General features: G+C 43.8%; 10 protein-coding genes and 1 pseudogene across 27 annotated transcripts; 3 read left to right on the plus strand and 8 right to left on the minus strand.

Moving 5' to 3' along the window:
- Nucleotides 1–35,708: 35,708 nt before the first annotated feature.
- Nucleotides 35,709–45,617, minus strand: VPS52 (VPS52 subunit of GARP complex). 4 transcript variants are annotated; one of them, XM_072641725.1, is made up of 20 exons: nucleotides 45,481–45,617; nucleotides 45,092–45,176; nucleotides 44,855–44,907; nucleotides 44,586–44,661; nucleotides 44,327–44,394; nucleotides 42,081–42,256; nucleotides 41,542–41,692; nucleotides 41,173–41,273; nucleotides 40,921–41,053; nucleotides 40,647–40,704; nucleotides 40,292–40,425; nucleotides 39,673–39,828; nucleotides 39,147–39,265; nucleotides 37,863–37,986; nucleotides 37,540–37,635; nucleotides 37,309–37,416; nucleotides 37,036–37,101; nucleotides 36,794–36,905; nucleotides 36,289–36,407; nucleotides 35,709–36,102 (listed from the first exon to the last, which is right to left on the minus strand). In XM_072641725.1, the coding sequence occupies exons 1-20, from the start codon at nucleotides 45,544–45,546 to the stop codon at nucleotides 35,956–35,958; spliced, it is 2,148 nt and encodes a 715-aa protein (XP_072497826.1). In that variant the 5' UTR covers nucleotides 45,547–45,617; the 3' UTR covers nucleotides 35,709–35,955. The 4 variants fall into 4 exon arrangements, with proteins under 4 accessions (XP_072497826.1, XP_072497827.1, XP_072497824.1 ...); XM_072641726.1 differs by lacking the exon at nucleotides 44,855–44,907; XM_072641723.1 differs by having other exon boundaries at nucleotides 37,036–37,416.
- A 145-nt stretch (nucleotides 45,618–45,762) lies between these two features.
- On the plus strand, nucleotides 45,763–54,035 carry RPS18 (ribosomal protein S18). The gene is made up of 6 exons (XM_072641742.1): nucleotides 45,763–46,036; nucleotides 46,561–46,659; nucleotides 52,562–52,648; nucleotides 52,725–52,826; nucleotides 52,945–53,036; nucleotides 53,915–54,035. The coding sequence occupies exons 1-6, from the start codon at nucleotides 46,034–46,036 to the stop codon at nucleotides 53,988–53,990; spliced, it is 459 nt and encodes a 152-aa protein (XP_072497843.1). The 5' UTR covers nucleotides 45,763–46,033; the 3' UTR covers nucleotides 53,991–54,035.
- Nucleotides 54,036–54,184: 149 nt separating this feature from the next.
- On the plus strand, nucleotides 54,185–56,874 carry B3GALT4 (beta-1,3-galactosyltransferase 4). 3 transcript variants are annotated; one of them, XM_072641741.1, is made up of 2 exons: nucleotides 54,185–54,347; nucleotides 55,248–56,874. In XM_072641741.1, the coding sequence occupies exon 2, from the start codon at nucleotides 55,281–55,283 to the stop codon at nucleotides 56,439–56,441; it is 1,161 nt and encodes a 386-aa protein (XP_072497842.1). In that variant the 5' UTR covers nucleotides 54,185–54,347; nucleotides 55,248–55,280; the 3' UTR covers nucleotides 56,442–56,874. The 3 variants fall into 3 exon arrangements, with proteins under 3 accessions (XP_072497842.1, XP_072497841.1, XP_072497840.1); XM_072641740.1 differs by lacking the exon at nucleotides 54,185–54,347 and adding an exon at nucleotides 54,391–54,496; XM_072641739.1 differs by lacking the exon at nucleotides 54,185–54,347 and adding an exon at nucleotides 54,844–54,922.
- Nucleotides 56,875–58,229: 1,355 nt separating this feature from the next.
- Nucleotides 58,230–70,637, minus strand: WDR46 (WD repeat domain 46). Its single transcript, XM_072641734.1, has 15 exons — nucleotides 70,440–70,637; nucleotides 69,293–69,562; nucleotides 68,783–68,866; nucleotides 68,456–68,568; nucleotides 68,179–68,266; nucleotides 67,930–67,991; nucleotides 67,488–67,592; nucleotides 67,210–67,360; nucleotides 66,897–67,032; nucleotides 66,324–66,423; nucleotides 60,799–61,106; nucleotides 60,070–60,164; nucleotides 59,675–59,770; nucleotides 59,115–59,228; nucleotides 58,230–58,972 (listed from the first exon to the last, which is right to left on the minus strand). The coding sequence occupies exons 1-15, from the start codon at nucleotides 70,497–70,499 to the stop codon at nucleotides 58,844–58,846; spliced, it is 1,911 nt and encodes a 636-aa protein (XP_072497835.1). The 5' UTR covers nucleotides 70,500–70,637; the 3' UTR covers nucleotides 58,230–58,843.
- A 234-nt stretch (nucleotides 70,638–70,871) lies between these two features.
- On the plus strand, nucleotides 70,872–72,446 carry PFDN6 (prefoldin subunit 6). Its single transcript, XM_072641743.1, has 4 exons — nucleotides 70,872–71,208; nucleotides 71,678–71,748; nucleotides 71,834–71,958; nucleotides 72,235–72,446. Exons 1-4 carry the CDS (start codon nucleotides 71,145–71,147, stop codon nucleotides 72,362–72,364), a joined length of 390 nt encoding a protein of 129 aa, XP_072497844.1. The 5' UTR covers nucleotides 70,872–71,144; the 3' UTR covers nucleotides 72,365–72,446.
- A 1,095-nt stretch (nucleotides 72,447–73,541) lies between these two features.
- Nucleotides 73,542–81,058, minus strand: RGL2 (ral guanine nucleotide dissociation stimulator like 2). 8 transcript variants are annotated; one of them, XR_011974159.1, is made up of 19 exons: nucleotides 80,970–81,058; nucleotides 80,457–80,655; nucleotides 79,137–79,220; nucleotides 78,608–78,786; nucleotides 78,445–78,495; nucleotides 78,044–78,362; nucleotides 77,492–77,743; nucleotides 77,208–77,311; nucleotides 76,981–77,065; nucleotides 76,789–76,860; nucleotides 76,128–76,202; nucleotides 75,945–75,977; nucleotides 75,710–75,831; nucleotides 75,509–75,604; nucleotides 75,277–75,388; nucleotides 75,060–75,180; nucleotides 74,884–74,925; nucleotides 74,390–74,504; nucleotides 74,116–74,244 (listed from the first exon to the last, which is right to left on the minus strand). XR_011974159.1 is itself a non-coding variant. In XM_072641728.1 (18 exons), the coding sequence occupies exons 2-18, from the start codon at nucleotides 80,604–80,606 to the stop codon at nucleotides 74,036–74,038; spliced, it is 2,334 nt and encodes a 777-aa protein (XP_072497829.1). In that variant the 5' UTR covers nucleotides 80,607–80,655; nucleotides 80,970–81,058; the 3' UTR covers nucleotides 73,542–74,035. The 8 variants fall into 8 exon arrangements, 7 of the variants coding, with proteins under 7 accessions (XP_072497829.1, XP_072497828.1, XP_072497831.1 ...); XM_072641728.1 differs by having other exon boundaries at nucleotides 73,542–74,244; nucleotides 74,884–75,180; nucleotides 78,044–78,341; XM_072641727.1 differs by having other exon boundaries at nucleotides 73,542–74,244; nucleotides 74,884–75,180.
- A 1,556-nt stretch (nucleotides 81,059–82,614) lies between these two features.
- Nucleotides 82,615–88,239, minus strand: TAPBP (TAP binding protein). 2 transcript variants are annotated; one of them, XM_072641737.1, is made up of 8 exons: nucleotides 87,888–88,239; nucleotides 87,531–87,722; nucleotides 86,579–86,824; nucleotides 84,238–84,633; nucleotides 83,624–83,965; nucleotides 83,431–83,520; nucleotides 83,111–83,148; nucleotides 82,615–82,746 (listed from the first exon to the last, which is right to left on the minus strand). In XM_072641737.1, exons 1-8 carry the CDS (start codon nucleotides 87,916–87,918, stop codon nucleotides 82,735–82,737), a joined length of 1,347 nt encoding a protein of 448 aa, XP_072497838.1. In that variant the 5' UTR covers nucleotides 87,919–88,239; the 3' UTR covers nucleotides 82,615–82,734. The 2 variants fall into 2 exon arrangements, with proteins under 2 accessions (XP_072497838.1, XP_072497839.1); XM_072641738.1 differs by lacking the exon at nucleotides 86,579–86,824 and having other exon boundaries at nucleotides 87,888–88,107.
- A 107-nt stretch (nucleotides 88,240–88,346) lies between these two features.
- Nucleotides 88,347–92,197, minus strand: ZBTB22 (zinc finger and BTB domain containing 22). 2 transcript variants are annotated; one of them, XM_072641735.1, is made up of 2 exons: nucleotides 92,126–92,197; nucleotides 88,347–91,032 (listed from the first exon to the last, which is right to left on the minus strand). In XM_072641735.1, the coding sequence occupies exon 2, from the start codon at nucleotides 90,965–90,967 to the stop codon at nucleotides 89,090–89,092; it is 1,878 nt and encodes a 625-aa protein (XP_072497836.1). In that variant the 5' UTR covers nucleotides 90,968–91,032; nucleotides 92,126–92,197; the 3' UTR covers nucleotides 88,347–89,089. The 2 variants fall into 2 exon arrangements, with proteins under 2 accessions (XP_072497836.1, XP_072497837.1); XM_072641736.1 differs by lacking the exon at nucleotides 92,126–92,197 and adding an exon at nucleotides 91,892–91,989.
- A 635-nt stretch (nucleotides 92,198–92,832) lies between these two features.
- DAXX (death domain associated protein) lies at nucleotides 92,833–97,212 on the minus strand. 3 transcript variants are annotated; one of them, XM_072641757.1, is made up of 8 exons: nucleotides 97,094–97,212; nucleotides 95,994–96,246; nucleotides 94,999–95,821; nucleotides 94,668–94,882; nucleotides 94,271–94,487; nucleotides 93,634–94,120; nucleotides 93,280–93,493; nucleotides 92,833–93,046 (listed from the first exon to the last, which is right to left on the minus strand). In XM_072641757.1, the coding sequence occupies exons 2-8, from the start codon at nucleotides 96,198–96,200 to the stop codon at nucleotides 92,987–92,989; spliced, it is 2,223 nt and encodes a 740-aa protein (XP_072497858.1). In that variant the 5' UTR covers nucleotides 96,201–96,246; nucleotides 97,094–97,212; the 3' UTR covers nucleotides 92,833–92,986. The 3 variants fall into 3 exon arrangements, with proteins under 3 accessions (XP_072497858.1, XP_072497857.1, XP_072497856.1); XM_072641756.1 differs by having other exon boundaries at nucleotides 93,280–93,508; nucleotides 95,994–96,216; nucleotides 97,094–97,184; XM_072641755.1 differs by having other exon boundaries at nucleotides 93,280–93,508; nucleotides 97,094–97,181.
- A 977-nt stretch (nucleotides 97,213–98,189) lies between these two features.
- SMIM40 (small integral membrane protein 40) lies at nucleotides 98,190–99,496 on the minus strand. 2 transcript variants are annotated; one of them, XR_011974166.1, is made up of 2 exons: nucleotides 99,078–99,496; nucleotides 98,190–98,506 (listed from the first exon to the last, which is right to left on the minus strand). XR_011974166.1 is itself a non-coding variant. In XM_072641767.1 (2 exons), exon 1 carries the CDS (start codon nucleotides 99,475–99,477, stop codon nucleotides 99,235–99,237), a length of 243 nt encoding a protein of 80 aa, XP_072497868.1. In that variant the 5' UTR covers nucleotides 99,478–99,496; the 3' UTR covers nucleotides 98,190–98,506; nucleotides 99,205–99,234. The 2 variants fall into 2 exon arrangements, 1 of the variants encoding a protein (XP_072497868.1); XM_072641767.1 differs by having other exon boundaries at nucleotides 99,205–99,496.
- Nucleotides 99,497–109,555: 10,059 nt separating this feature from the next.
- On the minus strand, nucleotides 109,556–109,939 carry LOC140523622 (jupiter microtubule associated homolog 1 pseudogene; annotated as a pseudogene).
- Nucleotides 109,940–121,896: the final 11,957 nt, after the last annotated feature.

Consider the following 121,896-nt stretch of genomic DNA (forward strand, 5'->3'; position numbering starts at 1 on the left):
CTTCCTGCAGGATTTGATTGGTGATATATAAAAATGATGATGATTTATGTGGATTTATTTTATATCCTACTGAGTGGAACAGGTTTAGTGAAGACTTCTCAGATTGTAATTCTTCTCCCAGGGGTGAGGTAAGACCCAGAGGCTAAAGGTTACAATATTTTTAGAGTGGAATAATTCCATATAAGGATATAAAACTGTGTAGTACATTAGGGTCTCATTGATTGGATGAAACTTACATAATTCTTCAAGGTCTTCATTTCAAAAGGGATTGGTTAGATTTCACGTCTAGAATGTAAGATCATATTCTCAGCTAATGAGAATAATGGTCAGTGGTGGGGGAGGGACTTGCATTAGGGTCTATATAAATCACTGCCTTTTCTTTGTCTCTGGCTTCTCCTGCTCCAGGTGAACTGGTACAGGAATTGCCCAATTCTCCAGAATCTAGTAAATAAATCTTTCTGTCATCACTTTGAGAGGCCTTTGAATAATTAATTTAAGTAGGGATCCAAGCCATCCCACACACTACTACTTTGCTAAAATTATTTTTTCAACCAATTTTTAGTTGAATCTTTAGGATTTTCATTATATCACCTGCAAAAAAGATATAGTTTTTGACCTCATTTCCCTAATTTCTTCATTTCAAATTGCCTAGTTTCTTCAGTTTCTTTTTCTTCTCCTGTTGCTATTACTAGCATTTCTAAAACAGTATTGAATAATTTTGGCAATACATAGTGTAGTTTCCTTCTTTGTCTCTTTCAATTAAATCTATTTCAGCTTTAATTTTGTCTGAGATCATGATTGCTACCCCTATTTTTTCCCAGCTGAAGCATTCTACTCCAGCCCTTTGTTTTAATTCTATGTGTATCTCTCATTTTTAAAATGTGTCTCTTGCAAATAACATACTGTAGGATTCTGATTTTTAATTCATTGTGCTATCCCCCATTTTTTCTCACTACTTACTCTTCTCACCCTATTTATCCTATCCCTCCTCAGGTGTCTAATTTACTTCTAATGATTGCTTTGCTCTCTTATTCCTTAATCTACCATTTCCTTTAAGAGTTCCTCCCTTATCCTCTCCCCTGACCCTTTATATGTCCCTTTCTTATCCTTGTTTCATTGCCCTCTTTTTTCTTTATAAATTTAGAAGACTTTTATACCTTCCCAGATTAATTTTGTTTTTAAGTAGGTAAAGAGGCCATTCTCTGCCTCATTTCTTATTAAGCCTTAATCATTAAATGATCATAGCTTCAGTCAAACAGACCTGTTAAAGACCTTAGCTTGAAAAGGCCAAGGTCCCCCACTGCATCCTGGGCCATCTCCCCATTGTCATGATTAATATCTGGCCACTGGACCCAGATGACTGTGAAGGAGAAAGTGAGGCTGGTGACTTTGCACAACTCTTCCTCACTTAAATCCAACTCATTTGCATGTCATAGACAAACAACAACCTCTATAATGATAATGTTTAATATAAAATTTTGGAATAATCTCTTTGTTCTCTCTAAAGCAAACTCAGAGAATGCCTCTTCCTATGTCAGCAAAAGCCAGCCAAGGCTGACTCTACATTCCTTAGGAGACCTTTAACCTAAGACACTATCTTGAATAATGGGACTTTCCTTTATATCTTATTATCTATAGACACATACTATGTTATGGCATATTAATGGTAAAGAAAATATAGGCATCTTAGGTCATAATTTCTATTGAACATCATTTACCCTTTCCTATGTCAGTTATCTGTTTAGGGCAGGAAGCCTGCCACTTACTAGTGGTGGGATTTCCTTCCTTATCACCGAGACATATGTTTACCCAGCCTGGAATCCCAAGGCCTGACCAACATTACTTTGTTAATTGTCTTGTCTTACTAAATTTATGATTTGTTCAACTAGAAGAGTTCCTTTCTCACGGCAAAATGTATATAAGCCGGAAGATTTCTGCACTAGGTAGCCAGAACATTTCTGGCTCCATAATGCATTATGTTACTGTTTTCTTTAATAGGGAATTGATTAATTAATTAATTAAATCATAAAATGTATGCATTTAGCCTGTTGCCTTTTCTTTAACAAAGTTTTCAGGTCAACAATAAGTAGAAAAGGAGCGGACTAAACTGGAATTGGTCAATTGGGCAACATGGCTCATCACACCCTTACCTGCAGGTGCTCTGTTTAGCCCTGATTGACTCAGCATGAATGTAAATACCAATTGTTTCTCTTTTGATCAGAAACCCTGAGGGTCTTCCCCTCCCAGGTCCATTTTTTTTAATTTGGTAAAACTGCTATTCTTTGTCTTAATTCTTATTAAACCTTCATCATTGAATGGATGTTTCCCCAGTCTAACTGGCACCTGTTAAAGACCTTAGTTTGAAAAGGCCAAGATCCTCCACTGCATCCTAAGCCATTACCAGTTGTCCTGATCTATATCTGGCCACTGGACCCAGATGGTTCCAGAGGAGAAAGGGAAGCAGATGACTGCACAGCCCTTCTTCACTTAAATCCAATTCACGTGCATGTCATAGACAAAGAACTTCCTTAAGTAGTGCCCTCCTAAAAGTTCAGTTAAAAGAGACAAACAGGCTAAGTGATATGTAAATTCATATTGTTCATTCCCTTAAAGCCAGCCGAAGCCAGCTTAACCTGTAAATGCAAGATGCTGGAGCATAAGTTCTGATTATATGAGAAGAGAATAACTAAACTTTTATATGTTTCAGGATAATTCCAGAATGTTTGTGTCCCTCAAATTTATGGTGTCTATATGTGTTCCAAATTGACAAAATAATTGACAAAGTAGTGTCAATTATAATCCCAGAATATCTATTTTTCCCTGTATAACATATGCCTCTAGGATACCAAGATAAGACAAGTCCCACCATTCTAGTTGCAGGCATCCTGTCACAAACAGGAAGAAAACTCCTTGTCAATATTATCTGGTCTTTGAACTTGCTGATACTGGAAAGGGCATGTTTTGAGCAAAGCAAAGCATTCTGGTTGATTAGTTCAGGCTTTGGTCCTTATTCAAATGATCTGGAAATGATCATCAGTAGAAAAGTTGCTGCCCCCTGGGGACCAAACTGGAACAATCTCTCTCTCTCTCTCTCTCTCTCTCTCTCTCTCTCTCTCTCTCTCTCTCTCTCTCTCTCTCACTCTCACTCTCTCTCTCTCTCTGTCTCTGTCTCTGTCTCTGTCTCTGTCTCTGTCTCTCTCTCTCTCTCTCTCTGTCTCTCTGTCTCTCTCTCTCTGTCACTCTCTGTCTCTCTCTCTCTCTCTCTCTCTCCCTTCCCTCTGCCCACATAGGGTATCACATCCTTACCTGCAGGTGCTCTGCCCAAAAGGAATATAAATTTTATCTTAATCTCTGACACTTTTTTTTAACCCCAAACCACTTTGGCTCTCCTTGATTAGCCAAAAATCGGGCCCAGGCCAAGCTCTACTTGGTCATTGTTTGGGCCCTGATTAGCTCAGCATGAATGTAAGTACCAATTGTTTCTCTTTCAGCCAGAAACCCTGAGGGTCTTCCCCTTCCAGATGCATTTTTTTTTTGATTCGGTAAACAGGCCATTCTTTTCTTTATTTCTTTTTAAACCTTAGTCATTGAATGGATGTTTCCTCAGTCTAACTGAGACCTGTTAAAGACTTTGGCTTGAAAAGGTCAAGGTTCCCACCCTACATCCTGGCCCATCTCCAGTTGTCCTGATGTATTTCTGGCCACTAGACTCCACATAGATATATTGTTCTCTCTTTACTCGGTTCTGATGAAAATGTTCCTGCACAACCAGCCCTCCACCCCACCCTCTGTGCTATTTCTTCCTTTCATGATTCGTTTTATGAGATGTTAACCTGAAAACTTGGTTAAAGAAAAGGCAACAGGCTAAATACATACATTTTATGATTTAATTAATTAATTAATCAATTCCCTATTAAAGAAAACGGTAACATAATGCATTATGGAGCCAGAAATGTTCTGGCTACTGATACAAAGAATTGGGCAACCTTAAATATGTTTTAGGACAAAGAAGTGTTCTGTGTCCTTCAGATTTATGATCTCCATAAGTGACTAACTAGACCATTAAAAAGGAATTTCTTATTTGCATAGGTTGTAAATACAATAAGATAACAGAGTTTGACAAAGTTTCACATAGAAATTACGACCCAAGATGTCTGTGTTTTCTTTTACCATTAACATGCCATAACATAGTATATGTCTACAAATATTAAGATATGGAAAACGTCCCATTATTCAAGATAGTGTCTTAGGTTAAAGGTCTCTTAAGGAATGTTCAGTCAGCCTTGGCTGGCTTTTGTTGACATAGGAAGAGGCATTCTCTGAGTTTGCTTCAGAGAGAACAAAGAGATTATTCCGAAATTTTATATTAAACATTATCAGAGATAATTGCTCATTTTTACCTCTCTCTACTCAATTTTATTTTTTAGAATCAACCCATCATACTCAGTTCAGCCCAAGTCTTTTATTTAAAACCACTCAAATAATTACACTTAAAGTGTACACTTAAGAGTACTGATAACATTTTCACAGATAAGAGGTGTCAGCCTTTAAAGGTTGTCTAAGAAAGACAAATAAAAATAGTCTGCATGTGCATGCTTATTTCTCTCAAAGCTAGTGAATCAGGCATGTACAGATATGCATGGAAGTTCATAGTGGAAACGAGCCCAAGGACAGACAGACAAAGGGCAATTCCCCATCCTTTCCCGACTCAGAATACCTGTGTCAGCCAAAATTTATAGTCTCCAAATGTGTTAACCATCATATGAGAAAGTAATTTTCTTAATAAGATAGATTGTAAATACAGTAAGATAATTGTAAAAGTATCTATTGACACTTCAAGGGTGTCAATATCTCTTCTGTAATTAACATGATGTAACATAGCATAATGCTGCTCATGAACAACAGGGAAGAGGGATGCCATTACTCAAGATAGTGTCCAGTTCAAGACACCTTGTCCTTGGCAGTCATGAACAGAAGAATGCTCCTGGTCAGCCTCATTTGGCCTTGTAGCTGCTGACACAGGAAGGGGGCATTTAGGGTTCACTCAAGAGAACAAAGCAAAGCACATCTGTTTTTTCGGTGCACATAAACATTTATGGTAGGTTAAACTCAAAGTGGGCCAGGTGATGGGGGCTCAGAATGGTTTGGGGAGGCCCTAGCTATTCACAGAGATCAACAGCTTGACTTTATTGAGTATCTTATAATTGGTCTTTAACATTTACCTTATGTCTCCCCTAGATCTGACTTGAGTTCTGGTCTTTTTGTCACAAATACCTAAAAGTCTTTCAGTTCATTAAATGTCTCTCTCTTTTTTTTTCATTCAGGATTATACAACTTTGCTGGGTGAGTTATTTTTGGTTGCAACCCTAGCTCTTTGGTTTCTTGAAATATAATGTTCCAAGGGAATATCATGGTCTTTTAACGTAGAAGCTGCTTGTTCTTGTGTGATCCTGATTGTAGCTCTACAGCATTTAAATTGTTATTTTCTTGTTGCTTGTAGTATTTTCTCCTTAACCTGGGAACTTTGAAACTTGGCTATGATAGTCCTGTAAGTTTTCCTCCTGGGATCTCTTTCAGGTGGTGAACAGTGGATTTTTTCTATTTTTACTTTACCTTCTTATTTTAGAACTTCAGGACAGTTTTCCTTAATTTTTTGTAAAAAAAAAAAAAAAGACTCTTTTTTTAAACATATCTTTCAGATGGTCCAACAATTTTTACATTATCTCTCCTCAATCTGTTCTCCAGATCAGTTGTTTTTCTGAGATGTTTCACATTCTCTTCTATTTTTTCATTCTTTTGATTTTGTTTTATTATTTTTTGGTGTCTTATAAGGTCATTCACTTCCCCTTATCCAATTCTAGTTTTCAAGGAGTTATTTTCTTTCTTAATCTTTTGGATCTCTTTTTCTAATTGGTTGCCTTTCTTTTTATAATTTTCTTGATTTTCTTGGACTGAGCTTATTTTTTTCCCCCGATTTTTCCTTGATCTCTCTTGTTTGATTTTTTTTACATTCCTTTTTAACTTCTCCCAAGAATTCTTTTTGGGCTTTTGACCATTTGACATTTCTCTTTAAAGTAAGGGTGGTTTTTTTGGCTTCACTTTCTTCCTCAGAATATAAACTCAGATTTTCTCTATCCCATAGTAGGTGTCTTTGGTCAGGTTCTTTCTCCTTTGTTTACTCATTTTTATTTTTATTTTGTTCTTAGCTGGTTATTATTGTAGTCAAGGTCTGGTCCTAGAGGTGAAGAGATTGGTGTCCCAAGCCTCCAGTCCTTTTTACTGATATTGTCTGAGCTTTGCCCAGGGTTGACCTCCACCTAAGGTCCCCAGTCATGTTATTCCAAAAATGCCCTTTTTTCCTGTGGTCCATGAACTTTGATTACCATGAACTTTGGCTCACCCTTCTGCCCTGGAACTGAAACCAAACCAAGGATTCCACTCTCTTGCAGGTGCCCACAGCCAGCAGGGTCCCTGCCCCTCTGCTACCGAATTCACCAGACATAAGCCGGTGAATGTCCCTCCTCACCCACAGCTGTAGCAATGACCAAATCTTATCAGCAAAGCCAGGCTTTGCATCCCAGGACAGTAAGGGTTGAGGGACCTTCAGTCTTCTCCTACTCAGCTGTCCAACACTCACACTGTCCATAAGGTGAAAGTTTCTGCTGCCCAGGCTACCAGGACTCAACTTCCCCCAAGGGTTGTTGTTTGTTGATTCAGCAGAATCTGCCCAGAGGTATTTGCATTTCACTTGGGCCAGGCATATAACCCTGGAAATAGGGTCTTTCCTGAGATCCTTTCAAGATGTCTTAGCAGGACAATTGCTTTACCCTGATTTTTCTTTATTTTTGCTACTCTATGTTCACTTTGAAGAATGTTCGGTCTTGTTTTGGGGAGAAATTTGGAAAGCCTGGTATTTTCTGACTTACTCTGCCACCTTCCCAGAATCCTCTAGAAAAAAATAAAATATTTTAAAAAGTAATTTGACAAAGAAATTGGAATGGAGGCATTATCACAGACACAATTGTTGCCCACAATTGCTTGGACGGTTGCCATACCAAATATTCATCATGTTATCATGTTCAAGCTCCATGGAATGAAAATCTTTTAAAATACAGAGAACTTTCAAAGAAGAAATCCAAGTCACATGAGAACAGGTTGAGGTCAACGTTATTATCATCATTCTATTTGTTACTGAAGTTGTCCCAAAGATGTTTTTGGTGAGTCTACAGAAGATGAGTTTAAATCTTTATAGTTTTATATGTGTGTGTGTGTGTGTATACATGTACATATATGTGTGTGTGTATATATATAAATATATACATAGATAGATATATTTTTATATGCAATTAAAGGAAACTATTATTGTATCTACCTATACAATTGTCCAATAGAGCATTAAATTTTTAAAAAGAATAATAAGATCACTCACACCACATAACAAGGTAAGCACTAAATGGATATATGAGAGATAAAAAAAAATTCACATTATAAAGAAATTAAGAGGAACAAGGAAGAAATTGCTTTCTTAGATTTACAGATAAGAGAAGAGTTCACGACTAAATAAGAGATAGGAGATGATCACAGAAGAACTGATGAACAATTTTAATTATATAAAATTGAAAAGATTTTACTCAAACAAACCTAATGTAGTAAAAATTAGAAGGGGAAAAGGTAACTGGGGAAATTTTTTTTTGCACCAAGTTTCTAACAAAGGTCTCATGTCCAAGATATATAAAGGAAGTTATTAAAATTTATAAGACTAAGAGTCATTCCTTAATAGTTAAATGGTCAAAGGCCACATATACATACATACACACAAGTACACAAACATACAGGCAGTTTTCAAAAGAAGAAATACAAACTATCAATAAGTGTTCTAAAATGTTCTAAATAATATAGGGAGGGAGGTGTGTGTGTGTGTGTGTGTGTGTGTGTGTTTTGCGGCCCACATAGATTATATATGTCCACATGGATCTGTTTAGATATGACTTTCAGGGAGGAACATCAAATATCTTTAGAGTTCTCATCCACCCACCCTTTTTCGAAGGAGATTCTAATTCTTGTCCAGTGGGAAGCAGGAGATTGGGGCCAGGGGATGGTCACTTTGCTTTCCCCCGAAAGAGGGTGTACCAGGCTAGAACCATATCAATCTATATCCCCCATCTATTGTTCATCTAGGAGAAATTATTTTTTAAAATCATATGAACTTTTTATTGAAACAAAATAAAACTCAAGGAACAATAATACAGCAAAAACAGACCTGTGGGAATCCATCCCTCACTTTGTGGTTGGTAGAAACAGCTGAATTAAATTATGCTCTACAGAGATTTCTATTGAATCGATGTGGGAGTCCAATGACAAAGTGGATTAGTGTTTTGTTTTTCACTTAAGCAGATCATAGAATAGTACTTTTTCAGTTTGGTACTTTAAAAATCCTCTCTGAAAATTTCACATTGAAATTAAGCTCCATCAAAACTTGATTTTCTTTGTCTGACTTAACTGTCATTGATCATTTAACATGTAATTTATACTTAGTGAACAATCTGAGTTGTTAATAGAAAAAATGCTAATGCTAAAGCTTTGCACTGAAGAAACATCACTAACACATTTTCTCTTTCTTTTACATTCAAGAAGTGTGAGTGGCTTTTATAACCTCTAGGACAAAATATAAGAAAACTCCTCTGTCTGGTATTTAAAATCCTTCATAAACTAACTTCAGTCTATGTTTTCAGGCAAATTTCATTTTACTCTTCCCATACAATCTATGTTTCTGCCAAACTCCCTATATACGACATGTTGGCCTGAAAACTTGGTTAAAGAAGGCAACAGGCTGAATGCATACATTTTATGATTTAATTAATTAATTGATCAATTCCCCATAAAGAAAACAGTTACATAGCACTATGGAGTCAGAGGTGACTCTGACTACCTAGTACAGAAAACATCTGTCTTAAGTACATTTTGCCATGAGAAGGAAACTCTCCTAATTAAGCAAATCATAAATTCAGTAAGACAAGACAATTAACAAAGCAATGTCAGTCAAATCTTGAGATTCCAAGCTGGGTAAACATATGTCCCAGGTGGTAAGGAAATCCCACCACTAGTAAGTGGCAGGCTTCCTGCCCCAAACAGATAACTGACACAGGAAAGGGCAAACAATGTTCAATAGAAACCCAGGATGCCTATTTTTTCTTTACCATTAATATGCCATAACATAGTATGTGTCTATAGATAATAAGATACAAAGGAAAGTCCCATTATTCAAGATATGTCATAGGTTGAAGGTCTCCAAGGAATGCAGAGTCAGCCCTGGCTGGCCTCTGCCGACACAGGAAGAGGCATTCTCTGAGTTTGCTTCAGAGAGAACAAAGAGATTATTCCAAAATGTTATATTAAACATTATCAGACATTCTGTCTCCTGTTTCCATGTTGTCCCCCCAATGTCCAGAATGATCTCTTCTCATCCTTGCTTCTTAGATCCCTAACTTTCTTTTTTCTAAAATTTAATTAATTTATTTGTTTTCAACAATCACTTCCATAAGTCTTAAATTTTCTCCCCCATCCTCTCCCTTCCCTCCTCCTCCACTCCCTTCACAAGACTGCATGCAATCTTATATAGGTTTTACACATACTGGAGAAATTATTTTTAGGTTCAAACTGAGTTTCTGATTACTATACCTTTATGTGGAAGACATGCTTCAAGTTATATTTCTAAGACTATAGAGTTATTATCCCAAATCAGATTAATAGGTCAAATACTCCCTCCCTCCAGCCCACCACAATACATTGAACCCCCTCTCTTGCTCCTGTAGCTCCAATTGTTAGCACGGGTCCTCATACATAGTAAGCATTTAATAAATGCTTTTTTTTATTCATTCATTCACCTGGATTACATGAAATAGTAATAACTAATATTTGCATTCTGCTTTTTTTTATCCTCATAACAACCCTGGGAGGTAGTCACTATTGTGATCCCCATTTTAAATTAAGGAAATTGAGGCAAACAGAGGTTGACTTGGTCAGAATCACACAACTGGTATCTGAGGCTAGATGTGAACTCAAGTCTTCCTGACTTCAGGGTTAGCACTCTATCTGCTGAGCCACCTAACTGTTCACTAGTTATGTGTATGTGTTTGTATGTGTGTATGTATACATACACACACACACACACACACACAGATGATTACTCCTCTCTTATATTAATAACAATAATTCATTGAGATTAAGATTTTCCCTTTTCTATTTCCTCATTCAGAAACAAACCTCAGTAGGTCACACAGCCAGTCCTTGTGAAGGACATTGGTATCCTCTGGAGACTGTCCAAATCTTCTGGGTAAATGCTTTTTGCCCCATCCAACTAGAAAACCTCAGAAGGTGAATCTAATCTAGATGAAGTCCTTACCCCACCCTTGTTCGTTGTTCATTGACTAGGTGCCCAAGGCAGGAGTAGTCTGGCTTGAGACTTTGTCCATGAGTGACACAATCAGAGTCAGTACCCAATCCCTCATTAGAATTGGCCCACTCTCACTATCATATTTATTTTCTCATTAATTATTAAAGAGTTGATTGCCACCTGTCAGGAACACCCACTCTTCCAAGTCTCAAGAGGCCTCCATGACGGTTTATGAGAGAAAGCCAAACGACCATGCTTTTGTTAATTATTCTCTGTCCATAATTAATAAAATGATTAATTATTCAGAAATTATGCCTCTTTGATTTTTCATGCCACAATATAAAATTATATACATATATAATATTTATAAAAATGGAAGTAATACTATCTAACTGGGTGGTTGGTTGGTTGTTGTCCTTCGTCTTTGAAGAGGACCAAAATGACATCACCATTGTAAAGTAAAATTTCAGTGTGTCCAACTGTGGCTGATCAGACCAATGTGAGCTCGGAATGCTCGACCACAGGTTAGGCACATGCAGCACCTTTTCTTATGTAGGCACTCTATGCTGAGCAGTCCTGTACCAGTGTGTCCCACGTTGCACAGTCAAATCCAAAGTTCTTGAAAGAGACCTTGACAGTGTCCTTGTATTGTTTCTTCTGGCCACCAACTGATCTCCTGCCTCATGCAAGTTCTCCATAAAATAGTCTTTTTGGCAAGCATATATTTGGCATTCGAGCTACCTGGCCAGTCCATCAGAATTGCGCTCTCTGAAGCATAGTTTGAATATTTGGCAGTTCAGCTCAAACAAGGACTTCAGTGTCTGGTACCTTATCCTGCCAGGTGATCCTCAGAATCTTCCTAAGACAGTTCAAATGGAAGTGATTCAGTTTCCTGGCATGGAGCTGGTAGACTGTCCATGTTTCACAGGCATACAACAATGAGGTTATCACAGTGGCTCTGTAGACCTTCAATTTGGTAGTCAGTCTAATACCTCTTCTCTCCCAAACTTTTCTTCAGAGCCTCCCAAACACTGAGCTAGCTCTGACAATGAGTGCATCAACCTCATTGTCAAAGTGTGCATCCCTGGAAAGTACACTACCAAGGTAAGTGAACTTATCCACAGCATTCAAAACTTCTCCATTTGTTGTTAACTGATGGTTCCATGTATGGATGGTGTGGTGGTGGCTGATGGAGCACCTGTGTTTTTTTGGTGTTAATTATTAGGCCAAAATTATCACAGGCAACAGAGAATTGATCCATACTCTGTTGCATCTCAGCTTCTGAGGCTGTATTGAATGCACATCATCTGCAAACAGAAAATCATGCACCAACACTCCCTCCACTTTGGTCTTGGCTTGTAGCCTTTTCAAACTGAAGAACTTACCATCAGTATGTAGTTGACTTTAAAACCATGTTCATCTTCATTGAAAGCATTTGACAACATGCCTGAAAACATCATGCTGAAAAGCATGGGAGCAAGCACGCAGCCCTGTTTTACTCTATTGGTGACTGGGAAGGCATGAGAGCTTTGTCCATTATCTAGAACCCAGGCAAACCTGCCATCATGAAACTGACATACAATATTGATGAACTTCTCCGGGCAACCAAATTTTGACCTAATTTTCCATAAGCCCTCACAATTAACAGTGTCAAAGGCCTTGGTCAGATCTATAAACATGTACAGACCTCTGTTCTGCTCCTGGCATTTCTCCTGGAGTTGTCAGGCAGCAAATACCATATCGACTGTTCCTCGACACCTTTCTGAAGCCACACTGACTCTCAGGTCTATGACCATCTTCCAGGTGAAGGATCAGCCTACTAAGGAGGACTCTAGCAAGAATTTTGCCAACAGTTACCAAGAGGGAGATTCCCCTGTGATTGTCACAGGACAATCTATTCCCTTTACCCTTATAGAGATGGACTATATAACTGAGGATGATCCTCTAAAAATAGCATCAGAAATGCCAACTGTGAGTTTGACTTTGATTCCTGGCAGAACTCAAGAATACACTATTCAAATATTGGTTGATGAGCATTTGGAGAAGGAAGGAATGACCTCTAAGAACTAGCCTAACTTCATCAAGAATAAGTTACTTGGAGTTCCAATAAGATGGTAGAGGGGTTGTAATTTTTAAAAAACCTGACTCTTCAATATTTCCTCTATGAATAAAAGATAAAAATGTCCCCAAGTAAATGTTGATTAATTTAAAAAATAAAATTAATTAATAAAAAGAAAGACAGAAAAGGAGATCAATTCAAAAGAGAATAGCTTTTAGGTAAGAAAAGAATGAGAAGTTATACAACCAGAAAATGTGATGAAAAAATATTAGGGATTTAAATATCCCAAAGAAACATGAACAAAAAAGAAAAAATAATGCATCAACTTCATCAGCAGCAACAGAAACAAAGATAGAGTTAATGCAAGTCTCAGGTGAGTTAGATTTTTTTTAAAAAAACACTTTATAGGAAATAAAAGAGAATTTAGTGTCAATAAAGGTCTGACAGCTAGAATGAGAGATCATTCCTCCCTTTTCCCCTCCTCTATTTGTGATTTCATCAGAGTGAGAAATTCCCTGTTGTACAAACTCCCTCCACAGACACTAATAAGCATCTCAGTAAATATTTTAGATAGTTGTTTGTGGGAGTGGGGGGACTGAGGAGGCAAATAATTTGTGCTTGGTCAGTATCTCAAGTAATATGAGGTGCATCAATTTGTGTGCTGTCTTACAAAAAAAAACCCAGGGTGTTATTATATGAATTAATTAATTAGTAATGGTATGTAATATATAATTTGCTCATGAGGTAACAATATACTTATGCCACCATACTACAGTCTCATCAAGGTCTCTCTAACGTATGCACAGGAAATCTCCTCTAATACATCTCTTACCAACACCAAGATCTGCTTGAGCTTCAAATGGCAAGTCAAGAAAAAAATAGTCACTGGTCAGGTTCTGAATTCTTACCTGTAGGCTGATATTGTAAATCCCTCCCCAAACCATTTTGGACCCCCAAGACCTGAGAAAGACCTAAAACCTGGATTGACCAATCAGGAGAGGCATTGTGGCCTCTCTGAGTTTGAGCTACCATAATGCTTTGCAATTTTTTGGCATTACAGACAAGCCTTGCTCTCTGAGTGAACTCAAAATGCCCCTTCCTGTGTCAACACTACAAAGCAGACCAGAGCATTTTTCTGTTAATGACTACCAAGTACAAGGCACCTTGACCAGACACTACCTTGAATAAATGGGACTTTTCTTATCTCAATATTTTATGGACATATACTGTTAATGGTAAAGAAAACATTGACATCCTGGGTTGTAATTTCAATTGACACTTTATCCACTCTCTTATCTTATTGTACTTACAACCTATTCAATTAAGAAAATTCCTTCCTCATACTATGGTTAAATATATATGGAGATCATAAATTTGAGTGACATAGACATCCTGAGTTGTTTTAAAACGTGTTTAAGACTTCTCATTCTTTTATCAGACAGTCAAAATTAAATTTTGGCTCTGTATACATGTATCTACTAGCTTTAAAGGAATAAGGGAATAAACAATAAGAATTTATGTATAAATTTATATATATATAAATTACATAGATGTATGTATACATACACATACACATATGTATATACATATAAAAAAGAGCCTGTTTGCCTCTTTTAACCAAACTTTCAGGTAGACAATATAAAATAAAAATAGGGATTAGATCTGCAATTTCATTAACATATGCAGATTCGTTAATTATGTTAGTCTTGTAGGATCATACAGCCAATATATGCCAGACCTAGGAATTGTACCCAGGTCTTATTCTAAGGCCTGTGTTCTATGCACTAGACCATGCTGTCTGTGGAGTCCTGACTGATGAAAAGCCATAAAATACAGTAAAAAGTGAAAAGTCATAAAAATGTAAATTTTGTGAAAGGTCAAAGCCTGAACATGGTGACCTGTTAAAAATCATAACTTAGATACTGAATCCACTGAGTCATAACTTAAGATACTATGACCTATGAAACCATAACAAGAATATTGTGACTGGTATATGATCAATGCACAAACTTAAGTCTGGGCATAACATTCACTTAACACCCAAGCTCATTACTGAGCAGAAAACCAAAAATATCCACCCATCAGTAGTGGGACTTCTTATCCTGTTATTTTATGGACACATGTTATGCTATAAACATAGTTATGTTCATGATAAAAGAAACACAGATATCCTAGATCTATAATTTCAATTGACACTTTGACTTTCTCTTATCCTATTGTATTTACAATCTATCCAATTAAGAAATTTCTTTCTCATCTTGTGGTTAACACATATGGAGACTACAATTTTGGCCAGCACAGACAGCTTGAGCAAGAAGGGAGGGAGGGGTAAGAGGGAATTATTCTGAAGATATACAGTCCCCTTTGTCTGTCCGTCCTTGAGTTCATTTTTCACAATGAACTTCCATGCATATCTATATGTATATTCCGCCATATATGAGAGAAATAAGCATGCGCATGCAATCTAATTTTGTCTTTTTTAGAACAAACAGTAGTGACTGACAGTGCCTAAGCGTGCATGTCTGAACGTGCATGTCCTGCTGAGCCCCAATCCTCTGTACTAAGTATTTTTTTAAATTTTAACATTAAAAGAAATAAAAGTAAAAATGATTTGTGAAAAAAAGGAGGAGTGGTATAGCTCAGGGGTAGAGTATTTGATCGAGATCTGCTGCGGAAAGAGATGCAGTATATTGATTAGTCACCAGATGGAGCCCCAGCTGCTCCCATCCCTCTCTACTGCTCCTTGTTCCCCCCAATTGGCTAAGCTGTCACCAGTTTCACTGTAAGTCTACTTGGTGGGACCTGAAATACATCCAAAATTTTCAAAAATGCAAAATCTCTTCAACTCATTAAGTTTCCATTTTCTTTATAAGTTCTCCTCAGTCACAACTTCCTGAACTCATAGTATAAAAGTGAGGTTGCAAATATGTAATGGGAGAGGGACTTTTAGGAGTCATTTAATGTTATGATGGCGTGACCACATTGTTCAAATGCCAAACATACTCTTGTGTAAAAGATTATTTTATGGAGAACTCACACAGGGCAAGAGTTCACATGGTGTGCAGAAGAATCAATACAAGACACTCTCAAAGTCTCTCTTAAGAACTTTGGAATTGATTGTGTGACATGGGAGACATGGCACAGGACTGTTCAGCATGGCGTGCCCTCATCAGAGAAGGTGCTGTGCTCTACAAGCAAAGCAGACGTGAAGTAGCTCAAAAGAAACTCAAGATGAGCAGATTTAGAGAACCTACCTCAAATGTTCACATGGATCATTTGTGCCCAACCAGTGGTATAGCATTCCGAGCTGTATTGATCTGATCAGCCACAGTCGGATGCATTGTAACTTGACTCTAACGTAGTGATGTCATTTTGGTTCTCTTTGAGAACCAAGGACAACAACCAACCAACCAACCAATCAATGGCAAACAAAACTAGGTGCAGCAATGACAAAATGGCTTGTGTCATTGTTAAATTTCTCTCTTCTTAATTGGTTCATCCCCATCCCAATCTGATGGGAGAAAAATCCCTTCTGGCTTTGGATCAGTTTCTCCAGTCTCAATCCTGTCAAAATATTTTGGAGATAACCTGCTTACCAGAGCTAAGGTCCAACAAGCAGGGTGTGCCCTGAGCTTGGCATAACAATAATCTTTTGGGCTCAGGATAATATCACCCTCTGGCAAAGTGTATTAGGAGGAACAGCACCACGTGTTCACTGAGAGATTTAGCTCCATATCCCAGGGCCATCCATCACATGTTCACAATCTCTGACAGGTACTGCACTCCTACTGCCCCTCACAGAACTCTGGTTCTGTGCCCCACAGGGTGGGCATGACCCCCAAGACTTGAGACAATACTGTTCCCACAGGGTCCATGGAAACAGTAACTCATGACCTAAAAATGATTATGTCAAGGTTTAGTCCAGGATGTATGTAAGACCTGTCTTTAGTCCAGCATGTTAAGCCCTCCTTCTTGGTGGGGAGTGGGGGGGAAAACTTCTATATGCATACACCATCTTCCTCACTCTGAAATTAATTAAACTTCTGTTTATGTCCTGACTTTCAGGGTCTCTAGTTTGCTCTGTTTGGCTCCAGTAACTCCCAGGTTAGAGGACAGTTCTGATTCAGTTGACAATCCCCTAGAGCACACTTATAGACTCATTCACAAGTCAGAGTTAATAACCAGGTACTTTAACAGTATTATCAAATAACATAAAATACAAATGAGTATTAAAATAGCAGGCTGCAACATGGCTGGCAGTCTGGGGATTAGGTCTGTTTTATCCTCCCTGCCCTCCCTCTCCTCCCACCAGTCTGAAAGAAAAATAGCAAAACAAAACAAACAAACCCCCAAAAAGTTGGACCGGAGTTTCCTCGGGCAGCACTCCAGGAAAGCAAGGGCAAGAAATGAAATGAGCTGTGGGGCTGGACCTTGCCCTCACCAAATTCCACAATTGTTGGTTTCTAGTCAGCTTTTTGTTCATCTGATCTGGTCAGCACCTTCCTTCCACTTGAAGCCTTGATTCCACCATTCCCTGATTTGGGGGGTCAAAGGGCCAGGAACATTTGTCTTAAGCTTTCTACAAGGTCAGGCAGGAGAATCATGGGTCTCAGGGCAATCAAATGTCCACTGTTTTCTCCAAATAGTTTCTCCCTGAAGGAAGTTCAAATGATCCAGAAACTAGAAAGACCTTAAGTTCTTCTATATACTCAGACCTGTGATCCTCCAGCATCTTGGTGACAGTATCTTTAGGGAGGTATTACAATAAGATTCTTTTTGTTTTTTAGTCTTTTAGTCTTTGTAAAGTGCTTAACTCAGTGCCTATCACATAGGTAATTAGTAAATTCTTGTTTCCTTTCTTTCAAAGATCATTTAGATCTTATGATTGGCCCAAATACTATCTGCCTTGATTTCCCCCCCACCTCCAACCCCTGGTTCCTGGATTTCCTCTCATAGGCATATCTTCTTAATATTAGCATGCTATTCCACTGTTTATTTTACCTATTCGGTTCCCATTTACCTCTTTGTATTAGGAACAAAGGGTAGCACAGTGGATAGAATGCCAGGACAAAGTTAGGAAGATCTGAGTTCAAATTTGACCTCAGACACTCATTAGCTGTGTAATCCTGGGCAAGTCTCTTAACCTTGTTTGCTTCAGTTTCCTTATCTGTAAAATAAGCTGGAGAAGGAAATGGCAAACCACCCCAATATAAAGATACCAAGAAAACCCCAAATGGGTTGGACACAACTGAGCAAAAATAAAATTTAGAACTCTAGTTCACCTTGCTTATTACCCATATTTTCTGTGTCTGTGAATAAACATTTGAAACTATGGGTTGTACTGCTGCCTTTTCTTTGAATTTTGTCCCCTGTGAATTACTGATCCTCTTTGTTAATATTCTTCCTATGTTGTGTGTTATGGTATGTCTTGGCAGATATATATGGATGGTTTCCTCCTTCCCCTTCCATTTTCAATGAAAACCTTCTAGAGCAGATTTGGATGTCTCTAGGAAGGTAGGTTCTTTAAGAAAATTCATTAAATGAATTCCATCACTGATCAAGAATCTATCATTCCTAAGGTAATGTAATGCAAAGAGAATACCTCTAATTTAAAGGAGAGGTCCCCACATGTAGAGAGGAGGGGATTTGTGCTAATTGTATCTTGTTCTGGTTCTTTTGACACCCCCCACCACCACCAACACCCACACACAGTCACTATAGTAAGTTAAATAGATGACTGGTATAGGACAATTGCAGGAAATAAGATTGCAAGTAACATACAAATCATCCCAAAGATCAAAGGAAAAACATTTACAAGTTGTACCATACATTAACTAAAATTCACTTCCTGGTAAATCTGAGCTGCATCTAGGTAGCGTTTGCCAAAATTTCTGACCTACGATGTGTAAATTACAGACAACATGGAGACCTCCACAAGCTCCAGATCCTCAGAACCTTAAAAAGATGCTGATAACTTTGGGATGATGACTTTGAAGTTTTACCAATAACACTGAGATAATTTGAATATGTTTATAAACTAACCCCGAAGTGGCACAAATAGGAGTTGGTCTGTTCCCTCCCCCCTAAAAAGCCCCTATAAAAATGAGATCTCAAATTCCTGACCCTTAGCACTCATCCATCTCCATCATATCCAGAACTCCATATCCATTCTGCCCAGAACTTCCAACCCTAATTCATGGTTTCATGAGTGACATTCTCTGCCTCTTTCACTTCCCATCCTCTTCCCCATACTGCCTGCCTCATTTCACCATCCTATTCCCCAAACCTATGCTACATCTGCCTCTGTACCAGTTTTCACGACTTATCTCTGCCTTTCTGGGCTTTTGGCAGCAATACCCTCTGTATTTAATTAAAATAAGATTACTTCCCTGTTTCCCACTGCCAATTGTGATCTTTCCCAGGGAGTACCCAAAGAACTGGGCATGCTTGCCTCCATTTCTTAATTTCATAAATTATTAATTCTGAATACATAGGTATTTTATATCTAAAATGTAGCTGCAAGCAATTTAAAAAGATTTCCTAAATTCAAAAGCAGTTGCCTCTCTATCGTAGCCCCTGTTCCTCTCATTTGATTCTAGGGCAGGTATTTTTCACCTGTGGTCCATGAATTTGTTCACACACACACACACACACACACACACACACACACACTCTCATAATAATGTAGGGAAATAAGAAAATGGGAGCTTTTCCAGGATCGTTCTTGGCATCAGAGACAGCCCATTTGGCTTTGTTCTGTATGGCTTCTATGTGGTTCAATTGTAGTATTTTCCAAGGATTTCATTCTCAGGTGGAGCAATGGCAGCAGCACCAGAGGGGACAGCATTGAGTGCCTCCTGTCTTGATCTGTCTCTCAAACTCTATTGTTTTGTGCTTGGCTTCTGAGTGCTGAGGTTGTGTCAGGAGCAGACAGGAACTCCTCCCCTCAATCCTTTTTCTCAAAGAGTCTGGTTTCCTATAGTCCTTGGATCACAATGCATTGAGGATTTCTATCCTATTCAATGCAGAAGAAAAGTAGGAAACTAGGTTGGGGAAAGAATCTTTGCAGAAAATTTCTCTGATAGAGATCTCATTTCTAAGAGAAAATTTTCTAAGGAAAATGAGCCAAATTTACAAGAATAAGAGCCATTTTCCATTTGATAAATAGTCAAAAGATATGAATAGGCAGTTTTCAGAGGAAGAAATCCAAACTATCAAAAGCCATATGAAAACATTGCTCTGAAATATTAATAATTAAAGAAATGCAAATAATTAAAATAACTGAGGTACTACATTATACTTATCACATTGGTTAAAATGACAAATGTTGACTTGGAAATATGCCTAAAGGGTTATAAAACCATGCATACCCTTTGACTAAGCAATACCCTACTAGAGATTAAAAAAAAAAAAAAGGACCTATATAGAATTGGAAATTGAAGGGATGTCCATCAATTGGGGAATGGTTGAAGAAGTTATCATATATGATTAGGATAGAATACTATTGTGCTATAAGAAATAACAAGCAGGATGCTCTCATAAAAATCTGGAAAGACTTACATGAACTGATGAAAAGTGCATCACTACACATGTATGACCTATATTGAATCGCTTGTCTTCTCAATGGCGGGGGAGGGAAGAAGGAAGAGAATTTGTAATTAATTTCAGAAACAAATGTTAAAAATTGTTTTCACATGCAACTGAGAAATAGGATAAGATAAGAACCAGGAGAACACTGAAAACGGTAACGGTAATATTGTACAATGACTAACTGTGAATAACAGCTCTTCTTAGCAGTACAATAATCCAAGACAATTCTGAAGGACTTAAGATGAAAAATGTTATCCATCTCCAGAAGGGGAAACAAAACTAATGGAGTCTGAATGCAGATTAAAGCAAATTTTTTCTTTATTCTTTTTATTTTCCATGTTTTTTTTTCTGTCTGTTTTCTTTCACAACATGACCAACAGAAATTTTTTAAAATGACAAATGCTAGAGGAGTTGTAGGAAAACAGGTTCACTAATGCACTGTTGGTGGAGCTGTGAACCAGTCCAACTATCATTCTGGAAAGCAATTTGGAAGTATATTTTAAAAAAACTATTATACTATTGATATTCTTTGACTCAGTGATACTGCTACTAGGTCTATACTCTAAAAAGATCAAAGAAAGGAAAAGGGTCCATAATATATAAAAATATATTAATATTTATGTAGCTCTTTTTGTGGTGTTAAAGAAATGAGAACTAGAGTCTAGATATCATCTTTCAGGAGATCATCAAGAAAAATTGCCCTGATATTCTAGAACCAGAGGGTAAAAATAGAAATTGAAAGAATCCACCAAATGCTTTTTGAAAGAGATCCCAAAAGGAAAACACCTAGGAATATTGTAGTCAAATTCCAGGGTTCCCAGGTCAAGGAGAAAATACTGTAAACTTCCAGAAAGAAACAATTCAAGTATTGTAGAAATACAGTCAGGATAACAGAAGATCTAGCAGCTTCTACATTAAGAGATTGAAGGGTTTGGAATATGATATTCTGGAGGTCAGAGGAGCTAGGATTAAACTAAGAATCATTTACCCAGCAAAACTGAGTATAATACTTCAGGGGAAAAAATGGAATTTCAAAGATATGGAGGACTTTCAAGCATTCTTGCTGAAAAGACCAGAGTTAAACAGAAAATTTAACTTTCAGATACAAGAATTAAAAGAATCCTGAAAAGGTAAACAGGAATGAGAAATCATAAGGGACTTACTAAAGTTGAGCTGTTTGCATTCCTACATGGAAAGATGATTTTCATAAATCATGAGACCTTGCTTAATATTAGGGTATTTGGAAGAAATACATACATATATATATATATATATATATATATATATATATATATATATATATATATATATATATATATATATATATAATTTTTTTTAGATAGATAGACAGAAAGAAAGATAGATAGATAGAGCAGAGTGAGTTGAATATGAAAGGATGATATCTAAAAAATAAAATTAGGGGATAAGAGGAAATATTGGGAGAAGGAGAAAGGGAAAGATAGAAGGGGTAAATTGTCTCTCATAAACAAGGTAAGAAAAAGGTTTCACAGTAAAGGAGAAGAGGGGGTTGGTGAGAGGGAATGAGTGAAACTTACTCTTATCGGATTTGGTTTAAGGAGAAAATAACCTACATACTCAATTGGGTATCTTACCCTACAGGAAAGTAAGGAAGAAGGGGATGGGGTGGGGGGAGAGATGATAGAAGGGAGGGAAGATTGGGGAGAGGAGTAGTCAGAAGCAAACACTTTTGAAAAGGGACAGGGTCAAAGTTGAAAATATAATAAGTGGGGGGTAGGGTAGGATGGAGGGAAATATAGTTATTCTTTCACAACATGACTATTATGGAAGTGTTTTGCATAACTACACATGTATGACCTATATTGAATTGCTTGTCTTCTCAATGGGGGGGGGGGGGGGAAGGGAAAAAGGAAGAGAATTTGGAATTCAGTTTCAAAAACAAATGTTAAAAATTGTTTTCACATGTAACTGAGAAATAAGATATATAGGTAATGGTGTATAGAAATCTATCTTGCCCTATAAGAAAGTAAGGGGGAAGGGGACAAAAGGGGATGTAACAATAAGCACCCCAAAACACACAGGGGGGCCTGCTATCACAGGTTCTTAGATCTGCATTCATAAAGGGAAAGGCAACTTTTGAGGAGTTAACAATCACTTTAATCAAGCACATATATCATTCACCTAATTTCAGGGGAGTCAGCACCCTGAACTTCAAAGAAAATACAGAGAAATTAAAAGTCAACAGACATGGCTTCTTCTGCCTGAATTCAACAGACTGTTGGACCCCAACTGTCTGACCATAGTTTCCAGCCAGGGAAACACTGACACCTGCATTTTCAAAGGAGGAGGGGGCGGTGTTCCTTAAAGTGGCTTCCCAGAGTCCTCATCTGGTCAAACAAACACTTCCAGTCAGTAAACCCCAAAATAAAACTGCACCTCAGAGTCTTTATACACTTTTTAGAGCCAGAGGACATCACATCCCCAGAGAACTAGTGCCTTATTAACAAAAGGTGTGGACCTTCCTACAAATCTTCCCAGTCCCACAATGAGTGGGAAAGAATTTCCTTAATTACATTCAAATAAATGTATTATACTTCTTGATTATACTAAAACAAAACCAGAAAAGATCCTATTTTACTTGCCATTACAGGGTGATAAAAGGGAGGGTACCCTGGGGGAAGAATGCAGGGAGGGAGAAGAGATGGGGAGAAAATGATTATTGATAGTTTTGGCTTCTGAAAACTGACTATTCATATGCTTTGAACATTTATCTATGGGGGAATGGTTGTTATTTTTATTCATTTGGTTCAGTTCCAAATACATTTAAGAAATGAGACCTTTATCAGAGAAATTTGATATCGTTTTTTTTTCTTTTTTTAAACATGGTTAATGTAAAAGTTTGTTTTGTATGACCTTACATATTTATAACAGGTTTTGTTTTTCTTGCCTTCTCCATGAATAGGAAAGGGGAAGGTAGGAGGGAAAGAATTTGGAACTAAAATATTAAATAAAATTGAATTAAAGAGAAAAAATATTTCTATCCTGTCCTGCAGGTAGCTATCTCAGCTATACTATAACTCCTTGGATAAAGAGGTAGGTGGTAGAAATAATGTCTACATGAGTCTATGCCATGTAGGCTAAGCTAGTTTTCCCTCTCAAAGGCAAGAAAGAATTAATACTCATGTGGTGCAGCTTCCTGATTCCTAAAGTCATGAAAGGGGTTAGTCAGTTCATAAGGAATTATTGCCTCCAGATTTGGCAGACATCCTGCTATAAAAATCACTACACCTCTGTTAATCAGATGTGTTTCTTTATGGAAGAAAGGAGTATGTTGAATCCACCCAAACCAATGTTATACCTTTGCTGAGTATCCATTCCACTTCATGATTAAATCAGTCTCCTTTTGTTAATTGTTAGATGGTTCATGAGTGCCAGACCATCCTGAGGCAGGCCTGGTATACAAAAGGGTACTACAAAAAAAAGTTCCCCTCAGCTAGTCTTTGTATAAGGACATTAAGCAAAAATATGAAAGTTTTCTAATTAAATCTAATTGTCTATATTGAGGGGGAAATACTTTGTTATTTATTATTTGTTAATATTGTTTGAATCTAGTTTTATGTGATTAGAAATAGTCTAACCTGAAACCATAGGCTACGCTGACCTCAGAGACACTTCAGGGAAGTGAAAGTGTTTCTTTTGAGTCCACCCAGGTCTTAGGTGTTTTGGCTTTGCCCAAATTTTATTGAATGTTTATACTTTCCCATTCATATATATCTCAAGCAACCCTTCCTTTTCTGGAAACTGCCCAACTATCTATGTGCTAGTCACCCACCTGTTTGTCCTTATACCCTTGTGTCTACTCTACATAATATAAATCTCACAGAGACTTAAGAAAGGTGAGCCACACCTTTTCTGACTCTCTTTCCTCTGCTAAATGGCTTAATAAGATTTTTTTCTAAAACTTTTTCAGGATTGGAGTCAGAAGTGGGATCCCTGATGGTCAACCCAAAATAAACCCAAAGGTTTCCTGAGACCATGGAAGTTGAATAACTCTCTGTGATCTCTGGATTGAGCACAGGTGGGTGCAATTTATGAGGGATTAATTGATATATTGAAAACCTGGTGAGTACCCTTGGGGTTCTGGTTGAACACAATAAAGGTCTTAGATTAGAACTGAAGACCACAGGTATCCAGAAAGTTAAAAGACTGTGTTTGTCTCAGCCTAGGGAATGACTCAGCAGGTGTGGTTAAATCTAGCCTGGCTGTCCCGACCTAAAAACAAGTAGATTCCTCAATTTGATTATCCAAGGGAGGCCACCCTGATGTCCTAGTGAATAGGGTGCTGTGATCTAGGACTCAAAAGCAAAAGTCTTAAGTTAAATCTAGTAACCTGCTGGAAAGAAACCATCTTATCAGATATTTGTGTAGTTGACTGTTCGAGGTTGATGAACCCACTGAACCCATTAGCCCAATATTAGTTCTATACCCTTTCTCTGAGCATGATCCCAGGTTTGTGAGGGAAACTAGAATTTGGTGGGCAATGAAGTAGGTTTTGACTGGCGCCACCAGTTCAGAAGTTCTCTTACTCATAATAACATGTAATATCATTTTTGGACATTTAGTAAGGGCCAATGCCTGAATTAATCAATCAGACTGTTTTGTTTTGCTCTAAAAGTGCACTTTTCTATGTCAGCAATTGCAAAGACCTGTTTATGAAGGATTCCTGCAACCAGAGTGGTGGATTCTTCTTTATCTTGTTTCACAGAGACATATGCTATACAGAGGAGATTCAGATATTCTCGGATTGTAAAATCCAGCTGACTCTACTTTTTTAATTGTCTTGTCTCACTGAATTTACAGCTTATAGAACTAAGAAAATTCCCTTCTCATGGTAAAGTGTATTTAAGTCTGGTCATTCTTATATTAGCCAGTCAGAAGTTTCCTTCTGGCTCCATGATCATGTAACTGCTAGCTTTAAGGGGATAAACAATATGAATTTAGCCTGTTTTCCTCTACTAGCCAAAATTTCAGGTTGACAGTTATGGTGCCATGACAGTCAGATGGAACTGAAGGACTAGGAGAGAACAGCTCCCCACCTCGCCAATGCCAAGACTTGGGTACCTCAGGATTCATTTTTCCTGGAGTCTTAACCTTGATGGGTTGGGTAAGTTCTTCTATTCCCAGCTTCCAGAGGACTTCCACTAGTTTGGTTGAAGTCCAAAATTTCCCTTTAAAGCTAACTAAGGGGGAAAGGATCAAGTCTGCAGTCAAACACTCTGTATAGATCCCCTATACAGATTGATCTCAAGAAAAATTAGCACGCTTATTGGTAGCACTAGTGTCAATTAACTAAAGATAGCCCTAGATTATGTTGGCCACAATAGGGTTCTTTTGGACCAGTCAAAGTTACTTTATCTTAAAACCAAATTAAGTTTAAAGGTCAACAAAACATCTAGCCAGGAGTGGGAATGTTTTCATCTTGAGCTTGCTGAAAAGACTGAGGGAGAACAAAAGCTCTTTTCCCTTAAGGCTCCCAAAGTTGCTTCAGCACTAACCCCAATACTGGCTAATTCCCTTTACCTCACTCCCCCTCTTTCCCAACAACCCTATCCCCTCTTTCTCCTCCAAATTCTTTTCCTCCTCTACACTGTTCCCCCCTTTCCCTTAAGGATTTCCTGCAGATTATAGCTGAACTGGTTTTCCAGCTTGCCAAGACACTAGAAACACAGACTGAGGAGGACCTTAAAGCAAAAAGGGAGTTTCCAATACCCCCATCCCAAATCCACACCCTACTCCTAATGTGGTAAGGGACCACAAACCTGGTATTTGTCACTATCAAAGGAAACCAGGGCATTGGAAATCAGAATGTAGGACACTTCTCAAGGTTCTAGAAAGTCAGAAACTTTGGGGTTCCCCACCTCCAATGACCCTAGGGGTGCTCTGAGCAAACGTTGCAGGATCCACCCTTATTCTGTCAGGTCTTGAATTCTTGCAACCCCCTTTCCTGGGAATAACAATAGCCAATTCATGATAGGAATTTCTAACAAGCTTCTGATTTACCCCCCTCTCTATTGTTAATTGTGAGCTCTGTTTGTATTTGTCCTGTCCTTAATTGTCGGATTGTCAGCGTATGTCTCTGTCTGTATCGTGTACTGTGAACAAGTCTGTTATCTTGTAAGATTTAAAATGCAGACAGCAAGAGACTTCTAAGGGCCTAACTAGGAAACAAACAAAACTGTAAGACTTCTCCTTGTTGTTTCCATCTGGCCAACCTGGAATTGCAATGGAAAGTTAGATGGAGCTTAAAAAAATCTTGGCAGATTCTGTAGGTTATGAGATTAATCATTGAAAAGTTTGGGAAATGATCATTTGGAATTACTGGGAACAAAAACTCCTGAGACTATAAGCAACTCCAGGAGCTCACCTTGCTTAAACACCCTGTCGCAATCCTGATCACTTAACATTCCCCACTCCCTCCCCAAGGGTTAAGAGCGTATCTCAGTATGGGGATTTGTAACAGCCACAAGGGTTCATGTTAACCACTCTCATCCCAGATCATATTTTAGAGAAGAGAATGCAGGAGAAGTGTGGGGCCAGCAATTTGAAGAATGGCAGTGATCTTGACAGTCCTGTGCCCCTGGGCACCTTGTAGATAAAGCTTGGAAATATCACCCACTCCTATACATTCTGTCCACCCTGTCCCAGCAGCTGCAAACTGCCACAGGCTTAGTAAATTCTGCAGTTGTGGGGGAAGGGAGAGATGAATGTGTCCAGCCTGTGCAAGCATTCTTTAAGCTCTGCCTCCAAGAATTATCGCCACTGGGACACCAGCCTCTCTCCTCTTGATAAACTTCACATTTCTTTCCCAGTTACAAAAAAATGTATTATGTCTGTATTTGACCTCTTTCGTGATTTCTAAAGGGAAAAATAATAATGGTGCTTACTATGGTAACAAAATGATATAATGATTGTGAAATGCTTGACATAATGGCATATACAGATACAACATTACTATTATCTCTCTCTAATTTAATGTAATTGTTAACTTTGAAGTGGTTTTTGAATGCCAAAAGTAATAAGATGAATAATTTCTCTATGTGATCATCTGGAAATGCAGTTGATGTCATCTGAAATTTATTGTTTGTGCTAAAATTGTACTTCTAAGATTGTATTGTACTTCAAAAATTTTCTTAGATTATTAAATTTGAGAGACCATTGTGAGGTGGTGTCAGAAATTTTAATTTAAATCTTGTTGTATATAAATTTGGCTTTTAAAAGAAAGTGATGAAATGAGATAATTTGATATTTACTATGAGAGCAGATATTTCCATTTGAAATCTTGGCTATTATGAAAAAAAAAATATGGTGTCTTAAATTTATAGTTTCAGCATATTATGTAAGGTGATTTAGAAATGCATTGACCTAAAGTTCTTATAAAACTCTGTGCAAAAATTTCTATGTTGTAGAATTCCTATTGAGCAAATAAGAATCCTTTAAAAAAATTGGGTGTAATTTTCAAGCCTGTTTCATCTAAGGATGTATTCACATATGTTAGTTTGAAGATTTATGGACTATCTATGTGAAATACCAGAATGTACTCAATTTTTAGTGGTATATTTAAGGAAAATTTTTTATTGTGATAAGACTAAATTAATTGGATATGTCCTTCTTGACTTATAGAAACTAAATTTCTCCATTACAAACACCTTTTTGATTAAGGAACTTTGTAATATTTAGGAATTCTGTAATAACTAAGAATTTAGTTTTGTTATAATACTTTGTGAATTTGTTACTTGACACCAGCATAGTGTAATGAACTACAGTTTTAAAGGTTTATTTTTACTTTAAGGAGGAAGAAAGGGATATCTAACATTTTAAAGGTTTTCAACTAATTTTCTTCATAAAAGATTCGTGAACATCAGAATAAATTTTAAATTGTTTTTAAAGAAGGGGAAATATTTTTAGAAGAAATGTTTTGAAAAATCTTGTGATTTTTAGAAGGTCTACTAAATTTTCCTTTGCAAGATAATTAATCCCTAAATTAATGTAATGAGTTGTAAAGCAGAAGAGATCTTGCTATTTTGATCTAAATTTGTTGTCGTTTCATAGCCTAAGCAAGAGTTAAAATTTGTGTTTGAATTTATCATATGTAAAAGATTTAAATCCTTAATTATCTCATTCTTCCAGAGTGAGTATAATTAGGGAAGAATAAACAAGCTTGTGAAACAAAGACATAAATACATCAATCTGTAAGGTCAGCCATTAAGCTGGAATGAGATTCCAGTACAGAGAGCTATGTTAGTAAAAAGTAATGATTTATAAGCAATCTTGTCTTATAGTTAAAATGTAAAGGAAAACTGAATAATCTGAATGATGGGATTGAGAGATTTGGAAAGATAAATAAAGATCTGACTGAAAATAGGGAAGGCAGATAAGAAGGTTTGGGAACAAACAGGGGTTATTCAAACCCCTCCTGTCCCTAGATATCTTTGTGTCAGTTTCAGATGGTTTAAGTATGTTTAGAGAGTGTGAGGAGTTATTTTAAGAAGACAGAAAAATTTTGTAACTTGATTTGATAATTAATAGTTCAATCAAATTTGAGATGGCCCTGTGTGAAGGATGCTAGCCAATTGGCATGTGAGACAGGCTGAGAACTGCTAATAGTGGATGCCTGGAAAAGTTTTGATTTGGCCTAGGTAGGATCTTCCTAACTCTATTTCCAATTTTGCTACTTCCTTTCTGAAAAAGAAATATTGCCCACCTAATTGTTCCTAAGTCCTGCTTTCAGCACCTAGTGACCACATGATTGACTATGAGATAATGGCTCATTCCTGAAATCAAACAGAGTTAAGGAAGTTCTTTCCTTGTGTTAAGATACGTGACATTGTCCCTCTTTTTCTTTTATGGCAAATTTCTATAACCAAGAAGTTCTGTAACTACAAGGCTAAATCTATTAAATAAAAATGGAAGTTAGAACAACTCTGAATTACTATAATAGGATGCAAGAATGAATAGCTTACAACTTTAACCTATATTCATGGCCAAACAAATAAATATAATATAGAGATAACATCCTCCAAAGGGGGAAATGATTAGACAAAGTAATAAGACGAAGATGTAAGGTGATAGATGTCTAATTAAATAGGATAGCAAATTTTGAGAAAAAGCAACAGGATCAGATTGATTCCTCTAAGAATTATATACAGATGTATATGTTTTGCTTCCAAAACTGATCATGTTTTGATAATAAAACCTCACATTTGGATTTTTGCACAAATAATGTATAAGATAGTGATAAAAGTAAGTACAATTACTTCTCCTTTATTAAAGTATCTGTTTGACAATTTTAAAGGCAGAGGAACTCATTTTATGGTTGGACCCTCATATTTTAAAAGATTCTTATACTAGGTACAGGATTTAGGTAAAGAGAGAAACAGCAAATAATATAAACTGAAATTCTCTGAAGTTTCAAAAACAGAGAATCAATTTTAAGTGATTGTACTAAATTAATTTATATTGTCCGAATTATCTGGGAACTTCTAGATCTGAACCAGAGAAGCAGAATTCCCTTTTTGAACTATCCCAAGAATAAAATTTGCTGTCAAAGAGAGGATATCTAGGGATCAGATAACTACATGAGATATCTGGGATTCAATAAATGCTGGTTAAATGGACATTGGGAATAAGTAACTAGGACACCAGGAACTTGATGTTAATTAACATTGGAAATAATGATTACATTTATTTCTATGGTTCATGTTTAATTTTCTTGTTCATATTGGTGACATGTAAATCCCCCTTCTCAAAACTAGTCTATTGTGAACCATCTGGGTGATTTAATTTGTACCTGACTTAATGTAAAAATGCAATTTTGTGAATTGTAAGAAAAACTTCATTGTGTTGCATTCCTAGCCCTGTGTGGCTGGGAAACTGAGCCACTTATTGTACTGTTTGAAACTAGCCCTGTGTGACTGGGAAACTGAACCAGTTCTATGTGACTTTAGCTGTGTTAGCTATGTTGTGCTGTTTCCTCTCAATTAGCAAATCTTATGTTTTCTGGGAGCCCCGTAAGATCTGTCTGACTATATGGACTCTTGGATCCATCTGTCACATCCATTGCCCTTGCTCCTGAGTGGACATCTGAGCCCACAGGAGACCTTGCCCTCCCAGCTTCCAAGATGACATCAGACGTAGATAGCTTTCCCAAGAATCTGGACCAGATCTGCACAAAGAACAGCTCCCTCCCTACCTGAGCCCCTTGCAGACCTAGGACTGGTTGTTTAGAAGTTTTTCTTTACCTTCCTTGTTCTACAGGTGAAGCCTTTGGTTTGCCTTTGATCAAAAGGAGGACATGATAACATCTGATGTTATTTTTGGACTTTTAGTAAAGGCCTGAACTAATCAATCAGACTGCTTTGTTTTGCTCTAAAAATGCCCTTTTCTGTGTCAGCAATTTTAAAGAGCTCTTTTTGAAGGATGCCTACAACCAGAGCGGTGGGATTCTTCTTTATCTTGTTTCACAGAGACATATACTATATGAGAGAAACTCAGATATTCTGGGATCATAAATTCCAGTTGCCTTTACTTTGTTAATTATCTTGTCTCACTGGATTTACCACTTATAGAACTAAGAAAATTCCTTTCTCATGGTAAAGTATATTCAAGCCTGGTCATTCTTGTATTAGCCAGTCAGAAGTTTCCTTCTGTCTCCATGATCATGTAACTGCTAGCTTTAAGGAAATAAACAATATACACTTAGCCTGTATGCCTCTTTTAACCAAACTTTCAGGTCAACACTCACAAAAGGTTGTGATATTTTTGAAGGGGAACACCCAGTCAGTCATAAAGATTGCTATAAATAATTGCAGAAAGAGAACTTAGAAGGGTTGGAAAAATTAATGAAGTTTCATGCCTAAAACAGCTCTTCCAGCTATTTGTGATATAATAAACAGGAACTTGCTTCCACTGACCTTTTGATCAGACTTTCAGTGGGTAATAAGATTTTAGAATAGAAGGAAAACATTTCAAGATACTTTCTGCTTTCACAACCCTGGCCACCTTGAAGAATACAGAGATAAAAAACAGGTAAAGAAAAGAAATCTTTTTTCCTGGTTTGAAGAAATTTGTGGCATTGTAAACTAATGTTGACCTGAAAACTTGGCTAAAGAAAAGGCAACAGGCTAAATGCATACATTTTATGATTTAATTAATTAATTGATCAATTCCCTATTAAAGAAAACAGTAACATAATGCATTATGGAGCCAGAAATATTCTGGCTACCCAGTGCAGAAACTTCTGGCTTATATACATTTTGCCATGAGAAAGGAACTCTCCTAGTTGAACAAATCATAAATTCAGTAAGACAAGACAATTAACAAAGTAATGTCAGTTGGGCCTTGTGATTCCAGGCTGTGTAAACATATATCTCCCTGACAAGGAAAGAAATCCCACCACTAGTGAGTGGCAGGCTTCCTGCCCTAAACAGATAACTGACATAGGAAAGGGTAAACAAAGTTCAATAGAAATTACGACCTAAGATGTCTATATTTTCTTTACCATTAATATGCCATAACATAGTATGTGTCTACAGATAATAAGATATAAAGGAAAGTCCCATTATTCAAGATAGTGTCCTAGGTTAAAGGTCTCCTAAGGAATGTAGAGTCAGCCTTGGCTGGCTTTGTTGACGTAGGAAGAGGCACCCTCTGAGTTTGCTTCAGAGAGAACAAAGACATTATTCCAAAATCTTATATTAAACATTATCACTAAATATAGACAAAATTTGTAACTGATATGTAATGTCATTACTATAAATTTCTAAATTATAGTTTAAAGGTTTTTGTAACTTTTGAAATATCTTAGTGGATTTTGGGTAGGTTTGCAGCCATGGGCAAACTCACAGCACATACCTCTATTACTTTCTCCCCTCCCTGGAGGACAGTAGATGTACTGTTTTATTAGAAGGCGATTTCATCAATAAATTGAACAATTAATTGGTAAGGTATAAGAAAGATTCAGTGGAGTGTTAGACTACAATATGATTGGGAAATAAAATGAGATGGATGAAGAAAGCATTGACGATAAAATGAAGTGATGAATTAGGGTGTAACAAGAGATGTGCAGTTTTGAGGTTTGTTTTAATCAAAATCTCCTGGCCCGGAGAAAAAAATGTAAGAGAGAAGGTGGAGATTAGAGGAGAATGGGTGGTTTGTTAAAGAAAGGTAGAGGCCCTTTGATCTGACAGTGAGAATAAAGGGTTTACAAATAAAGGGTTTAGAATAGGAAAGAGATGTTTGAAGATGTTTTTTAAGTCTCATTTAGATAAGAAGGATACAAATGAATTGGAGAAATGCTTGTTAGAAATTTTAGAGAAACAATAGCTTATCAAGTTGCAACATTTACCAAATGGAAACTGTAGAAGTAAATTTGCAACATGGAACGAGAAGATGAGTATAGCGTAGCATGAAGGACTATTAGAAGGCTATGTTCCAATCCTTAGAGTCTCATGAGCTCCTGAGATTTCGAATGGTACCACTTGTGACTGTAAATCCAGATTTGATTTGGTTGAAGTTGATCCTGAAACTAAATTAGGTGGGTCCATGTAAAATGTTCTATTAGGAAAATTGCAGTAGATTAGAACTTCATGCTGATAATGTTTAATATAAAATTTTGGAATAATGTCTTTGTTCTCTCTGAAGCAAACTCGGAGGGTGCCTCTTCCTATGTCAACAAAGCCAGCCAAGGCTGACTCTACATTCCTTAGGAGACCTTTAACCTAAGACACTATCTTGAATAATGGGACTTTCCTTTACATCTTATTATCCATAGACATATACTATGTTATGGCATATTAATGGTAAAGAAAATATAGACATCTTAGGTCGTAATTTCTATTGAACTTTTGTTTACCCTTTCCTATGTCAGTTATCTGTTTAGGGCAGGAAGCCTGCCACTCACTAGTGGTGGGATTTCTTTCCTTGTCAGGGAGATATATGTTTACACAGCCTGGAATCACAAGGCCCAACCGACATTACTTTGTTAATTGTCTTGTCTTACTGAATTTATGATTTGTTCAACTAGGAGAGTTCCTTTCTTACGGCAAAATGTATATAAGCCAGAAGTTTCTGCACTGGGTAGCCAGAATATTTCTGGCTCCATAATGCATTATGTTACTGTTTTCTTTAATAGGGAATTGATCAATTAATTAATTAAATCATAAAATGTATGCATTTAGCCTGTTGCCTTTTCTTTAGCCAAGTTTTCAGGTCAACAATGCAAAATACAGTTGATATTTGTCATTAAGAAAAAATTGTTAGGAACTTTGTGGATTGGGAAAACTGAATCCTGTCTTAGATACTTACTACTTGTGTTACCCTGGGCAAGTCACTTCACCTCTCTGCCTCAGTTTCCTTGTCTAGAAAAATGGACCTAATAATAACACCAACTTGCTAGGGTTCTTGTGAGGATCAAATAACGTCATAGTTGTAAATCACTTTGCACCCGTTCCTGACACATAGTAAGTGATGTATAAGCATTATTACTGAGTGTAAGTGCTTCAGTATTACTTTATACTGGGTTTTAAATGTGATTAATACAGAATGCCAGCTTGATAGATGGATTCATGTTTTTCTGTATAAGTTGAAAATGCATTCAACTGAATTGACGTTATTTGGTAATACGTTCTGCGTGATTTTTAAAAGTCCATAATATTATGGTACTGTTAAACTTCCAGTGTTTTCTCTTATTGTGAGTTGGGGGAAATCATTGCGATATCACCCCCTTTCTGCAGCTGAAGAGCCTGAGGCAGACCAAGTTTGTCCTGCCTGCCCGGGGTCGCACGGCTGGAGAGTGCTTGGGGCTGCACTTCAGCTCGGGGCTTTCCGGAGTCCGAGCCCGGCATCTCCGGACCTGGGAGCTCACGAGCCACGAGCAAGCCCCGCCTCCCTTCTTCCCAACGTCCAATGGGGGAGCGAAAGTGATTAGGGCCCAGGAGCGGAAGGGAGGGGAGGAAAGGCGGCGAGGACGTCGCGGGCGCCTAGGCAGTGGAGGTAAAGTGCGGCTGAAGGGACACAAGACGTTACCCCGCCTCCCGAAGCCCTCGGGCCAATCAGAGGTCCCAAACTTGAGCTTCGCGCCCAGCGTGGGCCATCCTCAAATGCCAGAAGCCGTGCTGGGCGGGCTAAGAGAAGAACGAGGTCTTCCAAGCCAATCAGAGGGCTGATTCCGGGAGTCTTCGAGAAGGCGCAGGGGCGGGTGTTTCCTAGGAGATCCAAATAAGAGGGTTGATCCCGCCCCCCGCCCAGCTTCCAACCAATCACAGGAGACGTGACTTCCTGGTCACTTGGAGTCGCGGTTCCGTCGCCATGGAGATTGCTGAAGCCCGCCTTTGAACTCCAACCGCCTTTCTAACCGTCCCCGCTGCGGGTCCTTGGTTACAGGGTCTGGAGAGACCGCTCAGGATAGGGCAGGTCCCTGCTTCACAGCTGCAGCCGCCTTCGGAATTTGGGGGGTGTGGGGGCGGGGAAGGTCAAGGAGTTCTACGGACCCGAGACGAGGTGCAGAGAAAATGAGGGAGAACGCCCTTGCCCTTCCCCTGCCCCGTAAGCCCGGGTGCCTAGAGGATGCAGGGAGGGGAAGCGGCATCCTGGACCAAAGCAGAGCAAGGCTAATCCCTCTTCTTCCGAACGCCGATTCAAATGTTTGAAAACCGCCATTATTTAGGCCGGAAATCTTCCACTCTAGGTTGGCCGTCCCGGAGGCCTTTCACTGTCCTTGAGGTCCGGGGCTGGCCTCCCTCCCGCCATCAGCGTGCTTCCTATAAAACGTGCCCAGAGCAGCAGTTTCGTTTCGTTGATTTGTTCCACAGACTTACGGACATACAGATGGAAGGCACTCCAAAGGCCGTCCAGATTAGACCCAGCCCCTTATTTTACAAAGGAAGACACCGGGCCCGGTGACTTGCCCCAGGTTACAGAGGCGAGAGCTGAACCCAAGCCGTCTGAGTCGTCTGCAGTCCTTCCCGAGTACCAAGAGACCCGGTCTCACCATACAACCACTCTCCCCTGTCAGCCGCAGGGGCCACAGGCCTTCTCCTTCCCTTTCTGGGCACACATGGTATGCAGGGCTCCTAGACACACAAGAGCTCCGAATCTGTGCATCTTCTCCTCCCTCCTCTAGGTCGCTGCTTCAGAACTACAAGGGAGCTGTCCAGTTCTCCAGCTTAAACTGTCCATTCTTCTCCAGACTAAGCACTCCTCATATGGCCTGATTTTGAGGTCATCTGCCTTTCTCTGCATACTCTACAATTAAACATTCTTCTTAAAATATGGCACCCAGCACTCACCAAACTCCAGGTATGCTATGGCCAAGGCTGAATACAGTAGGACTTAATTATCTCCTAGCCCTGAGGTCCTCTAACCAAAATTCAGTGGTGTTTCCATGCTGCTTCAGAAATGTAGGGAGAAGGCAGAGAAAAGGGGGAAGAGAATGGAGTTGGGGTTAGAAAGTCCCTCAGGGTAAGGCAGGGGTCTTTTGGCTTCACCAGACGGACCTTGACAGAGGAGCCCCTGCCACAAACCCCTGACATAGGGGTTCTGCCACCAAAAATGACCGGAGAGTACACCTATCTATAGCAATTTCTTCATATCCTCCCTTACAACTCAGAATCCAAGAAATAATGACAGAAATTTAAAAACAACTGAGGCACCAAGTTTTATTGGCTAGAAGGACAGAACCAAGAATAGTGTCAGTTTGGAGAGTCTCCAGCATAGGCTGAGAGCCCAAATATACGGGAAAAATAACAGGGTTGGAAATAGAGGCATGTGAGGAGACTGGGGAGTCATTAGTTGGGCAATTTAATCCCTGAAAAATTGGAGGCATCCTAGTAACAGATTGGATCCAGAGACATCTTGGAGAATCCCAAGGATAAACTTATCAGAAGTTGGGCTTGTGCTTCTTAAGTTCAACCATAAGGTGGTGAATATTGATGAGCTCTGCACGGGCTGGGAGGGCTCGGAGCTGGGGCTGGGATAAGACTCGATGGAAGCGGTGATAAAGCTGAATCAGCTGGGTCAGTGCTCCCTGGTCAGAGGTCATAAAGGATTACAAAGGTGGTTAGAGCTTGAGAACTACCAAATGATGCTAGTTGGAATCTGAAGGTGGGCTCAGTGATTGGGGGTCAGGTCACAAAGATGATACTGGGCCTCTGATGACTGATCTCACTAACTTAGGAAGGATCGGGATGAGAGGATGGGAAGAGGGTGTCACCTGGATGATGCTGGTCCCGTTTCGGAAGTTAGTGAAGCTCCTCATGACATCCTGACTTAGTGATTCAACTGAAGATTTCCAAGAGCTGCCAAAGCCACGGATCAGTTGAGTCACCCGGGCTAATATATTAAGGAAACAGGGTTGATAATGTTAGAAGACTGTCTCTTCTCACAGATGAAGTTAGGTCCTCCTAACTCTTCTTCCCTACTTTCACCATATTCAGCTAGCTCAGGGGTGTCAAACTCAAATAGCTACAGGGGCCACTAAGCGGTAAGTAAGGATCTCTGCAGGCCGCATGACTTAGAAAACCAGACATTACATATCCACATACATTTAATACGTCAACACGTGAAAATCAAACAGGAACTACATTTTAATTTGGTTCAGGCTGCACTCAGAAGTGTTGTGGGCTGCATGTTAGACTCCTCTGATCTAGCTTCTCCCCCTTCTCCCAGCTCTTATAATTCTTCCTTTCTCTCAGCCTTTTTCCCTGTGCTGTCCTCACCTTCTTCCCCTCGAAGCTGCTCTGCCTGCCCCCGCTCAATCAGACCTTCAGCCTCCTTCACAAATGCCACCAGGCCTCCAAAAGGTGGGGACAGAAGCTCTTCAATGAATTCCTGGAGGACACACAAGGTTGGGGTTGGAGTTGGGGGGGGGGGTGTACCTCAGAGTGAGCTAGGTTTGGAAGAATATTCCTTCAATTAGTTTACTCAGGGAAAGGACTAGAAGTGAGAGAAAATCAGTGACCTGTGTTCGGGCATTAAGCAGCTGCTGGAAACTCTCAACTTCTTTGCTGTCATCTGCTGCACGTTCCTGTAGGAAGGAAAGAGACAAGGGAGGCAAATTTTGAGATGGACAGGGATTCAAAGTATCTGACGAGCAGAAAAAGGAGGTCCTTTCATTAGAAGGCAATCCTTCCCTGGGTGAGGAATAATTCTTGAGATGGAGCAGTGGGAAGGGAGGGAGGGAGATACTTTTGTAGGTTAGATATTTTTGTAGGTTTTGGGGGAAATCTGTTACCATAAGCACGCCTAGCATCATGTCATAGTTGTTAATCAAAAACACAAGTTGCTCTTTCCGTGAGGAGAACTCAGCTGCCACTCGGAGCACAAAGTTCTCCACCTCCACCTGGGAAAGCAGTCAGGAAGGGAACAATGGAAGAAAGCAAGGTTATTTAAGGCAGGACTTCCCTCCTCACCCCCAACTGTCCCAGTTAAAAGAAAGGCTTATGTCTGGGATGGGCCACCTCACCTGCAGCTGTCCCAATAGCTGCATTGTCCGCTCATTGGGAATTGTCTGGTTGATGCTGACAAGAGCTGAAGAGAACTCTGCATAACGACGGGTGATCTGAGGAAGGAGATGTGAAGGAAAATTCCATGTTACACCAATTTTCCAGAATGATCTGTTTCCTAGACTGTCCAGTCTTCCAGCCTCACCTATTTTAATTTACTATACTGCCCCCAGTGATGAGTCCTTCAGTTCCGCCCAAATTCCCTAGGATGTCACCCCACCCCAATCCCCAAGTCAACCCCACCTCCTTCATAATTCCACAGTGACCCTTGCCCTGCCCTCACATAATGGGGCCGTGTGTCCAGCCCTCCAAGTCGCTGGGGGTCAGTGCTTCGGACACTCTGTACATTCATTTCCAGAATCAGCTCAAACCGAGGCCACAGCAGAGCCAGGACCTGTTCCCAGTACCTGGGGGTCAGCCAGGATCAGAAGTCAGTGGTTAAGGGTACATATTCCAGGCTAGTATAATCCCTTTTGGTTTTCCTTCCAAATAGACTAAAGAGCCAGGGATCTGAGGGAAAGGCACCATCACTACGTCTCTTGTATGCTAAACCTTGCTGTTATCTTTGTCTTTTCTCTTGCCAGCATTTCTCACATCCAACCAATTACCAAGTTCTATCATTCTACTTTAACTTCTAACAGTTCTGTCTCCTCCCCTCCAGTTTTACTGTCACCTTCCTAGTGGATTACTGCAGTGATTCCCCTGATAGATCTCCCATCCATTCACTGGAAATTCTGCAATCTAGCCTTCACACTACTGCCAGAACAAGTTTCCTTATACACACATCTAGTCCTATCACTCCTCTGCACAGAATTCTTTAGCGATTCCCAACTGTCTACCACAGAAAATTTCAGCTCTTCTGCCTGGCATTTGAGGCTTCCACAATCCAGTGCTACCTGACCTCATCAATCTTAGCTCATGTGATTGCCCTTACTCTAGTCAAGCAAAAGTCCTCTACCCTGCACCTAAAACACCCTGTGTCTCTGCACATTAATACTGTTCTCTAACCTTGGAAGGTCCTCCCTTCCCTCTGCCTACTACAGAGGAATATATATTTAGAGCTATAAGGACCTGAGATGTTATCTTGTCCAATTCTTCACTTTACACATAAGGAAACTAAGTACCGGAGAGGAAGCTTGCCCAAGGTCACACAAGCAGGGAAAGAGTCAAACTCAAGACTTCTGTCTACAAACCCAAACCACTTTCCAAGAGTCAAGTCTAACTCACATGTGCCTCTCTGGAGGCACTGATCCAAATAGGTGACACCATCTCTACTCCCCACCATGATTTACTTTACACTTCTCTATGCTCCATGCTACAAATCATTTGTGTTCTATCCCCCTACAAGACTGTAAGCTACATGAAAAGACTGTGTCATATCTAAATTTTAATCTCCTCCAGTGTTTAGCACAGGGACTGGGGAAAGATGGCTAAGGAGTCAAGGAGCTGTTCAGCATGAAAAGTCCCTGTGGATATGAGGATCATCAGTGTCCTGTTCAACGCAGGATTGTTTCCTCTAAGTGACTGAATTAGAGGTCAGTAAAATTAAGGCCAAGATATCAGTGACCTGTCCAGTGCAGGAACATCCCTCTTAGCAGCAATGTTTCGAAATCGGAGAACGATGTGGATACACAGAAAAACAGCAATGGCATCATAGCAATCAGTCAAATAGGATTCCAGATGTTTCTGTAAATTGAGGGTAAAAATCAGTGTGGGCCAACCATGGGGAAAAGAGGGAAAGAGAGAGAGAAAAAATATTTAATTGACACTCCTTCAAATGGGTATACTGTTCTGTCTCTTGTTTCTTTTAGGGAAAGGGCACTGGTAGAGAATATCAAAGAAAGGAATAAATCTTCATCTCTCCCACCTCATTACCATTTCTTCCTGGTTAGGGTCTTAAAGTTCCCTGGTTAGGCAACAAGGAAGGGAAGGGGAGAGAAGACCTATTGGGGGCAAGGCAGGATTCAAGAGGCCAAGATTTGGGGAGCCCTTATTTTAGGGTCTCCCACAATGATGAGAATGTGTCCTATGAGACTGGAACTGTATAGTAAGGGGTATCAGTTTTTAGGTCCCTAAGTTTTGGGGAATCTCACCAGAGTCATGTTGAGAGTACGTCCCATCACAGCATGGAAAAGATCATGGGCTGCAGGACCAGAGACAGCGAAGAAATCACAGATGAAGAGATACTCACGACAGGAATTGTCTAGGAGGGCGTAGTGCTGGCTCCGGAAGAGTGCTTCAAAGGGATACTAGGATCAAGAAAGACATTGAGTGAAATGGAAGAGGTGTGGGAGGCAGGGAGAGAGGACTAGGAGAACTGGTAGCTCTGACACCAATCTCCCCAAAGGCTGGCACAGTCTTTTCTACTTCACCCAGGGTTAGCCTTGAGAAAACAGCATTATCTATTTGGGGAAAAGAAACCCACCATTCCTAAGGCTCATCACCTTCCTCCAATCACAATGCTGTTATAGAAAAACACTTCAATGGACTTAAAGGAAACGTAAATAAGGAATGTCAAAGATGTCTACAACACTGACATCTCCCCTATCCCAATTCTTTGTCATCTAGGAGAGACCCTTATACCTCCTTCATCCCCTCTGCCCCAGGTTCTATCATTCCTGTTATCTCTGCTCCTCCCATTCTCTGCATATCTCTAAAGTAGAAGCCCCTCTCTCCACATATCCCAAATCCCTGCCCTGTTACCCCTCATACCCTCTGCTCTCCACGCTGAGCTGTATGGGGCACCAGGATGGGAGCCTCAAGCTCAGTAGGAGAGATAACAGAGCCACGGGTCCCCAAGGTGAAAATTGTGTTTCTACTTCGGAGAGATGGCTTTGAGAAAAATCGTGATTAGGAAGGAGTAGTCAGGGAAAACAACGGAGCTTGAGCACATTGGGACCCATAGTGCTACAGATTCCAGATGTCTAGACACAGAATTTGTCTAGGAACCCAGGTTCTCCTTTCACCCAAGACCTCAGTGTCTAGCTACCCTCCCCCTAGGAAATAGTGTCAACCCCCCTCCCTTTTTCAGCATGTCTCTGCCAGGACCCCTTAGCCCTCAGGATATCTTTCTTCGCTGTGTCTTCCACACCCATCAGATCATCTTTCTCAGCCACCTCCTCGTACTGGGGGGAAAATATGGAGAAAAAAACTAATAACTATCTCTATGCCTATTTTTCCTCCCCTCCCCAAAACCAAACCAAACAAAACACTATGTCTACTATGTTTATACCCACCTCCCCTGGTTCAGCTAAGATGTATCTTAGCTGGGTCCTCCTTCTCCTACCCCACCTCATCTCGTTTGCCCCCCCCCCCCCCCCCTTAACTCACTTCAGTTTTACCTGAACCTTCATGAGTCTCCCCAGGTAGGAGCGAGAGTAGGACAGATAAACCTTGCCCAGTGTCTCCACGTACTCATCCCTGATCTCTCGTGCTGTTGCTCGCTCATTTCCCAGCAAAAACTGATAGAAAAACCTGCAGTTTCCACGGGAACAATTCCATGGGAAGGCTCAGAAAGAGTACACCCCCCACCTTCTATCCTGGTTCTCCCAAACCCCAATATCCCTCCCCAAGCCCTGACCCCAAAGTGTGACCTGTATTTGAGCAAGGCAGTCTGTGGGATCTGATAGTTGGTCATCGGTTTTCTAAATGAATAAATCTTCTGCAGGACGAACTCTCGGATCTTAGCCACAGCCTGATGGGAAAGGGCCACATACTGTCAGGAAAGGACCCACATCCCCTCTCACAGCTAAGGGTAGGGTCACGGGAATGGGCGTTAGTGGGAAGGGAATAATAGTGACATTAATAAAGGAAACTTCTCAGAGTTTCTGAAGATTTCAGATAGAATTTCCTAGAGAGTGGAGGGTAGAGGGCATTATCTATTTGGGGACTGGGGACATCTTAGGAGGGAATATTCTGGAAATCTCAAGGGCCACTGGGGGCACTACTATCCTCATCCCCACCTTGACCCTAAGCCGATCCAGCACACCCCTGACATCTGCACAAGCTGCTGTCCCACGAGCTTCCTGCTCTCTGACAGCAGCTGCCTTGGCATCGAGTTCTTGCAGCTGTTCCAGGAATCGAGGATCTGTCACCGGTGCCTCCAGGATTGCCCTAGGTATGGGCAAAGGAGATGGCAAATTGTTGTGTGGTAAAAAAGAAACAAGCATCCCCAGAAATCCTCCACAAGAACAATTATCCCTTCATCAAGACTCCTCTCCATCCCCTGTGCTATGAGGACAGTAAGGACTTACATGACTTTAATAACATCTCTGGTAACATCGCTCAAAAAATATCTGACCCCTGACCTCAAGTGATTTGACCAGAGGAAATGCTCATCAACGTTACCAAACTCCTCAGTTTTACTTACTAACCTTTGCCCTGCCCCAAGTTTACCTGACTCCAAGACACTTGATAAGAAAAGGAAGCACTCATTTGCCTAAAACATGTACAACTGGCTCTAATCTGTGACCACAGTGATTCATAATACCAGGTGACTTACGTGACCAGGGCAGAAGGTACAACCAAACCATCCACAAGCTCCCCAAGTCTCCCACGCACAGCCTGACGGTTCCGGAGCCGAACATTCATGGCTCCAGATTGCTCCTGTAGTGTCCGGATCTCAGAGCTAATGGAGCTGAGGTCACTCTGGAAAGCACCCAGCATCTGTTCCATGCGCTAAATGGGAAGGAAATAGAAGGGAGTAAGTGACATTTTATGGAGGGTAACAGAATCATTATAGGAGTTGGAGCAAAGACATTTGGGAAGAGGGTGAAGTATGCCTGCAGAAATGTCAATAAACACCCTAGTACAGGAGGGTAGATCGCCCAGAGGACATGGATTATGAAGATCATAGAAGGGCAGGAAGGCTAAATGCAGTCTCATTCAACTCTAGCATGTGGTCCTATGTGAGACATGAAGGATGGCAGGTCTTGGGATAGTGCTTCTCAATCCCAGGACTACTCTTCCTCTTTACTTCAGCTACATGTGAGGATGGTTGCACCCCTGATCTCACACTCATGTTATACTTCATGACTGAGGACTGAAGCTGCTCCCTAAAGTCACCAGTGATCTATTACTTGCCAAATCTAATGGCATCTTCTCAGTCTTTATCCTATTTGCCTCTCTATCACAATTGCTATTACTTGACATGACCACCCTGTCCTTCTAAACATTCTCTCCCTTCTTGGTTTTTGTGACTCCCTCTTTTCACTCTCCACCTACCTACTTGACTTCTTCTTTACTAGATCATCATTCATGTCATTTCTTTTGTCTGTATACCCCAAGGATTTGTCCTGGGCCCTCTTCTCTCCCAGGTCTGTCTATTAATAACCAAATGCACTCCCATGAGTTCAGTTACCATCTCTATATATTCATCCCTGTCTGGCCTCTCTCCTGAGCACCAGTCCTTCATCACAAACTGTCTACTAGACATATCTAATTGAATATCCTTCAGGCATATGGAACTCAACATATGCAAAACAGAACTCATCTTTTCCTCCAAGCTCACCGCTCTTTCAAACTTTACTTTTATGATCAAAGGTACCTCCCAGTCACCATCATTTCATTGAGCATGACTGCTCATTCTCCCTCACCCTACATATTTAATTGGTTTCCAGATCTTCCAGTTTCTATCTCCCTAGTATCTCTCAGATCAAGCCCTTTCCCCTACTACAGCCGTCACATTAGTTCAAGCCCTCATCTCCTCTTGTCTATACTATTGCCACTGCCTCCTATTTAGTCTCCCTGACTCAACTCAGCTCTCTTCCCCAATACAAACCATTTTCTATATAGCCCCCAAAGTAACTTTCCTAAAGCACAATGAGTGAAAAAGGACTTCCTAAGCACTTATACATGCAAAGCAATGGAGATAAAAAAATAGAAAAGCAAGACAATCCTTACTCCATGTATTCTAATAGAAAGATATAACATATGTAAGAGATTCCAGCTGCAAGTTAGATGAAAAAACCCATAGTCCTTAGGGTATAGGAACAAGGCAACTGGTAAACCACCTAGTAAATTTCTATTTATTTATTTATATTTACATATTTTTGTATGTAAGTATATTTATACAAAATATAAAAAATAAAATGTAGAATAAAAACTTCAAAAATAAATAATAAAATGTATGATAAATGTATTTTTTAAGCTATATTTGTTTATTTAATAGGCTCCAATGGCTCCATCCCTATTACCTCCAAGAACAAATGTAAACTTCTCTATCTAGCATTTAAAACTCTTTGCAACCTGGTCCCTTCTTACCTTTCCAGCCTTAGTATATAATACTCCCCTCCACGAATTCCAGGTTCCAAGCATACTAGTCTGATTGCTAGTCTTCACACAAGACATCCGATCTCCCAACTGTGTGTCGTCTCTTCCTCCATACCTGGAATGCCTACCCTCCTCACTTCTGGTTTCCTTCAAAACTCAGTTCAAGTGCTACTTTCTACATGAAGCCTTTTCTGATCCCTCCAGTTACTAGTGCAAACCTCCCTAAAGTAACTTATGTTCTGTATGTAAATGCTGTATCTATCCCTGTCCTCTCACTAAGTGTAAGCTCCTTGAAGGCAGGGACTAATCCATGTTTGTCTTTGTATTAAAGAGTTTAGCAGAGTTCTTAGCATATTATAGGCACTAAATCCTGGTTCATTCGTTGTGTCATGGACCTTAGAAATGGTTATCAGTGTTTCTCTGCCAATTGAGATTGCATAGAATATTGGGAATCACATGAAAAATTGGTTTACTAACCTCAAGGACAGCATCACAGGCTGTGATCTGGTTATGTAGTGATGCAATGTTCTCACTTTCTTGGATATCTGAGCCATGGGCAGTTAAGAGAATTCACAGAAAGGACAGAGACCCCCAAATCTTTGAAGAACCCTCACATGCCAACCACCCACCTTCTCATGTGTCACATCTGGGATGAGAGGAGACAATTCTGGCCATACCTTCCACCTCACCCCTCAAGTCAGTGACAGAAACTCCCATCTTTTTCCCATGAGGATACAATCTCGGATAGATTTCTGTTCTATCTGCTGTAGCTCCAGTTCCACCTGCTTTGAATAATGACGGAGATCCACACCCTGGGAGAACCAGAAATAAGACAATTTTAGTGGAAAGAAATCACTGAGCTTAATGCTCTGCAGGGTGTAGGCAGGGATTACGATGAGAGAAAAATATCAGGGGATTTCGGTATGGAAGTCTTTGGGAAACATTACTGAGTGTGAAATGGAAAAACAGAGGACAAGGGACAGAGGATGTTGTAGGGAGTCTCACCGTTTTAAGAGCCTCCTTTACCAAATCATCTTCTAGATTTGCCTGAATGTGAACTAGACCCAGAGAGAAGTCATGAGGATCCAGGCATACAGTTCTTTCCCTCCCAGGAGCCCTCCCTGCAAGAACTCAGGCATCTGCCCCGCCGCAACTTCCAGCCCGTCCTCACTTTGGAAACTCAAAATCCAGGGTCGGTCCCGGTCCGCCCGCCCCGGTTCCTAGCATCTAATCATCCCTCACCATCCACTTCATCCAGGATGAACTCCTCAGACGTGATATCCAGCTCTCCCAGCTGCAGTGGCTCCTGGAGCCCGGGGCCGCTCCCCTGGAGACAGAGCAGTTAGTAGACGAGCTGGGGATGGAACGACGTGGGGGATGGGGGACATCTCCCCCACCAAAGCCCACCCTTTGTGGAAAAAATGCCTGTATGCGAGGCTGACGGGTACGACAGCACACGCTTCCCATACTGAGGCGGCGGCGGCGGCCCCGCGCTCGGACCTGGGGCTCCGGGAGGTGAGTGACAGCCCGGGCTCCTCACCTCCCGGGCTCCGCGCAGCCGCACAAGCCCCGCCCCACCCCCACCCCGCACTCCCAGCCTCGCGGGGGGAGCGCAGACGCGGGCCCCTCACCAGGGCATTCTCGTCCTCGTCCATGTCCGAGGCGCCGGCCGGCTGCATCAGCTCCGGGGCTGCCATTCCTGCCGCCGCTGCCCCGCCCCCTCGGCCACTTCCGTCAGGTGGCTGTCGGAACAGGTCGGTCTACGCCGCGGGTGGGGTACACGCAAGAGAGGCGCAGGAATGACGCCGTGGCCCAAAGGCGTGCGCGTGAAAATCATCCCGCCAATCCCCGAGCTCGTTTGCCGGAGTCCTCTCTACTGGAGACCGGCGTGCGCACACTGCCTGCTCGGGACCGTGTCTTCGGCGAGCCTTCGTTTCCAGAACGGACGGGACTTAAAGGAGCACAACGGAAACAACGCCATAAGAATTAGCCTTCGGAACGCCCCCGCCCGGAAGTGACGTCCATGCAAACGAGTCAGATCAGGAAGTGCCTGGCCTTTTCGAAGCCTTCCCTTCTCTCTTTCGCCCTTCCCCCTCCTCCCCGCCTTCGCGGGCCACTATATAAGGCGAATACGTAACTTCCGTTTCCTCTTCCAGAGAAGGCTCTCACGCCGCCGTTGCAGCCATGGTAAGACTGGCTCCCCACCCGGGTCTAGGGATCCGGCGACATCGGGGTCGGGGGTTTGCGGACCGAACCGGGGACCCTCCGAGGGCGACCCGGCCCAGAGGGCTGCGGTTTGCCGGCGAGATTGCTGGGCAGGCCCGCGCGGTTGGGTCAGGGCGCAGGGTCTCCGGCGTGGAACCGGCTCCTGGGTGCTTGGATAGGAGGGACGGAGAATGGCGCTGGGGGAGGCGGGTGTCGCCCGGGCTCCCCTAGCTCTCGGCGGGGCTGGCCCCCTGGCGAAGGCCGGGAGTCTCGCCGCCTTTACCGTGGCTTTTCGCCTTCCTGGGGAGCTTCCAGCGTCATGCCCAGGCATGAGCGTCCCCCTGGGTTCCCTGCGCCTGAGGGTGGGCGACCTGCCCCCGTGTGTGTGTTTAAGGGGCAGAGGGAAGGGTCTGCCACTGTAACTGAACGGGTGACTCGGGGCGCGGGGCGCACCGGGACTGACTGGTGTTCACCGCGTTGTTCCTCCCTGCTGTCTCGATCCCTAGTCTCTTGTAATCCCCGAGAAGTTCCAGCACATTTTGAGAGTGCTCAACACCAACATTGACGGACGGCGGAAAATAGCTTTTGCCATCACAGCCATCAAGGTAAGGGCCAGAGTCACGGACGTGTGGATCGGGAAGGTCGGGCGAGAAAGGGACTGTTGAGAGACATTGAAGAAGAATCTTCTCCAAGGTTGGGGCAAAAGGAGCAGCCTTCCCCATAAACGATAAGGGTGCTACTTGATGAAGTAAGACGTAAGAAACGCAAAAGTGGTTGTTGTACACCGAGTGGTACGTATCGGTGTAAACACTCGTTCTTTTAGGAGTTGGACTTGTGCTTCACCCCTCCTTACTTGCCCTCTTAAAGTCTGTGAATCTGTGTACTTGTAGCATGTGGTACTAGCGCGGTGCTAGGCACGGCAGACTGGTATGGTGTGAGAAGTGCTGGGTTCAGGTGCCCTTATGCTGTGGACAGGTTAGGAAAGTTGTCTTAAGTCTAGGTTTCCGCATCTGTACAATGAAGGGGTTGATGAGTGATATTTGAAGTCGTTTCCAACTCTAACAGTATAGTCTGTGTCAGTTCCAGCCTTCACTAAAGCTTGAGACGCAGTTGGGAAGACAAATAGGAGACGTTTGCTTAGAAAAGTGCAAGAGTGTATAAGTAGCCTAAACTACTGATTATTTTAACCATCTAGCTTGGATTTTTTTCTTCGGGCATTTCGTCATGTGGCCTATTTTACTAGGCTTTTCCCTTCAGGGCTACAGTGATCTTTCTCCTGAAATTCCAAGTATAATTTTTTGTATACACGCTTGTTGAACGTAATTAGTAAGTGATAAGTGTTCCAGCTGTGCTTTTTTTTGTACTCGGCAGAGGCAGGGTTTGAAACTAGACCTTGGGTGAAGGATAAGACAAAAAATAGAAGCAGCAATCATTGTTCTACTAAAAAAGCCCTAAGTTGGGGTGAAACCAGAGAGTCAAGCTTCTTGTTCTCCACATGTCCTAGGCAGAAATCCCATTCTTCCCCAAATCCAAACTTCCCTGTTTCTGTTTAGGAAGGCCTTCAAATTAAGGCAGTATATGAGAAGCAAAAAGTAAACAAGAGGGGGAGGGGTGGTCAATTTTAGACTGGGGCAGGCAGTCAAGAGAATAGGGCTGAGGGAATTGAGGGGGAGGTTAGTAAACATTTATTAAGTTCCTGTTATGTTTCAGGAAGCGCACTAAGTGCTGGGGGTACAAAGAAAGGTAAAAGACAATCTCCATCCACACATAATGGGAAAGACCACCTTCTGGAGAAGTCTACAAACAAGCTATGTCTAGGATAAAGTGGAAATTAGCAACAGAAGGAAGATAGTAGAATTGAGAGGAATGGAAAGATTTCCTGTGGAAGATAGGTATATGACTGGTACTTCAAGGAAGTCAAGAGCCTCAGCCTTTCAAAATCTGGATCCCTCCTTTCACATAATTTAAAGGATAGTGATAACTTGACTACATGTTCCTCAGGTTTGCATTACCTTTTCTGCCTTTATATAGGTTGTTCCTTAACCTTGGACTGTGCTCCCCCAATTATTGTATATTTATGGAGAACATCTTGCAGTAGATGCACACTTCAGGATGGCACCTGGTCTCCTTCCTCTTTCCCAGCTAGTCAGATAAATAGTAGACACTTGATGTTGACTAAACTGAACATGTTGGGGCTGGAAAAGGTTTTTCAGAGGTTCAAATCTAGTGTGGGCAGGGACCTTAGGTCAGTTAGTCCAAGAGTTCTTAGTGATGGAGGGGGTGTTATTTTCACTAACCTCTTAACAGTAGTTTTAACATTTCCTTCCGTTGTAAAATTAGGCAACAAACCATGGTATTTATAGATAACTCAGTATGTCATTTTGGCTTATCCACTACTTTGAAATTACTGTAGTTGTACTATTTTAATTAACTTCTAATATGTAGTTTCCTTTATGAATTTGTTTTATGCATATTTAAAGATATTCTGACAGGAGGTTTATAGGTTTTACCACACTGCCAAAAGTGAAAGGGAGTGTCCATGACACAAAAAAGATTAAGACACTGAACTAGTCTAGTCTGAACCCCTTATTTTACAAATAAGGAAAATGTGACTCAGAGAAGTTGTGACTTGCCATGGTCAGATAAATAGTCATGCATCAGAAGTAGAAGTAGATTTTAAATTCATTTCCTGAGACTCTGGAGCCAGGACGTTCTCACTGTACCAAAATGGGAAGAGGGCTTGCCAAAGCAGTTTTCTTCAAGTTTTTTTAACTGTCATAGAAAAGAAATCAGAACTAAAAGTAATAAATGCTTTTAGGTTTGATATAAGAAAAAAACTACATATTAGAACTAGCCAAAAGCATAATGGGCTGACTGGAGGTGTTAAGATGGAAGACCTTTGGATTAGATGTGATAAAGAGAAATCACAAGGGACTTACTAAAGCTGAACTGTTTATATTCCTACATGGAAAGATAATATTTGTAACTCTTGAAACTTTTCTCAGTATCTTGGTAGTTGGAGGGACTATATACACACAGAGCACAGGGTGAGTTGAATAGGAAGGGATCATATCTAAAAAAAAAAACTAAGGGATGAGAGAGGAATAGATTGGGAGGAGAAAGGGAGAAATGGAATGGGGCAAATTATCTCTCATAGAAGAGGCAAGAAAAAGGATTGGATGTGAATAGTGGGAGTCTGGAGACGTGACTTAGGTATGAGCTTTTTTACAAAACAGCTTTGGACCATGAGGGCATAGTGTGTTCTATAGCAGTTAGTTGTTTTTCAATTGTGTCTGACTCCTCCATGACCCCTTTCGGGGTTTTCTTGGCCAGGATGCTGGAATTGTTTGCCATTTCCTTTCCAGCTCATTTTACAGTTGATGAGACAGACAAATAAGGTTACCTGACTTAACCAGCTAGTGTAAGTGGGTTTGAATTCAAGTCTTCCTGACTCCAGATCCTACTTCTGCCACCTAGCTACTCATTTATAGCAGTAGTGTCAACTCCAGAAAGAAACAAGGATCTACTAAAACATACAGAATGTTCCCTGGGGACCACATAATGAATTAGAAAAACATTTTCCAACTACATTTTCATTTGGGGCATTCTGGCTGCAGGGAGATGGTGTTAAAGGCCTAGTATGTGACACCTCTGCTTTACAGTATATAGACATTTCACATTAAAATGAGATTGGAGGAGTTACATATGAAAAACAGCAATTATAGGTAGTGTTTAGGGTTTATACAAGTTTGATTGGGGGAAGGTACAGTCTGCAACTAAGCCAGTAAACTGGAATGGGTAGAGAAAAAAACCATTCAAGTGGTGAGGATTCAGAAATTGGATATCCTGAGTTTGCTGTTGAAGGAGATCAGTGTATTTTGCCTTGGGAAGATGACTGAGAGGAAATAAGGGTCATAGCTTTAAAGTACTTGAAAGGCTATAAAAATGGGGTAACTAAGTGTCACTCACAATGGATAGAGTGCTGAGCTTGCAGTTAGGAAGATTCATTTTCATGGGTTCAAACCTAGCCTTAGACACTTAACTCTGTGACCCTGGGCAAGTCACTTAACCCTGTTTGCCTCAGTTCCACATCTGTAAAATGAGCTGGGGAAGGAAATGGTGAAACCCCAAATAGGATCACAAAGAGTTGAACAAAACTAATATAGGAAGGAAAGCCTCGTAAATTCCCTAGGCCTCCTCTGTAATTTGAGGGGATTGGATTAGGTAGCCTCTGAGGTCCCAAATTCTAGATCTGTGTTTTTAGGAGGGAACTATGTTATCACTTAATCTAAGAAAGAATTTGACAACAATTAGAAGTAGAGATTGGATGTGCATCTGTTGAGATTGAGTCTACATGATGTTTGAGACCTTTTTTTAACATGATTCAGTGACTTAATGGTACAAGTTGCTTATTAGCATCAGGTATTTCATTCATCCTCTTTCCAAGTAATAATTTTTATGCCTAGGGTTGTAATGGTGGGGTTTTTAATTCTTCCACTCACCAGTTTACCCCTTGCATTTCTGCCTCAGGCATCCCTACTTTAGTCTCTTTCCCATTCTCTATCTAGAAATTATTGCAACAGCTTTGTTTGTCTCCTTCTAATGTAGGATTTGTTACCAGAATAAATTTAAGAAAATCTTGTTACTGGCTCCAAGTTTCCTGTCCTTAAATTGAAATTGTTCAGTCTTTCATAATTTTCCCTAAACTACCACCAAAGAGCAGGATTCATTTAACAGAGAGACTAAAATGAACTGGTTGAGGCAGGAAGCAGAGTCCTGCTGAAACTAAATGACCTATTTGATTCCAGCTGATGGAAAGCAGTGAAAACCCAGAATGGAGCCATTATGTCAACCCTGACCTCAGAACGGGCAGTGTGGACAGCTGCCTTATTGATAGTGCCTGGAACTCTTGCGTTAGTGGAATAAGCATCATCTTTACTATTCTTTCTGCCACTCACAGAACCCAATATGTCCAAAACAGCATTTATCTTTGGCCCAAAATCCTCTGCTTTCAAAGTGCCCTACTACTGCTGAGGGTAACACTGCCCTTCCAGTTACTTAGGCTTGCAACCTCAGCGTCATCCTCAGTCTTCACGTTTCCTCTATATAACAGTCATTTCAGTATTCACGGTCTCTTGTAGATAATGCTATTCCTTCCACATATCTGCCTATCCTGATGCAGGGTCATCACTACACTCTGCAGTTCGTGGCCTTCTATTTGGTCTCCCTACTTCAAGCCTGCACCCATTGCAAACTTAGTGGTTTTTCTGAAAGCACAGGTCTGATCATGTTTCTCACTTTACTCAGTAAAGTCTTATTTGGCATTCAGAGCTCTTCCCATTCTGACTCATTCTTTAAAACAGATCAGATCTTAACTTATGTCTTTTTCCTGTTTGAATCCCAGCGTCCCACCTCTTTCTCCCATCCCTTGCCATACACTGCTAGTACCTTCCCTACCCTCCATTACACTGCACATAACTTGTACAGTTAGTTGTATGTTGCTGTTAGATTGTGAGCACCTTGTGCCTCAGAATTCCTACTAAAGGCCTGTTGATGCGTTGATCTCTTTCCTCCGTACTTGGAGTTATGCAAGGCGCTTTACAAATATCCTCTCATTTAATCTTCACAGCAGCCCTAGGAGGTGGTTGCTATTATTCTCATTTTACAGATGAGGAAACTGAAAACAAATAGTAAAGTGTCTGAGGTCAAATTTGAATTCAGGTCTTCCTGACTCCAAGTCTGTTGCTCTACCTACTGTAATACCTAACTGCCATAAGATACAAGGTACCATTTCTTACTTGTCAAGGCTAATGTAGCTAATGATTGGTAAAGGTAGAATATGTGTTTACAGTGTTAGGTGAGAGCAACATTGGTATTAGCAGCAATAAACAGACTTAAAGTAACATTAGAGGTAGAAGAAACTTGGGGGACAAGAATTTTAAAAAGCATCAGCATTTTATAACATTGGGTATCAGCTGTATTCTTGGAGGACCAAGTAGCTCCTCCCACAGTAAGATGATAGATATATTGAACAAAAACAAGTGGTTTTGATTGCTTAACACATTGGGTTAAGAAATTCGAGTGCTTGGACTGCAGGCTTAAAGTATGAATCCTAACAGGTATAGCAGCCCAAAAAGCTAACGCAATCCCAGGCTACATTAAATAAGAAATGTATAATATCTCATATTGGGGTTGGGGAGATGTGTTCTGCCCTAGTCAGACAAAATTGGAAGAGTGTAGATAAAATGGTAGGACCTATAGAGGGAGTTAGATCAAGTTAGGCTAGTAAAGGCTTTGGAGGGGAAAACCACATTTGTGGTTTCATAGTATTGCTAAATTATGACAAGGACCTGAACGTCTTAATGCCCAAGGACTGACATAAGAACTGTACATAGTAAACTGTATTGCCTAGATGGAAATCCCAGAAGTCAGTATTCCCAGGTCAAATAACTGTTGCTGTATAAGGCTGCTTCTCATAGCTGTGTGATTTTGCTTATTTTCCTCCAGGGTGTGGGTCGAAGATATGCTCATGTAGTACTGAGGAAAGCAGACATTGACCTCACCAAGAGGGCTGGTGAGCTCACTGAAGATGAGGTAAGAAGTTATTGGAGGTGGGTGGGGGGAGCATCTATTTTAGAAAGGGCTTGTGCTATATACGTTCCTGTTACAGGTAGAGCGTGTTATCACCATCATGCAGAATCCCCGGCAATACAAGATTCCAGACTGGTTCCTTAACAGGCAGAAGGATGTAAAGGATGGAAAATATAGCCAGGTAGGTAGGGGAGGCAGGGCAGGGATGTTATAGAACAGGGGGCAGGTTTAGATTACTCTAGCTTTATAAGACAGGTGGGGGGCTAGTAGAGAAATGTATGTGCCATCTATCTGTACAGGTTTTGGCCAACGGTCTGGACAATAAGCTGCGTGAGGATCTGGAGCGACTGAAGAAGATTCGGGCACATCGTGGGCTTCGGCACTTCTGGGGGTGAGTTAGATGGGGATGATAAAGCACTCAGAACTTGTATTAATATCAGCTGTACCATCTGGATACAAGGAACTACAGAAGCACTGAAGACATAAAGGTGAAGGAAACATAGCTCCCTCCACATTGGGTCTGGGAAGATGAAATTATATACAAAAATTGCCTTGTAGGAATGTAATAAGTGTATAACTCCAACAAAGTTGAACACTATGGGTAGGTAGGGCAAGAATAAATGGTAAACAAAGGAGGAAAAGCTAAAGAAGGTGCATACTTGTCTGTCCTCCTCTGCTCCACTTTTTTATTTTGTGGAGTAGGCAAGGAGAGCTGTTTTCAAATAAAGGTGTGACATGGTAGTTTGGTCTGATCTGGTCGTTTTGGATCACTAAATTATTTTTGAGTGGGGAAAATAAAGGCCAAAAAAATCTGTTAAAATATGGGTGATTTTGCTTGGGGGGAGGGTTGAAAAAAACATAGCTGACAGGTAACAAGATCTTGAACTAGGGTAGAAGTTGTGGGTACTGAAAGGAGTGAAATTCATGGGAGGAGGAGGAGGGATTTGGCAACAGGGTAATAAGATAGGGGGTCATTGGGGTTTGAACTCCCTTTGGAAGAAAATATGGCACTGGCGTAGTTACAAAGCTTAGGAGGACACATTTTGGGGAGGGGAGCAATTCCGATTTAGTCATATTGAATTTTACTTGTGCAGGCTGTTGGTGATGTGTGATCTTAGGGTCGGGACTAAGCTGGTGGTTTCCAGGGCGGTGAGTCATTAAATGTCAGGATTATGAAGGCCCAGGGAACTGACCCCTCACCAGTAACTCATCCGATCTTGGCTGCCAGCTCCTTACCGTCCTGATGTTTATGCCTTTTCTTTCCTCTAGTCTCCGGGTTCGAGGCCAGCACACCAAGACTACAGGCCGCAGAGGTCGCACTGTGGGTGTGTCCAAGAAGAAGTAAAGGACTTCACTGGCCTTGTCTCTTAATAAATAGTTTATAACAAAATCGTCCACGTGTCTGTTTCTGTGCCTCCTAAAGCGTGACTGTTCAGTTCAGTTAGTTGTACCTCTTCTGTGCAAGATGCATTCCAAGTTGTGGCGGAGGGAAGCACGTGGGCCCAGAGGCTGGCGCTCCCGCACGCTGCGGACGCCCCTCCCACTTTTTTTTTTTTCATCACGGTCTCAAGCCGGAGCTCTGCCCTATCCAATATAGTTGAAGAAATTTAATGAAATTTAAGGAATTAAATTACCTTGTTAATTGGTTGGGGCAGCCCACGTCCCCAACCAATCGGCTGTGAGTCTGCCCTGGGTGGACAAGGTGAGCCACTTCCCCTCCAGCCCTGGCCCCGTTGACCTCCCCCTTCAGGAAGTGTACTGAGGGCGCCCTCCGGCCGCTAGTAAACGGGAGCGGCCTTTGGCCCCTCCGGACCCGGTATTCCGGCCACGTGGCGGAGAAAGGGCCGGGAGGTGAGGCCAGGGGCAAGCGGCCCCCGAGGGGGGAGGGGGTGAGCGGCCGCTGCGCCCCCGCTGTGTGAGGACCTCGGCGCAGGCCCGGCCGGCAGACCGACCCTCGCTACCCTGCGTGGGGGGCCTCCGTGATGGAACGCCATCCCCTCCCCAGTCCCTTGAGAAGCCCAGAGGGAGACAATGGGAAGGGACCACCCAAAGCCAGGCTCGGGGGGAGGGGGAGGGGCCCGAGGCGACGAGCGGCCCCGCGGGCCCGAGGCGGAGGGTGGCTGCAGACTTGAGGCAGCGCTGGGGGTGTGTAGGGGGTGGGAGGGAAGCTAGAAGGAGGGGCCAGGGAGATGACGGTGGAATGAGGCGGGTGCACCGCACTGATAAGCAGCGCAGCCATGGAGCCGAGATTTAGGGCATCAGGGTGCTGCAGACAAGGTAACCCGCTCCTGGGGGCACCCTTGTCCCCAGCTCCTTTGGACCCCTTCCTTCCCCGGCCCTCCCGTCCTGGCGTCTGTCAGCTCTCTCCTCCATCCCCTGCGATCAGCATCCTCAGATCCATCGCCCCACCCCCCACTCCTCGGTCCCCATTCTCTCCGGGAGCAGGAGCTGGGGAGGAGGTTAGGTCTGGGACACGGAGTTGGGGATGAAGGGGGAGCGCTCGGGCCGTCTCCGGAGGGTGGCTTTGTCTTAGAGGGATCCTCGCCTGCGTTCCAACTCTTATCTACTCATCCTCCACCTTCTGCACCATTTCTCTTTTCAGGTCACTACCACATCTGAATCTGTGCCCCTCACCATGTCCTCCTGCCTCCTCCATCCACGCTGCATGCTCCTGGCAGCTTTGGCATTCTTGTGTGTCTGGGTCTTCTTTGGTCCCCCTGAGCTAAGGAAAGAGTTCTCCTTCACTCCCCCACTGCCAGCCCCAGCTGCACCTGTGCCTCCACTCTCCTTGCCCCAGTTTCTGATCCCTAATGTAGAGGTCTGCAGAGGTTCTGGTTCCCAACTTTTCCTTCTGATCCTAGTGAGCACTGCACCTGAGCATCAAAAGCAGAGAGATGCTATTCGAGCCTCTTGGGGGACTCTGCGGGAGGTCCAGGGTCACTTGGTCCGGACACTCTTCATACTGGGGAAACCGAATTATTATCTGAAAAATATTGAAGATGTATTGAAATGGGAAGCCCAGGTCCAGGGGGATATTGTGCAGGCTGCTTTCATGGACTCATATCGAAACCTTACCCTGAAAACCTTAAGTGGGCTGGCATGGGCAGCCAGGTACTGCCCAAACGTCCATTATGTCCTCAAGACTGATGACGATGTCTACATCAATGTCCCTGGGCTTGTGGCTGAACTTGACCGACGAGGAAAGCACATGAAACAGGATCTGCAACAGAGATATCCTAGCAGAGATGGAATCGTTCAAAGGGACAGGAAGGCCAAAACTGGAGAGAAAGAATTAGAGGGTGCCTATAGCACATACCCTCCTGTACCCCACCTGTACCTTGGGCATATCCACCGGAGTGTTTACCCTTCCCGCTTGAAGGGGAGTCGGCATCAGGTATCAGAAGTGCAGTGGCCTTCTGCCCGGGGTCCCTTCCCCCCTTATGGTTCAGGCACTGGCTATGTGTTATCAGCCCCAGTCCTGCGGCTGATTCTGAGGGCAGCCGGTGGTGTACCTCTAATACCAGTAGAGGACGTTTTTGTTGGGGTGATTGCCAAGAGGGTAGGGGTTGCCCCCACCCACAGCTCACGGATAGCAGGTGCTGCTCGATACCCCATTGATCGCTGCTGCTTTGGGAGAATCTTACTAAGTTCTCACCACATGCAGCCCTGGGAAATAAAGAGTGCCTGGGAACTTGTGAGGGGTTCCTCAGGAAATAGGGGCATGCCACTCTGCTCCTGGCTTCAGGAAACTCTGGGAATACTGAGATGCTGGATGCTAAATTGGTGGTATTCTTGATGACACCTGAGTCTTCCGGAGAGAAGAGCTGAAGCTGGAGATGTTTCAAAAGGAGGGGATTAGAAGGGGCTGGGGCCACCGTGGAGTTTGGATACTTGGGATGCAGTTGCCCTAGGACTTTTACACCCCCTCCCCAACAATCCCAGTTTGTCACCAAGCAGCAAAGTCTCCCCCAGGCTCATGGACTCAGTGGCCTGATCTGTAGTCCCATTCCACATTCTTAAGAGCTGGGAAGTATCGAAATGACTCAGATCAGTTATTTGGATGTGGGGGAGGCTAGATGGGCCCCAATCAACAGGGGAGAAAAGAAAAGCCTTCCCCATCCTGGGATGGTCAGAGGGGACAGAGTTGAGACTGTCCTCCAAGTTGCAGTATGTTTGTTCAGGGCCAGGAGGTGATAGCTATTTCTCAGTAAAACCTCCTTGTCTCTCCATCTTTTGTGTATTGTCATATATATGAGACCACAGTAAGCTAATGATGATTTTAGGATGCACTGAGCAGTGTTCAGGACTAGGGAGGTTATAGTCCAGCTGTAGTCTGGTTCAGTTGTGCTCCGTTTTGGGATCCATGTCAGCTGGAGAGAAAGCAGGCTCATGACTACCAAGGGAAAGATGAAGCTAAGCACTCCCTTTGCCATTAGAAAATCAAGTGAAGGGGAAAAAATTAGAATGTTTAGGAAAAGACAGGCATGGATCAACTTGAACTGTTTTCTTTGGCCCAGAGAGCAGATTGAGGAATCAGGGATGGAAGTTTGAAGGCAGCACATGGAGGTTGTTAATCACATCTTCTATAGGCCTTGTTTTTCATGTATTCCCATGTTTAAGTTTACTACCTTCCTGACCTTGGATAAAAAATAGCCAGCATTTATTTGCATAACATTTTTATCTTGTTCGATCATCACAACCACCTGGTGAGGTAGGTGCTATTGTTATCCCCACTTGGCAGGTTGTGACTTATTCAAGGTCACACACACAGCCAGTGTCTGGAGCAGGATTTCAAGTCAGATCCAGCACACAAATTCTCTGTGCCATCTAGTGGCCAAACCAAATCACTCCACCTCCTTGGGCCTTGATACCATCATCTTCAAAATAAGAAAGGGTTGAATTACACGTCCTCCGAGGTCCCTTTCAGTCCCACAGTCATGACTGTAATCAAATGTCCGGTTCCCAAGTATTAGCTTACTTATTCTCAGCTCTGGCTTCCTCCCACAGATAGGGCAGGCACATACACACTTGGTCAGTTCCTGCCTCCCCCTGAAATATCCTGAATGTCATAATGTAATCAGTGGTAAAAGCCCCATTCAGGAGGATCCTGAGGGTGCTAATAGTGCTTTTCTACCCAGATCTTCTTTAGGGTACACGTCACTAGGGGTGGTCTGTTAGCAGTGTCCATAGGTCTTAGACTGGCTAGGAAGTGGACAGAACACCCATTTCAGTGCTGCAGTAGGAGTGGGTTCTAGTTCACAACTGGTCTGAGGAATCCTTACAAAAAACCTTAGACTGTTTGAAAGAACAAAAGTCCCACTACAGATTCCTAACATGACCATCTAGCCTCTGCCTGAGACCTCCTGGGAGAAGAAACCAGCCACTTCCCCTCCAAACTGCCTGTTACCACTTTTGGACAACTTTGAGAATTTTAAAGTTTTCCTCTACTGTCATACTGATCCTAAATCTGCCTCTATTAACTTGACAAAACAGTTTATCAGGATTTAGGTTCAAACTGCAAAGGTGCTGAAGGATTTTGTATACATGGTAAGACCATAAAACAATAAAAATAACCTGCAACGCATACATATCCAAAATCTATTTACTGAAAATTGGTCAGCCAGTCTGTTAGATGACTATGGGCAGATTTAGGATTAATGTAAAGAAAAACTGAAGCATCAGAGAGTGGATGGGACCATTTCTTGAGCATCTCTTAGAAGGGATTAATTCAAGCATAGGTGAAAAGTCTGCTATATGTTGTCTCTTAAATCTTCTCCAATTCAGATTCTTTTGAATCTAGGAACTCTAAGCTGTAGGAACTAGCTGTAGCTCTAGGAATTACTAGGCTGTCAGTGATTCTAAAAGTGGGAAGCTTCTGCTGCCTCTCCCTCCAAAGTAGGTGAGAAACATGGGAGGGATATGATTTCTATTCAGGGGGGAGTATGAAGGCACTTTCTGTGGGCTTAAGAGACAAACATGGTCTCCCTTGGAGAAAACCAGGTTAGCCAAATGGCAACACTGTTTCCAAGACAAAGATGGACGTGCTCATATAAAATATATAAAAACCTAAGTTTTTCTTTACTACATACGACATCCCCCACCCCTGTAGCCCAGATGTCCAATCCCTTTTGGGCAAGGGTGCAGGAAGGAGGGTCCAAGTCTGTCCTAACACACAAGGCACAGGAAACTGGGGTTTCATCAGTGTCTAAATCTATCCAAAGCAGAAGGCCGAGGCCCAGCAGATTGGGGGTTTTTTAGTTTCTTCTTCTGTTGTTGCTCCTGTTGCTTCTGCTCATGGTGTTGCTGAAGGCTCTGCCTGACCTTCTCCTAAAAGGGAAGACAGCAAAGTATGGGACAAGGGCTAGGAAAGAGGTCCCAGGGCTGGCATGTAGGAGAGCCTGCAGCCTGTGACATGTCCATTCATCTTCACTCATTCTCCACCCCCCTCCATGTGCCCAGTTCCTCTCACCCTGTGTTCCTGGTCTTTAACCTTCGTCTTCCTCTTCACCAAGTTTGCTGCTGAACTCCGTCCCTTCTTTTTCTGCTTTGGTTGAAAGGGGGCCTTAGCCTCTGGGTCGAACCCCTGGGGAAGGAAGTGGTTGGCTTGTAAAACAACAGTTTACTTCCTGGACATTCCCTGATGGGACAGGGAACCAGTATTATTTTGGCCTTGGACAAGAGGTAAGTCTTGGTTTAGATGAGTTTGTGGGGGGGGTCAGGGATCATCCATTTTCTCTTTTTTTGAAGGGGTAGGAGAACAAAGGCATCCACAATTACAGACTTGCCTCTTGGCATATCCTGCCCACTTTCTGGTTCTGTCCTCTGAGCTCCTCACCTTTACAGATGCTATCTAGAGATGGAAATGCCTTCTTCTTAGGGGAGAGAGCCAGGTTTTGTGCTGAAGTCTTCTGACTTCAAATCCAGTGTATGTTGTGCAAACCAAAGTCCTTCTCTAAGAGTCTGAGGTTGATCATACTGGGAGGATGGGGGGGTTGGAGATGGGAAGGGAGGTATATAGGATCTTCTCACCAGTCGCTCTATCCGTTCCTTCTTTTTCTGCTCCAAAGAGATGACATCGATCTCCCCCAGGTTCCGAGGATCCAGGTTAATCAGTTCCGCTGGGATCTGGAGGTGTCGTAAGGAAAGAGAAGGGGAGAAAGAGAGTATCATGGACTGTCATGGAAGATGCACGGGGGAGGGTCAGGGGTGTAGAGGGCCAAGACACCCACTGGAATTAACCAGCCTGACCTGTATTAATGATCTCAGGACATGCACACGTACCCCTCCAGCCATTCCCCACTGCCCATCCTCACACATACCCAAACCCACCTCACTCCACATAGATATCTGCACCCTCACCTACCCACTCCACCTTCCTCCAACAAAGCCCTCTAGCGAGCCCCAGAACACATCTGTGCACTCACCTTCTCCATCAGAGCTTTCACTTCCCATTCCTGACGCTGCTTACGGCTCCTATAGGGGTTACTCTCCAGTCCATCAAAATTGGGCTCTCCAGCCCCTAGAAGGTGGGGGAAACACAATTTCAGGGACAGAAACTAAACCTGGTTCCACTGCGCTCTCTCCTTCTGAGTCTGCTTTTATCCCTAGTGTGTGCCCTCCCATTCATTCTTCTCTACTGCCCCCAAGGCCATCTGTGCGTACTCCGGGCCCCATAAATCACTGGGCACCTGCAGGATGCTGATGTTATACTGCCCCTTATCCCCGCTCCCCGCCCCCCTCCTAATCTCCCATACCTCAAGCTAATTTGCAAACCAAAGGGTGGCAGTGGATAAGAATGCTAAACCTGGGGTCAGGAAAACCTGAGTCCAAAGTCTGACTTATGTAACTTGCTGGCTGTGTGTGATCCTAAGGAAGTCATTTAATTTGCCTTCCTCAGTTTCCTCATTTGTAAAATGGGGAGAATAACTTAACCTACCTCCCAAGGTGGTTGTGAGGACAAAACAAGTTGATGTTTGCAAAGAGCTTCACAAACCGTAAAGCATTACACCAATGCTACCTGTTCTTAGTACTGGGGAATACCACAGGAACCAGCATGCTAGCAATGCCTACACTGTGCCCTCTGTCGCACCCTCTCTTCTGACTTCTTATCCCTCCTGTTCACTGAGCAGCACCAGCTACCCTCACCAGCTCACCAGGTACTAGGATGCTTGTGAAGCCTCTGCTGTGGCCTGCCCCCAGCACATCCTCGAAAGGGCAGAACTGAAGGCCACTGACGTGGCCAGGGAGACGATGGGTCAGATACGGCTGGTCAAGGGAGGGAAAACTGCCTTGTCCCCTCCATATGTTCACCACATCCCCCATGCCTCCAACCAACAGTCCTTGCTGTGAGAATGCCAAGTGGCCAGCTCCCTGGGGCAGAGCCCGAGACGTCAGAGGTTGGTACTTTCCCCGAAGGTCAAAGATCTTCACCTGGTGGTCCAGACCAGATGTTGCCATGTACCTGGAAGAATCAATCAGTATTTACTAAGCATTGATTCATGTGCCCAGAACTGTGCTAGGCTGCTGCAGGGGAGACAAAAAAAGTCTAAGACAGTTGTGAGCCAGCAGCATATCACTAAGTATGTAATTCTAGAAATTCATTGTAGGAAGAGAAAAGGCTTCAGAGAGGAAGTAAGACTTGGGAGCACAGAATTTATACCTAGAAATATCTTTAGAGGTTATCTAGAACAACCTTCTCATTTTACGTGTGAAAAAAACAAAGGATTTTCCTACTATGGAGCATCTTTTTTTGTCAGTGAGGATTGGAAACCACATCTTCTGACTCCAAATCTAAGCTTCTTTCTATCATACAATTCTGCTGCTTGGATCGGAATCTTGAAAGATAAGGAATATTTGAAGAAAAGCTGGGAGATGAGGGAAACTCCAGAGTAGGGTAGTAGGATGGAGTCTGAATGCTGGCTCCAAAACTTACTAGATGTGTGACCTTGAATGGGTCACTTAACTTTTCATGGCACTCAGTTATGCAAAATGGAATAATTACATGATTTTCATCAGGGAGGGAAAGTCCCTCTGTAAAACTATAAACTGCTATTATTTATGGAGAATAAGGTACTGAGCAATATACCAGGAGGTGAGAATTTATTAAAAACATAAAGTATTCAAGGGTTGCTGAACAAGTCTACATGGGACTTCAGTAAGCATTTAAGTTTGGTTAGTTACAATTACCCATTCATTGTTCAATACACCTAAAAACATAAATTACTAAGGAAAGAATTACCTATCTGATAATAACTGCTGAGAAGACGGAAAAGAAGCAGTCTGGAAGAAATTCGGCTTAGACCAGCATCAAGACCATACTACATAATAAATTTAAAATGGACATATGCCTCGAATATTAAAGATCATGTGATAAAAAATGACAAGGGAAGCAGATCATATACTTTTCACAACTATAGGCAGAAGTATTCAGAACCAAGTGAAAGATGAAAGCAATTATAAAAGATAAAACAAATCATGTTTGAAAATAAAAAGCTTCTACACAAACAAAATTAACACACCAAAGAAGGGAAAGTACTGGAAAAGAAAATCTTTTAATCCAATTTCTCCGAAAAAGGCTTGGTATCCAAGATCTACAGACAACTAATAGGAATGTAAGACCAAAAGCTATTTTCCTAATACACCTGTGGTCAAAGGATAAGAATAAAGAGTTCTCAAAAGAACTGGAAGCTATTAATACTCATATGAAAGAGTGGTCCAAATCACTAAATAGTAAAAGAAATGCAACTTAAAACAGCCCGGAAAATTTACTTTCACAGCCAGCAAACTGACAAAGATGACAAAAGAGGGAAATAGTCAATGTGAAGAAGATCATGGAAAGATGGGCACGTTAACACATTGTTAGTGGAGCTGTAAATAGTACAAGTGTTTCAGAAAACAACTTGGAATTATGCAAATAAAGTGACAAAAATGTCCAAACCTTCTGACCCAGAGATCTCACTATTAGGCATGTATACCAAAATATTTATAGTAAAATATTTTTGTGGGACTGAAGAAGTGCAAACCAAGTAGATATCCAGAAATTGGAGAACAGTTAAACAAACAGCACTTATTTAACAAAGTACATCTGTGCTGTAGGAAAATAGGGACATGATGAATGCAGAGAAGCATCAAAACACTTCCATGAACTGATGATGGTGAAGTAAGCAGAGCCAAGAAAAAACAACGTGCTGTAAACGCAAACAACCACAAAACAACCAAAATTACAAAGAACAAATGCCCTTCCTAGGTCTACCTTCACACACTTAGGAAGCGTTTCCTGGCATCAAGGCTAAATCTGCTAGCAGCAACTTCTATCCAATTTTGGCTCCTAGCTGTGCAAAACTCAAAACGTAATCACTCTTCCACTTGACAACATGGTTTTCATGTTCCCAGTATTCTCCCATACTCTGCCTCAGTTGGAGCTGAACAGAGATGAAGGAAGTCATACCAGCAAGTTGAGTGGATCTACTATTAATCTATTATCTAATCTCAGCTAATCCAGCACTGTAGCAATACAGTTACACCTCCTTAGCTGACTCTCTCTCTCTCACCACTAGACTGCCCCAAACCTTTTATCTCTCCTAAAGCCTCCCAGGCCACCTCTGCCCTCTTCCTCCCCTCTAGCAGACACTTCACTTAATACTTTTCTCAGAAAACAGAGGCCATTTACCATGAGGTCCTCTCTTCTCTATCTGTTAAAACCCTAGCTCCCATTCGGTGACCCTTCTCACCAAGGCTAACCCATCTACCTGGACTTGATCTCATCCTCTCTTGTTTTCTCCATCAGATTGTCTCCACATCATCCCCACTCTTATCTCCAATTGATTCCAGCAGCTTACAAATATGCCCAAATCTCCCAATCCTTAAAAAACCTTCACTAGACCCTGTCAATCTCTAAAAACTATCCTCTAACACCCTAGGATCCTGCCTTTGTCTTTTTATAACAGAAGAACAAGTGCTAGGATGCATGTGAGGAGGTAAGATGCACATAAAGATTTCTCTAAAAATTACTTTAATAAACATGGATCAAACTACCTACCTCCCATTGTACCCTTCCCCCACATGAACACTAAAAAACAAAAAACCTCCTAACAAATATGCATAATCCAGCAAAACAAATCCACATGTTTGTGTGTGGCTTTTTTTAAAATGCGTACAGTCCAGAGATGGAGTGTCTTGTTCATCGAACAAGTGTCACTGGATTAAGGAATAAGGTGTAAGAAGGCTGGGAAGGTAAGAGGGGGCTGGGCTAAAAAGGAATATGAATACCAAACAAAGCATTTTGTATTTGATCCTGGAGGCAATAGGGAGCCAGTGGAGTTTATTGAGTGGGGAGGTGACATGATTAGACCTACACTTTAAGAAGTCACTTTATACCCTTTGACCCAGCAATATCACTTCTAGGACTGTATCCCCAAGAGATTATAAAAATAGGAAAGGGTCCCACATGTACAAAAATATTTATAGTAGCTCTCTTTGTAGTTGCCAAAAACTGGAAATCAAGGGGATGCCCATCAATTGGGGAATGGCTGAATAAATTATGGTATGTGAATGTAATGGAGTACTATTGCGCCATAAGAAATGATGAACAAGAAGACTTCAGGGAGGCCTGGAAGGACTTATATGATCTGATGCTGAGTGAAAGCAGAACCAGAAGAACTTTGTGCACAGCAACGACCACAGTGTGCAGGAGTTTTTTCTGGTAGACTTGGATCTTCATAGCAATGCAAGGACATGAAAAAAAAATTCCCAATTGTCTTCTAAGGCAAGATGCCTTCCACATTCAGAGAAAGAACTATGGAATTCATTCGCAGAATCAGATCAGTGTGTGTGTATGCGTGTGTGCGTGTGTGTATGCGTGTGTGCGTGTGTGTGCGTGCATGTGTGCGTGTGTGTGTGTGTGCGTGTGTGTGTGTGCATGTGTATTATGTTTTGGTTTGTTTTATGATTTCTCCCATTTATTTTAGTTTTTCTACACAACATGACTAGTGAAAATGAATTCAAGAGGAATGTATGTGTAGATCCTATATAGAATTGCATGCTGTCCTGGGGAGGGAGGAGGTTGGGGGGAGGTAGGTAGGGGGAAAAAAAAATCTAAGTTTTGTGGTACTGATTGCAGAAAATTAAAAATTAAAATTTAAAATTTAAAAATTTAAAAAAATAATAAACATTCCATTTTGCCAGCAAAAAAAAGAAATCACTTCAGTGGCCGAATGGAAGACGGACTGGAGCAGGGAGAGACTTGAGAAAGGGAAAAAATCAAATGGCCAAGAAAAAGGAAAAAAAAAATCTGTACTAAAGTATCTCTGATAAAAGCCTGATGCCCAAAATATCAACACAACTAACAATATTCCACCAAAAGCCATTCTCTAATGTAACGGGTAAAGCGAAAACAGTCCTTAAAAGGATTCTAAACTATTAACAGATATGTAAAAGAATGCCAAATCATTACTAACAAGAGAAATGTAAATCAAAATCCTGAGATTCTACCTCACTGCCTGCAAATTCACCAAGACAACAAAAGAAAGGGCTAGGCAGTGGAAAGACAGGCAGGCACCTAAAAGCAGTATTGTTGGAGCTGGGAACTGGTATAACCATTCTGGAAAGCAGTTTGAAGTTATGCAAAGAAAGTGACTAAACTATCCATAGCTCCCTGACCCAGAGATCCTATCCCTAGGTATATGGACTCCAAGATGGATAATAAAAAGACTACTGAAGTATGTATAGCAGTGCCTTTTGTAGTAACAAACAACTGAAAACTACAGACTCTCAATGATTGGGAAATGCTTAAAAAAGTAATGGTACATGAACATAATAAAGTACTATTGTACCAATCAAAAGGATGGATATGAGCAATCTGGAAAAGGCAAGACTTATATGCTCTCATGTGAAATGAGGTGTACAAAACCAGGAAAGCAATATACATGATTATAACTTAAATGAGAAAAACAACAAAACAACTGAAAAATGAAACCAGTTACTTCTCTTACCTCTTCAGAGGCACAGGACTATGAGTGTGGAATACTACAGAAAATGTCAGGCTTTTTTTTTTTTTGCCAAATTGTTTTTTTTCCTCTTTCATTTTTTGTTTTAAGAGAATGTCCTCCACGAGGAGAAACAGGAAGAATACAACAGGAAATGTAGGTGATATTAAAAAATGATATCCATTTGAAAAAATTCTTTAAAGGACAATGAAATCATTTTCCAGTGGATCAATCAATCAGTGAGCATTTATTAAGCAGGTACTACAGACCTGCACAACTTCCAGCCCACCAAAGGATTTTGGGTAGCCCTTAAAAATTGCAGAGGAAAGCATCCTTTGTATGTAGAGGAAATTCTTTGGCATGCCACATGCCACAAGTTGTGCAGGCCTGACCTACTATATGCTAGACTGTGTTAAGCCTAAGTGTTCAGATAAAAACAAAGGATCAAGACTGGGCCTTTAGATACCCTTACAATTAGGAGATGGAAAAAGGCAGTTACTATGACGGAAAAACAATTATCTTTCCTTGTGAACATCACATATAACCATAATAGTGCCCTCTAGGAAGTACAAAAAAAATCATCTAAGAATGTTAATTCACCTTTAAAGTAACAGATAATCCATGTTCCCCCTTTATTCCCAGCCCTATTCAAGCTCAAGTCTCAGACACCTGAGCCTTAACACTAACTGACTCACATGCCAGAGGAATCCACTGCTACGGCTCGGACTCCACCACGGTGACAGAGAATCTTAACCAGGGGCTCTTTCACTGCTGGACACCAGAGGGACACAGTGCCTGGGGGTCAGGAAGTCAGGAGTCAGAGGCAACAGAGCCCAGGACTTCACAGGGGATAGACCTAAAGGGGTCAGATAAGGGCATAGGAGGGATGATGATGCCTGGAGTCTGAGGTTAAAGTGGTCATGGGAAGCAAAATGGAAATGTGAGAGGCTACAAGATGTGTTCTAGGAGAAAAGCAACAGAATGTGGTAAAAAGACCACCGGACACAGGTTAGAGGATGCAGGTTCTGAGTCCTGATTCTGTTCCTTACTACTAATTCTGTGACTGCCAACCCTAACCCTAAATCACTTAACATCTCTAGTTCTCAAATTGCTGATCTGTAAAACAAGAAGGTTGAGCTAAATAATTTCTAAGGAGTGTTTCCAGCTTTGACCACTAGGTCTATGGAATGGATAGGGAAAAAAGCAAGGGAGGTCAGAGGGTCCTAGGACATAAAGCAGCAATGGGTCAGGACGTAACATTTACTAACCATTGCTATGGCCAAGATGGATGACTGCATTGTGGGGATTCTGGGTCATCACATCCAGACGTCCAGCCCGAGCTGCCAGAGAGGCTACAATCTTGCCGACAGACACATCCAAGTAGGTAAGGAACCCTGTCTCTGACTGGACGGTGGAGAAAATGAGACAGAGAGTTACAACCAAGGCCTCTTCCCACCCTCATCACCCTGACACCAATCCACACCCTTTACCAGACTTTCTGCCAAACATCTCCTGCTCCACAGTTGGAGAGGTCATTTCCCAAGGTTAATCAATTTCTCCTAGTTCCTGAGCATGACTCACAGCTGTGACCAACAGGAAGTGGAAGGGCAGGAACTCAAGTCTTGTGATACGATCACACCTTCGGACACAGTGGAGCTCTATCCCTTGATTATCATAGACATGAAGCCAGCGTTTCTGAGCAACTGCAAACAATGTCTCAGAGTGCAGGAAACTGGAGTCAAGAATCACAGAACAAACCATAAAATGACCTCAAGATGAGTCAGGTACTCAACCTCCCTGAGACCCTCATAAGGTCAGTGAGCCTCACCCACTCAATGATGGCCCTGGATCCCACTGACCGTATGTCCCTCACAGCTTCCATGACGTTGATTTCACACATTAATTTCTTTGTTATCCAGTCAAATGTGGCCACATGACCTCTCCGGCCACCCAGGGCAAGGTGTCTGGTGGAAGAGAAAAACAGATATCCTAGTGTTAGGAACCCTTAGTACCTAGAGCTCTGCTTTGCGCTCCCCCCCCACCCCCCAAAAAAGGAGGACACAGATATTTGGTCAAAAGAATATATGCATACAGTTATTGATACCTTAAATCTCTCTCCCCCACCCAGAAAAAGACAGTGAGTGAAGGCAGCAGAGTGTTACTGACAAAGAGACCTCACTGCCCTTGGATGAGAAAATCAATCAATCAATATTTATTAAGCACCTACTATGTGCCAAGCATTGTGCTGGAAAAGAACATTGTGAGAAAGGTTCACTATGCAAACTGGAGAAAGTCCCTCACCTTCCAGTCCGTGAGTAATTGATCCTGTAGGGTCCAAACTGGTACAAGTTCAGGTCAAAATGCTACATTATGAAGGAAAGGGAAAGGGAATAAGCACGTATATAGCACCTACCATGTGCCAAGCACTGTGCTAAGTACAGAGACATGCAGGAGGTCAGCCAAGCCTGGAAATCCTCCCACCCACTCATCATGATATAGCTGTCTTCTCCACATCATCATCATCAGTTCCTTCCCAGCCTTCAACCTCACCTTAGCCGCACTTGCAATGTCCACAGCCTCTACAATGTCAGCCTGGCGGATTGTAGCTGTGTCTTCCCCTGCCTCTCCCTCAAGGAATCTGTGAAGAATGAGGGCTCATTGAAAAGTTCACTAGGACAGAGTTCAGCAGAACTGAGAATGCTGGGTATGAGAAGGGGATGGAGAGGGAGATAGGGGACAACCACAACACAGGTTAGATCCCAGGGGCTGTGGTTACTGACCTCTGAAAGTGGAACAAGAAGATGCCAAGCAAGAATAGCTCACTTACCCAGGCTCCTCAGACAGCAATAATTCGGCCCGGGCTGCACGGACACTTGTTTCCTCTTCTTCATCAGCAGCTGCCTTGAGTTTGTGCTCAGTCACCAACTTAAGGGGATGCTTCTGAGAGAATGATGAATCAAAGGTCATAGGTTACAAATCAGAGGACTGAGAACCCTAACTCTTCCTTCTCAATAACTGGTGAATCAACAATGAAGAATGGGAAAATAAAAGGTCACAGGTGAGTGATGAAAGACTGTCAACTTCAGGTCTTCTTTCTCAATCACTGGATGGACATTAAGACCCTCTGCTGCTCCTCCCCAATTTGCCTTCTTACCTTCACCAATTTAGAACTGCCTCTTCGGAACTTATTTATAGCAGCCTCTGAGAGTGGGGCTGGCCCTGGGAATGGATCCTGAGCCTAGAGGTGATAAGATGAAGTTTTGCATCAGAGATGGTATCCCTTCCTCCTCCCTCATGCTTTTACTGTTACAATGCCTCACATTTACAGAGTACTTTGAAACCCAAGATCTACTTTTCTGGGTGAACCGCTATTTAAGTGTAAATTTAGGCTAATGAGGCATTCTAATGGTCCCACCACTTCATTCTTTCCTCCAAATTCCTTCCCATTCCTCTCCAGACCTTTTGTTTACTCTCACTTTGACCTGCTACCTTAATTCTACAGAGAGATCCTGCTCTTTCCCCTCCATCCACAAAATCCATATCAAAACACCTCAGAAAGTGACAGGGGCATGAGAGGAAGACTGGTTGAGGGCTGACGAGATCCTCTTAGTTTTACCTACTGACCCAAGGATCAAGGCTCCCTGTTTCCCAACCTGAATCTTACCCCAGATAAGGTCTGACTTGGTCTCAGCTCTTGTTTATTGTTTGGCCTCAGATGCTTCTGGTTCTGCTTCGACCTCAGATGCTTCTGGTTCTGCTTGGATCTCAGATGCTTCTGGTTCTGCTTTGACCTCTTAGGTACCCTGACACCCCTGGACTGGGACCAGTCTTCCCTATTCCTCTTGGTCCCCCTGGCAGGGGCAGGGGCAGTGAAAGGGTCGGATGGGAGGGAATTGGCTCCATCAGTTTCCCCTTCCCAGTAGCGTCGAGGTTTCTGGAAAAAACGAGGTAGGGATGAGCAGGGGACAGCAAGATTTTTGCAGGCCAGACTCTTTCTCACCCCACACCCAAACTATGTCAAGTAAAGACATGACGCCTGGGCATTGAAGACTGAAAAGTGCTAAAACTTTGAATAAATTGTAAAACCTGTCTCATTTTACTTACTTGTCATACAATTTGTTGTATGTCTTACACACTTCACTTACCAAAAAATGTGAACTACTGATATCTACACAGATTTAGCCCCCCCCAAAAAAAGCCACTTAAATACTATACCAAAAAATGAATTCTAGTGTTACTTGAGATTAGGCTACCTTCCCTTTATAATGCAAGCAGTAGAAACTTTAATTCCATTTGCAATAACACAAATTTGTGAATATGGCTTCTAAAACGCTTGTAACCATCAAGACAAAAAACCAAAATCCACACGGATATCCAAAATGACAAGCCTGTTGTCTTGTGAAAGACAACCCAATAATTTAACTTCTTAGTCAAGTTCAGCAATAACAGCCTTCACACTGATATATCTTTAAAAAACAAAATTTCACTTCAACTTGCTTATATTTTAAAAGTATTGTATTAGTATTCATCGCGCTAATAAAGAAGCCCATCTACTACTAGACCATCAATTTGATTTTTAATATTTTGCCGGATGTCATGAATTTTGCTCTATGCCATTAAAATACTTTTCTAAATAACAGCAGACTGCAAAGCAGCCCACGACATCAACAAAATTAAGAATTATGGATTTAGACTAATAACATGAGTGCTGCCACTCACAACCAAGAAGAAATGGGATGGCCCACCGGCTCGGGTCGTCCTTGGTCCCTCCCGCTTGCCCCGCCGGGACAAGGGGCAGAGGCACACCATACCTGTTTCTTGCCCTGGGCCTTGACCCGGGCCCCGCTGCCCGACTTTGGAGCCTCTTCCATGCGCCTCGGTCCCAAAACTCCTCCAAAACCCACGTGCAAAGGCCACTCCACGGTCCCACCATCAACTGAAGGAAGACACCGGAAGTCGTAGTTGGAGTGGGCGGAGCCCGAAGACTAGCCACCAATCCAAGACAGCTGTCTTCCGGAAGCCACGTTGGGTAAAGTTGTATCCTCTGGCGGAGATGTCGGACACCGGCGCGGCGATCATGACGTGTCGGTAATAGATGAGAAATGAAGGATGAAAGTGGAGAGCCAGGGAGGACTTCAAGAATCGACAACAGCGTTGCCTTGTATTTTCTTGAGGCTCATGTTCCGCCGCCGAATCCGTTCGAGGAGCCGATCTTTCCGGCGGCCTGGTCTGGATGTTAGGACTACATTTCCCGGCGTACCCTGTGCCTACGTTGTCCTTTTTCCGCCCGTCATTTGCCATGTGCCTCTTGTTTTCCCAGCATCCCCTATCTACCTCCGGGTTCCGGAGCTGTGCTAGGGGAAAGTGCAGGACCGCTGTGTGTGGCTCAGGATCTTTCTTCGGGTCAGGAGGGTTAGGAGCGCGTGTAGCGGCCGAGGCGGGCCTCCAGGCTGCCGGTTGTGGAGTGACACTCTCCCACGCCTCCTTCCTGAGATTCCCGGGCCCTTCTCCAAGCCATGGCGGAGGTGATTCAGAAAAAGCTCCAGGGGGAATTGGAGAAGTACCAGCAGCTCCAAAAGGGTGAGTGAGGAGGGGCTCGGAGCTGCCTCGGCACACGCCCACCCAGACCCGGTGCTTCTCTGCTAGCCATTCAGGGAAGCCTCCCACGGGACCCCTATGTGCCACCCAGCCTGGGTCCAAATTCCCTCCTTCTGAAGGGAGTATTACAAAAAGATTCTTAAGTGCTGGCTGTTGTGTCATCTCCCCTCTCCAGGCCTTGTTTTCCTCATCTGTAAAATGGGCATTGTCATTCCTGCCCTCCATTCGCAGGCCGTGGTGGTGCAGAGAGGGAGGAAATAAGTGCTTTGTGTATAAATTTTGATCTGTTGTTTAAAATGGCTTCATCATTAGTGTTTGTGACTTCATCCACGCCAGACCCTACCCACGACACGACTCTCTTTGATTTATTGGGACTGAGGGTGTTTCAGGTTATCAGATTTTCATTCAGTTTTTCTTTATTTTTTTCTTTTCCCATTTCTTCCCACCCCAGACTTGAGTAAATCTATGTCTAGTCGACAGAAACTGGAGGCACAACTGACAGAAAATAACATCGTAAAAGAGGTGAGGGACCAGGTTTGGAGGTGTCCAGGAGCCATGAGGCACTTCCAGGCATTTTGTGTCTCCAACTGTTTCTCTCCATCCCCAGGAGTTAGCATTATTGGATGGATCCAATGTGGTGTTTAAGCTTCTGGGCCCAGTGTTGGTCAAACAGGAACTGGGGGAGGCCCGAGCTACTGTGGGCAAGCGACTGGACTATATCACAGCAGAGATGTAAGTATTATCCTCCCTTCCTGCCCCACCACCACATTTGACTGTATCTTATGTTAATGTGATGTTGTTTTCGTTTCATTGTCACATATACTTCAACTTTTCTTCTTTTTTTGTCTCCCTTTTAATTCCATCTGTTCCCCAGTAGTAAGTCATGTTGACCCCTCAATAGCTCACTAATGTACCGCTGTACAATTGTCTTAAGCCCTTTTTTCCCCCGACAAACTTGTGAAGCAGCTAGCATGATTATCTTTTTGTGTTTTTCCTATTTCTCTTTAGTAAACGATATGAATCTCAGCTCCGAGATCTGGAGAAGCAATCTGAAAAACAACGTGAAGCTCTGGCTCAGTTGCAGCAGGAGTTCCAGCGTGCCCAGGCTGCCAAGGCAGGGTCTATGGGAAAGGTTTGACCTCCTTGGTTGGGGAGAGAATAAAGTAGGGAAAGACTGTGGGTTACCTGCACTGTGGCAAATAAAATGTGAAAATACCTGACCCCTGCCTTGTTTTCTAACCACCCAGTTACATTACTTTGATCTGTTCTCTTGCCTCCCTTCCTTCTCCCTCCCCAATTCTCATACTAACCATAGTTCCACCTTGGTTCTGTCCATTCAACCTCATTTCTTTCCTAGTGGGTGGGGCTGCTGAGTCTGGTTAGAAGCTTAAGTTGTACTTTCACCCATACCCTCAACTCTTCATTCTTTTACTCTAGCTAGTATAATCAAATATTACATTCATACAGAAGCTTGAAGCCCCTACATGGGAAGAAAAGAGGTATTTATATCCTAGCCCAAAGATGAAAGGCAGATACATTTTTTGACCAAAACACAAGAAGTTTTTATGTTATTCGACGGTCAGCAGTCATGATGACGAAGCTATCATTGTATTCCACGCTATTAACCCCAAAAGATTAGTGACGTACTTAGCCTCGCCACACACGACTTTTGTAAGACTGGGATTTTGGAATAGACCACAGATGTCATGAGAGTTGGTACATATCCAGTCCATTTTAACAGTCCTGGAGGGTTAAATGAATTTTCATTGGTCCTCGAATTCTAACTCTAGTACTATCTGCTACCCACCCTGGAACATATATACCCAATATCCCTTTAGGAGAAGTCTGCAGGCATGTACACTAACAAGTGTGTGCACTAGTATGTCCAAACATCTTTAGCTCCTCAGTAAACTGCTGTGCTCTGTGATCCAGAAGTTTGAATGTGTCTTGAAATCTTTTTAGTTTACACTACTTTTTAGAATTACAAGTTCCATTAGTTGTATATGCTTTCTTTAGCTTGTTCTTAAAACTTCCTTTTTTATATCTGCTGCTAGGAGAACTATTTGGTGCTCAGTATGCATTTTGGGTGTGTGATAGAGATCCAAGTTGGATGACTATAGGTAACTTGGGGTCTGAGCTGGGGAATGGGACATTCAGTATAGGAAAACTTTTTAAATGTGGAGCTCATGGGCTGAATATGAGTTTTTGGGGAAATTAGAATTTTACTCCTAAACCCCCTCACTTGAAACCCTTCCATGAAAATGGCAACTGGCATAAATCTGGGCTTGGGCCTGTGAGCACCTGAGGCACACAGATTCTGGGGTCATGTAGTGTGTTTATTGTTTTAGTGTTGTCACAGCACAGGAGTCCCTGACTGGGGTATGGGGGGGTCATAGAGAGAAAGGGGGCCCCTGTAAGACCTTCCTTCTTTCTCTCCCCTCCCTCTACCCATTCCTGGTACTCAGAGCCTCTAGGCCATGCCTCTTTCAAGCCTTTCCCTGGCCCTTTGTATTCTAGGTGTGACAAGTAGAAAAGAGTCAGGGGTGACAGTATGGCACAAATACGACTCAGAAGGTAGGAGCCATGAGAAATATAACCCATTCCTGTCTCCTGCCAAAACAGCCGCAGGAATCCAGAATGGCTGTCTAACATAGCTGCGTGGTAAACACCTAGGGCTGCTCCTTTCTGACCAACCATGATTAGCTACCATACAAGACGATTGTCCCAATCCAACATGGCCACCAGCACTCAAGATGGCTAATATCCAATGACGTAGTCACCATGGCTTCTGTAAAACAACGTGGTTTCCTCAGAATAGTGCTCGAGCAATTTTTCGCCCTGTGGCCTTGATCCTGGGAAAAGAGCCTCCTCCTCCCTCACTGGGAGGATTTGCAGGGGTAGCAAGTCCACTGGAGATCCCTGGAGGCACTGAAGAGGGTCGCCGCTGCCTCAACAGGAAATCACGAGAGGCTCCATCCATGGCATAGAAGACGTTAGCTGATGGTGGAATGGTCAACTCTGGAATGGTCATCAGAAGACAGACATAAGATCCAGGTTCAAAATATGAAAGCAGAATTAATTATTCCAAATTACCAAGGTTCCCCATGACTCAACCCTGCTCTCCACAAGACTCCTTGTCTTTGAACCCTCCCTCTGATCTGACCTCGATCGCCTGGAAGCAGTTGCACCAACTCATACTCTGCAGCTATTGCTGGATCCCGGTTATTTTTTTTCAGGACACAACTGATAACACTTGGAGCCTTGTCCTGGCTTGTCACCTGGGGGCAATCAAAGAACCGGATTAGTTGGACACAGGTGCCTGAATCTAACATGAATATCTATACCCAAGACACTAACATGTAGAGGAAAATCCAACATGGTGACCATGATCCAAAATGTGCCAGTGATCCTCACATCCCATTGATACAAAGAATGCTGTGGTCCCCAACACCCCCTAACCTTTCAGAGTTCTAGTCATACAGTAATAGCCACCAAATGTCTCAGGTGGCTACTGATACTCAAGAGTGCCAACACAATAAAAGATTACACCTAGTGTAAAAATGGCTGCAAAAATCTAAGACAGCAGGCAGAATCAACCAAGGTCACCTCATTCCATATTTCTCTTCAACCCCCTATTAGTGTCCAGGTTCCCCTCACCAGTATGCTCTTGTAGACACTGCCATCCTCTCCAAGCTCCATCTGTACACGGATGATGCGACAGTCAGAGGCCCCTGGTCCACTTCCCCGCCCATTCCCAGACCCTGTCCCAAAGGAAGTGCCCTCCCCTGCTCCACTGCTAAGAGAAGAACCACAGGAGGCAGAGCGGCGGTGACCTCGGGGGGGCCTGGGAGAGTGGGCTGTTGGGGAGAGGAAACCAGGATCAGCAGGAGTGTGGGAGGAAGGAGCCCCATCCAGGGCAGAGTCCAGAGAGGAAACAGATGGCCATTTCATGTGCTGGGGACAGATAAGACATAATAAAGTCAATGGAAGAAGAGTGGGGAAGACACATAGAGAGAAGAAGGGTACTGAGGTCTAGGATCAGGGCCTTACCTGGGCGAGCCGACTGAGCAAGGGGGCAGGAGCAGCACTTGGGCCATCCTCCCTCAGAGTAGGTTGATCCCAGGAGACAAGGGGAGTGGGACCACCAACAGATCCCAATACACTGTGGGAAAGGGCTGGATAGTTTAGAGGGAAAAACTGAGAGCCCCTTACCAAACCCTTCTAGAGACTGCTTCCATATAAGAACCTCCCCCAACCTCCACTCTCTCCACCCTCCTCTCACTCTGTCCAGTGAGAGATGACCAGTGTTGGCCGAAGCATCCGGGGAGCAGAGGCATCACTGACTCCAGGTGGTTCCACTTCACAAGATACACGATGACTGGTGGAGGGTCAAAGGTCAAGGGTCAGAGCCTGCTACCCCAAATATCTCCCAATGTTAAATATCCCAGTCCTTCCCAAAGCCTCCATTAATGAAGTTGGTCACCTTTGAGCTTCTGTCAGGGGCTGAAGCCCCTGAAGCCACTGCTGGACATCAGGGTCAGGGTGGAGGTCATAACCTCGACATTCATCCTGAAGACGTCTAAGCTCAGACAGGACAGAGAATTCCTGTAGGAGGTACCCCAAGAATGAGGGACCCTAGAGACTTGGGGAGCCAGAGGCCAACATCCTCCTCACCCCTTCCCTAGGGAGCCTAGGCATCCAGTCCCCCTCCTCATTACCTTCCTCCTCTTGTCAAAGTTGATGTAACCATTCTGGTGGGAAAAAAGGGAGGAAGGTGGAAGAATGAAAACTTTGACTTAGTTTCCCAAAACTTAATTCCTGCCCCACCTCCAAACACACACAAAAAAGCCACTCTGACCAGTTTGTACCACCCTCCCACAAGTCTAGCCACGAACACTGACCTCCAGCTCATCCCTGGAGGCAGCATCCAGCATCACGAGATCTTTCAAGAAGGTGCCAAGGTATGGGACCACACCCTAAAGGCAGGTGGTAGGAACCATAGTTTAGCTACTTCTCCACTCACCTGCATCACCCTTTTGGAATAGAACATCTATCCCGCCATCACTTTGTCCTTTAATAATAATTATGTTGATGAGTTCATTATTTCTATTACTTCATAGTTTATGAAACATATTCCTCATAATCCCAAGGTAGATAGCACCATTAGGGATGGAGGCAGGGACTAGATTTGTGATTTCAGTGGCACAGGGAATTCCCTCCCAGATGAGGAAAGTCCCTTTACCCATTCAGGCTGACATCTTCTCTACAACTTAAAGAGTTGTCTTGAATGCTGTAAGTAACTTGCCCAGTGTGTGTCAGGGGCTAGACTTGACTTCAAGGTTTCCTGACTCCAAGGCCAGCTTTCTTTCCTCCGCTATAATATTTTAGTGTTATTATATACAGATGAGGAATGAGGGTGTTAGAACTTGAACCCAAGTCTGTGTGACTCCCAGTTTGGTGGTCTTTCTACTGGTTCTACATTGAACCGGGTTTCTCCATCTGTCTCCATTTGGGTGCCCTCCCTATCAACCAGCTTGACCTCTTATTCCCCCAGGCACTCACCCCACCCTGAGAAGGCACATTTCTTACAGGTTGCTTGCTATTTGGCTCCTGTGAGGGAGTTACCTTCACCTCCTAAAGGAAACAAAATAGTTGGGGAGGAATGAGGGAGGGAACTGGAAGATGGGATTTGGAAACTGGCATTTGAGAGATCAGGAGGGAACAGTAAAGGAAAGAGAAAGTAAGGGAATTAACCTGCAGTAACAGCTCCCGGCTTTGGGAATAATTATCTTCCTCTGAGAAAATGTGGCAGAGGCTGGAGAAGAGGCGGAGGCTGTCCCTGGTAAGAAGAAGGGGAGAGTCACTGAGAACCTTTCATCCTCAATCCTCCTAAAATCCTCAGATTCTTCCTCAAAGGAGTGTACCCAACTTTCATGAATCCATATGAAGAATCTGCCCCTGCATCCATTCCCCACAAATACCTGGTTATCTCTCCCCAAGCCAACCGGAGCCTGTGGACAGGACTAGACTGAAGGGCAGACACAACAGCATAAACAGAGGAGAAATTCCGGAGAAGACGGCACTCCTGGGTATGGGAAGGTAGTGGATTATTTTATCTTGTGTCTAGAATACGGAATTCTTCAGTGGCTCCAATTCCACAGGCCAGGAAAACTTCTCCCCAACACCCTGGGTTTTTGCCTTTGATCTCCTTTTGCTCTGTGCTCACACTCTGGGTGCCAACAGCGCTCCCCACAGTTCCTCTCACCTCTGCCACCCGGATCCATTTTTCTAGAAGCCTTGCCCTCTGGGGCGGTCGGAGGGGCCGGATGTTCACCTCCTCAAGTCCCTCTCCAGATGCTGTAGCCCCCAAAACAGAGCTGACCACAGCTCCGGCCACCTTGTTGAACTGAGTAACTGTTGCTCTGACAGAAGGGCAGAGGTGGGAGTGACCAGGTCGGTCCCTGTGGCCCCATATCGCTCCCAGGCACTGAGAAGGGACCAAGGAGAGGAACAGTTCCTGGTGGGACAGAGATTGAGAGGTCAAAGGTTACGGTTGGGGGACAGTCAAAGAGAAGGGAACATGGAGAGGTGAGGGTCAATGTTCCAGTAATCTTGGATTTGGAGACCTCAGATGGCCAATGAATCAGTTGTCATGGAGTTTATACAGATGTAGACAGGGTTCAGTAGGAAAAGTCAAAGACAGGAAGGACTGTTATAGGAGGAAGGATCAGAAGCATGGAAAAGATCAGGAGTAAAGGACAATTTAGTGAGGGGTCATTCAGGGAAGGATGGGAGAAGTCAGAGGTCAGGGTCTCACCGCATCCAGCAGGGTCAGCTGCTCGGCCAAGTGGTCAGCGAGGAACACCAGGACATCCGTGGGGTCAGCAGGGGGATCGCCAGGGGGGACCAGGGGCTTAGGAGGGTCAGGGGCTGGGAGGGCCACCCGGGATCGGAGATCTCTGATGAGATCAACGATGTCCCCCCCAACAACCTCCCCTGCTGCATCCCCTGTCCGTAGCAGGAAGCTCTCAAGCCGGTCAAGCTGACCCCTGACCTCAGAGTCAAAATCCTCAGGGTGAGAGGTCAGCCAGGTTGACAGAACAGAGATGGTTAACCTATGGGGGGAGGGGATCAGCCTGGTGTAAGAAATCAAGCTGGGGTTAAGCCATGGCTAGGGTAGAGTGGGATCAGGAGGTCAAAGGTTCAGGGGTCACTCACCCTCTTGTCCTTTCCAAATCAGCACTGGGACTGGACTCCAGAGCCTCCAGTCTGGAAGGAAGAGAGAGAAGTCCATCTATCCATCCTACCTAAACACCCTGTGGCCTCTGACTTCTCTGGCCAGGTGACTCCTCAGACACTCCAATCTCCCATTCCCACTGACCTGTCAACCAACAATCCAAGTACGATTGGTGTGGAGGTGAATGCCCTGTGGGTGGCCAAAAAGGCTGGCATAAAGGTCACGTCAGACCCAGACGTCTGGGCATCCAGCAGATGTCTGACCAAAGCAGATAGAGTCCCAGCCCGAAGTCGACGGGTACAACGAGGAGGAGGCATAGGAACCTGCAGAAGAGGGGATGGGGTTACTGACTCTTCACTTACTCCCCCCCAATTAAGAAGTCAGATTCAAATGACTACGTGTAAGAGCTAGCCAGTGGAGATGACTTGAGGAACTCTAGGATATCTGTGGCGTCAGCAGAAGAGTCACCAGGTGTCTTAGAAGGGTTAGAAATTGGAAGTATAAAGAAACTGAAGCTCAAAGACAGAGTTTCTTGCTGAAAATAATAGAATCAGCGGCAGAGCAGAGACTAGAATCCAGGTCTCTTGACCCTAGTTTCAATGCTATTTTCAGGAAGTTGGATTGTAGGAGACAAGGGAGATAAAGGCATAGAAGTCAGACAAGAGGATCTCACCAAGGGACTGAGAGGTCGATACTGACGACTTGTGACAGTGAAGGTGGCATCGTCCTCATCTTCATCCCAGACAGACACCGGGGCCTGGAAAGGGAAGGGGTGGGGCCCAGTCAGCACCAATTCATCTGAGCTGACTGAGCTGCCTCCCCACCTCCCCGATCATCCCCCTTTCACTCTCAAAGTTTGCTCCATCACCTGAGGAGGGGGGCAGTACCAGCGGGTTCGGGGAGTGCACCCTGCATCCCCTGCCTTGGGAATGAGGCAGCCCCCCCCAAGCCGCCTCAGTGCCCGGCGCAGAGGGGGGGGCTGCAGTGAAGGGGGACGCTGGGTACACAAGCCCAGATTCTGGGGGCCCCTCCCTCCCAGAGCCGAACCCTTAAACAACGGCAAGACAATGGCAAAGAAGCGGAAAGCAATGGAGACAAGGAGACTCGGGGATTTGGGGAGAAAGAAATTGAAACTTGAGTTACATAGTTTCACTTCTATTCTCCTCTCCACCCCCACCCCCCCCAATCAAGGTAGTGTCTGAGTCTGGGGAATGACCCTGTCCCCTCCCTGCTCCTCAGCCTTATCCCTCAATGAGTTCCCCCCAAATCCTCTGTCTTTCCTTCCTCTCAACCCCCAAGGACCCCTTCCCAAGGTAGCAACTCCGATCCTAAGGCAGAAAGGAGAAGGGGAAGTGGGGTTACTTGGGAGCTGGAGTGGGGGAGGAGAAAAACTCAAAAGTCACGTGGCCCCAGTCCCTCCCCCGCCCAATCCCGAAAAACCAGCCCAGCAGGTCACATCCTCCAACCCAGCCCAGGGACCGAGGAGTGCAGGCCCTCAGGCCCCACACACAGCTCCAATCCCCGGAGAAACTCTGGCATCTGACCCTCCATCACCCAGACACCCAGCACCTCCACCTCCACCCCTGGGCCTCGGCGCTGCCCCTCCCAGGAGAGGAGGAAGCTCCTGGGCCTTTCCCCCAGGCTCTCCCTTATGGCTTAGGGGAGGGGTCACAAATCTGAGGGCTTCCTCCCCAATCCCAGATCAAGAGGATCGAGTTACTGTGGAAACAAACCCCTCCTCCCCAAACAACAACAAGGAGACAGCACAGCAGCAGGGCAAAGGGCCGGAGAGGGACACGGAGGGTGCAGAGTTAAGAGATACAGTGACAGGGGGACAGGGGGGCCGGCAGTCAGATAGACAGACAGGGACCCGGAGCCTGGACCCGGAGCCAGAGACAAAACCAGAGGCAGACGTAGGAGAGAGAAAGAAGAGACCTGCAAGAAGGCACACTTTTCGGGCGCACGTCGCCCTCCAGCTACCCCCAAGTCTCACCTCTTCCTCTTCCTCCTCCTCCTCTTCCTCCCCGCCCACCCCTGGGCCCCCGCCCCCTTCGGGGTCCCGGCTCCTAAAGCCGCTCAGCACGACTCCCCCAGGGGAGGCCCCTCCAGAGTCCAGCAGCAGCCGCAGGGGCCTGGGGAGCATGGCTGAGATCAGGGCTTAGGGAGTCAACGGGGTCGAGCCATGGGGCTGCCTGGGAAGAAACAAGGAAGGAGGGGCGTCAAGGTGGGGGAAGGCGGGGCAGGACCACCAGGGAGGGGCTGGGGAGCGAGGACCCGAGGTCGGAGCCAGGCGCAGCTGCCCAAGTTCATTAGATGCGGGGATGGGGGGACGCTGTGTCGGAGTGGGGGACCAGGGAGGGAGGCTTGGGTGGGTGCGGGCTGGGAGAGGACTTGTGTAGGGGGTGGTATGTGGGGAATCTGGCAGGAGGAGGGCGGAGAGAGTTTGGGAGCCGACCCAGGGGAGGGGACGGCGTCTGGGCGCAGAGAGGGGCTCTGGGGCTCTGACCTGGCTCCGGGCGGAGCAGGGGCGGCACGGGCCTCGGGGCAGCTGTTCCCGTCGGTCTCAGGCCGGGGCCCCGAGTCCCCTCCCTGTCTTTTCCGCCCCCCCCCCTCCCTTTCCGCTCCTCCTCCCCCTCCCTCCTCCTTGCCGGCGTCCGCCCGCTCAGAGGGCAGGAGTCAAATAGGGAAGGAAGTAAAGGACAGGGAGGCGAGAGGGGGAGGTGTGTGCCCAGAGCCCGGACATTGGGTGTATGATGGGCGGGGGGGGTCACCCCATCAGATAGCCAGGCATCCAAGACCCCCCAGCCCCAGCCCCGAAGCCTTCCCTCTTTGGGGAATCCGGTCCCCAAGTTCTAGTTTTTACAGCCCACTCCCACGCCCGTCCAGTTAGGGAAAATGACCAGGGTCCTCGCAGCCAGGAGTGTTCTGGACTGGGACTGTGTCCCGTTAATTCGCGCCACCTCCCTTCCTCGCTCTTATTCGGGAATGGGGCGGAGATGGAATCCAGTACGGGTTTTCCACGAGGCCCGCAGGGTTTGGGGGGCGGAGGAGAGCGTTCGGGTGAGCTACCGTAACCTCTTCCGGATCCCTGGGCTCCGGGATTTAGGCTCTCCCGGGCCGAGGCTCCTTCTTTGGAGCTGGGCGAGCCCGTTTTCCAGGGTCCTTCCATTCTGTACCTGTTTTCCAAACATGCGCACTATTGAGAGGCAGGTGGGCACCTGCCAGGGGAGGGGCTGCGGCAGAACCGTAACCAGGGCGGACAGGATAGGGCTTGGTCCTGGCGCTGGCACATGGGGTCCCTTTCTCTCCACCGCAGTCTGAGGACCAGAATCCTAGCTCCGCCCCCCTCACCTGAGGACGGGCCAGTGGGAAAGGTTGGGGACTCCGCATTCCCAGCTTCCCCAAGCCGCCTCAGCGCCCAGGGAAGAAGGGGTTGCCGCAATGAAGGAGGAGCCTGGGTACACAAGTGCGGATCCTGGGGACCGGTCCTTACTAGAGCTGAACCCCAAAACAATGGTGACGCAAGGGGCAGAGCTCTCCCGGGCTAAAAGAGAGGGTTATCAGCTAGTGGAAGATAGGGAGGGGAACCCACAGGTCCTTTCCCACCCCAGCAACTTCCCCCGAGACCTCGGGTTCATCGTCCCGGGACTTACTTCTGCTGGGGTCTCGACTGATGAATTGAAGCCCCTCTCTTCCTGCACCATCCCTGAAGTCCCAGGTGCCAGGTCTCCCCGGCAACGCTCTAGATCGTGCTAAACTAATCTCCCTCCTTGAATAGCCTGGCCTCAGTCGCTTGAATTCTTGAGAGCCTTTTTAGAATACTTCATGCTGTCCACCACCTTCTCAAGGTCTGGACGCAACTGAGACTTTGAAGTGTCCCCCATTTTTTGCCCAGAGCTCCTGGAAGCCTTCCTCCCTCTCCAGAACAGCCAAGCTTCTCACCCTATTGGTGTGGGGAGAGGCACACACACACACCACACACCTAAAAATTGGGCACCACATTCCCCCACTTCCTCTTGGAGGGGAGGTCTCTACTGTTTTTGCCCTAGGTGAAAAAAACCTAGTTAAACTTCAGTAGTTAAGAATATAGAAGAGATGTGGGGCAGAGGGAACAGGGACATCATAGGATGCATTAACCACAACTGGAACTATTCTGTTTAATCCAGCTTTATTCTCCTGACAGACACACTTTTCCTTAGCCAAACCACCTCCGATCCGCCTTATCAATCGGCCCCTACTCTCTTGGAGCTCTAAGCACCTGTATCTTTTTTTCAGTGAGATTTCTGGAAGCAAGAATGAAAAAAAATGAAAGTGCAGCATCATAGGCAATAGGGGGCATTGGGGAGTTAAGTAAACGAATTCTCTCTCACACACACACACACACACACACACACACACACACACACACACACACACACACACACACACACCCCATTTTACAAATGAGGAAGCTGAGCCCTAGATATGACAAGTAATTTGCCCAAGGTCAGGACCACTAGGAATTTTAGGAGGTACAGTAGGGTGACTTTAAAGACTGATAGTAGGGAAAATAAAAAGTCTATATGGGTAATGGATCAGATGAAATGGGGGCTGAAATTCTATTTTAAGAGAGTACAGTAGGATGTAAGCCACCAGGGAGCTAGTTACCTTTTCCTTTGTATCTGTGGAAGGAGACAGGAAGGATGCTGTGGAGGAGAGATGGAGGTGAGAATGGTGACTGGTTACATACCTCAGGCCTGTGAAGTGTTATGTATTGGGGTGTGTGGGAGGGGAGCATATGCAGAAATTTCTATAAAAGGAGAAGAATGAAGGTGGGATTTTGAAATAGTGAATAAAAATTTCAGCAGTATGGCCCAAGGGTCTTGCTGTTTGGAGGACTGATAGGGTGAAGTTTTAGGGGACTAGCCTTTCCCAGGTTTTTTGTGGGGAGGAGCCCCCAGATTTGAGGATGAGGAACAGAGACTTACCAACCCACCCCATTCCTTTGATGATCCCGAGAAGGAGAAATGCTGAGAGGAACAACCCTACTCCATCTTCCAAGGAAGGCCCAGAGACTCCTGGGGGTGGAGGGGAGATCATATCTGTTCTGTCTGGGATTTCTGCTCCCAGCCCTTTGGACCCACAGGCTTCTTCCTCTCCCATCACCCTGTCCTTCCTTACCTGCCACTTCTAAAGACACCTGGGCACTGAGTCCTTTGGTTTTCAGGCTGGAGTGGTGGACCCGGCAGACATAGCGGGAACCATGCTGCTCCACTGTAACCGTGGCAGGGCGCAGGTATGCTGAGATGCTGACGGTGCCATCTGGGTGATAGCGGTAGCTGGAGCGCCAGGCTTGGCCATCTGCCACCCTGCTCCCTCCTCCTGTACGATTCCAAAACTCCCAAGTCACTTCTAGCTCTTCCGGAGGGTAGAAATGGGAAATGAGGCAGAGGAGCTCTGGAGGAGCTTGCCCTGGGTATGCCCAGACCATAGGTGATGGGGTCAGGGTCACTTTTGGGGGCTCTGCAGGAAGGAGGAAGAGTATTGTGATTATCAGTGCCAAGGAGGTAATCAAACACAGTTATACCATTTAGTTTCATCTGTCTTCCCCTAGGGAGCCTTAACTGACCTCTTCCCAGTCCCCAGAAACCCTTTCTCTTCCCAGTTCAATCTTGCCTTCAATACCCCTAGGGACTCAATGTCTCTCCACACATCCCACTCCCCCTCCCCATCTCAGTCGCAGGCCCCTTTCCCTACTTCAGGTATTCCACTGTCCAGTCCTCTCCCTCACTTACTCCGTATTTCCAGCTCTAGGGCTACTTGGGCTTGCAGGTGAGGAAGGTGGATGGTAGCCAGGTAAGTACCCTCCTGGTGAGGCTGTACGGTGGGCAGCAGGAGAGTCCCATTCCCACTCCATGGGCCCTCTACTCCTTCCTCGTCCCAGGCAGCAAATGCCACTGCCCCCTCTGGAGACCCTAGGGCCTGGCTGCTCAGTCCTGGAGTCACGGCCAAGAGCAGCTGTCCAGTCCCCCGATGCTGGCGCCGCCACTCCAACCCGAAGGGAGGGGGGCCCAGGGAAGAAGGGGCCCCACCAGAGTTGGGAGGCAAGTAAGTAAAACTCAAGTCCAACGTGGCATTCTTACCAGGCCTCACCAGGGCAGCAGGAGAGTGAGAAAGGACCGTCAACACAGCTTTTGGGATGGAGAAATGGGGAGAAAGGAAGAGAATTGGGCATGAATTAGTAGGAATGCAGCAAAAGGGAGAGAAATGAGTGGAGAAAGTGGATAGAGTGAATGAGAATTGGTGGTATGGGAGAAGATTGGGGATGGTAAAAGGAAATAGGAACGTAGGGAAGAATGGGAAAGAATTTGTGAAATGGGAAAAAATGCAGAGAAATTGAATTAATGAGGACACTCCACTTAGGGGGCCCATCTCTCAATATCCTTTCTCTTGATCCAATTTCTATCTTTCCATCAGTTAACCAGGCAGGAAGACCCTTGCACTTTGCCCTGCCCCTGGTCACCTTGACATTAACTCCCTTTCTCAGTTCCCTGGTGACCATGACAACATTTCTGTGCTCCTACATAGTATCGTTTTGTACTCAGTCTTGTGAAGGACAGGGCCCAGCAGATGGGTGCCTGAGATGGGAGGGGTGTATCAGAATCTAGAGCATTATGACCCTTGAAAGGCTAACCCTTCTCAGCCTTGAGATCTGTGTAGTCACTGATATAGCCCTTTAAACTAACCTACCTACATACATGCTAACCATGTATGTACCCATTCTCACTTCACACCCTCAACTTTTACTGCATCAAGCAGTTTTCCACTCACACATAGGGGGAAAAGTGAGTGATGGTAGGAGAGGCTGGTCTGGGGAGGGGGGCACATTTATAGAGGTACCTAATCTAATAGAATGTTAAAGCTGAAGGAAATCTAAGCTGAATGGAGAGCTAGGAAGTGGGGAATGGGACACAGGTGGTGGAGGTTCTGGGTGATTCTGACCCAGGGCCATCTCTGGTCTCCTCTAGCAGAAAAAGGGATGGGGGATTAGGCCAAGTACGGGAATGAGGAAAGGGATGGAAAAAGACAAGCCTATTTACTGAAGTTTATTTATGTTGTCTATAAGGACAGGAGTGGGAGGTAGTTGCAGAAAAGCAGAAATGCACCCATTGTTGCCTAATGTCTAGAGAGTTCAAAAACAAATGATGGTGCATAAAATGCTTATACTAGAGGGGATATTCAAAATTTAGATGAGACAAAATCCTTTGCCATAATAGACCTTAGTAGGCAGATATGAAATACAAAAAACTGTAATGCATAATAAGGGCATCACAGAGAGATGCATACAAGTTGTGTTAGGAGTGGGGGTAGATTATTAGATCTAGGATCAAGGTTAAAAAAAAAAATCCACAAATTCTTCGGACAAAGGACTCGACAGGGTTTCCTTTGCAGCTGTGGATGTCCCGAGAAGAGGCAAACTTAATACTGAAGAAACCAGGTAGATTTCACACTTGAGCCAAGATCAGATAATATGAGGCAGCTGCCTCATAACTAAATCAACTCTCTACCTTTTCCTTCCTGTACTTTGGTTTTGGTGTGGTGGTTGGGGGTGGAATGGGGAGGAACAGCCTATTCAAAAAGCAAAAAAGGGGTTGGGGGGAAGGAGTAAAAAGAAAGCAAACTAGGTGTTGTTTGCAGAACAAGAGGGAGATTTATGCAACATGTCAGAAGGGCCTTTTGAAACCATCCAGTCTTTTTACAGAGGGGAAAATTGGGGCCCCAAGAACTGAAGGGTCATATAGTAATAAGTCAGGGATTGAACTAAAATTAGAATCCAGTTATCCTGAGTCTCAGGCTAAGTGAAGCAAATTGCCTTCTGTCAGGGAAATATTTGCAGGGAAAAGCAACTAAAAAGAATGAGGAAACGGGAGAAAAGGGAAGGAAAGGGAAGTTATGAAGGAAGGGGTGGAAGACCCCACATGCACAGTCCTTCATCAACTTTAAATCCCTTCCCCTTTCAGTATCTTGATTGATCAATTAAAAGTGTGGAACAGAACCCTGAGTTTCAAAGCTCCAAACCCTACCTAGGTCTGACTTTAGCTCCAAGATGCCCCCACCCTTACCTCACTCCCTTACCTGTTGCTATGGTAACTGAGGAGGGGACAGGCTGGGACTGAGACAGCTGCAGGAGGCTGGAAAGGCGAACCTGGGGGCTAGATAAACTGAGCACCAGCCAAGTCCCATCCAATGACCGAGGAGAGTAAGGTTCAGGGGTTAGACCAGCGGCCCAGTCCGAGGCTGCAGGGCTGGGGACATAGCGATTCAGCTCACAGCTTGGGGCTACTGACCCCTTCAGGGAGTCGCCAAGAGAGCCAGCAGGATCTGGGACAGGAGAAATAGGGAGTGTCAGCTAGGAGAATCAGCACTGGAAGACAGAGATAGGTGGCAACCCGGGTAGAACTTCCAGTGGGTGGAGATTAGGGAAGTAGGTGAAAGCTGAGAATCAACTTGGTAAAGTCTTGGTAAATGAAGGGAAGGGGATCTAGAAGTGGGAAGGATCATGCTAATTAAGAATAAACTTTTAAACAGAATAAGGATAATAATGGCTTACATTTACCTAGCACTTTAAGTATATAAAGCTCTGTGCAAACATTAGCTCAGCCAAATTATCTGGAGAGAGGACTAGCTTTGGTGTCAAATCTGATCTCAAAATTGCATGTAAACGCCTTCTATCTCAGTTTTCCCAACTGAAAAGGGAATTTTCTGTACTAGATGGCTGCTTAGGTCCTTTTCAGATTTAGAGCTACGATTCTTAGGACTCCCCTGTGAGATGGGTTGAACAAATATATCCTCCCCATTTTACAGGTTCAGGTTAGGGAACTTGACCAAGATCCTAAAATTAATAAATGATAAAATTCAGATGTGAGAATCCATGTTTCTGGATTCCAACTCCAGTCCTCTTTCCACTATAACACTGATTCCAAGTCCTTGAGGAAAGCAGGTGGAGGGGGTGTTGTCAAGGGTTGAGACTTCAGGACTGAGAAGCTCCTTTCAGGCTACGAAGGGGTGGTCCAGTCGGAACACTTACCATACACTTTCAGGTAGAGTGAAGAGTCAAGGTCAGGCCTCGGTGGCGGCTCCCCAGGCCCCTGTCTCAGCAGCAGCACAGCAGGTCGCTTGGTCACTCCCCGAAGCATGCCCCCACCACCACCCTGCTCTTCCACAAACCAGCACTCCAACACCGAGGGCCCCAGGCGAGCAGCGGCCCATTTCAGTATGCCTAGGGAGAGGAGGGACGCTGGGGAAAGGGCTAAATCCTCAAGGAATCACCTCCCACCATCACCCCACTCTGAACAGGGGTCTAGAGCGCTGGGACCCTGAGGAGAGTGGGAGGGGCAACGACCCGACCTGCCGGTGGGACTCAGAGGGAAGGGGGTTGCCTCACCTAAGGCCAGGAGCAGGGACAGCGACTTCATAGCTCCTCTCCCAAGCCCCTGCAGCAGCTACTGCTGCCGTTAGTTCTCCTTTCAGTTTCACTTTCCCCTAAAAGGCAAGTACTGGGAATCCCCTTAGCAAGAATCGTGGGGTGGAGGGAGGTGAGATCCCAGTACCAATACACAAGAGACAACACCTTGTTCCCTCTCCCCACCCTGCGGAGTTCCTCCTCATTCCTCGGCTATCCAGTCCAGACGGACCCTCCCAGCCCCTACCACACCAAGTCCCCACTCCATTCTTTGGACCCGGGCCTTTGGTCACAGAATCATGGCCTGTCATACCTGGAGAGAGACTTTAGAATCACTTAGTCCCACCTCCTTGTTCTGGAGAGGCAGAAGCCCGAGACCCACCTTCCCCGTGTCCCTAGCCCCACCCTGATCACTTTCTCTTAGCAATGAGACACAGGTGATTGTCAGGTCAAGTGAAGAGACCAATAAATATTTTAATCACCGTTAAAAAAAATAATAAAATTAAAAAATAAAAACCTTAAACTCCCCAAACTGGCTCCCTCCATGTCCTTGAAAGCCCCTATATGTGCATATCCCTTGGGGACTTACTGCAGGGATGGAGTTAGATGGGAAGAAATGGATATAGGTTTAATAATCCTGTAAGGGGGAGAGGAGATGTGGGAAGAAGGAATGAGGTGGCAGGTCTAGTCACCACAGTGACACACACAGACTCCAAGCACGAACTACAAATGAGACCACCGGCCCTGGAACCCTTGGGGATTCTGGACATACCACTGCCCATGCACACCCTTCTCCAGGTACCGGATAACCTGGGGGGCTGGGTCTTAAGTGTTATTATCTACCTGTTCCCACAAGTGGAGGGGAAAGTAGAAGGCTCACAGTTCCAGGGTTTCCCTATGTTGGGGAATGGAATGGGGTTAATGGGTGTGGGCAGGGGGAAGAGAAAACTGTCATGAATTTCCCTCTTTATATACACATCCATGGAGGAGAGGGCGTATCACCGGGGGTCCTCAGTCCCATTATCTCCTTTCCCCAAAACCAAGGATTTTTGGAGGAATCAAGCCCCTGGCCCATGCCCCTACTCTTCCTTTCCAGGGGTATCAGCCCAACAAAAGAGAATTGTGAGAATTATTCATCAGCCGCTTTCTCCAGCTTTTGGATCCAATCATGAGGGAACAGTTTGTTAATGTCCACCTCCACTGCCATTGAAACCCATCTCCACCTTGTGCGTTCCTGGGGGGGACCAGACCCTCCTGTTGGGGGGAGAAGTGGTGCCTCCTACTTCATCTCCACTGCCAGCTCCAGGAGGCTCTCTCTTGGGTAGCCCTATAGTCCCTGCAGGCCCCCCTCCCCCCAGGCGATGTCTCCTTTCACAGTGGCCTCGGTGCCGCATGAAACTGTCCCTCCACATGAATTTCTTCCCACACACACCACACTCATAGGGTTTGAGGCCTGTGTGGGTCTTCATGTGCTCGGTCAGGTGGTGTTTCATCTTGAATTTTTTGTTACACACAGGACAGTCAAAGGGGCGCAGATTCAGATGCATATTCACATGTCGATCCCGCATGCTCTTATGTGAGAAAGCTTTCCCACAGTGACAGAGGAAGATCTTGTTCCCATCCCCACTACCACTCCCCCCAGAACCACCTCCACCACTTCCAGATACTCCCAAGTTGCTCCCTCCTGACCCTCCCAAGGTCACAGCTCCATGTTCAGCCTGGTTTCCAGGGGGCTGTGCTGATGCCTGAGAAGAGGAGGGAAAAACTAAGATTTGGTTGCCCTGCATGTCCAGGGGTAACAAAGGGCGGGGTTGGTGGGAGGCAAAGGAAGAGGGGGCTGGTCCTCCAGGGTCATCCAGCCCTGGCCCAGTTGTCCCAGACTCATAAGGGCCAAAGTCCTCAGATGATTCACAAAAATTCACTTGTTCCTCACCCTTGTCTGGGGGGGCAGTCAGTGTCCGTACATCAGTGATACTTAGGCCAGGGTCTGAACTCCCACCTGGTGGACCCCCTGAAGCCCCACCTAGCTCTTCATCCTCATCATCCTCACATGTCAATACCAGGTCTTCCTCCTCTTCCTCTTCCTCCAGGTCTGGGTCTTGAGAGGCAAGAGGAGCTGGGACAGGGCAGCCTACCCCCCTTTTAACATATACCCAGTGTTTCTGAGGCACGATGCTGGGGGGCACATAAGTAGGGCGTCGTAGCCCAGCCCCAGGAACTACTACCCCAACTCCATCCCCTCCATCATCACTCAGCTCATCTGCCTCTAGCAGCAGCTTTCCAGAAGTGCTGCCCCCACTGCCCCCCACAGACGTAGGGAACAGAGGGCCTCCTGCACTCCGTCTTTCTCCTCCTCCCATAGAAGAGGCTGAATATGCATCATGAGATGAAGATGAGAAATCACCAGAGTCTCGGGGGCTGAAGTAATTGCTGCTGCTAGGGGACTGATTCTCACTAGCCCTGCTGGATGAATGAGGACGGCCAGAACCTGTGGCTGTGGTGGCGGGTCCAGCTCCCCCAACTCCTGTTGGGCCTCCTGCCCCAGAGGCAACAGCTGCTGTGGTGGCCATGGTGGTGGTGGTGGCTGCAGAGGCCCGGCCTTCTCGAAGGAGCTCTGTGCACTTGTCCACAATATGCCACATCTGCAGCACTGAACCAACAGTGAGAAAGTTGACAATGTCTGCAGCAGCCATGCTAAGCCGGCCTGTGTAAGCAGAGGCTAGAACAGTCTCAAAGGCCCCAGGGTCCATGACACTGGGTAGTGAGATTGAAGTCATGCCCTTGAGCAAAACTTGGTCATGGAAGTAAGGGGAAGAAGCAGCCAAGACAGCCCGGTGAGCCCGGAATTCACGACCCTGCACTCGGATGGACACATCACAAAGCTGCCCTTGTAGCCGCTGCTGGTTAAGGGACTCCAGCAGTGCACTGGTCACTTCAGGGAAGGACACATGTACCACAGCTGCTGCTGGCAGTGGCAGTGGGGGAGGTGCCAGTGACATAGGCAGGGGTAGAGGGGCCCCCTGGGGAGAGAGTGGGGATGGCTCCATTGCAAGGAAGAACATAGGGAAGGGGGCACCCCCCCCCAGCCACAGGAACAGAGAAAGAGGAAGGGCGGCCGGGGGGGTCTCTGTGAAAAAAAAGAAAAGAGATGGGTCAGGAAAAGTGAGGGATTCCTTTGGGATGGGGAGCAGCTTCCTTTCCATGCTCTAAGCTCTTTGACTTTAGCCACAGAACAGCACATTAAAGTTAGAAGGGAGCTCAGAGGCCTGGGAGGTGGCTGTGCTGCCGTGAAATGACCACCAGACAGAGTCAACCCCTGGGTTGAGGAGGAACTGGACTGCCAAAAACTGGATGAATGGTGGATTCTAGATCACAGTTTTGCTTTCTCCAGGCCTCAGTTTTCTCCTCTGTTAAATCAGGAGGCTCTTCTAGATAATCTCTAAGATCCCTTCCAGGCCTGATGTTGTGACTACTTAATTAATGTCCTTTCTACTCTGCTAGCTGTCATGTTTACAGATGGGGGAAACCGAGGCCCAGGGAAGAGAAATCACATACTCTTCCATTCGGGAACCTACTTTTCTTTTTTTCCCCTTTTGACTGTTCTGCCTCCACGTGCAGAAGTGAGAGTCTCACGAATTTCCCCAGGGTGGTCCCCCAAATCCTTCCCTCCCCTTGAAGCCCCACCCCCGGTGCTTCATCAGACCACGCCTCCCTGTTATGACCACGCCCCTCTTCACATACAACTCCGCCCCCACTCAGACCCTGTCTCCTCTGGAATCCCCACAGGCCCCGCCCCCTTCTTAGACCACGCCTCACGGGATCCTCCCCGGCCCCTCCCCCTCACATCTTCTAGACCCCGCCTCTTCACTCCACACCCCCCCATCACTATCCGACCCCACCCCCCTCTGGTCCTCCCACCACTGCACACCCAGCCCTCCCTTCTGGACTAGCCCTCCTCCCCCCTCTAGGCGCGCGTCCCCGCTTACCGGGCCGCGCGCCCCCGGGCCCCCCCGCCCCTCACTCAGCGGCCAGAGCCGCAGCCCGGGCCCCTCCCGCCGCCATCTTGCGCCGTCTCCCTCCTCCCTCCGCCCCCGGCCCGCCCCCCGCCCCGCAGACGTTAAGGGAGCCGGCCCATATTCCACCGCCCTACTGGGACAGATTTCGCCGACTCTGCCACTTCCCCTTTAAGGAATAAATACATCACTCCACTTTAAAGGTACCTGTACAATTTCACCACAGCGTGTTCGTGTACCGTTTCAGCCGACTCGGTGTTTTTCCCTTTAAAACAGTAATCCTGCCAGTCCCCATTGACGATAGGTTTAAGAACCAATCAGTTATTGCTTAGGTAAAATGAAAGCAAATGAAAAAAGCTGAAATGAGTTAACTAGCCAATGGTAGCGCAGACGCCTCTGTATTGCTACCATTGGCTACTTGGCTCTGATTTCTACTCCCTCCCCTTCACCCGCCTCCAGGCTGCGATTGCTTGTCTTAGAGAGGGTAGTCAAGTGTGGATTGGCTAAAGAGACTTGAACTTGTCGCTGGATTGGTCCTCTTATTCATGTGGCGCTACGCACGGGGAGCGGGGGAAAGGAGGCCAGGCCGTGGGAAGAGTGTTTTGGCGGCTGGTGTGCTAGCAGGGGTGGTGGAGCAGGGTTCGTAAAGTGTCAGGTGTGGAGAACGAGATCTTGGGCGTAAATTGTGGAAGTCAAAACTAGGGAGAGTTAGTTCTAGTCTGCAGGGCAAAGCAGTCAATCAAAGCTCCGGTCACACTGCTCTCTGGTGGAGTGTACAAAGCCCAAAACTGAAATACTTTTCACAAGTAACTGAGTAGAAGAAAATTATGGAGTGGGTTTGAGAAAGGGATGGGAGCTGCCCAGTGTCGAGGAAACAGGGAAGGAGGTACGTGAAGGATAGAAATGAGAATTAATTACAGTAAGAAAAGAACTTTATTTAGTTTCATTTTTATAAATCTTTAAAGTGTTTATTATTTCCAAAACACCAACAAAAAGGGTACAAGTCAGCTCCCCCCTCCTTCCCCCCCAAAAAAGCCATGGGAAGTGAGGGCAGGGAAAGCCAGACAGCTAGTCAGAGTCTGAGAGGACGATGATCTCTTCAGGGTCACATTGTGTTGCCACACTCATCTGGGGGAGAAGAAAAAGAATTTGGGAGAGGTTGGAGGAGGCAGTTGGATATGAGAGGGAAGCTCTATTAAAGGAGCACAGATTTAGACCTGAAAGTCATCAGTGAGTTCAATATTCCTCATTTTACAGCTCAAAAGAGGAAGAAATAATATGCGGACTGTAGCAAATCAGAATAATGAGAAAAAATGGTGGACAAAAAAGATGAGCACCCCTCCCTGACCCCCATTTCTAACCTTGCAGGTTGCTGGCCTGGGAGCTTGTGGTCTAGGGGGCCTGGATGGTGGAGGGCTACACCTAGAGCTGGTGACCAGGCCGTGGCTGGGCGAATCTACTCGAGTGGAAGAGTCAGCAACTGGAACCAGGGAAGAAGCCAAGGGGGAGGGGGCAATGGAGAAGTGACACCTCTTTCCATTCTCTCGTTCGTCTGCAGCTTGCACGTCAATGCAGCTGGGGAAACAGCAACTGAGTAAGTATTAGTACTTCTTGAAAAAGCCCTTTTCCCGAATCCCATGTAGTTTATACTCTAAAGATCACTTCATGGCCAAAAAGCACCCCCACTTCCACCCCATTTCTCCTATGCATGTTACCTGCGTCCAATTAGTTCTGTTTCTGCCATGTCTTCCTTCCGAGACTTCTTGAGCGGGGGACTAGGAACCCTCAGGGTATTAGGAGACACCCCACCATTGAAGGAAGTAGAGGTAACAATGGCTGCCCCATTCTCCAGGAAGCTGGTGGGGAGGGGAGGTACTGGGCACTTCTTGGGAGAAGGGAGGTTCCTATCCTCAGGAGAGGGGACTGTGTCCAAGGGTAAGGCTTCAATCACCAACTCAAATAGTTGGGAGGCTGGGCTTTCAACATCCTGGGACAACTCTTCTGGTGGGAGCTGTTCCCCATTGTCTTCGTTCTCAAGGCAAGTGGGAACAGGTTTCTTCCTTTGAGGTAGGGAGTACGACCCTGACATTCCTGCTTCGTCATCCTCCACTGAAGAGCTGCTGCTGTTGCTCCCTTGTTCAGGCTCCAGATCCTGCTCAGCAGTCCTCTGCAATGGAGATTGAGAAGCTACATATTTCTTACCTGAAAGTTGTAAAAAACAAACAGGAGGCAGGGTTAGTATGGAAAGTGGTTAACAGTAGGAAGAAAATGGGAGTGCAAGATGGGAAACTGAATATGGAGGGAGAAAACAACTTGGGAATGGTACTTGGGAATGGCATCCTCACATAATACCTGGCTCATCTTCCTCCCCTGGGCCCTCCTGGCTCTCTTCCATCTCTTCCTCTGAATCGGTGAGCTCCTCATCTTCATCTTCATCCTCTTCCTCCTCTTCATCTTCATCATCATCATCATCATCTTCATCTTCATCCTCCTCCTCCTCCTCCTCCTCTTCATCTGTCTCAACTTTGGAGACAGTGGGGCAGGATGTGGACTTTTCTCCACTAGGGCCCTGCAAGAGAGGGAAGGCCTTTAATGAAACCATTCTCCTAAATCTTTATTCTCCTGAGTATTTCACCTCCCACAACCAGTTACTCTCTTCCCCACAGATTCCCTGTATAAGACCTGGGCAGGATTCAGTCCTTCAGAAATATCTGATCTGACATTGGCATCCCCTGTCCTGCCTCCATACCTCTCCCGAGTCTGTGGATGCTGTTGGAAGGTCTTCATTGTGAGGAGAGTTTCCTTGGCAAAACCGGGCTCTCCTTCTCTGTCTCTCACCCTCTTCACTCTCATCTTGCATCATTGCATATTTAGAGATCACTTCATCCAGCCGACTGAGTGCCAAGTTTCTGTTCTCCCGAAGCCTACGAGCCAGGACAGGGTCTGACAATGCAGGGTCAATGCCTGAGGTAGGAGGGAGGTGTGCAGTGTGAAGACATGGAACCAGAACGCCTAGCTCCAAAGCCTAAGGAGTAACACCCTCCCCACAGGTCTAGTGTGTGTGGCCCCACTCCCTGTACCTGGCCTATAGTCATCTGTGAGGTGACAGCCAAAGTTGTAGACAAGATCAAGATGGCGCCGCTCCTGTAACTTGGTGCCAACATCTCGAAAGGCATCCTGAGCGAGAAGCTGGAGCTGTCGCCTTGGGAGGCAGAGGCCATGTCTCGTGGCTGCCTTCTCCACAGCCCGAAGGACATCCCCATAGTCAGGAAAGGTGTCTGGACCAGGCCTATTGATGAGACGCTCCACACGGCGGTTGACCTCTGGGTATCGAGTGCCCCGATAGGGTATCCGTTGCTCAGTCACACGGCCTGTCAGGGAGCTACATGCTTTTAACTCACACAGACGCCCAAAGAGTCCTAGCAGCTTGCGTTTCAGCCGCCCCTCCTGCAAATATGCAGAGTCCGGGTCATCTAGCTCCGATAGGTCCAGCTCCTTTTCTTGTAGTCGTTTTATCTCTCCCACGTACAATGCCAGCAGCTGCTCTAAGCGCTGGATCTGTCTCCGTGAACCTCGGGGTCGTGGGGAGCCAGGAGCAGTTTCATTGGTAGGGGCAGGGTTGGAGGAAGGATTGGCAGGAGGTGCATCCCCAGGGGGCTCAGTGGAAGCAGGGGTCAGGGGCACCTTCCTTTTGATCGAGTGCGCTTTGAGCAGTGTACAAAGCTCATTAATGAAGACATAGAGCTTGGTAGGCCGGGTTTGGGCACGAGAGAGGACACGAGACAGCACATTTCGGAGCTCAGCTGAGGCCAGGAACGTAGGACGAGCACGTTGCCTTCGGTTACAGAGGTATGGGACGACCTCAGGGTGTTCTCCAGTTTGCTTCTTACACAGATCAAGAAACTGGGGTGGAGCAGGGGAGGGTGAAGGGGGAAGTCCGAGGGATTGGAGGAAATGAAACAAGGGAGAAGGTTGAGAAAAACAGAAAGATAGAGTTAGTAGGACAAAGTGATTAAGGACAGCTTCTTTGGCTCCCCCTCCCTGGTGCATAAGAACCTTCTCCCCTGCAGCTCACCTCTTCAAACAGCTTCTCATTCTCCAGCTGGTAGCATTTCTTGCTGCCCCCACTACTGCTGCTGCCTTCCCCACTGGACTGGGGAGAATCAGAGGTTGCTGCCAGGGGTTGGGCCTGATTTGGGGGTGGAGAGGAAGGCCCTGGCTGGGCAGCTGCTTCATCCTCCTCCTCATCATCCAGTACGATAATGCTGTTAGCGGCAGCCATGGGGGGAGCGAAGCCCCTGGTGGGGGTGTTGGGGATTTCAGGAATCCTGCTGGGGGGGATGGGGCCTCAGAGACAGCCCCTCCAGGACATCCCCCCCATTCTCACACCTTATAGCATCAGTCTCACGTTACTCAATAGATGCCTGCTCCCCCCTCCCCTGCTCATTGCCTACCCAAGGATTTCTCGGTCTGACCTCCCTGTCGTGAGAGTGTCTAGTCCTCTGAGACAAGGCTGACTCCACAAGCTTTCTCCAAGGCCCCCAACCTCCTCCCCACCCCAAAACTCTAAAGTCCCACCCATTTGGCTCCAACCCTCAATCCTCTCCCCTCCACTTCCGGTCCCATCTTCTCTGCTGCCAGCCACCAGGATCTTATTCTTTCTTAAAACATCAGCCCTGTGTCAGGCACCAGCAGGGCTGCCATCCTTGCCCTCCGTGCGGCCCATCTCACACCCGTTAAAGACCGATTCTCTCTGCTCCGCTCCTCAAATCTTCATTCACCCAGCCTCTCTGTCTGCCTGTCTGTCCTCGCCTCTCCCTTCGGGGCTGTCAGCAGCGCAGCAGTCCCGGGGCTTTCCTTGGGCACGGGCCCGGCGGACGCTTCCTCCTGTCCTCATGGTCCCCGCTCACGGCCCCCTCGCCGGACCGCAGAAGCCCCTAGCCAAGCCCCCCCGTAGGCGCTTCTGGGCCCCCGCCCCCCCATTCTCGCACTCACTCCCATACACATACACACACACACATATATATATACATGCGCGCGCGCCCCCGTGCGCGCACGCGCTTCCTCCTCAAGGGAGAGTCTCCGGCCGCCTTCCCCCTCTCCCCACCCCAGCCTTGTCACCGGGTCCTCCCCTCAGACTCTTCCCTCCTCCCGCCTGCCTCGTGAGGCCCCCACCTCAGAAACAGTCCCTACGCCGCGGCCGCCGCCTCCACCGTCGCTGTCCGTCCCTCCCCCCTCCCCCTTGCCCCCCGCTCCGTCACCCTCAGCTCTCCCTCTCCCTCTCTCTCACACTCTCCGCCCCCCCTCCCGCGTCAGACAACGCGCAGGAACGGAAGCGATCATGTCTCAGCCCCGCCCCGTACGTCCCTGGGCGCCGCCATCCCACCCTAATGGAGTCAACCGAGGGATATAGGAAGTGACGACACACAAACTACCTGCTGGATCCCTCTGCGGGAGACGGACTGCAAGTCTCCCGGTGGTTTCATTGGCCCACTCCGACCAAATGCCTCAGAGGGGAGGGCTTCTCTGAGGCCTGAGGACTCGGAAGTCCTTGAGGGGAAAGGGGGGGCCATCTTGCCGTACGGCATTCCTCAAGACTGAGGGAACCCAATCTAATCGAGGCCAGGCAGTGGGGAATGGATATACCTCCGGGGATTTGCCAACCCGTGGTCACGAGATGGAACCCTTGCTCCACCAATCAGACACCGGCGTCCCTCTGCTCTCCCTATCGTTTGCCCAATAGCGCTCCCAAACTAGTATTGGCGGGTGGGAGGGTGCATGGAGGGGGGCGGGGAGATCACTGTAGTGGACCGTTCGGTCCATTGCGGGGAGGAACCGTCTGTCCCAGGCCTGCCAGAAGGACTTAGGCGAGCTACGAAGGGAAAGTTTTCTTCCAAGGCTTATATTGCTGTCTGACCCTGCCTCCACCTCTGGTGCGTGCCCAGGCCACTCCGACCTTCCAAACCGCCTCTTGGAGCCCCAAGAACCGGCCTGGGGGCTGCGGGTTCTGTGAATCGGGATTATTCCTCTCCGTACGGAATGTGTGCGCGTAAGTAATCATTCTCTCCACCGCTCAGGAGAGTCATGTAAACAGTAGCGATCTCGAACCTTGGGGGCCGAAGAGCAAAACGCCGACTCAGCGTCAGTGCCCTCAAAGGTCACCGTGGCAACCCAGGGACGGGAGAGCTGGCCCCGCACACCCGGCGCTGCGGCTTACCTGCCGTACCGCAAGATGGCGGCCTCCAGGGCGTGGGGATGCGCCCGTCTCGCCTTGCGGGGTGGGGGCGGGGAGCTCTTGCTTCAGACTCTCTCTTCATCTGGGGGTCCCGGGGCTGGAGGGGACCGCCCTGTGGGAATGGCCGGTGGACCCTGAGCACTTAGTGATGATGGGGAAGGTGAAGGGCGTCCAGAGTCCAAGACTGGAAACGAGGCTTTTAAAAAACCAATGGCCTCTTTCTGCCTGGGCGAGTGGGGGGGAGAGAAGAGGAAAGGAGCGGAGGCTGACGCTTCTCACAGAACCCCAGCTTTATTGGGGGGAGTGGGGAGGCCGGGGGGACACAGGACTGGTCCTGGCGCGTGTTCTGGTCCCTGGCGGGGGAGAAAGCAGGGTTAACAAGACTGGGGCAGCGGGGGCGCCCCCTCCTACCTCCCACGGAGCCTGGGTATGTCCCCCTCTTTCTTCAAGTGTCCTAGCTACGGAGGAGCCCTGGGCTCTAGTTCTGCTTCAGCTCGAATGTCTTCCCCTCTTTGGGACTCAGTTTCCTCCTTTATAAAGTAGCAGGTGAACTAGATCATCCGAGGAAGCTGGGTGTCGCAGAGGACCGAATGCTGGGCCTGAGTTCAAGTCCTGCCCCGCACACTCGTGGGCAAGCTGTTTAAAACCTGCCTGCCTTAATTTCTTCCTACTTAAAATAGGGGCCGTAATAGAACCTCTCACCTCCCAGGGGTATAATCAGGAACAAATGAGATAATATTTGCAAAGCACTTTGTAAACCTCCAAGTTCTCTGTAAATACTAGTTATTATTATTAGCTCCCCTTCCATGAGGGGCTCCCAGCTGTCAGCCCTCCACCCAGGGCTCTTCCAAACTTTTTCATCTTTGGAGCCTCCCATGGCCCTCCCCTCCCCCCACCTTGTCAGAAACTTGTCTGATATCTTACAGAAGCAATGGGAGCCGTTCACTGTGAGCTCCCTCTTCTCTCTTCCTTTCCTGTTATTCTCTACTCCTTTACCACCGTCTCACATGATTCCTCCCAGGAAACCTCAATCTCTGGTCCTGTTTCTCACCTGAGTTGAGAGGGAGGAGTCATTCAGTGATTACAGCTCCAGTTCCTCTTCTCTTTGAGGTGTTCCAAGCAGCCAGCCCCAGAGGTTTGCCCAGGGTATTGGCCACAGCAACTTGTAGGCAGCCTCTAGCATCAGCACTGCCAGGAAGAGGGCAAGAAAAATGAAAAAGGCCCTATCTAGTGCCCGAAGAAAGGGGCCCCTGGGAGGAGTAGGTCCCTGGGCAAATGCCAAGAACACATCTCCCTCATCCGTATCGCCCTCCTCCTCTGCCATCCTGACTTGAAAGCCTTAACAGCTGAGCAGATCACGCTGTACAGGATGGAGACACTGGCTCAGCACTACTTGGATTAGTGGTAATTTAGGGGGGAAGGAGTTTTCTTGTTGCATCTATCCTCTGTGACCTAATTCTCCAGAGACAGAAATAATAACTATAACATATAGCCCTTTAAAGTTTTCAAAGTGATTTACATATATTAGTATGCAGTCTTAGAAGGAGTAGACTATTAGACTGAATCATTCAATCACAAGTGTAAACTATAGGTATATTAATCAATTTGAAAGAATTGTAGGACTGATCATTGGATGAAGACAGATAAATGACATCACACTGGAAAAACCTGTGTTTATAGAAATAGAAATATACCTGGGACCCTAGTTGTAGAAGAGTTACAATCCTGTGGATTCAAGTTTTATCCAAACCTGTAAGAGGGAATTGCGCTACCTATTAACCATGGTATTGTAAAGATGTTATTGGATCAATAATAGAGTTTATCCAGCTACTAGGCCAGTAGCAGAGAGTACATATGGCAGGGAGGCATCAAAGACCATAAAACTCTCATGGCAGAGAGAACTGACCAGCTATTAATTCTATAAGTCACTGACCTTCCAAGCCCAACAGATGCTGCTACTCCTCAAGAGAACTTCGTGAAGATTCTTTGAAAGAAGAACCAGACTACTACTAACCAGGAATCTTGAATTACCCCTTTGCCATGTGTGCCTCACACCCTTTGTGCTTTACATTTCTACCTGCTCTATCCATCAATCTTGTGTGTTTTTGTTGGGGAGTATACCCAGAGGTGGGGGGGGGGGGATTTTTTTTCCCCAGCTACCATTCTTGCCACTGTATTTCAAGTCTATACCATCATAGTAAATACCTTCATTAAAAATTATTTTGAGGACATTAGAGGATTATCAATGGGAAGCACATCAGTGGGGGCTCCTGAGCTAGAAACTCACTTCCTCACAGCTACCCCTAAGACACTGAAAGTGGTAGATAGTCACTCCGGGAATTCAGCTGGCCAATATAAATGAGAATTGGGGAAATGGCCAGAGGGAGTGTTGCCCATACATTTGAGACATGCCACAACCCTTAAGATAGGCCCACTTTACAGATGATGAAATAAGGCTCAGAGAGCCTTATTATTATTGACTTACCCACAGTTACACAGATGCTGAGTATGACCAGAAACAAAAAAATTTCCTGATTCCAAAGTCTGGCTGCATCTGTTATACCTCCAGGAACTAAAGGCTTTTCATTCTGACATGTAAACAGTCCCAAATGCCCATGGTGCAAGGGCTACCTGTACTGACACCACATTGACTGTACTACTTGATCAGGAAAATCCTTACTCGGGAGACTGAAATTGGCAGCTGGGCCCCTGCACCATTCCTCTTTCCTGCCATTACCTCAAAAATATGCAACAACTTCTAAATCCCAAGTCTGCCCAAATAGGTCTATGAGCGAAGGAAGCACTGAATCCTCTTCCTGTGTGTAAGCGTAGGTGTTCCTGCAGACCTAAACTTCTTCTCGTATTTGAGAATTCTGGGGTACTGGTTTTCATAGAAACAAACCTATGGAATGTCAGAGCTGGAAGAGACTTCAGCAATAATCTAGCGTAAGGAAGGAGGAGACTTAGGCTCACCGAGGGGGCGTGACTTGTTCCACAAGGTCTCACAGTGAGTTTGTCAGTTTATAAAATTGTTAATGATATGACAGTTAATAAGAAATAATTTTGAAGAATTGTTTTGGGAGTAATTAAATCTTGGTATCAGTAAATGAATATCTAATCCAAAAAGTCAATATTAATACATCTTTTCATTTTAGGAAAGGAGGAAAGAGATGTTAGAAATTTCCTTTTTAACTGAAGAGTTACATGCACTAGTGGGGCAGTTAGGTGGTGCAGTGGATAGAGCAGGATAGAGCAGGTGAGTTCAAATCTCACCTCAGACACTTGACACTCACTAGCTGTGCGACCTTGGCCAAGTCACTTAACCTCAATTGCCTCATCCTGGGTCATCTCCAGTCATCCTGATGAATATCTGCTCACAGGATTCAGATGGCTCTGGAGGAGAAGTGAGGCTGGTGATCTGCACATCCTTCCCTCAGTCAAAACAAAGTCAAGTGCAAGTCATGTCATCATTTCTCTGATGGCATGGTCTTCTTTGGCAGCAAAGGACAAACATACACATGCAAATAATCTCTCTGCCATAGGATCTTCCCTTTACTAGGGCACTGGAGGAAGATAGGTGAGTGGGATAGGTGAATACTTCTTAGTAACATGGCCAGATTAAGCAGGTCTAAGTTTCCTTTTCCCTAAAGTGACATGATTAATAGAAACCCGAAATTTATGAAACCCAAGACCCAAGTGCCACCTCAGCCCACGCAATCCAAAAACGATTATGAATTTTGCTTGAAATCTGTATTGGCTGAACTTCTGTTTCCTTGTTCCGTGTAAGGGGATTAGTTTTCCGTGTTTAGATTGTAAGCCTGACCCCCAGTCAATGGGGGGAAAAGGGTCAGCTGTTGGGGGGGGTGGTTTGGGGGAGTTTCCGTGTTAGAAGTATATAACCACACTTTTGCCTTCTGTAAGCTGCTTCTCCCTGACTGCTGGTCGGATTGGAGTGGCCCTTTCTCTTGAGATTGTAATAAAATTCTTTTCTACTTTCTGCCTTGAATGTCAAGTAAAGTGTTAACTTTAATTTGGGTAAGGGTTTCTGTACCACACATAAGTGAGCATTAAAGTCCATGTGCCTTCCAGAGGTATTGTAACTACTTTATGTACTGAGAAAGTAAAATTGATTCCATTTCTTAATTCTGTTTTTGTAATTCTGTTTGTAGTTGATTTTATTCCATATTTTGTGTAACTACCTAAGACGCTTTCTTTGCCTCTAAATTAAGAAGTTTGTAGGTTCAGCATTCCTCTTTGAGCTAAGTTGGCCCCATAAATCACCTCTACACATTTTCCTGCCCAGGCGCAATTAAGGGAATTCTGTTATCACTGAAGAAGCCTTGTTGAGATGCAAGTGGGCACCAGGAAGTCTGTTATCTTTGCTCCACTAACAAACCCTGCAGGATGCAACTGAGCTGCATAAATCAATCAGGCATTACTGCTAGCCCCACATTTCTGATTTCCAGTCAGTCATAACTTATTGCCCACCTATGAAGTCCTTTTCTTTGGTCTGTGCTTCCCATAAAAACTATAAAAAGTCTAGTTTACCTTTCCTTCTGGTTTTAGCTTTTCTGAGGAACCTAAGATCCTATTTATTGGTAAATTCTGATAAATTGATTGTGCTCAGATCTTTGTGCCTCATTTTACCTTAATTTCAGCTACAACAGTGTAATCACAGTGTATCCCACTAGATCACCCTCCAATCTGAGGCTACTAATCCCAGGTCTCTTACACATGGGAAAATATAGGTTGCCAGCCTAGATTCTTCACATGCTCTGGAAAGCACTGCCAACTTCCCCAGTGCCTGCTTGAGTTCTGCTGAGTTTTATCTAGAGTTTAAAAATAAAAATCATCAGTCTACAAATACTTCATGCATTTCTCAAAAATTGGCTCATGTCTCCATTTCTATTCCCAAATTCTTGTGACCCAAAGAAAAACACACTCAACTAATATCTGAGGGTACACTTATGGAATTAAGTGAGGAGAATATAAAATATCAAAACTCCTGGTTACTTCACATATCCTCTATTTCCTCCTCCCTGTCATCAACTGGATATTGCCTGTGACCTAAGTGAACTTTTAAAAGAGCACATTCTTGGATTTTATTTTCAGAATAAAAGGAAGAAAGGATGAAAATCACCCATCACTTCCGGTCACCATTTCACAATCATGCCACCATATATTCCACTGCCTTCCTTTCTGGTTGTCAGTTATTTTAGTCCTGTTTGACTTTGTGACTGAACTTGGAGTTTTCGTTTTCTTAACAAAAATACTGGAGTGATTTGCCTTACCTTCTCACAGGATGACATTACTTGCCTAGGGTCAAGCAGCTTTGAACTCAGGAAAACAAGTCTATCCACTGTGCTATCTCGCTTACTTCTTCCCTTCTTTTAGCTCTTCTTTATGTGTTGTTTCTCCTCTTTTAGGGAAGAGAATGTCTTGCTTGCTTGTAGTTGTATCCCCAGCACTTAGAAAAGGGTATGGCACATATCGACCACTTGATAAATGATTTGTCTGTCTATCTGTCAATTTATCACTCACTTACCTTAATTCATGTTCCCATAGAGATGGCCCTTATCTCTCAGTTGATCACCAAATGAACATCTACTTTCAATGATCACCAGAGGGTCTTTCTAATTTTTTTCTGTCACCATAACTTTCACCGTATGTTCAGGGTCCCTCCAAACTCACCTGATAAACAATCTCTCCATGATGCATCTCTCAGGCATGTCGTGTGTATTTTCTTTGGCTCATTTTGTTCTGCGTCTTCTAGTGTATTCCTGCTTCTGGCTTCTATTGGAGAAAGTTGTGGAAGAAGGAACACAACAATAGAGAATTTAAGATGGATTAGAAGGAAAAGGAAATCGCTTAGGTGACTTGGAAGGGTTTGGATTAGTGAATTAAGTTAGAGGTTGAATTTGAAGAGGAGAAAAATTCAAACACATTGAAGAAAATTTGAAAAACAATCTCCACATCCAGAGAGTGGTCCAGATTCCCCTTCTAGGTTGAAAGATAATTAGCTTTAAAGGTAATTAATGAGGATATAAAAGGATTAAGGAGGATTAGTGATTGAGCTTAAAGAGGTAAATTCAAAAAGGAAAGGAGAAGGACCTTGGTCAAGCAAGGTAAGTGAGAAAAGGTAAGTAAGTAAGAAGTAAAATCAGTTTAATAAAGTAGTTTGGTGAGTGTGTTAAATTGTTGAAACAGGAAGTTGACGAAAAACTGAAGAGGAGGTGGATGTGGTGGTGGAATTGTTGAGACTAAGAAAATGAAGTTGATCCAGGTGTGATGGTATATAACTGTAATTGCGGCTACTGGGAAAGCTGAGTGAAGGTGATAAATCACTTCAGCTCAGGAACTGTAAGCTGAAGTGGGGCTAGAGTCAATGGGGTATCCACATGAAGTCCAGCAATAATATGATTAGCCCCTTGAGAGGGCAAACTGATCCAGGTCTTTAATGGAACAGATCAAAACTTATGAGGGATCAGACCTGTAGGTGTCTACTATATTTCCAACTGTGGCAGGTGAAAAATGAAATGAAATAGGGATCAAGGACAGGAATCAGATGTTAGGGGTTAGTCTTTCTTGAAAAAGTTCCTTGATTAAAAAAAAAATAATGGGAGACAGCATAGGGCCTGCAGTCAGGAAACCTAGGTTCAAGTCCAGCCTCAGACACTGTTGAGGTCAGGGAACGATAATGTTGAGATTTGGGGTGCTTGGGACCTCAAAATACCAACACCCCAGGTCCTGCCTGAATGAATTTGACTCAAGCCTTTTAGCCAAAGTAAAATAAAGTTTATTAAAGATCCACCATGTTGGATTGACTCTTAAGGAGCCTTCTTCATTTGTGATGCTTGTATTGACAAGTGGGCCAGATTGACTCTCAGCTAGATTGAATCTAAACATTTATGGAGGCAAGAAGGATCTTACATACAGAAAGACTGTGGGAGGGATCTGCGGGTGATCTATTAGTCTGGGGTGATAGGAGGGACTTAGGGGAGGATCTTGTTGGGACTGAGGTATCTAGAGGTCAGAACCAAGAGAGTGTGGGATTTTGATGTGTTAAAGGGGGGGAAACTGCTGGAGGCAATTGGGAAGCCACAGACAGTGGAAGGTGGTAGAATCAAGGAAGGGAAGCAGTCAGAGACAATTGGACAAAGCCATAATGAAAGGGTTATAGCCTCAGGTGAATGCCAGATCAAATGGGAAGATTTCTGGAGATTTGCAGGGGGTTCCCAGAACCTGTACCCAATTCTTACTAGCTGTGTGATCCTGGGCAAGTCACTTAACCCTATTTGCCTCAGTTCCTCATCTGACCTTGAAGTTACTGACACAGGAGGGGCATTTTGGGTTCACTCAGAGAGCAAAGCAAAATATGCCTCTTATGCCAGAGCACATGAAGCATGGTGGCAGGTTAAGCTCAGAGTGGGCAAAAATGTCTTTCTCCTGATTGGCCAATCCAGGTTTTAGACCTTTCTCAGATGGAAGGCCCCAAATGGTTCATAGATTGAGTGAAATCAGGTTAAGTGAAGACCCCTCAGGCATGAATTCTCCAAAACCCCCACCCTTCCTGCTGAAGCTAAAATAACTAAGTATCCCCCTTAGGCAAATAAAATGCTCCTGGATGAAGGAGAACCACCAAAGTTCCAGTCACGTGACCTAGTGTACTATGCTCCCCTCCCCCCCTTAAGGCTACATCAGCATTCTTCCTTTAAGTTCCGTATTTGGTAATAAAAACCCTCACTGGTGAGCAATGATCCTTTCCGTGTTCTTTGTCTCTGGGGTAGATTCCCGAGCTTAGACTGTACACCTGGATTCCCAGCCAATGGGAAGAGAGGCTAATAGGCTTCCTGTACACCTGGATTCCCAGCCATTGGGAAGAGAGGCTAGTGGGCTTCTGCGTTAGGGACTATATAATATTGTACTCCACTCTTGCTGACACCACCCATGGTCTCAAGGGAAGTGCCCCTTTTCATGAGATTGTAATAAACTCCTTTTTGCCTTCTACCTTGACAAGCCTCTGAGTTTAATTTTAAGTAAGGGTAGCTGTATCCCACACATAGATGAAATACAAAAAGTCTATTTGGCACTCCTGATAAGCATTTTATATTTTGATGGTTTTAAGTCTCCTGAGAAGAGATAGCAATAATTATAAGTTATTATTGCTGCTTTTTAGTTTTTTTCTCTATATGTGAACTTGTCTTTTGTGTTTAGCATTTGTATTAAAGTAATAAATAGTTCTGTACAATCTATATTGTACATTGAATACCTTTCTACGCCCCCTGATTAATAGGTGTTTTAATTAGGGGATGGTTTAAGAATCACTTCAACTCTTCCCCATTATGTCATCATTGGGAGATGGCAATAAACCTCAGGTGATAGGATTAGTCTGCAGAAGAAAGGAGAGTCTAAAATGGTTTGGGTTGAATAGATTTGAATTTGAGTTAATTGGGTGAGGTTACAAAAGTAGACTGTACTAGGATGAATATTCAATTCACTATAGAATTGATTCCCCAGGGGAAGATTGCTGGTTGTTCTTAGTTTGTGAAAACTACCTTGACTTCAGAAAGGTGATGCCAGGACTAGCAAGTGAATTCTATTTAAGTGAGAGAGGGCTGTGCAAAGTCATCAGTCTCACTGTCTCTTTTGGAACCATCTGGGTCCAGTGGTGAGATGTTGATGAGGAAGACTGGAGATGGCTCTGGATGCAGTGGGAGACTTGGCTTTTTTAAGCTAAGGTCTTTAACAGGTCTAGTTTGACTAAGGTTTACACCCATTCTGTGATGGAGGTTGGTAAGAATTGAGGCAAAGGATGGCTTCTTTACCCTAGGCTCCCCCCCCCAAGAAAAAAACAATTTGGGAAGGTAAGACCCTCAGGGCTTCTGAACAACCACAACAGAAAAAACCAGTTGCCATTTATGTAAATAGCACTCTGAGCCATCCAGACCCAAACAATGACCAGGTGGGGTTTGGTCTGGAACTTATTGTTGGCTAATCAAAGAGAGCCAGAGTGATTTGGTTTTAAGGCTTGGTCCGTAAGGAATCTAACCCATAAACTCCTCAAGGGGAGGTAATTACAAAATAAAAACTTGCCTTTTAGACAAATTCCTCTGTAACATAGGTTAAGGGTGAATGTTAGAAGTGAGCCCATCTAACAAGCCCCCAACAGTGAGAAACATGCTCACTTTAAACAAAGAAAAATGCCTGTTGTGAAATCAGGGAAGTCGTTATTAATCTTTGCATTCATTCCCCATGAATGGACAGGCACCCTCCCCAGGAAGGTTACAGGACAAGTACAACACATTCAGAAAGATGGGACTTCTTATACTGTTTTCCAGACTTTGGATCTTCGGTGATAGTTTCCTGGCCATGTGACTTTATGTTCTCCTCTCTGATAGGCCCTTGCTCACATAGCTCCTCAAGCCTTCGAATTAGTTTCTGACCTCTAACCTGTCCATGCTAGGTCATAACCTTTATCACCTAGGACTGGAAAACAGAACTTTCTTGTTTCCCTCGCTGAGGTTAGAAGGCTCTTTGAAATGCTTGTCAGAATATTATGTTCCACGCCCTTCAGTGTTTTAACTAGAAGCTGCTAAATCTTGTGTTATCTTGCCTATAGCTCCACAGTATTTAAATCCCCCGCCCACCCCATCAGGTTGCTTGTATTTTCTCCTTAATCTAGGAGCTTTGAAATTTAGCTGTGATGTTCCTGTGAGCTTTCATCTTGGGATCTCTTCAGGTGGTGATTGGTAGATTTGTTCAATTTCTATTTTACTCTCTAGTTCTAAAACTTCAGGGCAATTTTCCTTAATAATTTCTCCAACACCACCACCTGCCAATTGTAAGGTATAATTGAATTTTGTTTCCACAAGAATTATGTAAAATGATAATTCATACTGATGGCTAATGTCGGAGACAAAAAAAATTGCTTATAGAGAGAGCAGTGGGGAATGTTGGCTGCTTGAAAAACAACATATTTAAAAGGTCTCTTCCTATATGTCAAAGATAACTGCCAGGCCAGACCTAATTCACAAAGGATGGAATAAGGCCATAAACCCACTTTTGTCACTGATATATCTTCAAACTCACAGCTTTTGTCAATTCCCTTAGCAATTGAAAATTCCTCTCCATTTGTCTGCTATCCGCTGCAGACAAAATAGACTAAAACTATAAAAAATAAGGTAAAATATAATCAAGGGGTGGGGTTTAGTGAACCCTGGAGTGCTGACCAATGGGGTTCAAGGCACAAAATTCAAATCTGGATGAATTATAAAAGACTTATGTAACTAGTATGGGGGGAGAGGGGAGGGAGGGGGTTGGGCCGGACTCTGCCTGGAGGTCAAGTTCTCCTTTTTATACATAAAATAAAACTCTCTTTTTCTAAATTCGTTCATGGCCAGATAGAATTCTTGATTATTTCTTACACAATGGATTTGAAGGCACATGATCACTTTGGGATATAGACATAGTAGTATTGCTGGATGAAAGGGTATGCATAGTTTTATAATCCTTTGTGTATAGTTTCAGATTGTTCTCCAGAACCCATAATCTCTATCTCCACAGACCTAGTTTGTTTTTTCTTTTTTTCAAAACTCTCTGTTGCTTACTTTAAACAGCCCAGATTAATGAAATTACAACATATTTTAAAGATGAGACTTTCACTTCATGGTCAAGCACCAGCATGATCATGCACACAGCACTGAGTCATTTTGTAGGGAAAATACCCCTACAGATATTCCTTGATGAATACTCTACTTTCTGTATGATTTATTCCCCTTGCTCTACTGTTTCTGAATCCAGTTAAATTCATTTGGACACTCAACTCCTTCCGTCTTAGACTCAGCTTGTCAGGTATGAGTTTTACACCTGGTTTAATTCCTGTGTTCAAAATCTAAAGACAGTTTCTCTGCTTTCCAGTCAGCAAGGCATGAGGCCCAGGGCTCTTTACAGGTTCATATGGCACAGAAAAGTGTGCATGCTTATGGCAAAGGATATTTACAGGATAAACTAGATTGAAGTCAAAGAGACAGTCTTAGATGAAGACAACTTTGTGTTTTGGGGATCTGAGAAGAACTGTACTTTCAGACTGTTTATGTGGGTTTATTGAGCCTAAACTGATAAATAAGGTTGATCAAGAATGGAGTTTAAAAAAACCACCTGAGTTTTTAGTTCTTGGAAACACATCATTAAACTTCAGTGTTCCCTTATCAATCTACTATAGAGAACACTCATGCCATGGTCTGCAGACCTATACAAATGGGGGATTACTTGTTCTTTAAAAAAAAAAAAAAAGGCAGTAGCACATAAAGTGCTTTTTAAATGAAAGAAATTTTAAAGAGATGTACAGTCAGGCTCAAGTCGTACAGTTCACAAGCATGGAGGAGAGGGAAAAAAAGTCCTTTTCAACCAAGGACTAAGCTGGACTTGCCACCAGGTGGCTTTGTTCTGGATGGTGCTGGTGCTGATGCAGCTGTGCTGGGAACAGATGCAGCAGGTACCAATTTCTCTTCATTTTGTCCCAGGTCAACTTGTAAGTCTACTTCCATATTTTCATGTACATCACCTTCTCCCTTTGGACTTAAAAAATCTCCAGGACCAACTTCAGAAGAGTTTCTTCTTTGGAGTCCAAATGGTTCAGAATTATCCCTACTAGATTGAGCTCCTGCTGACTTGACCCAACAAGGTTGATTTTCTTCAGATGTTCCAAAAATATTAGATGCCATTTTGTTCTTTCTCATTGGTGTTCTATAGGCTCATCAAAACCCAAAGTAAAATTAGACCCACCACCTGGAAGACCTAACACCTGGGAGCTATTCCTGCCATTGGGGTCGATGCCCTTGAAGGTGGTGGTGGTGGTAGTCATGGTGAAACCGGAGCTGGACTGAGGCAGGGGTGGATGGACAGGCGATCAGACAGAGAGTAACACAGCTCTCAGACAAGGTGCAACAGAACACATAGACACACACAAAAAAATCCCCACCCTCTCCTAGATTATTTTTTTAGAACTAAGAGCATCCTGCTAGTTAAGCAAAGTTCATATTTTTTAACCTGTTGTTTTTGATTCACCAGAGGCAACATCTGTTTCAAACCTTTATCTAAGGAAATTCCTCATACCTCCCCTTTAACCTCTTCTAAAGATCATGTGCCCTCAACTCCATTGGCAGATGGTGTTGGAGAAATAACTGTAATTGTGTTCATATAGTTCCTGGGTTTGTCTTGATAGGCAGACTCCCAAGTGTTTTATATTGTCTATAACTATTTTAAATGGTATTTCTCTTTCTATCTCTTGCTGCTGGACTTTATTGGTAATATGTAGAAATGCTGTGGATTTATTTTATATCCAGAAACTTTGCTGAAGTTAATTATTTCCACTAGTTTTTCAGCTGATTCTCTAGAATTCTCTTGGTATGCCATTATGTCATCTGCCAAGAGTGAGAGTTTTGCTTTCTCATTGTCTATTTTTATTCCTTCAATTTCTTTTTCTTCTCTTATTAATTTCTAGTATAATACTGAATAATATTGGTGTTAGTGGGCATCCTTGCTTTATCCCTGAACTTTTTGGGAAGGCTTCTAACTTATCCTCATTATAGATAATGCTTGCTGATGGTTTTAGTAGGAAATATATTTTTAACCAAACAAGAGAGAGGCAATTACAAAAGTTAAAATAGATAACTTTGATTACATCAAACTTTGGTTACAGAAACTGAAAAGCTTCCGCACAAAATTAATGTACCTAGGACAAAAATGGAAGTGGTCAAATAGGGGGAAAAAATCTTTGGATCAAATGTTTTCTAATAAAGGTTTGGTATCCAAGAAATATGGGCAGCTAGGTGGTGCAGTGGATATACCACTGGGCCTGAAATCAGAAAGACTCATCATCATGAGTTCATTTCCAGCCTCAGGCACATACTGGCTGTGTGATCCTGAGCAAGTCACTTAACCTCAGTTTGCCTTAATCCACTGACAAAGGAAATGGTAAACCACTCTAGTATCTTTGCCAAGAAAACCTCAAATGGGGTCGCAAAGAGTTGGACTCAACTGAAACAACTGAACAGCACCCAAGAAATATAAACAATTAATAAATACATATAAAATTAATAGCCATTCCCCATAAATAAGCAGTCAAAGAATACAAACAGTTTTCAAAAGAATTATGAAGTATTCACAATCACATGAAAGAATAGTCTAAATCACTAATAATAATAAAAATGTAAGTTAAAATAACCCTCATTTCACCTCTCACTTTGTAAATTGGAAAAAATGATTAAAAAATGTTAATCATTAATGTTGGAGAAGTTGTGGAATAAGGACACAAATACATTGTGATGAAATTGAAATGGTACAATCATTTTGGAAAACAACTTAGAATTATGTAAATAGTGTGACCAAAATTCCCTTTGAACCAGACGGAGACTCCAGCACCGAGCTTATGCCCCACGGAAGCCATCAATAAGAAGAAAATCCCCATAGACACTAAAATATAACAGCACTTTTTGTTATGCAAAGAATTAGAAACCAAGTAAGTGCCCATAGATTCTGGAATAGCTAAACATGAATGTAATGGAATATTAACTACCACAATGTAAATGGAAAGAACTACACTCAAAAAGTCAGAAGTGAGTGTAATAGAATTGTAAGGAACAAGCAGGGCTCAGATGAAGAGATATGAAAGGACACTCCCAGAACACCCCTTTGTAGAGGTCCACAGGTGTAACATGGCCTGTGTTTCTGGACTTTTTCAATGTATCGATCAGTTGTACTTTTTCCCCTTTAAGAAATGTCATTTGTTATATGGAATGACTCTCTGGGAGGAGGAGGGGGTCTAATATTTAGGATAACTATGACGTAAGAAACAGAAGACAATTGACTAAAATTTACTTTAAAAAATAAGTTCATTGAATTCGATGTTAGGAACTTCTGAAAATGAGTGAATGAATGAAGAAGCGTTTACTAAGCTCTTACTGTATGCCAGGCTCTGTGTTAATTGCTGAGGGTACAGATAAAAGCAGGCAAAACATATCCTGTCCTCAAGGAGCTTAGAGTCATTCTAATAAGAGAAGGCCACACATAAAGGGGAGCTGGAAGGGAGAGGGGAAGCACAGCAATGTGTCTGAAAAGGGTCAGAAAGTGATGCCAAGACCTGGTTCCAGGAAAGATGTAATTTCATTTATCAAAGCCAAGGGGCCTAAGGGCAGGGTGCAGGTACCATTTTGAGAAAGGTTGAGGAAGATGGCCAAAGTGTAGGCAGAATGGTTTGGAAATGGCCAAAAAAGAGTTCAGTCCCTCTCATTGTACATGTGACACCTTTATTTGTTTGTATAGATCAAGCTGTCTCCTTCAAGCATACGAGACTGCTGTCACATAGATTAAAATTTAGTCAAGAAATTTTTGATAGCCTACAATATCTGCCCTCCACATGAATGTTCCCTGGTTGGACCAAGCAAGGTTATTGAGCTTTCAGCAGGCTGCAACACCTGCCATGACCACAAGAGGGTGATTAAAGGTCATACTCCTTCCATTATGGCTCACTGCCCCTGAGTTTTTTTTCTTTCACTCTTTCCTTGAAAGTGGCTCTCCCAGAACTGATGAACTCTGAATTCAGATTAAGACCTTTCTTTCCATTTTAAAATTTTTATTTTTAATGGATTAATACAGAAATGTGGTTTGCATGTTTTCACATGTATAATTGATATATTATTTGCCTTCTCAATGAGTGAGAGAGGGACTGGAGGGAGGGAGAAAATTTGAGACTCAAAATTAATAAGTGAATGTTAAAAAGCACTTTTTTCGTGGTAAATGGCTAAAAATTACAATAAGTTTTCAAACAAAATGGTTGATGGCAATACTGATGAAAATGGTGGAGGGGAGAGTTTGAAAAAAAATAACTTGTTCCTGGAAAAAAAAAAGTAGCTATCTATTTGCATGTACTGTGACTTCCCAAATACAACTAAGGAATGAATAATTAAAATTTTAAAACTATGTAAAGGAATAAAATTCTTTGTCATAAGAAACTGCTCTCAAAGGGGAACAATAAATTGGAAATATGTGTTATAAAAGCACAACAGCAATAAAATCTATTTAAAACTTTAAAATATATAAAAATAATAAATGCAGTTATTTTGGCTCTACTCCCATGTCCTTGGAATCATTTGTTCTCTTAATCTATTTCTCCTCTATAGCCAGTGATTCAGACAAGCAGCACATAGGTCATTATAATTTAATGTGTATGAAATTAAAGTGAAAGATGCTCTTATGCAATGCAGCTCTAAGTCACTCTGGTCAAGACAGACATTCTCATCTTATTCTTTCTCTCCCCTTTTGTCATCTGTTGTATTCTGGGAAATTCCTCAAGAACTTCCACAACACATAGAAATTAGGAGAAGAAGGGACTCTTTTTTTTTTTCTGTTTCTTTAAAAAAAATTTTTTGTTACATTTCAGTTCTAAACTATCTCCTTCCCCATCCTGCACTAGAGAAGGCCACCATTTGACACAGATATACAAATATATATAAAATCATACTATACATACTTCTATTGGTTCTTTCTCTGGAGATGGATAGCATCTTCCTTCATAGGTTCTTAATTTGAGTATTTATATTACTCAGAATAACTTGGTAATTCACATTTATTCTTCAAACAATATTGCTATTCCTGTTTACAATAGTCTCTTGGTCCTGCTCATTTCACTTTTCATTATTTCATGCAATTCTTTCCATTTTTTAAAAATCAACCAGCTCATCATTTCTTATGACACAGTAGTATTCCATCACAATCATATACCACAACTTACTTAGCCATTCCTCAAATAATGGGCATCCCCTCAATTTCCAGTTCTTTGCCACTCCAAAGAAAGCTGCTCTAAATACTTTAGAATGTATAAGTTCTTTTCCTTTATGCCTGATCACCTGAGATAACAGATTTATACAGTTTTATAGCTCTGAGCATAATTCTAGATTGCTCTTCAAAATAGTTGGATCAGTTCAGAGTTCCACCGACAGTGTATTAATGTCCCAGTTTTTCTACATTCTCTCCAACGTTTTTCATGTTCCCTATCATTTTAGCCAATCTGATAGGTATGAGATGATATCTCAAAGTTGTTTTAATTTGCATTTCTCTAATCAATGATTTAGAGCATTTTTCATATGATTATGTATAATTTTGATTTATTCATAGAAAAATTGCCTATTCAAATCCTTTGACGATTTATCAATCGAGGAATGACTCATTCTTATAAATTTGCCAAAGTTCTCTATATGTTTGAGATATAAGACCTTTATCTGAGAAATTGTCTATAATTTTCCCCCCACCCTATTTCCTGCTTTCCTTATAATCCTGGCTATTTGTACAAGACAGAAGGACTCTTGAAGCATTCCTTAAGGACAAAGGAAGGCAGATAATAAAAATGTTGTTGTTCATTTGTTCAGTCATGTCTGATTCTTCATGACCCAATGGGTCCTAGCACACCAGGCACTTCTCTTCTCCAACCATCTCTTGAAATCTGTACAAGTTCATGTTCATTGTTTTCATGATACATCTCATCCTCTCCTGTCCCCTTCTCCTTTTGCCTTCAGTCTTTCCCAACATCAAGGTCTTTTCCAATGAGCCCTGTCTTCCCATTATCAAAATATTTCAGCTTCAGCTTCAGTATTTGACCCTCCAGTGAATAGCCTGAATTAATTTCTTTAAGTATTGAATGATTTGACCTTGCTGTCCAAGGGATTCTCAGAAGTCTTTCTCAGCACTACAATTCAGAAGCATCAATTTCATGGGACTCAGCTTTCCTTATAATCCAACTTTCATTGCTACTGGAAAAACCCTAACTTTGACTATATAGACCTTTGTCAGCAAGGTGATATCTCTGCTTTTTAGTATGCTGTCTAGATTTGCCATAACTTTCCTTCTAAGGAGCAAACATCTTTTAATTTCATGACTGCAATCACCATCTGCAGTGCGCAAGGAAAAAGTGTGTGTGTGTGTGTATGTGTGTGTGTGTGTGTGTGTGTGTGTGTGTGTGTTTGTGTGTGTCTGTGAGCCAACAATATAAAATCTGGCACTGCCTTCATTTCTTCTCCCTCCATTTTCCAGGAAGTAACAGTGCCAGTTACCAAGATCTTAGATTTTTTTGTTTTGTTTTGTTTTTGTTTTTTAATGTTAAACTTCACGCTGCCTTTTACAGTCTCCTCTTTTACTTTCAAGAGGCTTCTTAATTCCTTCACTTTCTGCCATCAGAATGATATCATCTGCATTCCTGAAATTGTTGATATTTTTCCTGGCACCTTTAATTCCAGCTTTTGATTCATCCAGTCTGGCATTTCACGTGATGTGCTCTGCATATAAGTTAAATATATAAGGTTACAATATACTGTCTTGCCATACACCTTTTCTGTTTTTTTTTTGTTTTTTTTTTATTTTTTATTTTTTAATGTTTAACAATCACTGCCATACAATTGAGATTTTATCCCCCCCCACCTATCCCCCCACTCCCCCCCTCCCTCCCCACGACTGCATACAATTCTGTATAGATTCTACATATACTTTCCTATTGAGTATATTTTCACTATAGTCGTGCTATGTAGTCAGACTAAAATAAATGAAAGAAATCGTATAACAAATCAGAACATGATACACAAACACATACACATACACAAACATGATCTGCTACATTTTGTGAGTGACTTCCATATTTCTTTCTCTGAGTGTGGAAGGCATTTTGCCTTGATAACCACCTTTGGGATTTTTTTTTTTTTATAAGAAGTTTTTGCGTTATTACAAAATTCCAAGTCTACCAGAAAAAACTCTCACACACTGTGGTCGTTGCTGTGCACAAAGTTCTCCTGGTTCTGCTCCTTTCACTCAACATCAGGTCATATAAGTCCTTCCAGGCCTCTCTGAAGTCTTCTTGTTCATCATTTCTTATGGCACAATAGTACTCCATTACATTCATATACCATAATTTATTCAGCCATTCCCCAATTGATGGACATCCCCTTGACTTCCAGTTTTTGGCAACTACATAGAGTGCTGCTATAAATATTTTTGTACATGAGGGACCCTTTCCCATTTTTATGATCTCTTGGGGATATAGTCCTAGTAGCGATATTGCTGGGTCAAAGGGTATGCACATTTTTGTAGCCCTTTGGGCATAGTTCCAAATTGCTCTCCAGAATGGTTGGATGCGCTCGCAGCTCCACCAACAATGAATTAGTGTTCCAACTCTCCCACATCCTCTCCAGCATTTATCATTTTCTTGTTCTGTCATGTTTGCCAATCTTATAGGTGTGATGTGGTACCTCAGAGTTGTTTTGATTTGCATCTCTCTAATCAATAGTGATTTAGAGCATTTTTTCATATGATTATAGATAGCTTTAATTTCTTCCTCTGAAAATTGCCATACACCTTTTCTAATCTTAAACCAATCAGTTGTTCCATGTTCATTTCTAACTGTTGCTTCTTGGCCCACATACAGGTTGCTCAGGAAATGAGATGATCTGGTACTCCCATCTCTCTGAGGACTTGCCATGTGTTTTTGTGGTCCATACAGCCAAAGGCTTTAGGGTAGTCAATGAAGCAGAAGTAGATGTTTTTCTGGAATTTCCTTTCTTTCTCCATAATACAGCAAATATTGGCAATTTGGTCTCTAGCTCCTCTGCCTCTTTGAAAACCAGATTGTTTGTCTGGTAATTCTCGGTTCACATATTGCTGCAGCCAACTCACAGACTTAAGCATAACTAGCATGTGAAATGAACGCAACTGTCCTATAATTTGAACATTCCTTGGCATTGCCCCTCTAAAGATTAGGACATAAACTGCTATTTTTCAATCTCAGACCACTGTTGTGTTTTCCAAATTTGCTGGCATGTCGAGTGTAGCACTTTTAACATCATCATCTTTTAGAATTTTAAATAGCTCAGCCAGATTTCTATCACTTCCACTAGCCTTAGTGTTAGCAATGCTTCCTAAAGTTCACTTGACTTTATTCTTAGGATGTCTGGCTCTAGATCAGCAACCACACCATCTTGGTTATTGGGGAGGTTAAGATCTTCCTTGATAATTCTCTTCCGTATTCATGCCATCTCTTCTTAAATCTCTTCTGCTGTTAAATCTCTACCATTTTGGTTTTATATCATGCCTGTTTTTGCATGAAACTGTCCCTTGATATATCTAATTTTCTTGTAAAGATCCCATGTCTTTCCCATTCTGTTGTTTTTTTCTAATTCTTTGCATTGCTCTTTTAAGAAAACCTTATCTCTCTTTGCTATCTCTGGAATTCTGCATTCAGATGAGTATATCTTTCCCTTTCTTCTTTCCCTTTCCTTCTTTCCTTAGGTATTCGTAAAGCCTCATCTGAAAGCCATTTTGCAGTTTTGCTCCTTTTCTTTTGAAAAGTTTTTTTTTTGTTTCTGCCTGCTGTACAATATTGCGAACCTCTGTCCATAGTTCTTCAGACACTCTGTCTACCAAATTTAATCCCTTAAATCTATTCATCATCTCTACTTCACATTCATAAGAGATTTAGATTATTTAGCTCATACCTATATGGCCTGATGGTTTTCCCTACTTCAAGTTAAGTCAGAGTTATGCAATCAATAAGACACTCAAAGTCTGAGCTATAGTCAGCTCCAGATCTTGCTTTAACTAATTGTATAGAGCTTCTCTATTTTTGTCTGCGAAGTATATAATCAGTTTAATTTCTATTTTAACTATGTGGTGACACCCATGTATAGAGCTGTCTTTTGGGTTGTTGGAAAAGAGTACTTGTTATGATCAGGCTGTTATTTTGACAAAACTCCATAATAAAAATAGCTACTATTTAATAGTACTTTAAGATTTGCAAAGATCTTTACAAGCATTACAACATAACAACCCTGAGAGGTTTAACAGATAAGGAAACTGAGGCAGAGAGCAATTAAGTGTCTTCTCCAGGTTCATACACCTCTTATAAATATCTGAGGATAGATCTGAATCCAAGTCTTCTGGACTCCATATTCATCACCGTATTCACCTAAGAGAAACAAAGATTCTTGCCTCCTCACCCATTTTGATCACTAGGTTAGATTTATTATAGCTCAAAGCCTATATCATGCTCTGGGAGACTAATAATCATGTAATGTCCCCCTTGAATTTGAACTTAGCCTGGTGTGGTCTGATAGGAACCTCATAGTCTTGCTGTACTAGTGATATCTTAACTTCATATGGAGGACCCCAAAAGGGGTCATATATTGCAATCATCCTTCCTTTATAGTACTCTCTGTAAGGAATCTCTGATGGCAGAAAATGAAGAGCAATTATGAAACCTCTTGGCAATTGTTCCCATCAGTTCCTGGCAAATAGAGGGAGAAGAAATGGAAGCAGTGTCAGATTTTATATTCTTGGGCTCAAAGATCACTGTAGTGACTGCAGCCATGAAAGTAAAGGACACTTGCCCCTTGGAAGAAAGTTCTGGCAAATCTAGACAGCATGCTAAAAAGCAGAGATATCACTTTACTGACAAAGGTCTGTATAGCCAAAGTTAGGGTTTTTCCAGTAGCAATGAGAGTTGGATTATAAGGAAAGCTGAGCCCCATGAAATTGATGCTTCTGAATTGTGGTACTGGGGAAGACTTCTGAGAGTCCCCTGGACAGCAAGGAGGTCAAATCAGTCAACATATAAATTAATTCAGGCTATTCACTGGAGGGTCAAATATTGAAGCTGAAGATGAGATACTTTGACCACATAATGAGAAGACAGGGTTCATTGGAAAAGACTATGATGTTGGGAAAGACCGAAGGCAAAAGGAGAAGGGGACAGGAGAGGATGAGATGTATCATAGAAACAATGAACATGAACTTGTACAGACTTCAAGAGACGGTTGGAGAAGAGAAGTACCTGGTGTGCTATGGTCCATGGGGTCATGAAAAGTCATACACAACTGAATGACTGAAAAACAGCAACAATTGCAAGGGATGAGCCCAAAGGTGGGCTCTTTATGGTAGAAAAGCCCCAGAATTTATTCTACCATATTGTCCCCCTCTGAATTGCTAAGGCTTCTGGGAAATCCAGAAAGGCAGAAAGACAAGGCAAAATTCTATAAGGAGGAAACTGAAACCTAGACAGGAGAAGTGGGTAAGCTGTATCCAGAACCCAGGTCTTCTGACTCCCAGCCTTGAAGTACTATAAAAACACAAATGTTTATTCTATTAATTCCAACACCCTAATAAACAGAGTTCATAAGATCATAGGATGCCAGACGTAGAGGCAGAAGGGACTTCAGAGTCCATCTAATCCAACCCTTTCATTTTATGAGTGGGGAAGCTGAGGCCAGGGGAAATTAGGTGACTAGCTAAAGATCACATAGCAAATATCAGAGGTTAGATTTGAACTCAGGTCCCCTGATCCCAGAGCAAGTGCTCTTTCTATTTTATATACTACTCTTCCTTTGAGAACAAAAGTGGAATGGGCAACCTTTGTATTTCATGAAATTCCCAACTCTGGAGGTCTTCATAGGGGATAGGATGAGTATTCATCTGTGATGTTATATAGGGATTTAATTCATGCTTCTGTGAAGTGTTAGATTACATGACTTCTTAGGTTCTTTACTATTCTAAGATCTATGACATGACCTTCAATTGATTTTTTTTTTTCCTACCAGTCACTGACCTCAGTGGGATAAGAGCTGGATACTTCTTCACTTATGATCTTATCTTCCTTGTGTGAGAAATGTATGCCCATGTAAGACATTAACGTCTGCAGGAATTATGTAAATGTGGTTTGAGTGTAACATGGAAAGATATGCCTGGAATCTGGCTCACTCCTCTCCTAGGGATACAACCATCTCAGTCACTTAGGCTCTCTTTGTCCCTCCAATGCCTTCCCTAAAACCATTCCTATGCCCGCTGACTGTGTTTTACTCCCTTCCCACTATTCAGTAGAGTTAATCATTGACCAAGGAAGATCAGTATAGTGGTGAAATGGAAAGTGTTAGAACTGAAGATGAAAGACCTTCACTCCAATTCCTGATTTTTAAAATAAAGATATTTTTTACAAAATATTTGTATTACCTGCTTCTCAGGGAAAAAGTGTTTAGTAAGTTTTTAAAGTACTAAAGAAATACTTATATGTATATGTACTAAATATGCTCTAAATCTGTGTACATACCATATAGTTATACACACATATACACACATACATACATTTGTATATTTAACATTATGGCAATTAGGTGGTACAGTGGCTAGAGTACTGGACTGGAGTCAGGAAAGACCTGAGTTTAAATCTGACCTCAGACACTTACTAGCTATGTGTATCACCCAGGCAATATTCACAGCACTTAGGATGACTATGAATATGCTGACATAATTAGGAATCACAAAGTATAACAGACTTTCCACATAGAAGGCAGAAGAACAACATTTATTCAGACACCAGAAAGTTAAATCCCCAAACCAGAAAGCCAAATCTATCTTAATAGCTAAGAAGTCAATACACATTATCATTGCAGGGGACAAAACCATTCCCTGCTCGGACCTTTCCACAAGCAAACACTCAGGAGCAGAGCTGTCAGCTTGCCTGTGCCCTCTCTCTCCCCCTACCGTAACTGCTCTCAATAATTTTCTCTCAGTCCTGTTCCACCCTTCCTATTTCACCCTATTCAGCAAGCCCCTCCCACCACATGTGACTTAGGCTTCCATGTGATTTAAGCAGGTTACATGGGCCTATTAATGAATGAGAATGATCTCATTTAAATTACCATTACACTGTGTGACCCTGGGCAAGTCACTTTACCCGGTTTGCCACAGTTTCCTCATTTGTAAAAAGAAGGAAATGGCAAACCACTTCATTATCTTTGCCAAGAAAACATCAAATGGGATCATGAAGAGTCAGATATGACTGAAAATGACTAAACAATAACATATATGATATATAATATATACATAAATGTGCTTCTATATACATACATGTATGTATATATGTATGTATATTTCAGACATACATATACACACATACATAATAAACGTTTTAAACTACAAGAATGAAAAAGTGAATGCCCCTAGCACTACCACCATGTTAGGTAGCTTCTGGACTCATTTCAATGTTGTTATTTGCTTTACACAGAGAAGGATCTGGGACTGAGAAAATGACAACAATAAGGGATGGACTAAAGAGGTCCACAATCTGGTGGAAGCATTTGTTTGCCTTTTTATGCTCGCCACTCAACTCAGACTTTAAGGAATAAATTGTAACGAGTAGAGAATAAATGGAGACAACAGATGGACTGAAGAGGTCATAAAAGAACAAAAAAGAGTAAGCCTTCTAATATAACAAGCAGATCCCTATGAAGGATTTTTGAAAAAAAAACACAGACAATAATTGAGTGGGATGAGAAATCTTGGAGGGGGTTTCAGTTTTTGTGGGTGGGGGGAGTTGCACATTCTAATGAAATTACAGATCTTTTATAGTATCAAAATAAAGACTACACAGACCGGAGGCAGAGCCAAGATGGTGGAGGACAGACCCAGTTGAACTCTCCTAACATTTTCTTCCAAACAACTTAAAAAAAAAACTCAAATCAAATTTTGGAGCAGAAGAACCAAGAAAAGGTCAGAGTGAGACATTTTTGCAGTCTATGGGAACTTGGGAGGATGCAGGATCAGTCTGTAACACAGGAGAGGGACCCAGCCTGGAGCACAACAGCAGCATAAGTAGTGCTGCAATAATGGTGGCAATGGCAACGGAAGTAACAGCAACTTTGGGATCTGTCAGCCA

Source organism: Notamacropus eugenii, chromosome 2, assembly GCF_028372415.1.
Source record: "Notamacropus eugenii isolate mMacEug1 chromosome 2, mMacEug1.pri_v2, whole genome shotgun sequence".
NCBI classification, from domain to species: domain Eukaryota; kingdom Metazoa; phylum Chordata; class Mammalia; order Diprotodontia; family Macropodidae; genus Notamacropus; species Notamacropus eugenii.

Bases quoted from the DNA above. Each gene is read 5' to 3' on its own strand.
- VPS52 (XM_072641723.1), bottom strand. From the start codon at position 45,546: ATGGCAGCCCCGGAGCTGATGCAGCCGGCCGGCGCCTCGGACATGGAC. The intron at 37,987-39,146 runs GTCACTGATATC...GCTGACCCCCAG, and splicing joins GATGTTCCTGCACTGGACAG to GTACTGGGAACAGGTCCTGG. The intron at 36,906-37,035 runs GTCACTGATTTT...TGTGTCCTCCAG, and splicing joins TGCTTAATGCCCGAACACAG to GAATTCATTGAAGAGCTTCT.
- DAXX (XM_072641756.1), bottom strand. From the start codon at position 96,200: ATGGCTGCCGCTAACAGCATTATCGTACTGGATGATGAGGAGGAGGAT. The intron at 94,883-94,998 runs GTACAGGGAGTG...CTCCTACCTCAG, and splicing joins CACAGATGACTATAGGCCAG to GCATTGACCCTGCATTGTCA. The intron at 94,121-94,270 runs GTATTATGTGAG...TACAACTTTCAG, and splicing joins AGGGGAGGAAGATGAGCCAG to GTAAGAAATATGTAGCTTCT.
- RPS18 (XM_072641742.1), top strand. The intron at 52,649-52,724 runs GTAAGAAGTTAT...TTCCTGTTACAG, and splicing joins GTGAGCTCACTGAAGATGAG to GTAGAGCGTGTTATCACCAT. The intron at 53,037-53,914 runs GTGAGTTAGATG...TCTTTCCTCTAG, and splicing joins GGGCTTCGGCACTTCTGGGG to TCTCCGGGTTCGAGGCCAGC.
- B3GALT4 (XM_072641741.1), top strand. From the start codon at position 55,281: ATGTCCTCCTGCCTCCTCCATCCACGCTGCATGCTCCTGGCAGCTTTG.
- SMIM40 (XM_072641767.1), bottom strand. From the start codon at position 99,477: ATGGCAGAGGAGGAGGGCGATACGGATGAGGGAGATGTGTTCTTGGCA.
- TAPBP (XM_072641737.1), bottom strand. From the start codon at position 87,918: ATGAAGTCGCTGTCCCTGCTCCTGGCCTTAG. The intron at 84,634-86,578 runs GTAAGGGAGTGA...CCATCCCAAAAG, and splicing joins CTCAGTTACCATAGCAACAG to CTGTGTTGACGGTCCTTTCT. The intron at 83,521-83,623 runs GTAAGGAAGGAC...CTCCACCCCCAG, and splicing joins GGTGTCTTTAGAAGTGGCAG to GAGTCTCTGGGCCTTCCTTG.
- PFDN6 (XM_072641743.1), top strand. From the start codon at position 71,145: ATGGCGGAGGTGATTCAGAAAAAGCTCCAGGGGGAATTGGAGAAGTAC. The intron at 71,749-71,833 runs GTGAGGGACCAG...CTCCATCCCCAG, and splicing joins AAAATAACATCGTAAAAGAG to GAGTTAGCATTATTGGATGG. The intron at 71,959-72,234 runs GTAAGTATTATC...ATTTCTCTTTAG, and splicing joins GACTATATCACAGCAGAGAT to TAAACGATATGAATCTCAGC.
- WDR46 (XM_072641734.1), bottom strand. From the start codon at position 70,499: ATGGAAGAGGCTCCAAAGTCGGGCAGCGGGGCCCGGGTCAAGGCCCAG. The intron at 68,267-68,455 runs GTAAGTGAGCTA...CATTCTTCACAG, and splicing joins TTGCTGTCTGAGGAGCCTGG to ATTCCTTGAGGGAGAGGCAG. The intron at 67,992-68,178 runs GTGAGGTTGAAG...TTCATAATGTAG, and splicing joins ACATTGCAAGTGCGGCTAAG to CATTTTGACCTGAACTTGTA.
- ZBTB22 (XM_072641735.1), bottom strand. From the start codon at position 90,967: ATGTTCTTCCTTGCAATGGAGCCATCCCCACTCTCTCCCCAGGGGGCC.
- RGL2 (XM_072641727.1), bottom strand. From the start codon at position 80,606: ATGCTCCCCAGGCCCCTGCGGCTGCTGCTGGACTCTGGAGGGGCCTCC. The intron at 76,861-76,980 runs GTTAATTCCCTT...TGTTTCCTTTAG, and splicing joins GCCGGGAGCTGTTACTGCAG to GAGGTGAAGGTAACTCCCTC. The intron at 75,605-75,709 runs GTGACCAACTTC...ACCCTCCACCAG, and splicing joins CCCCTGACAGAAGCTCAAAG to TCATCGTGTATCTTGTGAAG.